We start from the raw sequence: 144,179 nt of genomic DNA on the forward strand, positions 1-144,179 counted from the left end.
GATCAGAAAGAAGTAAAGGGTTTGAAATAGTTAATCGACAAGTGTGCAAATAAATAAAATACTCCTAATGATCAGCGCACAGTGAGAAAAAATTGTAAGCATAAGAAACACACGGGGCGCGATATGAGAATGACTACACAAATAGGTGAATACAGAATGGATAAGGTAATATTGGATCTAAGGTCTGATATGAATGACCTACCTAACAAGATGTGGGAAAGGATGGGGAGGCATGCATTTTAGTAGTATCCTATTCATCTGTGCATGGAAAATCAACAGAACATTATCCCTACAGGGTGCTTATATTGTGGAGATTGATGGCGCAAGTGCAGTGGATGACTTTGAAGTCATTGATATAGTGGATGATAGTAACCCATACCCCATGCTACTAGGAATTGACTGGGATATTGATATGAAAGGGGTAATCAACTTGAAGAAGCAAAAAATGACATTTAAGAAGAAGTCGCTTAGTGTTGTAGTACCAATAGACCCTGCAGAAGGAGCGCATTATACTAAACTTGTTCATGACTTTTGTGGAAAGTTATGATGACCTGGACCATAGATAAAAGATAATAGCATGAGATGAAGATTGGATCAATCCCATAGACGATGGATGAATTGTGTGGGACATGGAGAGCTCATGTGCCTCAATTTTGGATGAAGAATGTGAACACTAGCATAATCGATTGCATGTAATATCTACGCTTTGCTACAATATGATGACCAAATCACTACTATGTGTCTCGACTGAGGTAAGAAATATTCTAAATTATGATGGTTTGACTGATGTGGAGCTGTTTATAGATGAATTTCAAAAGGAAGTACCAAAAGAAAATCACTTGCAGGCACTGGAATTGGTGCTATGCACTACACCTACCCGTTGGTGGGGTAAGCACAAGGAGAACTTTGCTAGATGGAAAGAATATAGGAGAGCTATGAAATTAATGTTTGGATATGCTAATACTCAGATGAAAAAAAAATATAGTGGGAAGAGTGATCTACGTGATAATTTGGCATAATGGACTAAAGCCTGGGGAATAGAACCATAACCAGAATGGGTGCACAATTTTTTTCATACCTTAGATATAATTCCAATGAACTAGTATCTCAAGATGGAGCTTCGCCATGGAAAACCTGAATGGGATATTTTGAGGGAGACTTTCCTATTAAATTTCAGCTTTGAGGAAGGATTTGAGAGAATTGATGAAGCACTCCAAGAGATAAAAGAAGCTATATTCAGAATGCGAAAGGAACTGGAAGAATAGGCTTAGCTGGATTAGAGTACATATTTGTGCCATGCGCTGGAGTGTTACAACGTGGTGACTGAATAAAAAGAAGAAGATCACGAAATATCACCATTCAAGAGACATAAGGATAGCGTGAAGTCGAAGGACCAAAGGTGGCAAACCATGATATATCAGAACCTTTGAAAACTCGACAAGTAAACATTGGGTCTAAAGAAAAACCTAGGTTCGCAAAGATAGGTGACTATTGGGATGAAGATATGGTTGATAATGTAGCTGAGCTGCTGTGCGAGTACCAAGATTGATTCCTGGTGGGCCCCAGTATTGCAGCACTAATGTTGCAAATCCCGGAACTCCCTTCTTTAATTTTATCAACCCGGTAGTTCGTAACAAACTTGGAAGTGACAGTGTTGTATGCACAAGTACTAGCTCTTGCCACGGCTGTCACTTGATTAGCTGGCACAACTCTGCTAGGGGCTTAAGCCAAATTATATTAGCTCTTATAAGAATCTTTTTAACTGATGGATGAAAGCTAACTCAAAGGAGGCTAATCTACTTGCAGAAAGAAACTGAAAAGGGAAAGGAAATGCAAACCCTAGCAAACCCTAGTTTTACCAATTAACCCTACTGGTGTAAGAAAAGGGATGCAAGCTATAGAAAGGAATGCCATTGACTCTTAGAAAGTTAAAATGCATGTGACTAAGATACTTCTAAAGTGAAATCTGAAAATAAACATCTTTTTGTATTTTTGAGTAAGTTGGCAGAATTATCGTGCATGCGATTTAACTGCTTTTTACTGTGCAGAGGTGGATTGGTGAGAGGAAATTCTTGGAGGAGGCCAGGAAGGTTCAAAGAGAGCCTAAGGGGTCCCTAATACCCTTCTAGAGAGTTTCACAAAGTTTTGCTATCAATAAACCTCATTCGTGAGCTTCTATAGGAAGTCTGCAAGGGTTCTACAGGATGCTCTCGAATTTCTACAAGATGTTTGTAATTTTCTACAGGATATTCAGAAATGAGATTTTTGGGGATGGATGGAGGAAGAAGGATGAAGGAGTGGGTATGGAGGTGGGATAAGGGTGTGAGGAGGTCCAGGACTTGGGGAATGGAGCTGAGAAGTGGCGAGGATGGTTGGATTTGTTCAAGGAGAGGTAAGGCAATGTTGCACAACAATATGGGAATTTAGGGTAGAGTGAGAAAATGGCATACGTAAGGCAAGGATTCTAAGTAGAGGATGAAGCAGGTGGGATTGATGGAGAATAGGCAGATAAAGAAGGATAACAGGTGCTCTGCAAGTTGTTTTTCAAATGAAACAAACAAGGATTTGGAAAATCAAAGACCTAGCTACGTTAGTCTATTATGACTTCGATAACAGCAAAGAAATGGAACAAAAGTTTATTTGCATTGAAATCAGATGAAATAACTTATGTAATGAAGTAATCAAGAATCTGAACATGTAACCAACTTCTGCAAATAATAATCGAACACTAATGATTGCATGGTGAACCAAAGAGAGTGTTTTTGTTGGCAGCAAGGTCACCTTGATCCGAGCTCCTGATCCCACTGAGGGAGAGGTGAAATCAGAGGTGCTTGATGGCATTTTTCTGAAGATATTCCCTATTATCAACCTATCAACTAAATCTGAACATGAAAAGCCTCTTTAATCATCAAGAGCAACCTAAACAACAAAACAAGATTTAAATCTAAATAGCAGATTTTATTCTAGGAATGCAACAAAAACACATAAAAGTAAACAAAGGAGGTACTGGGCACTTGGGTTGGGCCCAACCCCAAGAGCTACAACCTCCTAAGAGAGATTAGAGCTGGTGCAAAGCTGGATTCCTCTTTATTTGTCAGGAAATGTTACATTCCAAAAACTGTCCACAAGAAAAAGCTTGAAAGTGTGCTGAAATGCAAAGCTAATCTACTGCCTAAAAAATGACTAAAATCGGACTACAAGCTAGCTAACTTCTGCTTCGAAAGTGAATAACTGACATGAGGCCCTAAGCCTTCTTATTTATACAAATTGAGGACCCCAACATCCATCCTAAACTTTAGGAGCTCGGCTGCCAAAACTTATAGTTAACAACAACTTTACTAGCCCTTGCTCAATTGCCCTTGTGATAATCGATTTGGTGGCCCTTGAACTCCGAGTTGATGGTGGAGAATTCAAGGTAAGGGCCCATAAATTAAGGGGACACCTTCCTACAAATCCTCTCTCTTGTTCTTCCATGAATTTGGTTGCCAAGTGCTAATTAAAACCTTTGATTTTGTTTTAAAATTGACTAAAAATCTGCACAAAACACCCATTAGACTTGTTGGCATAATGGCTAACCCAATTCAATATATTAGCATAAATATAATAAAAAATGCAATAAACTAATGAGAATGGTGGATTAGGTCGAATTAGGAGGCTAAATGAGCCCATATAATTATCCATTTTTGGGCTCATCATCACCTCCTACAGAAAGTGTTGCTCATCCTCTGAGCAACTAATCTATCTCATCATCTTTGATGGCCCTGGTGACGTCCCTATCATGCCAAGCTTCTGAAGTGGTGTCCTCTTCTCGGTCATGAAGCCATGCTTTTCTCTCTATTTCTTCCCACTGCCTGTGCTGCTTTTCTTGTAGCAGTATTGTTAGCACCTCAACCTCAACCTGTAGCTTGTCCTCTCTTTGATGTTCCTCAGATGTTTCCTTGTCTTTCCTTCTTCCTGTGATTGTTTGGCCACATTTTCCTCCAATTTCTCGGTCCCTTTTAACTTAGCCTGAGTTTCCTGTAGAACAGTCTCAGCATCCTGTAGAGAGGTCTTTGTGTCCAACATTTTAATCCTTTCTCTCCAGGTGGACATTTTCGGGCTTCCCCGTTCATAGGTGATAGATTTCCTTGAGGGAGACCTCTCCTTTTGTGTAGCTGGGGTGTCTACAATTGTGATTAGCTCTTTTGGCAGTGGCTGGGGTCTTCCAGTTCTTATCCGCATACTCCTTCTTGCCTTAAAATACATGGAAGGCTCCCTCTTTTGCTTTCCTTTTTGCTTCGGAGATGTGCTTAGGGTAGCCAGCACAGCTGCTGCCTCCCTGGCTAAAATCTCAGGTGATTTTTCCTTCTGTTGCCCTGTTTCCAGACTTCCTGTAGAAAGTCTTGTGTTGATTGTTTTCTAGCTTCCTGTAGAAACTGTTTTATGGCTTCCTGTAGAAACTATCTTCACTGTTTTGGTCTGCTTGGCTGGGGGTGTCTTCCCTTTTAATTTTTGTGTGGTTTCCTTGGTTGTGCCCTCCTTTGTTTGGACTTTTTCAGTCCTCTCTTCTCTACCTATGTATTTGATTTAGGTTTCAGGGACATTAAGAATTCCTCCATTATCTCATCGTCACGACCTTGAATTTTGTCACAAAAGGTCATCCAATTGGCACCGGTGAATAGGTCCACCACCTCAGGAGTTTCACGTGATTTTCTGGAATCCAAGGGTTCCTTCTTGATAAACCCTCCTGGCATGATGAGAGTGCCCTGTTTCAACGCTCCGAGCATAAAGGGACTGTTGTTTTATGTTTTCCTCTTTTGATCATGAGGATAGGATTTCTGAGGTGTTTGTATTTCAACTTTGTACCAATTCCCTGGATATAATGCTTTTGCTGCCCAAACTCGACTGTCACAAGGGAATTAGGCTCCCACAAACATAGTGCATAGCTTAATTTTCATCCTCAGCATGCATACAATCACATAAAATTCACATTCTTCATGCACAGGTTAACCCTCATAGTGGTTTATCGTTTCTAGCCGAGGAATTTCTTAACAGGAACTGCGGAAGAGAATTTAACGCAGAGCCAACTAAAACATTCCATGTAAAACACATGCAAACTACTATTCTAGACTCACAGGCAGACTTACCTCTGACTTCCTTATTCAATATGGTTCAACCCATCACCTTTCAAACACACCATGCATGGAAGAGTGTTTCTTGAGCCTACCTCTTTTGGGACTCGAAATTTGTCGAAGAAAAATCCATTTACTCTACTTCGGAAGGCTATGTTGTATTTCCTATAGAGCCTCTTCCTGTAGAAAGATTTGCCAGCTTCTGTAGGATGTCACAACACTTCTGAACGAGCCCAGGATGCGGGAAGACTTTGAAACAGGTAGAAAGCCCTGTGGAGGATGACTACTTAAGAATTTGGTGCATACTTCAGTTGAGGATGTTGCAAGTGGAAATTAACAGAAGTTTGTGAGTTTCAGCCAAGCATTTTTTAATTGCTACGTGATTCATGGTGAGGTGGAAAAATGTGTGTTGACCCATGCAGACAACAGTACTGTCATGAAACATCATGTTTCCTACCCGTGATCACTCCCATCAATTACGTTGAAGGCTAAACAGTCACCATTACCTGTTTCCAGATTTCCTCCTAAGATGGCTGAGCACACGTGTCATTTTGACCCACCGAGCGCTATTTGAACTGAGGGTGGCCAGTTAGCTGGCCACCGATTTTTTTAATCACAACCATCTCATTTCTCACGCAGCTTTCAAATTACATTCATGCAATCAGAGGAACAAGTTTTAGACACGTACATGGAAGTCGAATGTGGTTGCTGTGAGGTGTTGTGGCCTTTCATTTGCTACATGCATTGGTTTCTATGGTTGCATGATGGCTTGGTTGTTGATTCATGGCTGGTTTCCTTGTGCAGGTGTCCTCTGGCTAGATCTAAGCTGTAGGAATTTGTTTCCATGTTTAAATCTGCACCCTCAAGCTGCTGATGTTGAATTTTTACAGGGCAGAAACGTGTTTTCTCCATTGATCCCGAACGACAGACCGGATCAATCTGAAACTTTCTAAGCATGTTCTTATCATTATTATGCACCTCCAATAGAAAAATTGCGATCAATGGATGCACAGATTTCGAGAAAAACCGAAAATGGCAGAAAATTACAGAGATCAATTTCTCAGAAACTATGCATCAGAATCGGCATAAACTGATTGGGTAGGCTACTATCACACATGTGCATCTCCCCATGAAACAGGTTTTGAAATGGATGCACGAATATGGAGAAAATGCAAAAATGGCTGAAGGTGATGGAGGCTGATTTCTTGGAAACCGTGCACCGGAATTGGCTGAAATTGCTAGGGAATGTTGCCATCATCCCTATACAACTCCCCCTGTAACAGTTTTGCAAATGGATGCACGGTTTTCAAGCTATGGAAAAAACAAATTCTATTCTATGTATTTTTTCTTCAAAGCATTCTGCAAGTTTTTGCATGGTAAAAGAAAATGAGCTTGGGCTGTGATGTAGGCATGGAGATGATGGAGGAGGAGTTTTAATATTGCAGGAGGACTTCTAAACCCTCGAGGAAGCTATCATGTTCGCCAAACTACCTTTTTGAAATCCATTTCTAGCTTCCTATAGAAATCTTGTAATTTCTACAGGAACTTCCTGTAGAACACACTGTCTTGAGGAGAGAAGCACAATGAGATGGAAAAAATGATGGAGAAGGGTGAGGGATGGAAACATGGATGCTTGCAGGCCTCATGGACAGATTCCCGACCTTCAGGTCCTCTTCAGAGATCAATTTTCACTTGTTTGTAGGCTTCCTGTAGAAGACACAAAACTTCCTGTAGAAGGCACAAAACTCTCTCTGTCTTTGTTTTGAGCGATCCCCCTGACCTATAATGTCCTTCTTGCAACCTGCAATTATTCAATGTTAATTGGGTTTATTTTTATTTTTCTTTTTCTCTTTTTTTTGAAAACAACTAGGGCGCCTCATGGAGGTTTTCACCCTAGTTGCCTGCCCAGGGCGCCTCCAAGGGAGGTTTTCACCTAGGGATCTTATTCTATTTCTATTTTCTCTTCTTTCCAACCCATTGACTGCCTCATGGAGGTTTTTGATCATTGAGCCAATCTGAGGCGCCTCCGAGGAAGTTTTCACCTTAGATTTTTATTTTTTTTCTTTGTTTTTTCTACCCTACCCGACTTGAAAAACAAAATCATTTTCAAGTATAAGAATACTTCAGTGGAGCCATGTGCACATCAATATTAGAGACAAAATGATGTGGAGGCTTGAATTGCATGCTTTGACAACTATCCAGATTTCAGAGACCAAATGATTTGGCTTTGAAGGGATCAAACATAGCTGAGGAAGAGAGCACCGTTGCAACTTAGTGACCGTCTGAAACCATATCTCAATATAGCTCTGATATCCTTGGTCCTTTTGCTGTTTTGGATCATGGTTCATGTCAACTTCTACCATGACCTTCTCATCTTCCTCTTTTTGTTGATCTTTCTCTTGAATATATGGAAGATTTGATGGTAACCATGAGGGAACTCTCTCAATCTCTGATTTTGATGTCTTCTCTTCATTAAGTACAACCCATGGTTCTTTGATCTCCTCTTTTGAATCTTCTTTTGTTGGATCTGGTCCTTCAATGCTTTCAAGATAATCTCTTTTTTGCAATGCTCTTCCTGAGCTATGGTGAAGATCATTGAGCTCAAGAGGAGTCATTTGGACATGTTGTGCCTCAGCTTTGCAATTGGGTTGAGCTATTCCAATGTGCGAGTTTTGAAATGGTGGTATAGGTAGTTGAGTAGGGGTGTATATTTGAGATGGATGTGGATGGGGTTGTGGTTGGGCAGGCATTTGGGGCTACCTTGATGGAGGAGGAGGCGATGGTTGCGGTTGAGCAGGTGGTGGAGGCAAAAGAGTGGGAGGAGAGTTGTACTGGGGCCTCCACCCTTGATGAGGTGCATTCCACTGAGGCTGTGGCTAAACATAAGAGTGAAATGAATGAGCATCTGGTTGGGCATAATATGGAGATGGATCTGACCAAGGAAGGGGTGTGGACCAGGAAGGATGAGCAAGGAGACCCAAGAAGGCATGGAAGTGGCTGGATAGGGGTCGTAATAGGTCTGGGATTTCCCTTGCATTCCCTTCTGGTAAGGTATAGGTCCATGTGGTCTCCTTTGGTTCAGATAATAGAGTGGTTCACTGGCTCCTTTTTCCCTCCTATATGCAGCTTTGATTCTGGGTAAGGAAGGGCACTGATCTGTAGGATGGTCTTCTTCACGGACGAAACACACTTCTAGGGAGTGCATTGGACATTCGTTCGTAGGATGCTTTCTAGTGCACTTGGGACAAAAGATGGCCAAAGCCCTCTTGGCTTCCTCTTGCTTCCTTTGGATCTGTAAGGTATCTAGTTGCATGGCAAGAAATTGCCTCATATCGCTCTTGAAATCTTCCATCTAATTTTCAAATTCATTTTTGGATAAGGTACTGCTCCCAAAATTTCTTCTTGTAGCCATTTTCACCAGAGGAATGTTTTCTTCTTCTTCTTCCCTTCAGGTTCTTCAAATATGTCTTGCTGTCCACCTAAGGGTTCTTTAATCATAGCCATCGAAGAAGAGAGAAGGTTGGCTATGTGAAGCAGTGGGGGCATTGTGCAATCATTTTTCTGAATTATCTCTACTCATACAAGGCACGAAAGGAAATATTTTTGGTTGATTTTTTCTTTTTTCTGCTTGTACCTACAAAACTAAAATAAATTGAATTGCAACTAACTATCTTGCTGAAATGAAAATGCGGAATTGAAATGAAAGCAGGAAAGGAATAATCTATTTTTCTCAAATGAAATTGAAGGATTGAAATGATAGTTTACGCTTGCAGAATTGAAATGATAATCTACGCTTGTAAAATTGAAATTGCCGAACTGAAATGCTAATATATGAAATCAGGAAATGTCTAATCTACTTTTGCGGAAATGAAATTGCAAAATGGAAATGAAATAAACTACTTAGAAAAAGGTTGTAGTAGAAAATAGAAGAAAAGCAGCAATCACCAATACTCTGACGCTTCCCCGACAATGGTGCCAAAAAGAGTGGTGGGCCCCAGTATTGCAGCAATAATGTTGCAACTCCTAGAACTCCCTTCTTTAATTTTATCCACCCGGTAGTCCGTAACAAACTTGGAAGCGATGGTGTTATATGCACAAATACTAGCTCTTACCATGGCTGTCACTCTATCAGCTAGAAAAAGTATGCTAGGGGCTTAAGCGAACTTCTATGAGCTCTTAGAAGAAGCTTTTTAACTGATGGATGAAAGATAACACAAAGGAGGCTAATCTGCTTGTGAAAAGAAACTGAAAGTCGAAAGGAAATGCAAACCCTAGCAAACCCTATTTTTACCGATTAACCCTACTGGTGTAAGGAAAAGGATGAAAGATATAGAAAGGAATGCCATTGACTCTTAGAAAGGTAAAATGCATGTGACTAAGCTACTTTTGAAGTGAAATCTGAAAAGAAACATCTTTTTGTATTTTTGAGTAAGTTGGCAGAATTATCATGCATGCGAGTTAACTGTTTTTGACTGTGCAAAGGTGGATTAGCGAGAGGAAATGCTTGGAGGAGGTCAGGAAGGTTTAGAGAGGGCCTAACGGGTCCCTAACACCCTTCCAGAGAGTTTCACAGTGTTTAGCTATCAAGAAACCTCATTCGTGAGCTTCTACAAGAAGTCTGCATGGGTTCTACAGGATGTTCTGGAATTTCTACACGATGTCTGTAATTTTCTACAAGATGTTCAGAAATGAGATTTTTGGGGATGGATGGAGGAAGAAGGATGAAGGAGTGGGTATGGAGGTGAGATAAGGGTGTGAGGAGGTCCAGGACTTAGGGAATGGAGCGGAGAAGTGGCGCGGATGGTTGGATTTGTTCAAGGAGAGGTAGAGCAATGTTGCAAACAATATGGGAATTTAGGGCAGAGTGGGAAAATGGAAAATGTAAGGCAAGGATTCTAAGTAGAGGATGAAGCAAGTGGGATTGATGGAGAATGGGTAGATAAAGAAGGATAACAAGTGCTCTGCGAGTTTTTTTTCAAATGAAAAAAACAAGGATTTGGAAAATCAAAAACCTAGTTACGTTAGTCTATTCTGACCTAGATAACAACAAAGAAATGGAACATAAGTTTATTTGCACTGAAATCAGATGAAATAACTTATGCAATGAAGCAATCAAGAATCTAAACATGTAACCAACTTCTGCAAATAAGAATCTAACACTAATGATTGCATGGTGAAGGAAAGACAGTGTTTTTGTTTACAACAAGGTCACCTTGATCCCAGTCCCTGATCCCGCTGAGGGAGAGGTGAAATGAGAGGTGCTTGATGGCCTTTTTATGAAGATCTCCCCTGTTGTTAACCTATCAACTAAATCTAAAAATGAAAAGCCTCTTTAATAATCAAAAGCAACCTAAACAACAAAACAAGATTTAAATCTAAATACCGGATTTTATTCTAAGAATGCAGCAAAAACACATAAAAATAAACAAAGGAGGTACTGGGCACTTGGGTTGGGCCCAACCCCAAGAGATACAGCCTCCTAAGAGAGATTAGAGTTGGTGCAAAGAAGGATTCATCTTTATTTCTCAAGAAATGTTACATTCCAAAAACTGTCCACAAGAAAAAGCTTGAAAGTGTGTTGAAATGCAGAGCTAATCTAATGCCTAAAAAATGACTAAAAGAATGACTAAAATCGAACTACAAACTAGCTAACTTGTGCCTAAAAAGTGACTAACTGAAAGGAGGCCCTAAGCCTTCTTATTTATACAAATTGAGGACACCAACATCTCACCTAAACTTCAGGAGCTCGGCTGCCAAAACTTGTAGTTAACAGCAACTTTACTAGCCCTTGCTCGGCTGCCCTTGTGATAATCAATTTGGAGGCCCTTGAACTCCGAGATGATGGTGGAGAATTCAAGGTAAGGGCCCATAAATGAAGGGGACACCTTCCCACAAATCCTCTCCCTTGTTATTCCATGAATTTGGCTGCCAAGTGCTCATTAAAACCTTTCATTTTGTCTTAAAATAGACTAAAAATCTGCACAAAGCAACCATTAGACTTGTTGGCATAATGAGTAACCCAATTCACTCTATTAGCATAAATATAATTAAAAACATGCAATAAACGAATGAGAATGGTGGATTAAATCGAATTAGGAGGCTAAATGAGCCCATATAATTATCCATTTTTGGGGCTCATCAATTCCTAACAAATTTTTCATATTTGAAAGGGATCATTGGAGACTTAGGTGTTATGAGGATTATGCTGAAGCTAGATGCGAATCCTGTTAAGAAGAGGCCTTATCAACTAAACCCACAATATAAAGAGAAGGTGTGCCAATAACTAGATAAAATTTTCGATTTCAACATTATTAAACCAGTAGAGGAATCAGATTAGGTAAGCCCAATGGTGATCCAAGAGAATAAACAAAAGGTGATTCCGTATATTCATAGATATGATAAAGCTGAATGATGCATGTGTGCATGATCCATTCACAACACCATTTACAGATGAAGTATTAGAGCACATTGGCAGACATGAGGCTTATTCATTCACTGATGGATTGTTGGGATATCATCACATAAAGATCGTGTCGAAAGATCGAAGAAAGAAAAACCTCACAACAGAGTGGGGTTTCTTTCAATATACACTTATTCCATTTGGATTCAAGAACGCATGTAAAATCTATTCTCAGGTGGTGATTGGAGTGTTGAAAGAGTTTATTCATAAATTCTTGAAGGTGTATTTTTTCATTTGGACTATGTGTGGATTAGTGATGTTCCATGTTAAGAGTCTGCGCCTCATGGTGGATACATTTCGAAGGTATCAGATCACTCTGAACTTGAAGAAGTGTATATTCTACGTGCCCTTTGGGATTTTTCTTGGCTATGTTGTATGTAAGCAAGGGTTGATGGTGGACCTTGCGAGGATCATTGTAATTGTAAATTTGGAAGCTCCTAGGAATGTTAAACAATTGAACGTGACATTGGCGCACATTGTGTATTCTAGGAATTTTATCAAGGAATATGCTTAGATAAAAACACCAATGGAGAAATTATTAAAGAAAGATGTGAAATTTTTCTAGGATGAATATTGTCAGCACAATTTGGATGTCTTGAAGGAAAATATGGTGAGAGTGCCTATTTTGTTTCTTTTGTACTGGAAAAAAGAGTTCGATGTGGATGTAGATGCCTCTTCCATTACGTTGGGTGTAGTATTAACAAAGGCAGGTGAAGCAGAGATTGATCATCTGTTAGCCTTTGTGAGCAAAAAAGTTATCAAAATCTTAGAAAAATTAATCCACTACATAGTGCGAAGGGTTGGCCATGGTCTACGCACTGCAAACGTTTAGGAGTTATCTATTGGGTAGACACTTCAATAGGTATAAAGATCACTCCACACTAATGTAACTGGTCAATTAGCCTGTGTTGGGGGGGGGATATGTCGATGGTTACTATTTTTTCAAGAATACGACATTGAAGTTCTTATGAAGCTTGGATGACGAAATGCAAGACCATACCATCTCCCAAGAATCGAAACGGACGAAGAACCAAATAATTTGGAGGAAGGATTATCTTATGTGAATCTCTTTGTGGTGTGTGTCATAGACGATCATTTTTCCGATATCATTCAGTTTTTAACCATAGAAACAACACCGAAAGGCTAGTCTACCCAGAGAAAGAAGGAGTTAATAGTCTGCGCTGCATATTTTTTAATGATTGTAGGTCACTTTTATAAGATGGGAACATATGAGATATCGTGAAGGTATGTTATAGAGTTTGAATGCATTATTATCCCCGCGAAAGCACATGGATGAGTGGAATGAGGCCACTACGTAGGAAAACCAACTGCACAGAATATTTTTCATGCTGGGTTATGGCGGTCGACATTACACAAGGATTCTAGGGCATACTACAAGGCGTGGGATGATTTCCAAAGGATGGGGAAGCCTTCGTGATGGGATGAATTGCCTTTAACTCCTCAAGTTTCATTACATGTATTTGGTAAATGAGCCATTGACTTGATAGGTCCAATACAACCAATAGGGAAGAAGATGGGCGCACAGTATATCATTACTGCAACTGAGTATTTAACCAGATGGGTGGAAGCACAACTAATGAAAGATTGTACAACTGCCACTACTACGAATTTTTTATTTGAATATGTATTAAGACACTTTGGATGCACTAATATATTGATGAGTGAGACGGGTACACATTTTTTTGAATGAAATAACCAGCGCGGTGCTTGAAGAATTCCAGGTGTATCATCAGAAGAGCACGCCCTATCACCCACAGGTGAATGGAATGGAGGAAGATTTTAACAAAAAATTGGAGAATGCATTGGCAAAGATCTATAATGCGCAGAGGAATCACTGGGATATGTGCCTCCTAGCCCTACTATGGGCATATACGATGACCTACAAGAAGTTGACAGGCCAAACACCATTTAGGTTGGTCTATGGAATTGAGGCAGTAATGCCTATGGAATATATTGTGCCAAGTCTACATATTGCATCTTTGATGGAGATGGCGGATCGTGATACCTTGGAGGAATGGCTCGTGCAAATCATGGAGTTGGAAGAAGACCAATTTCATGTAGGATTTCACAAGCAAGTGCAAAAGAAATGTGAGAAAGCATGGCACGATAGGCATATTAAACTGTGCACTTTTAAGAGAGATGATTAGTGATAATATATGACAGCAAGTTCACCAAATTTCCAGGGAACTTTCAAATGCATTTGTTGGGGCCATATGTTTTTAAGGATATCACAGATGGTGGTGCAGTTTTGCTCATGAAGCTGAATGGGGAACCCTTCCTTGGAAAAGTGAATGGAAGTAGGTTGAAGCTGTACACAAGGGACCTTGGCCCTCCCTAATGACTATATGGTAGTAGGAGAGTCTTACTAATCTAGATAGTTGCAAGGGATTGCGGGACTATAAACTACGCTCATCGAGGAGGTGAAAAATGTAGTAGGGAGGCTATGTGATGGATGATAGGAATGCGATATGTTATCACAAAATCACTACTAAGGGCTGCAACCAAGTAAGATTTTATGTAACTCTTTCAACCAGACTTTAGACTAGGAATTAGCCTTCCTAGTCAGAGAGGGCTCTCTCACAGACTTTTAATAGAAATCAATTACAACAAAAGATAGCTAACTCTTCACTCATTCATGAAAACAACAGCTGGTTGAACACATATCAAATTGGTCTTCATTGGGCTATGGAGTCTCACACATTTAATAAACAAAAGCACAGTCATTTCATGGAAGTCAAGGCTCTTTGCATTAGATGTTCAAACACATTTCACATAAACCACAGCTTGTCAAACATACAGGAATTCAGAGCATTAGAAATGAATTCTGAGTGATTATGTTATAACAAAGCTGCAAAAAGAACATTGAAAGAATACACCATCATCACATTTGAACCAAATAATCCATCAAGAATCTTGAGAAGAAATAACCACTGTTTTACTATTACTGTAACAAGTCTTTACATTGGCCCAAATAAACTCTGTTTTTGTATAAAATGTCCAACCTTTTTTACATCAGAGTCATTTCTATATATAGGAAAACCAAAATACTACTACTTGAGACTCCTCAACAAGCATGAAGGGAGCTCGAAATCCTATCATTAATTGCCTTATCCATATCTTAACAAACTAATTAATTACAAAGGTATTGCGCTGTGAAAACATAGAGTCCTATTCCCATTGGAACTCTAAGTCCTTCTCCTCGTGTGCATTGATACTTTCTTGAACTTTGACACCTGTATCACTTCAATAATATCCAAAACATGTTGGAGGAACATACACTGAATGAGCAACTTCGGATACCTGATATGTGGATGATTCATCAATTGATAAGGATCTGTGCCCTATTTTCACGGTCTTTGCCTCCCATAAGTCTTCTTGCATTAAAAGAGTATGCTCCGAGCCATTTAATCTTCTAATAATCACGCATGATGCAAGAAACCTTATGATCTGGACACCTTATAAACTGAACAGGTGTACCACTCAAAATCTCGGTAACCCTACCAGAACCCTAATAATTCAGATATAAAGTGATTTTAGGAAGACTTTAACAAAAGACAAAAATTTCACCTTTTCCTTAAATACTCACACCTGTCACCTTTTGAACATCTGAATAGCTTTGTATAATCTCCATGCTGGCCTCGAGTCATCCCTTTAAGATTTGCTGACCTCAGCATCAATCTCAAATTTTTCACATAAACAGTCATCTACAGCAGTTTCGTAGCGCACTACGAAACTGCTGTAGGTAATCAAAACTAAGCATATGAACCTTAAAGCAATAATGACTTAACTCCATGATTTCTTCAGCTATTTTACACAGGTGTAAGGACTTCAAAAAGTTTCAAAAAGTTTCAAAACGATGACAGCCAAAATTTACCAAAACTTGGAAGGCAAATTTCCTCTTGGATTAATCAGCTAGTTTGCCTAGCTTCCTCTTCAAACTGCTAACTTCTTCCTTTAAAACCTTGTTTTCTGCTCTTAAGCTTGTGTTCATTTGTTTCATGAGTTTTGCCTGCTTCAGAGCTGGCACTGTCCACAAATATGCATCAGATACTGAGTCAGTTTGACTCATTAAACTTGTTCTGCCTTTTATTACAGCCTTCTTATAATTTGCATATCTTACTGCCCTTTCCTTAGAAACATTTTTAATCTGAGGTATTTCTTCTTGTGTTGTTCCTGCTTGTTTCTTGATAGCAATAACATTTCCACCTTGACTGATGATAACCCTATTACCCTTGTTCTTACTTTTGGCTGCTTGAACTGTTCTGGTCAAAACCTCAAGTACATCTGTCCTAGGCACTTCTAAAGGTGCCTTCTCTTTCTGTGATTTCTCCACTTCTTTGATTTGCCTTCTTGTGACTGGTCTACGTGGCTTGAAAGCATATTCTTTACTAGGCTCTTCAAATTTCAACCTTTTTGAAGCCCTTGAACTTTTAGAACTTTCGGGTGAAGATTGAGTGAGGTCAATATGCATTGGCTGCACCGGGTGATCTTGCTCAAATTCTATTGGTTCAATCTGTATTGGCTGATCTTGCTCAAGTTCAATGGCTTCAAGTAAGTCGTTTAAGCTGCCCTTTGAAATAGGGCTCTCTTCTACAGTAATTGACTTACCCTTTTCCTTGTTTAGTTGACCTCTGGTTTTCACCCTTGAAAACTTTTCAACTTCACTTGGTTTAGCTTTATCCTTCTTTTTCTGGATCTTCTGCTTTGATGACTGAGGAGTTTCCTTTGCTGATGATTTAGGTGTCTCCTTAGATGATGGCTTAGGAGTTTCCTTTACTGATGATTTAGGTGTCTCCTTAGATGATGATTTAGGAGTTTCCTTAGATGCCACAGACCTCTCTGATTTCCTTAACTTGGTTTTAGGCTTCTTTTGGTCTGTCACCTCTTTTCTGAGCTCAGCCAGAGTGGGTTCTTCACTCTTTTCTTCCCTCTCCCTCACAGGCAATGGAGTAAGGCCTGTTTTGCTTGGAAAACCGTCCATAAACACAAATGAATCCCAATCTTTGCCAATCTTTTGTAAACCATCCAACACCAGCAACTTTACTAAACCATGATGAAACAAGGACGTTTCACAACCATCTTTCTTTAATTGTATTTTATCACACATTTTACTAATGCTCCTGAACAAATAGAAAGGTATATCTATTGAAGCCTTACCTGTGAAATGCAACAAAAGTTTGAAGTGGTAGGAGTAAACTTTATTGTACCTTCCCTCGCATGTTAGGTATTTCTGAATGCATGTGAGGAGCATAGCATAATGTTCCTTTATGTAACTCCTTGGCACCGCTTTGGTGAGGTCTTCATTTACATAAGGCTCCTTCAAAAATTCTTTACAGGGACTCATGTCGAATTTAAAGTTTTTGAACCATTCTTGACCTCCCCTCGGAATTTCAGTGACAGTGGAAATAGCTTCAGGAGACACAGGAAACTCTAACATTGACACCTTTGAATTCAGTCCAGTAAAATTCAATGCGAAAGCCTTCGTTACCTCTGCATGTCCTCCCTTCAACTTCTCGCAGAACCTCCAACAACCAGCATTTCGAAAGGCTCTTGCTACACCTTCATCCCTGAGTGTAACATCAAGCCCCTCCGGCTCTGTCCTCAAACACTTACCAGATCGATGTTCCCTCTTTTCCATCTTGCTTTGAATATTTTCACACAGGGAACTAATGGCAGCTATAGCGCGAAAACAATATCAACTCTGAAGTGCAGGCTCGCTTGCAAAGATTCCTTTAAATAAGAACTTGGGTTTCCCATACAGCCAACATGTTTACCCATTATGAAAACAGATTATGATATAACCATACCTTGTAAAATCCCTTAAGCTGACATTCATATGCATGACTCTGGACCTTATGGCGGAATGATGATTTATCATGACCTGGAGAGGACGTGAACTGACAAACATGAACGGACCTATGACTCACCTCTCTCGGATTTGACATTCAAAGGAAGAGCGCTACAAAAAACCCTGAAACCCCAATTTCGTAGCGCAGACAGTTCAAACTTAACAAGATGCGCTACTAAATGGCTGATAAACAGAACGCTGCGAAAAGACGGAAACATCATTGCGCAGCTAAATTGACCAATCAGACATGCACTGCGAAACTGCGCAAAGTACTAATGACATGACATTCTTTAACTAACAATGATGGGGGGTATCTAACAATTTTTTCCTTACACGAACTCACATCAATACCTTTTGAAATTCAAATTTCAAATTGACATACACCTATAAACCTATTCACAAAACTGAAAACCTTTATATGAAACTTATGGACAACATTACATACATGAACTATAGTTCTAAGTGATAACACGATAGGTGAAGCTGCATTGGATGAGCTATGCCATGGAGGATGGTGCCACACATATGGGTCCAAAAGTAGCCATTGAAGTTACTATCCATGATTTTATCGTTAAAATATTATTAGAAGGAGCAGGTAGGTGCACTTTATGGTGAAAATATTTGAAGATATTCCTCCAACGATGCATTTATGATTAGAAAATGGAGGGAATAGTCAAATTTGAATTCAAAATCTCCTATAGATTGAGAATTTAGGTTTGTCGAAGAATTACATTCTGAGAATTGTTTCTAATCCCTCATATTGTCGTTGTATGAATCATAATGTTTGGGAGGAATTTATTTCCAGTTCAATATTCACAATGTTGCCTAAGATTAACTAGAGGACTATTCTCACGCAAATGGCTACCACAAATTCCATTGAAGTTGTGAGTTCTAAGGCTGTTGTCTCTAACGTGGCAGCCCCTGAGATATAAAGTATGGACACTACACCCATTGAGCATATGGTGTCAAGGTTGCTTAGGCCGAAGGAACTAGCTACCAAGGGGAAGAAGAAGAAACCTATGCTACTGAGACAATCACCGAGGAATAATCGAGAGGTTCAAAAAAAGGAGAAGAAGTGTAAGAAACTGAAGAAAGTTGTGGACTTGGAAGAAGAGGAATTCCAAGAGTGGAGGAATTAGATGTTGAGGAGGTTGAACCTATCACATGGCTCCAAAAGTATATCCCTGTGGGGAAAGGGAAGGCCAAAGCTATGAAAGACCCTAATTCTGGGAAGTTTACAGTCTCAACACCCCTGTTTCTAGGACATGTTGAGTTTGAACACACAACCTTTGCATGCATTCGTATGTTGAAGATGGAGGATTGGGATCTTACAGACCATGATAGATTCCCTCACTTGGCCACTACAAAATATCTTACTAGAATATACTATGGGGAGACTAGAGTTACGCGCTTGGAACCCATGAAATGGGTAAGAGGTGTTGAGCGGGTCGGGTTGCTGCACATGCATTGTGTGCCGCATTTTTATAGATCAATAATAAACATTGTGTGTGTGGACCACCTATTAACACTGGTGCATGATGGGTTTCTATGGATTGGGGAACCCATCTCAATCATAGATATGCTAATTCATTGGATAAAAAGATGCCCTACAAGGGAGTGGACCCTGCCAAGGCGTTTGGAGGGAAAAGAGGAGAAAAGGAGGTAGTAGATAATATGAAGGTGGAGTTTGGTATTGTAAAGAAGTTGAGAATGTATTAAATCTTCTCTATTCAGGACCAGGCAGTGCAGTTCACAGCCCAAACAATTGCAAGAAAAATCATTATGAAATGTCACATGGAGGAGGTTCCAGTGCATGTAGTCTCATTGGCTACCCAGTGCGTGAAGGGAGTACAATACAACTAAGTGAATTATTTGTGAAAGGAGTTCCTCAAGAACTATTGTGAAGATTAGGAGGACAAAAAGTCATTCCATTATGTGTGGCTTATACTGTCAATAATCTCAGTAGCGTGGAAGTTGCCAAAGGACATCCAGTTTCCCTCGCAGGTAGAAGAGTTACTAGAGGAAGCGAAGTTCACTTCACTGTGTGCAAAAAAGGATCTGGTGAGGATCAAAGAATCAAATTTTTTTTTGGGATATTGATGGAGATGGACCTTAGTATAATCATCAGTCAGTGACCACGATTGTCCTCGAATTTGTATGAGAAAATAAAGGCCTTCATGGAGTTCATGGACGAGTTCCACAACATATCAATTAGGGTGTGGAAGGACCCTAAGCTTACATGGAACAAGCTACCATACTTAGTGTCAATGATGGATGTACAGGAGATCATGAGTACTTTTCTAATAGAGTGGTGCAAACCCACATACCTTGATGGGAGTACCAGAAAGGGTGCTGAGAGATATGCTGCATAGTCGACCGCTGCGTAGAAGTGTAAAGGGGTAGCATAGAAGGCAGCACGAGCTCTAGCTGAGAGAAAGAAGAAAGAGGTTGCTACCAAGGAAACTATAGAAAAAGAATGTACTATGAAGGTGAATGCTGAGGCAAAATGCACTCGTATAGAGGAAGTTGAAGAATTGGCTTCACAACATATAGATGCGTAGGAACTCAAGACAGGAGCGGTGGAGAGGAGCAGAGAACTCCCTTCACATTGAAGAAGCACGTGAAGGAGATGGTTATTGGGCCATGAAATGTAAACATAAATCAGGCAAGCAAATGCACATCAACCTACTACTCCTCACAGAAGGGGATCTCGATGAGATTAGCAATAAGGTCATTGTGGTAGCTGTTTGAACAACAATATATGCAGATTCTTGGGAGAGTCCAAAAGGATCTATGTGAGCTACAGATCCAGGCCGGTAGGATTGAAGTGAGTGTTGGGCAAGCGAGCGGGGTGAAAATGAGCTTGGTGCAAGGGAGCAGAACAGTAGCAAAACTAGAATGGATTATGGACCTTAGAGTAATACATTTATCCAAAGGATCTGTCCATGTAGAATTAGATGAGGACCTTGTTGTATTAAGTACTATTAAATACATAGGGGTAAAATTGGTCGTGTTGCCACTTTAGGCCATCCATGAGCTACATCAGGGGGTTTCAGACGAGCTAAGTATTAGAGAGAAGCACGCCCTTGCAATCATCAATGAGTTCAAATTTGACAATGAGAAAATGTTCACGGAGAAATCTATGGTGTTGAAAGAAAAGGAGGAGATGCAAAAATGAAGACATAGCCTACAGACAAAAATAGAGCAAGCATGTAAGACGATTCTAGAGTTAAACATATCAGAGGTTGCCATAGCTATAGAAAAATTCAGAAAATTGGCTTCTACAGTCCGTGCGTCTAAGGACAAGATATGTACAATAACATTCAATTTTTAGATGCAGATCTCAGAAATGCAACTAAGGTTGCTTCGAACCACTCCACCGGAGTCCAGGAGAAACATGAGTAACAATCAAAGAAAATATGGGCACATTAGATACTGCAATCACATACTACATAATGATGGTTGGTCAAGCCATGGAGTTGTGAAAGAAGTTATAGGAGGACCCAAATTTGTAGTGGTTGAACACAGATATCAGGGACATGTAGTGAAAGTACGATCAAGTTTGAGCGACTACGCACACATTGGTGCCAACCCAATGCCTCGTGCGATTGCAGAAAGACAAGCAACTGTAATCGCAAAAAAAAAGATACAATAAAAAAATTCCCTCCTCAAAGCCAGGTTACAAGAATGAATAGAGGCAGCCTGTCAACTTACTATATCAATCTAAGAAACGTTAAAGGTACTGCATTATACATAGAGAAAAATGTGCCTACAAATGGAAGGCATGAAAATAGAGAAGTTAGTAGAGTAAGTGTAGCAGGCCGCATGTAGATCACTGCTGACATAGAAACTTTACAGGTCAAATTAGGTGGCCTCTGCAGCAAAATTGAGGTGCCAACCAAGTGACTTGAGGGTGAATCACCATCTTTCTATTGGGTTCCTATTGAGATATGGTCCCCACGATCCGTTTTGGGGTTAGTTTAACCCAATTTTGTAAAAGGTGTTGTAAAGAATGTAAAGTCTTCATGAAATGTGGATGCAGAGTGTGTAGCTAGATAAGAACCAAAGGGGATTTATCCCCTTATTTGGGTAAGTAATAGGTTTGTTTTGAGACTCACCCATGGGTCATGGGGCATTGTATTTTATTGGAAATATTATATATTTGAGTCATAGCGAGTCTAGAAGAAGGTAGCTAGAAGTAGTAGAGAAGTAAGTAAGTCAAGATAAACAATGTTTGGGAAAGTGCTAAGGAAGGAAGGCTATTATTCTTGCACTTAGTGGAAAGGGGAAGTCTCCTATAACTTAGTGTGCAGGAGGCCTTGGTAAGTCCGCAACTAATTTCGTGGACCCCTACAGCTGAGTGTGTAGGGTGGAGTGTAGGTTTTAACCCTGTACAGAAATTACCTGCATACAAATTATAAAACACAGAAAATAAACAATGCAAGATCATAACACATAAAACACATATACACAGAGATTTTCCCCTGGATCCCAAAATCGGGACTACCAGCTTGATTTTTCATTATGTTCCTTTCAATGTTACAATACATATTTAGACATGTTAAAGCATCCAATACCATGGACCGAAAATCGTCACGTCCAATACCATGGATAGAAAACCATCGCATCCAATACCATGGACAAAAAAACATCACTTCCAAAAAACATGTGCGAAAAACATCCACAAAAGTATAGGTGGGTTTGCCCAACCTAACATAGGGTCCAAAAGTTACGGGTGCCCTTCAAACCCCCTGTTAACTACGTGGAAAGAATATAACACGACCCAACATTCTCCCACTTGTTGTTTTCTTTCCACATGGGGCCACAAGAGAGCTGAGTCATTTTTCTAGCCCTGAAATGCCCATTGTCTCTCTACACCAAGAGAACTTCTCAGAGCTCACAAATTTTTTCAATGCATCTGCAATATTATTCAACGTGACCATCTTTACCAAAAACACCTTTTATTCTTCTATCATATCCCTCAAAAAGTGATACTGAACATCAATGTGCTTTGTATTTGAATGATATGCAGGGTTATTTGCTAAGAAAATTGCACTTTGGCTGTCACAGTCTATCCTTATAGCTCCCTATACTAATCCCATACTTGAACACAATCTTTGCAACCAAACTGCTTCATTGCTTGCATGAGTGGCTGCCATGTATTCTGCCTCTGTAGTTGATAGTGCCACTACAAATTGTTAACACTACAATTTTTTTCTTACTCATCCAACTGACTGCACCTCCAAATAGGTTAAACACATACCCACTTGTAGATCTTCTCTGATCTATATCTCCAGCCCAGTCTGCATCAACAAAGCCATGAATATCCAACACTTTGTCCAATCCTGGTCTTCCTTGGTAGCACAAACCATAATCACTGGTGCCACGAAAATACCTGAAAACATGCTTCACTGCTATCCAATGCTCCTTTCCGGGTTTTGACGTAAACCTGCTCAATACTCCCACTGCATGTGTACTGTCTGGTCTGGTATAGACCATTGCATAGATCAGGCTACCGACTTCACTTGCATATGGAACACGGAACATGTCTTCTTCCTCTTCTTGTGTCTTGGGACACTATTCAACAAATAACCTCACACCTACAGGAATAGGAACCTTCATCGGTTTACTATCCTGCATATTAAACCTCTGTAGTATTGTCTTGACATACTTCCTCTGGTTTAACTAGAGCTTCCTATTTGCCTGATCTCTTTTAATTTCCATGCCCAAAATATAGTTTGCAGCACCAAGATCTTTCATGTCGAATTTGGAGGACAATTGGGTCTTCAAATCCTGGAGAATTTCTTTGTCATTTCCAACCAACAACATATCATCCACATACAAGACCAAATAAGTTACACGGTCACCAATTAATTTAAAATACACACAATGATCTTCTTTGCTTCTAGTGAAGCCAAGTCCCCGTATAAACGTATCAAATTTCTGATACCACATCCTTGGTGACTCTTTTAACCCATACAAAGACTTCTTTAACTTGTATACTAGTTCTTTCTTACCCTTCGCTGCAAAGCCTTCAGGTTGCTTCATGTAGATTTCCTCTTCCAGATCCCCATGAAGAAATGTTGTCTTCACATCCATTTGTTCTACCTCAAAATCAAAAGCAGCGGCAACAGATAAAAGTAATTAATAGAAGTTACCTTGGCAAAAGGAGAAAAAATATCACCAAAATCAATTCCCGACACCTGGGAATAACCTTTTGCCACCGACCAACCTTTGTATTTCTCGACTTTTCCTCTTGCATTTGTCTTGTTTTTGAACACCCATTTGCTGCCAATGGATTTCCTTCCAGCCGACAACTGCACCAGATCCCAAGCCTCATTTTTGTGCAAAGATGCCATTTCATCAACCATGGCCTCTTTCCAAATTTTTCCATCCTCTGAATCTACTGCTTCCTTCACAGTTTTGGGATCATCATCAGTAATAGATAAAGCAAAATTTGAACAGAAAGTAGATGGACTATACCTTTCAGGCTACCTTCTTTCTTGAATTGATCTTCTCAAAGCCGAAGTTTGTGGCTCTTCATCTTTTGATTCCTCTACTGTAATGTTTGATTCTTCCTCCTTTAGCTCAAATTATATCTTCTCAGGTTCCTTTTGTTCGACTCCATGTTTAATAACATCTTTCACCTCTCTGAACACCACATATTGGCTGTACAAAACCTTCCGTGTGACTGGGTTCCAAAGCTTATAACCCTTTAAACCATCCTTATACCCAATAAAGATGCACTTTTCAAATTTACTATCCAACTTGGTTCTTTTCTCCTTTGGAACATGTACATATGCATCACATCCAAATACCCTCTGATGTTAAAGAGAGGGTTTCTTACCAGTCCATACCTCTTGTGGAGTCTTATCCTCTAATGCTGATGAAGGTGACCTGTTGACCAGGTAACATGCAGTATCCAATTCCTCTACCTAGAATTCCTGTCCTAACTCGACACCATTAAGCATGCTTCTTGCCCTTTCCATTAACATCTTATTCATTCTTTCTGCAACTCCATTTTGTAGAGGTCTATATGGAGTAGTATTTTGTTGTTCTATACCACACTTCTTACAGAATTCCTCAAATTCCTTGTTGCAAAGCTCTCCACCATTATCTGTCCTCAACACCTTTATCTTCTTCTCTGTCTGATTTTCAAAGAGAGCCTTAAATTCTTTAAACCTGTCAAAGGTTTCAGATTTCTTCTTAAGAAAATATATCCATGTATTCCTTGAGAAGTCATATATAAATGATGCATAGTACATAGAATTACCCAGTGACGGAACCTTTACAGGTCCAAACACATCACTATGCACAAGTTCTAATATCTATTTCTCCATCTTACTACTAGAGGGGAAACTCACCTGATTCTGCTTCCCATATACACAGTTTCCATAGAAATGAAAATCCGGAGATCTATTACTCAAACATTCTACCATAACTTTACCATGAAGTATTCAAAGGTCCATCTCTCCAATATGTCCAAGAGTTTGATGCCACAACATGGTCTTTTCTCCAGAGACCACTAGATTTTCTACTCCACTTTCAGAAACCATGGAAATGTTACACCGATTAACAATAGTGCTACCTTGCAGCTTGTACAGAGTTCCAATCTGAACTCCCCACAACAATACCAGTTCTCCCCAAACCATTTGTAGGTATCCTTCTCAAACACTGTTTTTACACCTGCATCATCCAGGTTACTAACAGAAATCAGATTTCTTGCTAATGTAGGAATATGCAAAACACCCAGAAGTGTTCTAACCCTTCCACCTTGCAGCTTCAACTTTACTTTTCCACGACCAATGATTCTAGCCTTCCTGTCATCCCCTAAGAAGACAACACCACCATCATATTTCTCATATTCACAGAACCACTCTCTATGGTGAGTGAAGTGAAAGGATGCACCTGAGTCAATCAACCATGCCTCATAATCTACATGTGTACTTGAAGAAACCAGGTACACATCCCCATTTTCACCTAAGGTGGTTTTCGCCTCTGCAGAAGGAGCCTCATCAAATCCCTTTCCTTTTTTGAGAGCTTTAGATTTATAGTCCCTTTTGAGGTGGCCTTCCTTTCCGCATTTCCATCACTCCATCTTTATAGGTTTTCTTGGAGATTTAGATCTCCCACTCGATGACTTATTTTTGTTTCTTTTCTGGGACCGTCCTCATATAGAAAAGGCATCACAATTTTGGCTCTCCATAATTTTCCATCTCATCTCCTCCGTTAGCAAGGCTGAGGCTATTTCATCAAACTGCAAGGTAGTTACATTGCTACCTATTGCAATAACTAGACTATCCCACGAATCTGGTAGAGAACATAACAAACTGATTCACTTATCTTCATTTGAAATTTTAATATCAACAGATGATAACTGACTTACCACGGTATTAAATGCGTTCGAATGCTCTGTCATCGAGTATCCATCTTTCATCCTCAAGTTATACAGCTTTTTCCGCAGGAATAGTTTATTGACTAGAGACTTAGATTGGTATAAAGTCCCTAACTTGTCCCACAAAGCCTTTGGTGTAGCTTCTCCTGATACATTCAACAATACTGACTCTAAGACACACAATCGTATTATGATCTTTGCCTTCTGATACAAATTCTTCCATTCTTCATCGGACAATCTCGTTGGTTTAGTACCTAGTTCTACCACGATCCACTGATCTTTATCTACCAACAGATCCTCCATCTTTAGTTTCCACAACTCAAAACTCTGACCATTAAATTTCTCGATCTCTATCTTTCGACTCCTCACCATCTTCTTTCACCACCAGAATCAATCTCGCAAATCTCCCACTGAACAGGGTCTACCATATTCCCGAGTGAAACCCCTCAACAACAAAGGCATCCCTTGAAGCCAAATCTACTCTAATACCAAATGCAGGTTTTAACCTTGTATAGAAATTACCTGCATACAAATTCTAAAACACAGAAAATAAACAATGCAAGATCATAACACATAAAACACATATACATAGAGATTTTCCCCTGGATCCCAAAACCGGGACTACCAACTTGATTTTTAATTATGTTCCTTTCAATGTTACAATACATATTTATACATGCTGAAGCATCCAATACCATGGATTGAAAACCATCACATCGAATACCATGGACCAAAAACCATCGTGTCCAATAACATGGACCAAAAACTATCGCATCCAAAAAACATGTGCGAAAAACATGCACAAAACCATAGGTGGGTCTGCCTAACCTAACATAGGGTCCAAAACCAAAATTTTCCGAGGCGCTGCCCCAGACCCCATAAAGTGGGGCTACGAGTGCCCTTCAAACCCCTGTTAACTACGTGGAAAGAATATAACACAACCCAACATGGATAAGTCTGTAAGTTGAACATTGAAACTTAATAAAGACTAATTTTGGAGAAACACATTGCCTTTAATATTATTCTTAATTTTGTTCATGTTATGTTCTATCGCTCATTGATATGTTTTCTATGGAATAATGTATAAATGTTTCTCGAATCTACTGAATCTATAATAGTTATGCATGATTTAAGTAACTATGTATTTTTTCAAAGTCAAGGGTTAATTGTGTTATGATTTCTGATCAATTTGATAGCTCCTTGAAAAAGAAGATGTTGGGTGTAGGAATTGCACTTCAGCAAATTCCTCAACACTTAATTGTCAACCCGACGGTGACATAAGCTTAGAGACAAAGCACAGGCTATGCCAAAAATGGTATGAAATTTTCATATTTCTAATCCTACTTCTTGAAGGGAATGTTTTGCAGAATCAGATAGAAAAAAATTGGAAAGACAATTTAAACCAAGGCAAATCTAGTGGTGGAATGTAAAAGAAAATTTGCAAGTAAATCAAGTAAACAAATTCCACACAATAGAAACAATATTAAATGTCGAATGAAACTCTATGTTAATCTATAGATGAATGATAAGCAGTCTAAAATGTGGGCCCTTGTAGAGTTCTACCTTTCTTCTAATCTTTCTCCCACACAAACAACCTATCCTTGCACAATTGCAATCTTGCTTGCACTAGTGCAGGTACAATATTTTTGTGTAAGATTATATTCAATCTTCCTTACTAAAGACTTATATCTAAGTGAAGGTGCTCTAAGCCTCATGGCTTGGAGCACTTTGTTCCGATGTCAAGATAATTTCTCTTGCCCAGAAGCAGGGTTCCCTTTACTCAGTTTTCGGTTTACTTTCAAAAGCTGAAAAGATATGCTGAAAAGGAATTGCAATTGTAATGAAATTATGAATTAACTAGCTGTGAGAAAGAAAATGCTTCAACTCATTAAACTTCATAAGGGAAACAAAATTCATGATAAAACACTTACAAAAGAATCAATCAATAGCCTAAGTAATTTTCATGTGTTAACTAGTTTTGGTACTTCACCCACAATAATGATATTATTTGCAAGGTATAATTTGGTAGTTAATATAACTTCTTCTAGATCTTTTTAGAGATGAAATTTTATTACCAAAAGTAGTTACTTGATTTATTGATTCATTCACTTGTGAAATAATGGGAAATAAAATGTAGGTGAGTGATTTAATGTTTGCTGCAACGAATGACTAGGCGTGTTGCAAGAAACAACATGCACTGGTGAAGGAAAGATTTCCTCACATGATTTGCTTCAAAAATGAATTAAAACATAAATAAAGAATAAAGTAAATGCGTAAAAGATATCTTATAAACATAAACGAACACAAATACTCTGCAAACTATAGATCCGTTCCACATATAGGCTATAGAAGATAATTTAATTCAGAACTCAAAGATTAACGATTAAAATATTTCATCACACAGGTGCTATGAAATAAACACACCGTCTTTCCAAATCACGAAAGAGGGAGGGGTCAACAAGCTGGGTTGACCAGGCCCTGGCCAACCATCTCATTCACCATCTAAGGAACGAAAGCGATCAGCACTTCAAATAACACATCAAAGATGAAATTACACACTGTGTGTACAGACCATAATGATCCTCTTGTATTTACTTGATTTAGAAAATTACATTACGAAGCAGTCTAACCCCAGAACAAGGTGATAACCAGATTACATAAACCAAAATAATAACTGATGGTTCACTAGCTTTCCTATCTATGATTTACATCATATATATCCTTCGGCTCTAAGTCATTTACACTAATTACAGATAATTGTCGTTTAGGCCTCTCGGCTGAGAAGACTTAGAAACTAAATTAAAAGCATGGCCAATGGTTATAAAAACATGAGCTTCGTTTTACCATGATCTACTTTGGAGGAAAATCCCTGGATGCACATGACCTACTTCAGTTTATCAACAATTAAACTTAGAGTCGAAGATCGAAATTTGTCCTCGTGGAAGATAACTCTCGGAATCTCTGATAGTGGTAGTGCAGGAATCTTCCTATGCTAGTCAACTGATACATTATTAACACTACATTCCATGATTACTTCTAGGAAATGAATATGAGTTGTAAGAATATGTAAATAACATGAAATCTACATAAAAATATTAATAAATTGTTGTAGCAAATCTTAATGTAAACTATGAGCATGTGCAGGAAAATGGTAACCATCTTGTACTAGTGGAAGGAAGAAGAGTCTTGTATTAGGCTAAAACAAAGGTTGAAATTGATGGAAATGGGGTAGAAAATAGCACAATTTTGGATACCAACATCCTCCCATCCCTAATTTTTTGTGTGTCCTCACACACCATTTTACCTTTGCAATTTTTTTTTTTAAATGAGTGGCACACCTCAGTTCTACACTTCAATGTTTACTCATGACTTTACTATCTTTGGATTCCTGTCCCAGGCTTTTCATAGCTTCTTAGTTACCTTTTTCAGGTTTCTATAGTATCTGGAGGACCGGTATTTCCACACCTTTACCTACTGCTTCTCCTTCTTTACCTCAGCCTGTAATTCCACCTCACTCTGTTTCTGCCAACTCTGCTCTTTCATGACCTGGTTTAGAGCTTCCAGGTCATGGACTTGTTTCTCCAAGTCCGCTATTCTACTATTAAGGAAGAGTGTGGATGGTTCTGTACTGAGATCTTGGGGAGAAAATGCCTTTTCTACCATAGACTCAACATCAAGGTCAAGACTGTCAAGACTCTGCTTTAAGACATCATTGAGGGTTTCTATGCTAAGGGTTTTGCTGTTGCTGAGGGTTTGGACACCCTCACCAATCTCTATGCCAAGGGTTTCAGTACACTGTGTGCCTAATTCCTCTAGGTTCTTAATTTGATCTCCCATTTTCTCAGGGAATTCCACACCCTATCCTTCCAAATCAATAGGGGTTTCTATTCCCCATTCTTCTACTACCACAGGGAGTTCAGTACCTTGTCCTTCGAACACCGTAGGGTTTTGAATTCCTTGATCTTCAAAAATTGTGGGGTCTTCAGTACCCTGATCTTCACAACCCGGAGGGTCTTCAATGCCCTATCCTTCAAAAACTAGAGGGTCTTCAATGCCCTAGTCCTCAAAGTCATTAAGGGTCTCCACCTTCGGTTCACTAAAATTGTCAAGAGATTCTTCATGTTGTTCTTCTTTGTCCTCCTTTGCTTGGACTTTGCTAGTGTTTGGTGTCTACATTGTTCTCTTACTCCTTAGCCTACTGACAAATGTTGATAATAACATGTCATATTCTGCAGTCTACTCACCCTCCATAGTGAGTGCTACTGTGTCTGCAAGCACCGCAAGATTGTGAACTGTGGGGCAGACATGGGGCAAGTCATCGGTTACAATTGGGGAGCCTGACTGATTTTTTCCTTGGCCAAAAGCTTTCCTCCTCACCAAGGTCCTAATTTTCCTTGTCTTTGTTGTAGGTGGATATTTTTCAATGTCCCCTTTCTTTACTTGCACTGGTGAGCCTTTAATTCTTCGCTTGGTAGGAGACAATGTCTCTGGCTTTATCTTTTTGCTTGCACTTGTGCTACTAGGTTCTTCTGCATCCTTTGCTCGAAATTCCTTCAGAAAAGCTTCCCATGATATTCCATTTTTCTCTAACTTCTTCTTGACCAACATCGTAATGAGTCCATGGTGGCAAATTTTGGTTACAACTTGGCTTGTACTTGCACTCTTCACATTTTTAACCATCTTTTCAAGGCTCTTGAGAAAGAAGTGATGGAAATTAATCAGTTTCCCTACCTCGAAATGTGATAGAAGTCAAAGGTGGTATAGAAATTCCATGGTATGGTGTCCTTCACCTGTGTCAAACTTCTGTAATATAAATAGTAAATCTCACCATTTTTTTACCAAGGCAGTCTGTGGTAGTCCCTTTTCTCCAATTGAACTCAATCCTCTTATCGACCACAAACCACTACTAACACTTATTTGTCAAACACTCCTTAAACTAGTGCTCACTTATAAGTGGTAGGCCCATGGCTTGTGAAATAAACTCTTCAGTGATTTTAAAGTTTAAGGACCCAACCCTAACTTGGCCTTCCTTGAACGTTCTTGCAAATTCTAGCACTACGCCCATGTCAAATCTGTCATTTTTTTGGAGAAATGGTAGAAACCCAGTTTGTTGAAAAAGTGAAATAATGAACCTATATTCGGCAATTTGATAAATCTCCTATAGTGACAGTGGTTCATTCCTCACAGGTGCCATTTCAAACCTCTTCCACTTCACTGATCAAACATTCAGAAAAATTCTAGGGTAACTCCAACATTCGCCGACAATTCTATACCAAAGGTTCCTTGCCTTTCATATTTGTAGACCTTCTTGCTTGGCTATAATGGAACAATCCTTCCACTTTGGATGTAGATCCGTGTCACTGATCATCATTATAGGTGAATTGTGATGATTGGATGTAGTGGCGGTATGGGCGACAGTGATGCAATGGCTAGAATGATTTGATTATAGGTAGGTTAATGACAGTAGGATAATGCAACATAATTGCAAAGAGGGTGTCTGCAGGTTATCGGACGGAATACCCTTCTGTAGTCATCATCATAATTCAATCAAACTTATTTTCAGCATTTATTAAAAAATATTAGATTTCAGCCTTACAGACCTTGCACTTTAAAGATTCATCCCTAGATTAGGAATTAATGAAACAAATCATCAATTTAAAACATGGAGTGAGTTATCATATCAACATATGTAAAAAAATACAAGCCCATAGATCTTCGATAAACCATTTCAGGACTGTGTAAACTTCTCCCATAGCCAATTGTATTTTTGCACTAGACCTGCTTGGACCACATTGTGCTTGCACCAGAGAATTTTACAAAATAGAAACTTTGATAGGAATTACGAATTTTTCCTCATTATACAAGAAAAATTTATTATCCATCCTTTGGTACTTCTCGACATGCCTTCTGAATGATTGCATCAAATTCTGAAATCAACTTATGAGGAAATCAAGAAGTGGGAAAGGGGTGTTATAGAAATTTTTGTGCCTCGCATCAAGGAGCAGGGAATGTCGATAATTACAGGGATCCTCAGTCCCTAAACATGTTGTTCTTACCCCTAAAAGAACAAGGTCATCAATCAACAGCACTTCCAATCAGTTCTCCACCTGAAAACACTTCAGAACAGGCTTATTTTGGATCATGTCAGCTGCTTAACTGAGCTTCTGCACTGTATTGCAACTGTCCCACTCTGTACCTGCGCTGGGCGAGATTGGCCAAGTGGCACAGTCATCCTGCAAGGTGTCAATTGCCCAGGAAGCTTCCAAAATGACACTTGGTTCATGAGATTCGCCCTGTGATGAGTAAGAGGTACTTGATCACCATGTGTAAGCAAGGATCTCCAAGTGGACACAGGAACTGAAGATTAACTGAAGATGGAGAGGACACAAGGCAGCTTCATGTCAGTCTCAAGCTGACTCATCCTTTCCTCTTCCACCCTATATATAGAGCTCTTCTATGAGGTCTGGGGAGGCTGGAATTTTGTATAAGCAAGGAGGTGCTGTTGGTATACCGCCAGGATTATTGGGTGATTGTTTTACTAGAGGTGAAGAAGAGAGTTCATGCTGCCGAGGAGGTGCTGCTGGATTGGAGCCAACATCATTGGTTGTAACTTCCTCTGGAACCCTGTTACTTTCTATCAATAAAGTTTGCATGTTCTCCTATATACTTGTTTTACATAGATGCTTTGTGTTTACATGTATATTTGATGCAACCTAATCCATGCTTCAGTTATGATTGCTTGTATCTTGTAGTTTGCTCTCTTTTGTTGTGCAGGTTTTGTGTGTAGCTGGATCGGCTTGGAGAGCAAAAGAGCTGGGAGCGGGATACAAAGAGAGAAGGACAAGGATCGACTAAGCGCAAGACACCAGGTTGGTTGACCGTCTTTCTATTCTCTCTATGCTTTCATAAAGAGGAACATGAAAACTTTATCATTCAGTTGTTGCTAAAGACTGTCACCTTTAGAAAGGGTTAGTGTCATCCGCATCGGATACTTTTCCCCACAACAAACTGGCGACTCCGCTAGGGAGATCCTAGTATCTTGTTGTTGTAGGATTTTGCTATTCATTTCTTGAAGAAAGGAGTACCGAATCGAAAAGCTTTTGACTCTATCAAAAGCGAAGTAGAGGGTTTTTCTACTCTTGCTCCTTTGCTGAGAAAATTCAAGATTTAAAGAGCTAATCTACAGATGAATCTTTACTCTTAGTGATAGATCTTTATCCTCTTGATCATCCCTTAACCTGTACTTAACCCATAGCATTTTATTTCAGTCAAAACAGTACATTTTTGAGCTTTTTATGACCCGGAATTCTTAGCAGACGTAACTCTCGTAAGTCAGTGCAGGCTGTCCACAGGCAGTCTGCATTACAGCGCAGGTAGTCCCTTCGGGAACTGCGCTGAGAGTGAAACTGGTGAACTAGTGCCTGCGCTGGTCCAGTTAGCCTTAGTCTAGCTCAGCTCTCCCTTTGTGTCTTGGCCCTGTTTGCACTTGTTTTTGGCTGATTGATTGCTGGTTATTGTATTTGCTGTAGACCTCATCTCCTTGACATTATTCCGCCTCAGTTGTGTGATGAAATTGTAAACGTTCTTTCAGTATTTCTTGTTTCAGTTACAATTTCCCATAGTGAAAAGCGAACCTAGTAGCTGTGGCCTCTTAGATTGCGATCTTATGAGTTAGTGTTATTGCTGTTCATAGCTGTTTTGGATTAGTTTGCTTCTCACTTTATGGTTTGAATCTATACTTTTCCTGTATTTTAAACAAGTCTTTCATAAGGTGTCTTTTTGATTGTGGACAAGCTTGTTTATTTATACTTGAAAGTTGATTCAAAAATCATACAACAGTTTCCTTTTGTTAAGCATCAACATTAAGGATAACGAAAAGAAATACATGCATTGTGCATTTTGCATTTGACTGTATGCTTGACGATTTAGGAAAATGTGCATTTTAGTGTGTGTTCTTTGATCTGTGGAAAAAGTTGTGTCTTGCTCTTTCCTCAAGTAGATTAAGGTTTTCAAAGTTGAAAGATTGAAAAGATTTTGCTTCTCATTCTTAGATTGCATATAGGAAGTTGTATATATACATCTCGTGGCAAATCTGAAAGGCAAACTGTTAAGAAAGATCAACATTAAAATAAACTCAATTTACATAACAACGCTTTGGAATTTAACGCAAACATCTAGAGGTCTAGGTAGAGACGTGTTCCGGCGTCGTTAAACATAGTGACTGTCGATCTCTACGAAGGTGGGTGATTCCTCCTGAGAGTCGGTAGCACTAACACGGATTTGAGCTCCCGCGTACCGTCGAGTATATTGGGAGACCCCTATAGGTTTTTATCCTTTATCCTTAGGAAACCGTGTCGGCCGCCCTACTGATCGCGATGCAGTGAACACAGCATTCACGAAGATCGACCACCCGTACCGTAAAACGTATTCTGTGGTTTCGCGAAAGGTTTGGCACACCCTCTGCCTAGATCTCCAGAGCAGTTTCTTTTGGCCTTTTTCAAACTCTATAACTGAAAAAGTCCATCCGAGCATTTGTCACTTCGGGCTCGTTAATACAACGAAGGCGACTAGAGTCATCTTTAGCTTTTTCTCGACTCTTAAAACATGAAAAAGCAAGTTTGTGTCTAAAAGCGTCGTAAATAAAACTTATTTTAAAGCGGAACATAATCACCTGTTATTCCCACGTTGATCTTTCAGTTGAAAAGTATGGAGCCCACCAACCAAGGAAGTAACCTTGGCGGAAGTCCAAATCCCTTCTCCTCTTGGGGAGATCTTGGTGCGCCTCATATGGCTACATTGTCACTTCCAGGATTGACAATCGGCCTTCCTGTTTGGCTCTTTTCAACTAATGTTGTCCAAATCGCCACTAATCCTGAGCAGTCGAATCAACTGTCAGAACAATCTAGAACTACCCACCAGCCTTCCACTTCTTGTGATACTTCATCTGATCCTTCATCTTCGCAAGGTAGAGCCGGCAAAAGTCAGCCTCCCAAGGAGAAGAAGGAAAAGAAGAAGAAAGGAAAGAAGCAGAAGGAGCCTCTGGCGAAGGCGACTGGGGGCAAGCAGAAGAAAACTGACAAAAACCCACACACTGCACCGACCGGGCCTAAATCGCCATGTGTCATTTGCAAAGGGATCCATTTCCATCGTGATTGTCCTTGTATTCCCCGGATACTAAAGGACTGGTCCCCAAGGTTGCACAATCCGGTAGCATCAACCTCTGGTTGTCAAGTTGATTGCATTCCCTCAACTAGCGAGAGTGAAGGACGAAGAAGGGGACCAAGATCACCCTGTCTATTGTGTGAAGGTCATCATGCCATCCACAAATGTCCATTCTTAGATGAGGCAAAGAGAGTTTTGGAAGATCGCCCAGTGTCACCGGTGCAACTTCCGCCTGGATATCGAAAACTCGCGCCTAATCCCTCGATGGTTGAAAATCCAGTTGAACCACTCAAGTGGTCAGCTGATGTGTCGGTCATTGAGAATGAACCTACCAAATCTAGACCAGACGAAAGTCTAAAGGTCGAAACGGCAGTTGACCCGGTTCTTCCTTCAGAGGTTCTATCGTCCAATGACTCCGTCATTGAAGACCCGTCTTCAAGTGACACCGTCACCGAAGAGTCATCTTCATGTGGCACCCTCACTGATGAGAACAAGGATGACACCATCCAGGTTCTCTTTATCAGCACCGACTCCGACGAGCATCCGGGCAATGCGCCCATTCCTTTATCGCAGGAAGGAACATCATCAGAGTCGTATCCGGCCGTATATTCGGTCCCACCACCAAGCAACCTGGTTGTATCCTTTGATTGGAATCAACTAGGCAGACCCCGGTTACCAGCCAGTATACCATTCAGAATCATTGTCCAGATCTATAGAATGATTATGGCTGGTACTATCATTGATGAAGGGGCGTCTGTGAGTATCCTTTCCTCTATTGCTTGGAAAGCACTGGGTTCCCCAGCGCTTTTACCTGAGTTGAGAAATCTCTCAGGTTTTGATAAAGGAACCAGTCGACCATTAGGAATCCTCCCCGATGTACCTGTTACATTGAAAGGGAAGACCGTCAGGATGAACGTGTTGGTAGTTCAAGGACCCTTGGATTATAACCTACTCCTTGGACGCGACTATATTTATTGCATGGGAGCGATAGTCTCCTCACTCTTTAGAGTAATGTGTTTTCCACACGAAGGAAGGGTGGTCAAGCTCGTAGACCAACTTTCATTTCCGGGATCTCACATCGCAAATAGTCAAATACCAATCCTAAATGGTCTGTTCGCTCAAGATTCGCCTCCGCCCCCAGTCCTCCTTCCCGATGAATGCGAGTGATTCGGAAAGAAAGACTAGGACCCAGGGGGCATGCACCCTGGTCTGCTTCGGGCAGAAGAAACCCCGGGTATAAGGAAGAATTTCCGCAGAAGAACATGACTAGTCCGTACCCCGTCCGTAGGAAGTGGGGTTGTTCTGGAATAATGATCTTTTGTTAAAGTTATGTGTTTGACCGAAGAGTCATTCACCTTTGTCTAAAGAAGTGGGCAATGCCCAAGTAGGAATTCCCTTATTGCAACAAGTAGTCACCATCTTTAAGTTCAAGCCTCGCCCATCGAAACATATGTTTTGAAGGATAAGCAGGGGCAGTCTAAGAAGAAGGAGACCGTATTGTTGTGACAGAGGGTAACCATCTTTGGACAACCCAATGATAGACACCGCCGAAGAAAGAGATTGATTTGCGGCAGCGAATAGAACCACTCTTCGGATAATAAGAAAGAGGCAAGCCTCCCTCAATAATACCAATGTTTTGTCTTTGAGTAGTGTTCTTCTATTGTCACAATAGCTGTTTGTTAAAAGTGGGCCGACAGGAAGTCTGAGTACTGCGTAAGACCCCTTAAAATAACGAGAAGACAAGTATCGTTAGCATTAGATTAGCAAGATGACAAATAACTGTGAACACCCAAAGAAAAGCAAAAGTAGGGGAGAGGAGGGGCAGCCTCGAAATTCTATCCTATACCTGGGGGCATGCGAACTTTTGGAATGCAAGCAAGGGACGACTATTGATTTTTTTAAATTTTTAGGTCCTCCCTTTAAACCTGTAGGTCTAACCCTTTAAACTCGTAGGATTAGCCGTTTCCGAACTTGCATGAAGAAAGCCTGTGGGGCAAAAGTAAAATTTGCCAAAATAAGAGCATAGCTGTAGTAAGGCATAAGCTCTATAAAAATTGGTCCTTATAGGAGGCGTTCTTATGACTGGTATATCGAGCAGTTTTAGCATATAGTTCATGCTCTTAAAAAAATAAACGTGAAATTCGAGCAGTTTTAGGCCTGAATTTATGCTCGTTAAAAAATAGAAAAGTGTGAGCAAATGTTTCCCCCAGAGTTCAAGCTCATGGAAAAAATGAACCGGTAAATAACCTTTTGAGATCGTAAATTCATTAGCCATAAGAACCTTGATCGTGTTTTCATCCACCACCTCCACCGTTCATTTGGCCGATCATTCACTTCCATTTGTGTGTTTACCTCTTTTGAGAAACAGCTGCGAAGAGTGATTTCACCTAGCCATCCTTGTGACACTGCCGTGATTGGAAATTCCAACCTGTACCTGGAATCTGTAGCTATCCCTGTTTATCACTCGTTACTCAAAAGACGAGTCTTCTTTCAGCTCTTTTCACTGACTCGTAAAATATGAAAAGTTTGCCGAGTTTTGGCCTTCCAGCTCGTTAAATGACTGGAACGCTATCCCTCCTCTAAATTTTAATCTTTTTGGACTTGAGGGATTATTGCACAAAAGGATCGAGCGCTTGCCTGGTTCAGCTCGTTAAAAGTACCGAACAACCATCCCTTCTGTATTGTTTTATACTTTTTCGGACTTAAGGGGTATGCTGACGAAAAAGGAATTATGGAGTTGGCTTTATGTACCTTTTCAGACTCTCTAAAAATGAAAAGGACCGAGTTTTCCTTGTCGTTAGACTCGTTAAAATGATTAAATAGCGACAAACTTGTCTTTAGACGAGAACGAGTTTCCCTATCGCTAGGCTCGTTAAATCTTAGCGATGGGCTTGCCCGAAGGGCAGGTTATAGAACAAGCATATGTTATCCTCCTCAAGCTTGACAAAAATAAAGAGGTACTGGTCAGAAATGACTGGGGAAAAATTGGGAGAACATCAAATTTTAGAGGTAGCAAGTCACTCTTGAACATGACACTTTTCCTCCGTATCACATCGGGTTGGGTTGTCTCATTCACCGGTCTCATCACCATGGTCCTCGCCACACCATCCATTTGGGGTAATGCTACCGATCCATCGCATCAGTGTCGTTATATGTTCAAGAGGGGTCATTCAGAAAGTGTCAACCGTGTCCCATCCACTACCATACATTATCCTTCATCCATTTCATGATCGCCACCCTGAATCATATGTCACAGTTTGTTTCCACCTCCACTAAATCATTAGCTCCGTTCCGTGTCATTGATGTGGGATTCATCAAGGCCCTCCTTTGATGGATCGCTTCTTGTCGACTTCAGCTCATTATCCAAGAAGTTGATCTAGGAACACCCCCATCAGTACTTTGAAGCTTGCATGCCTCAATGGCAAGTTTCTCACTTCCGGCGACAGGTATACCTCAATGACCTTCGACCAGAAGATTTTGCGTGGCGTTCGACGCCAAGTCCTTTATTCACGCCACGTGAATTGTACTGCAGTACCTTGAGGGTCATTGTCATTATTGGTGATTCCTCTCGCGCTTGTTAACGGTTTTCATTATTGACCGGTAATCAAGCGATGTCTTTCCATGTTCGACTTCGACGCAATTCTCACATGGATCGACTTGTACTTAGAGTGAAGATCGAACGAGTTTGAAGACCCCGGATCTAGTTTCATCCATCTGGGCTGCGATATATATTCAGGAAATATAAAAACATTTGCCATGTACATCATTGCAGCAGATGATCATCCTATCAAAGGATGGTAATTTCAGCGGAAGATTATCAGTCTGTCATCAGACGATTGTCTGTCATATGTATCAAAATGTATTTATAAAAGCTGAGCATGGGAATGCCCGCCTCAGCTAGACCATGAAATTGAATGAAAGATAATGTATTGTATTGTATTGTATTACAGGGCACTCTCCTCAGGCACTGGAACGAACTTCGGACCCTCTAGCTAAAGCATTTCACCCGATTAACGGCCTCATACTTTAGGGGGCAACTCTTATAGACATTTTTGTGCCTCGCGTCAAGGAGCAGGGAATGTCGATAATTACAGGGATCCTCAGTCCCTAAACTTGTTGTTCTTACCCCTAAAAGAACAAGGTCATCAATCAACAGCACTTCCAATCAGTTCTCCACCTGAAAACACTTCAGAACAGGCTTATTTTGGATCATGTCAGCTGCTTAACTGAGCTTCTGCGCTGTATTGCAACTGTCCCACTCTGTACCTGCGCTGGAAGTCAAAAACAATGAAGGCTACCTGCGCTGGGCAAGATTGGCCAAGTGGCACAGTCATCCTGCAAGGTGTCAATTGCCCAGGAAGCTTCCAAAATGACACTTGGTTCATGAGATTCGCCATGTGATGAGTAAGAGGTACTTGATCACCATGTGTAAGCAAGGATCTCCAAGTGGACACAGGAACTGAAGATTAACTGAAGATGGAGAGGACACAAGGCAGCTTCATGTCAGTCTCAAGCTGACTCATCCTTTCCTCTTCCACCCTATATATAGAGCTCTTCTATGAGGTCTGGGGAGGCTGGAATTTTGTATAAGCAAGGAGGTGCTGTTGGTATACCGCCAGGATTATTGGGTGATTGTTTTACTAGAGGTGAAGAAGAGAGTTCATGCTGCCGAGGAGGTGCTGCTGGATTGGAGCCAACATCATTGGTTGTAACTTCCTCTGGAACCCTGTTACTTTCTATCAATAAAGTTTGCATGTTCTCCTATATACTTGTTTTACATAGATGCTTTGTGTTTACATGTATATTTGATGCAACCTAATCCATGCTTCAGTTATGATTGCTTGTATCTTGTAGTTTGCTCTCTTTTGTTGTGCAGGTTCTGTGTGTAGCTGGATCGGCTTGGAGAGCAAAAGAGCTGGGAGCGGGATACAAAGAGAGAAGGACAAGGATCGACTAAGCGCAAGACACCAGGTTGGTTGACCCTCTTTCTATTCTCTCTGTGCTTTCATAAAGAGGAACATGTAAACTTTATCATTCAGTTGTTGCTAAAGACTGTCACCTTTAGAAAGGGTTAGTGTCATCCGCATCGGATACTTTTCCCCACAACAAGGGGTAAGAATTTCAGAATGGGAAGGAATATTATAGCAGGGATTTCATAGCGATATCAGCAAGAGGGATAAATGAAATGGGATGTGGTAAAAATAATTCAAGGGAGAAGAGGGATTCTACGAATCGGGTAAGGGTGGTTTCTTGGAAGAAAGAAGAAGACAATTCATTTGGGAATCTAGAAAAGAAACTATTGGGACATTTCAAAATGGGAAATAGAAGAATATTTACCTTGAAGTCTGCCTGGACTAGTGCAGGAAAAATAACTGTAGTGGGAAGTAAGAATTTACTTGGAAAAAATGTCCATGCTAGTTACCCCAAACTTGGGTAAGGGCTTGGTTTCGTGAACCTTCTTCTTCTTGGTGGTAGCTAGCATATCCAAATTTCAAGTAACATTCCCTTTTTATGAAAATTTTTGATCTTCCTACTAGCATGCTCGTTTTTCACAATTACATGAAATTTTTTTCTTTTTATACTTTTTATTTTTCTTTGATTATTTTTTCTTTAAAATAAGGACAAGAAGAAATAAATTCTACAACAAGTCGGTGTTATCACCTACCAACTCCTTTTAAAATGGATGTTGGACATGCTGCACCAAATCTCCTTTAGTAGGGGGTTGAAAATATACCTTCAATCTATGCTCGTTTACTAGGAACACTGAATTCCGTCGATCGATAGTTTTGATTTCTACCGCTCCATTTTCAAACACTTTTACCACCTCATAGGGTCCCATATAGTGTGTATGGAATTTTCCTCTCAAATGTTTGAATCTTGAATCATAAAGGAGCACTCAATTGCCTGGTTTAAATTGCTTTTTCTGAATGGACTTGTCATGCCACTTCTTCGTTGTTGTTGAACCACAATGTTCTACTGAATAGCATCCCTTCGAATTTCATCTAACTCATTCAATTATAGAAGGCGTCACTGCTATGCCTCAGAGAGATGTAGCCCCAATTGGATTGGAGTACTGAAAGTCTTGATCTAGAATTCTATTGGCAAAAGGACTCGTTTCCCATTCACCAACTCATATGGTGTGTGTCCCAGGGTGTTTCTCCAAGTGGTCTAATAGGCCCACAATTCTTCTGGTAATTTGTCAACCCAATTCTTTCTATTCATATTTATCGTCTTTGTGAGGATAGAATCAATGACCTTATTTGTGGATTCTACTTGGCCATTTACTTGCGGGTGATATGGTGTGGATTTCGTGTGGTGGATTTTGTACTACTCCATTACGCCCTGTACTAGATTAGAAATAAACTGCGAACCATTATGAGAAATAATTTCTCTAGGTACACCAAATCTAGTAAAGATTTCAGTAAAAATAAAATCAACAAAAACTCTTTCAATAGCAAAAGAAATAGCTTTAGCTTCTACCCATTTTGTAACAAAATATGTACAAACCAAGATATGCTTTTTATATGATGATGAGGGATTTATTGGTCCTATGAAATCAATAGTCCATTTTTCAAAAGGCTCAATCATAACTTGAGGACATAAAGGCATCTCATTGATTTGGTTAGGCTATACAATTCGCTGTCAGTTATCATACCACTTGACGTATTGTTTGGCACCCTTAAAAAGGGAAGACCAAAAAGAGCCAACTCGTAAAGCTTGGTATGCAGTTCACTTATTAGTGAAGTGACCACCACATGGTTCAAACACCTCTTCCTCTGAAATCTACAAATAATGAGATATGATCCACTGTAAAAGAGGTCCCCTTGGATCCAGGAATATGCAACACTTTTCTGAGTGATATTCCGCTTTTCACGAGTGGATAAGTGGGGTGGTAATTTTCTAATGACTAGATAGTTAGCTATATCAATAAACCATGAAGACTTTGTTGACACACCAAAAATATATTCGTCGGGAAAATCATTATCAACAGGAATTGCTTCACTAGGATTATTTAATATTGAAAGCTAATCTTCTACTACATTCGATTTTCGTAGTCTATAAACAATAGTAATATTAAATTCCCGTAATAATAGAAACCACCTAGTCACTCTACAGTTAGTTAATGGTTTACTCATCAAATATTTATAGCAGAATGATAAGTATGTACAAAAACTTCATATCCTATAATAGACTCTCTGAATTTATTAGTAGAAAAAATTACATCTAAAAACTCTTTCTCAGTAACAGTATAATTTACTTCAACGGTGACAAGTTTTTACTAATGAAATAAGTAACATAAGATTGTCTATCTTCTTCATGTCCTAAAGTTGCACCAATAGAAGTATCTAAGGCATCAAAGAAAATATGGAATGGTAGGGACCAGTTTGGTCCTCTCAAAACTGGTGCCTGAACTATGTTTTCTTTTAATGTCTCAAAGGATTGTTGGCAAGATGTAGACCAAGAAAGCTCACTATCTTTGACCAAATGTTGGAAAAGGGGGGTAGCTATCCTTGGGAAATTCTCAATGGATCTCCCATAGTAGCCTGCATGTCCTAGAAAACCTCTCACTTCCCTTTGAGTTTTGGGTATAGGAAGACTCAAAATGACTTCTATCCTTGCACAGTCAACGTGGATACCTTTAAAGGAAATAAGATAGCCAAGAACTACTCCTACCTTACACATTAAGCTGCATTTCTTTTCACTCAAGGCAAGATGAACTTCTTGGCAGTGAAGAAGCACTTTTTCTAGATTCCTGAGGGCTTCATGAAATGAATCACCAAACACAGAGAAATCATCCATAAAGATTTCCACGCTCTTGAGGTCAGCAAAAATAGTTGAGACTGCTCTTTGAAAGGTATCTGGGGCATTACATAGACTAAAGGGAAGCACTCGGTAAGAAAATGTACCCCATGGACATGTAAAAGCGTTTTTGTCTCAATCCTCAAGTGCAATTTCTATTTGGTTATATCCTCTAAAGCCATATAGAAAAGAAAAGTACTTTTTACAAACCAAGTGTTATAGACATATTTGGGCACTACAACCCTAAACTCATATGTCCATGAACCAAGGGACCTTTACTCCCTAAAAGTTTTGTTTCATCATTTCCTAGAAGTTCCACCTGAAAAACCACTCAGAACTGGCCAAAATTGGACCATACTAACTACTCCATGGTCAAGGTGTGATGCATACTGGCTGCCACACTAGCTAGGTGTGATGCATACTAAAATGGCCTTCTGTAGGGTGTGATGAGTGAGAATAGACAAACAACAGAGAAAATTTGCTAAGTGGAAGCTCATGGAATCTTCGAGAAACTTCTCCCAGGACACTTGCCTCTCTAAATTCGCCTAGGGATGAGTAAGAGATCAATGAAATCTCCAAGTGGAACCAAGAACTATTAGTGTAATGACACTAATAGAAAACCCAGAGCTAACTCGCACCCTTGCAAGACATCTATAAATGGATCCCTCATCTGAGAGATATAGAGGCTGGAATTTTGTAATTTGTAAGTTATCTGTGAGAAGAGACATTGTATTGTTGGGTGATCTTGCTTTTCATGAGTTGAAGAGGGCTTCTATGCTAGGAGGATGATGTTGGATCAGACAGTTGGGTTGTAATCCTCTCTTCTACTATTAATAAAGTTCTTTGATTTTTCCTCCATATAATAGTGTCTTTGTGAATTTTATTGTTTATGAATGCAATTTTATGGTCAATGTGCTTCTGATTCTGCATTGTTTATGATGTTTTAGATAGATATGCTTTTATGGTTTTCTGTTACTTTGACTCTATAGGTACTCTTTAAAGCGAGACAAGTAGGAGAGGAGTGGAAAATTCTATCAAGGGAAAGAGAAATCAAGAAAGGATCGAAGCGAAAGGTCCAAGTTGGTCCTATTTTCTTCCCTCTTATATATTACACTTAAAGGAAATCTCGAATTTCTTTGATTGTTTGTTTCTAAGATAGCTACCCATCTTAGTGGGACTAGCAGTTCAAATTGACAGTAGTTTTCCCGAAAAAACAAGGGTATCGAGTACCTGATTAATGAAAGAAAGGGGGAAGAAATCTTTGAGAGTGGCTTTATTTAATTCTCTATACTCAATGCAAATGCACCATCTACCATCTTTCTTTGGGAATAACACTAATGGAAAGACCCACTAACTATCAGAAATGGGATAGGTAAAATCAACATCTAAGAGTTTTTGCAATTCTTCCTTTACAACTCTTAGATCTGGGTTCATTCGCCTCTACGATTTTCAGACAGGTCAGGCCCCATCCTGAATATAGATATGGTCTGTATAAGTTTCAGGAGGGATGCCTTTCATATCCTCATAACCCCATGCAAAGGCATCAAGATGGTCCCGCAACAAATTCACAAGCTGCTCTTGTTGAGAAGGGTCCAAGTCTAAACTGATATACAAGGATTTACCTGGACTAATCTCAACAAGAGTAGCGCCGGGCTCCAGAGTAAACAAAGGTGTTGCTAGAGCTGGTGATGATGGAGGTAGAGAGTCATATCCTTCCTGAAAATCTGGACTAAAAATCTGACTTAGTGACTAAAAATTAGGCATGGTGTCTATATTGTTTAGGAAGTCTTGAATCTCACCCACCTATGAGGACTCAAAATTCTAATGTATCAATGAAGCAAGTTGGGTCTCCTCATCATTACTATTGTCTAACCATAAAGTGTCTCGAAGTTCCTGAATAGATCTAGTAGGTGGATATAGGGTGACTTTCTTTTTAGAATATCCTGGCAAATATACATATCACCATAATAGAATCCAATATAATTATCAGCCTTTGCAAGCCATGGTCATCCCATGATCAAGGGATGCCCTCTTACAGGATTCTTTGGTTGAAGCATAATGAAATCTGTGGGATATTACCAAGAATTTAATGAAACAATTACATCATCTAATACTCATTTTATCTTGATTTTAGATCTATCTGTCAGTTCAAGCACAATGGGATAAGGATGAATATGGATCTATCCAAGTTGATCCATGGTTTGTTTGGTCATAACATTAATGGCTACCCCTAGGTCTATAAGTACATTAGAGACAAGGACATCACCCATGTGAAAATATACAATAGGGTTTTCGGGGTCTGTACATTTTTCCATGTTCATACATCTTGTCATTAAATCTGTTGCTCTACCAACAAATTGAATGGTTTGGGGTTCCAATCTTCTCCTCCTTAGCTTCTTGAGGCAGAGTTCCCTAATGATATTTGTACACATGGGGATCTATTTGATAGATTGGAGGAAAGGTACATTTATAAAAGGGTTCCTAAGCTCAGAAGCCAGGCTAGACTCGGGAATGGGGCCTTTCTTTTCCACAACTAACCTCTCTAGATAGGCGGGTTAGTTGGAAGAAGATGACAAGGGCTAAGAATGTACATGGATATGCTAAATGGTTTCATCTTTTCCAAAATGGTTAGGAGTTTCCTCCTCTCCTTTCTCATTGATAATAACCATGGGCTGCTTTTGATTTTCTAAGTTTAACACATTCCTTGATCTGAATTGGAGATCATTGACTCCAACTGGTTTAGTCTAAAATCTGGATGAAGAAAGCGGGGTCATAGAATGGATCATTTGTACCACTTTATTATTAGGATTGGGTAAAGGTTGAGCAAGCAGCTGAGAAGGTTGAAACGGTGGAGGTAAAGGTAATGGTGGCATAGGTTGACTCAACTAAGGTAATGATGGTTGAGGCATTGGGTAAGGTGCATATGTAGCAGGATATGATTGCATCAGTGAGTGATGGGAATTATGTGAATGGTTTGGCCCTTTCCATCCTTGTTGCCAATATTGGGAGGGTTTTCCATGTTGATATTCATTCCCATGTTGCCAATTCTGAGAGTGACCAGTGTTAGGATAGGAATATGAGTGTGCATTATAATAAAAAAAATGTGGTGGAGGTTCAAGAACCATACTTGCACTTACATGAGGCCAATCTGTTTGTGCTCCCATTGCATGTAATGATTCAGCTTCAGGTTGTCCCCCTTTGAATACAACTTTCAGCCCACGTAGGGAGGGAAATTTTTCTATGGCATGGTTATCTTCAAAAATTGCACATTTATTAGTCTCTTTAATATCTAGAGGATGTTCTCTTAGAGGATGCTTTCTTCTACATCTTGAACATAAAATAGACAATGTTTCTTGCTCTTCTACAAGTTTTTGCTGAAAATTCAAAGAGTCTATTTGTTTACCAACATTATTCATTAATTAAATTTTCATATTTTCCATTTTTTTTTAATCCAAGAATCATAGCATCAGTAGATTCAGTTTTCCTATTTTTATTCTAAATTCCTTTACCGGATCTATATTGGTTCCTCATGAATTTCTTGAGTAACATCCCCTTTTCCTAATAGATTTAGATTATTCCTAGAATCACAAGTAATTCCACGTAAGAACAAGGTTCTGATTGTACCTATATAAAATTTGTGCTTTGACCTTTGGAGAATATACATGAATCTCTCCAAATAGTCCTCTAGCATTTCATCATCATTTTGCACAATAGCAAAGATTTCATCTTGGATATCTCTAGTTTTACAATATTCCTAATATTTTGATAAAAACACTTTCTTCATTTTCTCCCAAGAATTTATAGTGTTTCCTCCTAGTACCGTGAACCAGCAGAGTGCTCCATCCTTCATAGTTGCAGGAAACAACTTTAAGTTATGGGCATCAAATAAGTAATCATAACTTCTACACAAAATATCAAACTCAAATAAGAAAGAGCTTGTATCTTCATGTACCTTACCATAGAAATGAGGAAGAGTTGATGACGAAATATTTTTCACTTGTGCTTATATATTAGGATTCACAATAGGGAATCTGAAAGTAGATTGTTCCTCATTTACCTAATTTTCACCACTTCCTTCTACGTTCTCTTCCATATCTACCATTTTTGTTCTTACACATAAACACCTCTTCAGAGGCTGAGAAGGCTAACTATGGATTTGAAGGGTCCCCTTCTTCGCCTTTATGGGCTGTGTCACACCTGAACTACTGCTACTAGAGCCTAGGTGGATTGTTCCTGTGTGACGACTCTGAGTTTTTTTGGACTTTATTCTTACAAAAGAAGGCCTAATATGAGTTTTGGTTTCAGATTTGTTAGTGTTTCATTGGTGCCTCTTGGGCTTCGAACCCATACCTCTTTTAGGCATTCATTTAAGAAAAATTACAAACAAAATTCAAAAAGTAAAAGTTGCACGTTTTAGAAATAAATAAACACCTAATGAACTTTTTCAAACAATAGAAGCCCACTGTGGAAAATGTGATAGCAGATTTATCCCTATTGTAAAAGAGATTGAACATTCCTACCAATTCAACTCGACTGCCCACCAATGATGCCAAAATGTTGCATGTAGGAATTGCGCTTGAGTAAACTCCTCTACACTTAATTGTCAACCTGGTGGTTTCGTAAACTTATAGATGAAGCAAAGGAAATGCCAGAATTGGTATGAAATTTTCCTATTTCTAATCCTACTTCTTGAAGGGAATGTTTTGTAGAATTAGATAGAAAACAATTAGAAAGGCAATTTACACCAAGGCAAATCTAGTCCTGGAATGTAAAAGACAATTTTCAAGTAAATCAAGTAAAGAAATTTCACACAATAGAAACAATATTAAATGTCGAATGAAACTCTATGTTAATTTCCAAATGGATGATAAGAAATATAAAAATTGGGCCTTTGCATAGTTATACCTTTCTTCTGATCTTTCTCCCACACAAACAACCTATCCTTGCACAGTTGCAATGTTGCTTGCATTAGTGCAGGTACAATATTTCTGTGCAAGAGTATATTCAATCTTACTTACTTAAGAGATATGTCTAAGTTAAGGTGCTCTATGACTCAGGGCTTGGAGCACTCTGTTTCGGTGTCAAGAGAATTTCTCTTTCCCTGAAGCAGGGTTCACTTTACTCAGCTTTCGGTTTACTTTCGAAAGTTGAAAAGCTATGCTGAAAAGGAATTGCAACTGTAATGAAATTCTGAATTAACTAGCTGTGAGAAAGAAAATGCTTTAACTCATTAAACTTCATAAGGGAAATAAAATTCATGAGATAAAACACTTACAAAAGAATCAATCAATAGCCTAATTACTTTGCATGTGTCAGCCAGTTTTGGTACTTCACCCATAATAATGATATTCTTCGCAAGTATAATCTGGTGGTTAATATAACTACTTCTAGATCTTTTTAGAGATGAACTTTTAATACCAAAAACAGTTACTTGATTTATTGATTCATTCACTTGCGAAATAATGGGAAATAAAATATAGGTGAGGAATTTAATGTTTGATGCAGTGAATGACTGGCACGATGCAAGCAACAACACGCACTAGTGAAGGAAAGAGTTCCCCACATGATCTACTTCGAAAATGAATTAAAATAGAAATAAAGAATAAAGTAAATGCGTAAAAGATATCTTATAAAGAGAAATGAACACAAATACTGTGAAAACTCTAGATCCATCCCACACATAGGCTACAAAATATAATTTAATTGAGAACTCAAAGATTAACTATTAAACTATTTCATCACATAGCTGGTATGAAATAAACACATCGTCTTCACAAATCACAAAAGCAAGAGGGGTCAACGAGCTGGGTTGGCTGGGCTCTAGCCAACCAGCTCGTTCCCCTTTTAAGGAACGAAAGTGATCAACACTTCAAATAACACATCAAATACAAAATTACATGCCGTGTGTGCAAATGATAATGATCCTCTTGTATTTACTTGATTCGAGAAATTACATTACAAAGCAGTCTACCCCAGAATGAGGCGATAAACAGATTACATAAACCAAAATAATAACTGATGGTTTGCTAACTTTCCTATCTATGTTTTACATCATATATATCCTTTGGCTCTAAGTCATTTACACTAATTACAGATAATTGTCGGTCAGGCCTCTCAGCCGAACAAAATTAGAAATGGAATTAAAAACTTGGCCAATGGTTATTACAACATGAGATTTATTGGGCCATGATCTATCTTCGGAGAAAAATCCCTGGATGCATGCCACCTAGATCAGTTTATCGGTAGTTAAATTTGGAGTCGATGATCAAGATCCTTCCTTGTGGAAGACAACTCTTGGAATATCAGACAGTGGCAGTGCAAGAATCTTCCCGCACTAGTCAACTCATACATTATTAACACTACGTTCCATGATTACTTCTAGGAAATCAATATGAGTTGCAAGAATATGTAAATAACATGAAATCTAAATAAAAAGATTAATAATGTGTTGTAGCAAATCTTAATGTTAAAAATGAGCATGTGCAGGAAAAGGGTAACCATCTTGTACTAGTGCAGGGAAGAAGGGTCTCGTATTAAGGTAAAACAAAGGTTGATATTGATGGAAATGGGGCAGAAAATAGGGCAATTTAGGATACCAACAGTAGATCTAGGGTTATTAATTAATGTGCAAAAGTGGATAAAAATCTTCTTTTAGGTCCCTAAAGTCCTATTGTAGACCTTCGCGAAGGCCTAGAAGCCTTTTCCTTAGATTTAAAGTGGCGGGTCATAGAAGGATACAAATCTATGTGAAGGAAGATTTGAGTGACAAAGGCTTAAGACCAGTTATCATACTGTGTCTTGATTCAGAAAACTAGTTCCAACATCCCCCAATACTACTTCAAGTGGGACTATAGCCTACGGTATATGGGTTGTTGGCGAAAGGGATAGCAATTATGGTTTTGTTGGTTTGCGTGAACAACTCTAAACCTCGGTGAGCCCCCCTTAAGCCAGCACATACTACAAACTCCTTGTCTCAATCCACAATCCTTAGCGCTAGCGCATGTTTCAACAACTTCTCAAACTATAAAAAACTAACCTCACATTCTCCTGTCCATTCGAACTTACCTTTCCACTACAGTGATGTGATAGGATATGCAATGCGTGACAATTACCTAAAGAACCTCATCTAGTAACCTACCAATCCTATAAACAATCTCGCCTTATCCACATTCTTAGGAGCTGCCCACTCTATGATGGTCCTTATCTTTTCTTGATCCACTATTATGCCATCCTTGGAGCGAACATGCCCCAAGTAATGCACCTTCATATGAAAGAAGTTGCACTTGATAAGTCTAGCATACAACTGATTCTCTCTTAGCAATATCAACACTACTGCTAAATGTTTGGCATGTTCTTCCTCATTCTTATAATATACTAGTATGTCACCAATGAATACAATAACAAAATTGTCCAGATAAGGATGCAACACACTATCCATCAAACACATAAATGTAGCTGGAGCATTAGTCAAACTAAACAGAACAACAACAAACTCATAATGCCAATACCTGGTCCTAAACGTAGTCTTGGAGATATCCTCTTCCTTGATGGATACCTGATGGTATCCTGATCTCAAGTTGATCTTAGAGAACATTTTTTGTCCCTTCAATTGATCGAACAAATCATTGATCCTTGGCAAAGGGTACCTATTTTTGATCATTACCTTGTTCAACTGCATGTAATCAATGCACAATCTAAGAGTACCATATTTCTTCTTCACTAACAACACTAGCGCACCCCAAGGCAATACACTCGGCCTAATGTACTCCTTATCCATCATTTCGTTTAGATACAACTTTAACTCAACTAAATTAGGTGCGCTCATCCTATACGGTGCTTTTTATGCTCGTGGTGCCCATGGCACAAATTCAATAGAAAAGTCTACGTCCCTGTGAGGTGGGAACTCCTTAATGTTATCAGGAAATATGCCTTGAAAATCCTGCAAAATTGGGTACCAGTTCAACACATTAGTATCCTCAACCTGCTTACCCTTGGCACTAGAAATGTGTAGTGCAAACATCAAAAAACCCTTTCTGCAGCTACGCTTAGCCTGCATAGTAGTAACCATCCTCACTGATGTAGATTCTTCTTCCCCTCCAAAGTCCTTTTTTCCCCACTATCATCGACACACTCAATGGCCTTATCCAAGAAATCCATGTTGGTTCTGTGAAGGTATAGCCAATCCATACCCAAAAGTATAATATACAATTCTAATGGCAATACATTCAAATGTGCTATTGTAGGCATGCGATTTAACTCAAATGCACAAAAATGCACAAGCTCTTACCAAATGGTGAACTTGCTTATTTTTACCTGTAACCAAGGGTACCAACCAAGATTCGACATGCACTACTTTTTTCAAACCACACTTATCCACCAAGTCAAGATTAATATAACTATAGTTAGATCCAAGATCAATCAAAATAGAAACAACTTGATCAGAAAGCTTACTGTCCATCTCAATGATCGATGCCTGATGGTCTGACTTCCTGTTGTCCATAGCTACATATATCTAAGGAATTATATGACCAAGATCACCGACTATATGTGCCTCCCGAGCACTATAGACATGGGGTTTACCACCACTATGATACTATAGACAATCCCTCTTACAATGATCCTTACCACATATCATGAGGTCTTCCTCTCTTTGGTGGCCATTTAACTTTAGATTTCTCATTTATTTTCAAGTCATGTTTAGGCTCAACTTTGCGCTTCAAATGTTCTTAATAATGCTTCAACTTTCAAATCGACACCTCCAACAATTTAGGCTCATTGAACTCAATTTGGTCTCTGTATGCAACTGGTAGTCCACTGATGAATCTTTGAACCTTGGCCTTCTACTCCTTCAGGTAAGGGATGAACATACCTCAAAAACTCCAAAAATATGCTAGTATACTCATCATCTGTCATAGAACCCATCCGCAACCCATAAAATGCCTTAGCCCTGTCATCATAGTATCTCTCAGATAAGTATTTCTTCTTGAATATCCGTTCAAATGCATTCCAATTCAAATCCTCCTCATGTAAATCTTTGACATTCTTCACGTCTTCCCATCAAATATCTCCTTTACCTTTGAGACTGAAAGTACCTACCTTTTCTTTCATGTTTTTTGAATAATCACGTAATCAGAAAAATTTCTTCGTACGTAACAACCATGCCTCTACATCTTGTGATTTATTCATCTCTCCATAAAACGTAGGTGGATTTGCCCTCATAAACTCATCCAGAAAGTATTCCCTATCACTCCTCCTATAAGGATGATAATGGTGACGATCATGATGCTTATCATAACTAGAACTAGAATAGTAGCTCTGTTGATCACCTATCTTATCTGGAGTGTCCAACAACCTGCCATCTCTGATCATGTCAGATCTATATGAACTACTTCTACTAGGATACCCACTTCCATATTATCCATTAGTTTTATCCTCATGTCCATGTTTGATCCGAAGTGGTCCCTATCGCCGCAAATAGGTAAAAGTCTGAAGTAATATCGCATTCACCTCTACTTGTTTCTCTTATTCCTGCATGATTTTACAATTTTTTGCTTTGTAACTCCTTATTTCTTCCTTTAGGATTCTCAGCATGTCTTCCAAGTCGGAAGAGTGCCCCACACCACATTGCCCATCTGAGGAATAGGAATATTCTATGTAGTCTACCACCTTGCTAGCCATCTGATCTCTTTCCCGCGAGGACAACTATGTCAGCTAAACCAAATCACAATAAACCAATATACATTAGCATAATTTGGGGAGGATACCGTGTTTGAAAGATCATCAAATAAACATGATACATGTAAAACATAATCATAACAACATAAATACATATATTAAGTAAGTGTATCAAAGCATAAACATCACTCTAGTTAGGATCTAGTCATCAATGCAAGTCCATATCAACAATTCATCCTATTACCTCATCGACGAAACAACCATTACTCCATTGCAAAAATTTTCCAAGTGCAACTATCAAAATGCATAAGCAATGCCTAATCAACTACACATATGTATGAATGCATGTAGTCGAGCATAAGTGATCAATTTTTGTAACCAACCTACAAGACTGATACATGTAATCAAAACATTAAAGAATCCACCTGACATACAAGGATGTAGTAAAATGACATATAATCAACATGTAAGTGACATATAAGCATATGTAAGTAGTCATATACTTCCGACAATGAATCCCACAAAATAACATCAAGTTCCTCATGACAACCTTACTACAATCATGATCAACATGATGCAATGCAACAAGCACATGGAATGCAAGTGTAAGAGACACACATGCAACTGACATGCATGCATGATGAATCACCTTCACCTAAGGAGATGGAAACCATGATATGATACCAATCTCTCACACCCCCTCCTAGAAGGTCCACCAAATAAATGTACCAGTCGGGGTAAACATGAAAGGATAGAGGCTACGATAAGTCATTCAAATTCCTTGGTGACCTTAAGAAAACAAAACTGACAGAACATATCAAACAAACTCATCCACATTAGTAGAAACACCCTCAGGAGACATGTTAGGCACTTAGGCATCCTATCCCTAAGTCCCATTGATGATTTAAGCCTTTTAACCTGTGGTATCTCTCATTTTATAGGAATGAAAACTTCAAGCAACCCAAAGTCGCTCACTTAGTCCTATGTGCTAGTGACCTCGAGAGTTGAGCCACTTTTATAGCCCAAAATCGAAGGCCACTGCCCAAAACTTGCTACAACCTTCAGAACCCATCAAAGACATGATAACAATGTTGATAATTCAAAAATCAACCTCGGGACTATACTTGAGTATTCCCAACTGGGACTAATAATCTGTCAAACACTTGGCATCAATGAAACCTAAAGGTTTAGGATACAAGACAAAGAATAAATGACTGAAAGAACTTATGGAACATAACTTAAACGATCACCTACCTCTCCACTAAAATATTATATCATCAGTTATGTCTTGCATCCATCCCTTTAGCAATTACAAGTAAATACGTGAAATAACCGTGACATGAACCAATCATTTAACCATTCTTATAACTAGCACAAAACCATATAAATATCAAAGTTATGAAAACCATTAAATCCACATATAAATGAGTGAAAAAGTAAGATAACTTAGCTTTTATTAATCATAGGAAAATCTGACTAGGTTCGGGACTTCCACGTAACACCCAAGCATAGACATGGTTGAACCAAATCTCCCTTTCAGCTAGCCAGCCACATGCCATATTCCAAACATGAATCAAGAATCTCATAGAACAACCAATCTAAGAATGACCAAGGTAATATAGAAGTTAAACCATCACACCAAAACAAGTGCTTCGATGAAAACCGAACCAAACTTGGAATTGCATATGGAATCCATCTCTATCTTTGAGTAATTTTTCATTTCCTTAACTCTTAGGATTTACCGCAATCGAATCCGAGATCACTAGGCCCTAAACTGAGACTTCTCCATCAATATTTAGTTTGTATCCCACCAAAACTAGTCAAGGTATTCCTAGGCCTTTGGGAATGAAACTTGAGACCACCTCCTCCCCAGATTCCGAAATCCATCCAGCAAACCAAAGCTCAAAAACCAAAATAAACATCCCATCACCATGGCATATAGAAAAATGCAAGGTTAGGCTGAAAACCATTTTCATAACCCAAAAAAACTATGCTACTGACAACAAGAGAACAATACACCAACATGCAAATCCATGCATGTCAAAACTAGCTAGGAAATCACACATGCAATATATTGCCTACAAGTATTTCTGTTGAATTTGTTTGATTCAATTTTTCCTTCCTTTCCCTTTGCTCGCTTTTCATTCCTTGATCCAAAACTATAATACCAAAACTGAGAGAGGGAGAGAATAATGAGAATGCTCCAAGCTTGAACCGACAAAAGGCTACCAACTGATCTTCATAATCCTTTTTATTAATGAGGCCTCTATTTTCTTCATTTTCCATTATTTTCCTTCAATTTCCTCCTCACATGAAACCTATGACCTTGCACCTCACTTTTCCCCTATTTTCCTTTATTTTCATAAATAAATGTGCCACAAATGCCTTTTTTCCTTTTAATGTCTTTGACTTAGCCTTTTCTAATTTTCCTTAGGCAAAAAACACATCTAGTGATGCCCACTAGGATATATTTGGCCAACATTTATCTTAGAATAAATGTCCCTTAACCATAGCCTTATTTTGCCTCAATTAACTCTTATTATATGACATTCTCATCAGGTTTATTACACAATCTAGATTAACGCTATTAATATTAAGATTAAGTGGTTGCAAAATTGTCTGATCCGAGTGATATTGTATTAAATAGAAGTGATGTCATATTAAATATAGATACTTTTAATTACAAGTTATTTCATGCATCAGATTATTATATATTACATTTCATATAATAAGGATTCTGAGGCGGAGGAATTGACCAAATAGTCAAAAGTGGCAAGAATCTGGGGAAAGTTATTTCAAAAAATCTTGTAGTCGCAGTGTTTGAATTATTATTTTGATGGTGGAAATGTATTAAGCACCACAAAAAATGATTGGGGCACCCAAAATCTCGAAAATTTAACAGTTGCAACCAAGATTTACAAAAATCCCTGACGGAGTTTATCAAAATCTTGTCAAAATTTCCATGATTTTTAGGGAAAACAAACATTTTGTTTAGACTACGAACTTTATTTTTAATTGAAGTTTTAGGTTTTAAATGGTATTTTGTGTAGGTTTTAACTTCGTATAGAAATTACTTGCATACGAAATCTGAAACACAGAAAATAAACAATGTGAGAGAACAACACATATACACAGAGATTTCCCCTAGATCCCAAAACTGGGACTACTAGCTTGATTTTTCATTATATTCCTTTCAATGTTATAATACATATTTATACATGCCAAAGCATCAAATACCATGGATCAAAAACTATCGCGCCCAATACCATGGACACGAAACCATCGCGTCCAAAAACATGTGTGAAAATCATGCACAAAATGATAGGTGGGTCCGCCCAACCTAACATAGGGTCCAAAACCAAAATTTTTTGGGGCACTACCCTGGACCCCATAAAGTGGGGTTACGGGTACACCTCAAAGCCCCTGTGACCCCCGCCCCCTCCCCCTGCTACATAATCGGCGCAACAAAAGGGGGCACTGCGCCCCCCCGCCCCTCTAACCCCCCAGTTAACTACGTGGGCTAGTCGTGGAAAGAATATAACACAACCCAACATTCTCCCACTTGTTGTTTTCCTTGCATAGGGGTCCAAAAGAGAGCTTAGTCATTTTTACAACCCTGAAATGCCCATAGTCTCTCTACACCAAGAGAAATTCTCAGAGCTCATAGATTTTGTCAATGCATCTGCAATATTCTTCAAAGTGTCCACCTTTACCAGCAACACCTTTTTGTCTTCTATCATATCCCTCACAAAGTGATGCTAGAAATCAATGTACTTTGTCTTTGAATGATATGTGGGGTTCTTTGCCAAGAAAATTGCATTTTGGCTGCCATAGTCTACCCTTATAGCTCCCTGTACTAACCCCATACTTGAACACAATCTCTGCAACCAAACTACTTCCTTGCTTGCATGAGTGGCTGCCATGTATTCTTCATCTGTAGTTGATAGTGCCACTACAGATTGGTTCTTACTCATCCAATTGGTTGCACTACCAAATAGGTTAAACACATACCCACTTGTAGGTCTTCTCTGATCCAAATCTCCAGCCCAGTCTGCATCAACAAAGCGACGAATATCCAACATTCTGTCCAATCCTGATCTTCCTTGGTAGCACAAACTAATCACTAGTGCCATGCAAATACCTGAAAACCTGCTTCACTACAATCTAGTGCTCCTTCCCCGGTTTTGACATAAACCTGCTTAATACTCCCACAACATGTCCAATGTCTGGTCTAGTATAGACCATTGCATACATCAAGCTACCGATTGCACTTGCATATGGAAAACAAGACATGTCCTATTCCTCTTCTTGCATCTTGGGACATTGTTCAGTAGATAACCTCACACATACAGGAATAGGAACCGTCATCGGTTTACTATTCTTCATATTAAACCTCTGCAATATTGTCTCAACATAGTTCCTCTATTTAACCAGAGCTTCCTCTTCGCCTTTTAATTTCCATGCCCAAAATATAGTTTACAGCACCAAGATCTTTCATGTCGAATTTGGAGGACAATTGGGTCTTCAAATCCTAGATAATTTCTTTGTCATTTCCAACCAGCAACATATCATCCACATACAAGACTAGATAAATAACACAGTCACCAATTAATTTAAAATACGCACAATGATCTGCTTTGCTTTTGGTGAAGCCAAGTCCCCATATAAATGTATCAAATTTTTTATACCACATCCTTGGTGACTATTTTAATACATACAGAGACTTCTTTAACTTGCATACCAGTTCTTTCTTACCCTTCACCGCAAAGCCTTCAGGTTGCTTCATGTATATTTTCTCTTCCAGATTCCTAGGAAGAAATGTTGTCTTCACATCCATTCGTTCTACCTCAAAATCAAAAGCAACAACAACAGATAAAAGTAATATGATAGAAGTTACCTTGGCAACAGGAGAAAAAATATCACCAAAATCAATTCCCGACACGTGGGAATAACCTTTTGCTACCAACCGAACTTTGTATTTCTCCACCTTTCCTTTTTCATTTCTCTTCTTCTTTAACACCCATTTACTGCCAATGGGTTTCCTTCTAGCCGAAAACTCCACCAAATCCCAAGCCTCATTTTTGATAAAAGATGCCATTTCATCAACCATGGCCTCTTTCCAAAGCTTTCCATCCTTTGAATCTACTGCTTCCTTCACAGTTCTGGGATCACCCTCAGTAATAGATAAAGCACCTCTTTCCAAAGCTTTCCATCCTCTGAATCTACTTCCTCCTTCACAGTTCTGGGATCACCGTCAGTAATATATAAAGCAAAATTTCAACAGAAAGTATATGGAATATTCCTTTCTAATTGCCTTATTTCTCGAGCTGATCTTCTCACACCCGAAGTTTGTGGCTCTTCATCTTCTGTTTCCTCCTCTACTATAGAGTCTGATTCTTCCTCGTTAAGCTCAAACTCTATCTTCTCAAGTTCCTTTGGTTGGACTTCATGTTTAATAACATCTTTTACCTCTCTGGACACCACATCTTGGTTGTACACAACCTTCCATGTGACTGGGTTCCAAAGCTTATAACCCTTTAAACCATCCTTATACCCCATAAAGATGCTCTTTTCAGATTTACTATCCAACTTGGTTAATTTATCCTTTGGAACATGTACATATGCATCACATCTAAATACCCTCAGATGTGAAAGAGAGGGTTTCTTACCAGTCCATACCTCTTATGGAGTCTTATCCTCCAACGTTGATGAAGGCGACCTGTTGACCAGGTAATATGTAGTATCCATTGCCTCTACCTAGAATTCTTGTTCTAACCCGGCACCACTGAGCATGCTTCTTTCCCTTTCCATCAACATCTTATTCATTCTTTTTGCAAATCCATTTTGCTAAGGTGTATATAGAGTAGTCTTTTGTCGTGCTATACCACACTTACAGAATTCTTCAAATTCCTTGCTGCAAAACTCTCCACCATTATCTGTCCTCAGCACCTTTATCTTCTTCTCTATCTGATTTTCCACGAGAGCCTTAAATTTTTTAAACCTGTCAAAGGCTTCAGATTTCTTCTTAAGGAAATATATCGATGTATTCCTTGGCAATTCATCTATAAATGATACATAGTACACAAACTTACGCAGTGATGGAACCTTCGTAGGTCCAAACACATCACTGTGCACAAGTTCTAATATCTATTTTTCCCTCTTACTACTAGAGGGGAAACACACTTGATTCTGCTTCTCATATACATAATTTTCATAGAATCAAAACCCAAAGATCTATTACTCATACCTTCTACCATACCTTTACAATGAAGTATTCAAAGGCCCTTTTGTCCAATATGTCGAAGCCTTTGATGCCAAAACATGGTCCTCTCTCTAGAGACAACTAGATTTTTTGCTCCACTTTCATGAACCACAAAACTGTTGCACCCATCAATAACAATGCTACCTTGCAGCCTTTACAAAGTTCCAATTTGAAATACTCGCATCAATATTAGTGCTCCCTGAACCATTTTGTAGGTATCCTTCTCGAACACTATTTTTACACCTACATCATCTAGGTTTCATATAGAAATCAGATTTCTGGCCAATGCAGGAATATGCAGAACACCCGGAAGTGTTCTAACCCTTCCACCTTGCAACTTCAACTTTACTTCTCCACAACCAATGATTCTAGTCTTCCTATCATCCCCTAAGAAGACATCACCACCATCGTATTTTTCATACTTGTAGAACCACTCTCTATGGGGAGTGAAGTGAAAGGCTGCACCTGAGTCAATCAACCATGCCTCATGATCTACATGTGTACTTGAAGAATCCAAGTACACATCGCCGCCTTCATCTGAGGTGGTTTTCACCTCTACAGAAGGAGCGTCATCAGATCCCTTTCTTTTATCAAGAGCTTTAGATTTATAGTCCCTTTTGTAGTGCCCTTCCTTTCCACATTCCTAGCACACCACCTTTACATGTTTTCCTGGAGATTTAGATCTCCCTCTAAATTTAGATCTCCCACTCAATGACTTATTTTTGTTTCTATTCTAGGACTATCCTTGTACAGACAAGGCATCACCATTCTCGCTCTCTATATTTTTCCATCTCATCTACTTTGTCAGCAAGGATGAGACTATTTCATCAAACTACAAGGCAGTTGCATTGCTACCTATTGTAATAACGAGACTATCCCACGAATCTTGTAGAGAACACAACAAACTGATGCACTTATCTTCATATGAAATTTTAATATAAATAGATGTTAACTAACTTACCACAGTATTAAATGCGTTCAGATGCTCTATCACTAAATCTCCATCTTTTGTCCTCAGGTTATATATCTTTTTTCGCAGGAACAATTTATTCACTAGATACTTAGATTGGTACAAAGTCCCTAATTTGTCCCACAAAGCCTTCGTCGTAGCTTCCCCTGATACATTTAGCAATACTAAATCTGAGACACACAATCATATTGTGCTCTTTACCTTCTGATCCAACTTCTTCCATTCTTCATTGGACACTCCCATTGGTTTAGTACCTGGATCTACTGTGATCCACTGATCTTTATCCACCAACAGATCCTCCATCTTGAGTTTCCACAACTCAAAACTATGACTATTAAATTTCTTGATCTCTATCTTTCCACTGCTCGCCATCTTCTTTCACCACTAGAATTGATCTCGCAGATCTCCCACTAAACAGGGTCGACCATAGGCCCGAGAAAAACCCCTCAACAACAAAGGAGTTCCCTTGAAGCTAAAACTACTTCGATACCAAATGTAGTTTTTAACCCCGTATAGAAATTACCTGCATACAAATTCTGAAACACAGAAAATAAACAATGTGAGAGCATAACACATAAAACACATATACATAGAGATTTCCCCTAGATCCCAAAATCAGACTACCAACTTGATTTTTCATTATATTCCCTTCAATGTTATAATACATATTTATACATGCCGAAGCATTGAATACCATGGACTGAAAACCATGGCGTCCAAAAACAAGTGTAAAATCATGCACAAAACCATAGTTGGGTCTGCCAAACCTAACATAGGGTCCAAAAACAAATTTTCCTCAGTGCTGCTCCGGACCCCATAAAGTGGGGTTACATGTATGCCTCAAACCCCCTGTGACCCCCCTGCTACACAATCAGCGGAATAAAAGGGGGCACCGCCCCCCCTTTAACCCCCCGGTTAACTATGTGGGCTAGTCGTGGAAAAAATATAACACAACCCAACATTTTGTAAAGAAAGAAATATATTCTTCAAACATAAGAAAAAATAAATTTATTGTCCTAAAAGGTCACTTTTTAATTTAGTTAGTTTACATTAAAATTTAATATCTTTTTTTTTTTGGTAGGTAAGCATCCACAGGGATTTGAACCAGTGACCTATCGCAAGGAGTGCCTTAACAGTGCACCCATTCACTATCAATCCAAAGCCTCGTGGGCTAACATCAAAATTTAATATCAATTGAATTGTCTTAAATATAAAATTTAAGGCAAAAATATTTTGAGACCAGAAACATCTAATACAACTTCTACTTAAAACAAAAACAGTTTAAGAAAAAAATATTTTAAGACAAAAATTTATACAACTTTATATTTAAAATAAAATCAGTTTAAGACAAAAATTTATATTTAAGGCAATGGCCAATTAAAATAATCTCAATTAAGACAGAATCCATTTAATGAAGTTAGCAATTAGGACAAATCCATATCAATTTAAGATAATATTATCTAAGACCTGTTCTGACATGTGTCCTAAGTCTACCAAGGCTAATAATCTCTCGAGCCTATATCTAGGCTGCTATTTCACTTACTGTTCATGTTATCTTATATAAATACAATGATTTATTGGGCTCTTCATTTTGTGGGAGTAGGTGAGTCTAAAGAATGTGGTAACTTTTCCTAGAATGATTTCCCAGAGATTAATTCTTCTTATGCCCCTTCAATTTCTATTGATACGATTAGAGATAACTTGTCTGTAGTTGCATTTGGGAAGTTTGCACAAAAGTGGATAGGGGATAACTATATTTTTAACTTTTTCGAAAATAGATATTCAAACCTCATAAAATTTAATGATATCAATTTCTTTCTTTTATATTATATTTTTCTTTTTCGTTAGTCCTTTTTAATTAAATATAAAATTAACATATGATAATTATATTAATTTTTTATTTAATTTTAAAGTGAAAATATAACATTTTGAAAAGTTAGAACATTTTTACCTAATTTTTTGTATTTAATTTAATGTAGATTTAATTGAAAATTATATTAAAAATTACATAAAAGTAATAATAATTTGATTTCAAAACAATTACAACATGCACACAACATTTAAAAGACATAATGAATAAATAGATAAAAATTATTCTTTTTTGGTTAATCTAACTTTGGGATTTGAATTTTGAATCTCTTTCTTTTACATAATACCTCATCACAAGGTGATTGTCAATTGAGTTACACTCCATGATTATTTTATTTTTTTTAATATGTGGAAATTTTTAAATTATTCCAACTAAAACTTTGATATAAATTTGCAAGAACTTAGATACAATATACCTATTAAAAGAAAATAAATATTCTCTCTCAATATATATATATGTATGGAAAAAAATTAAAATACAAATTCATCAATATATGCATATTAAACCTTCATTTTTCTTTTCTTTAGAAATTTGATTTGGCTTATATCTTATACTCACAGCTCAATTTTATTTTAACTATGAACAAATATATCAAAGAGATAATTAACAATAATTTAATTATTTCCTAGATAATATTTTAATATTTAAATTTTTTCTTATTGTAAAAAAAACTTTCTATTAAAATTGTTAAAAAAATATACAAAATGCAATTTAGTATTTTTTGATAGTTGATCTTAGTTTGAGCTCACAGTTGATTATAAGTGTGCCGGAATTTTTCTATTGAGAACAAGCTTTATATTTTCTTCTTAGATCTTTTGATTAATGCAATATAGATATTCAGGGTTTTGAGTAGTTGCTTTCTAGAGAGAAATATTGTGTTATGTGCCATTGATTATCTTCCTCTTATTGATTACTATTTATTTTCATTGATCTTTATGTGCTTCTGTTGTAAAGATTAAAGAATATTATTTTCTCACATTGAAGGAAATTATATGAGTTGCTGAATCTAAAAGAAAATCTACAGTTCAATGTTTGATTGGTGTTTTATTTGCGCAATTTTTTCAAATGTAGAATGTGCTACTACAAACAGTTGTTATGTGATAAATTGATGTTTATTAATAATTGGAACCATGTTAAGGTTTGACTGCTTATGTCTTTCTAGAGTGTGAAATAAGGGATTTTGCGGCGAGTGCTATTCACACTTAACTAGGTGAACATCCATATTATTTTGATATAATCTGTTAATTTTAGCTTCAGATGGTTAACTCATTGAAGTTTTTGGTTTTGTGAGCAGGTATCACCTATAATAATGTGTGGCCAATCATATTTTGTTATGGAAAATAAACATTTCCTATGTATTCCCTATGTAAACAAAGGGTCATCAATATTAACGCTGGTAATATTAAGATTAAGTGGTCGCAAAATTGTATGATCCGACTGATGTTGTATTAAATAGGAGTGATGTCATATTATATAGAGAGACATTTAAATACAATATATTTTGTAACTCGGATTATTATATATTACATTTCATATAATATCATGAAGTTACTTGATTTCGAAGGATACAGAGGCAGAGGAATTGTCTACACGGTCAAAAGTGGTCAGAATTTGAACAAACAAATTTCAAAAAATCTTGCAGTAGTAGTGTTTGAATTATGTTTTTGATGGTGGGAATGGGTTCAACACCATAAAAAACCTTTTGGGCACCCAAAATCTTGAATTTTGACACTTGTAACCTTGATTTACAAATATCCCTGTTGTATTTGATCAAAATCTCTTCAGAATTTCCATGATTTTAGTGGCAAAAAATAAATCTATTTAGACTACGACCTTGATTTTTAATGGAATTTTTTTTGTTTTCAGCGATATTTTCTAAAGAAAGGAATATATTCTTTGAAAGTAAGGAAAAAGAAGTTTATTGTCTCAAAAAGTCACTTTTACATTAAAATAAATATAAAATTTAAGACAAAAACAGTTTGAGACAAAAATATTTTCATACAAAACTTTATATTTAAAACAAAAACAATTTGAGACAAAAATATTCTAAGACAAATTTATATTTAAAACAAAAACAGTTTAAGACAAAACTTTATATTGAATACAATGACCACTTAAAATAATGTCAATTAAGATGAAATCCATCTATGACAGTTAACAATTAAGACAAAGCCATATCCGTTTAAGATAATATTATCTAACACTTGCTCTAATAGTGTGCCCTAAGTCCGCCAAGGCTACTAATTATTGAGCCTATATCTAGGCTACTATTTCACTTACCATTCATGTTATCTTATATAAGACAATGATTTGTTGGGCTCTTCATTTTTTGGGAGTAGGTGACTCTAAAGAATGAAGTAACTTTTCCTACCAAGATTTCCTAGACATCAATTCTTTTTATGTACCTTCAATTTTTGCTAATACGATTAAAGATAACTTTCTGTAGTTTCCTTTGGTAAGTTTTCCTAAACATGAATAGGGGATAATTATATTTTTTATTTTTGAAAATAGATATTCAAACCAAATAAAATTTAGTCATATCAATTTCTTTCTTTTATATTATAGTTTTATTTTTTTATTAATCCTTTTTAATTAAATATAAAATTACAATCTCATAATTATATTAACTTTTTAAATTAATTATAAAATTAAAATATAACATTTTGAAAAGCTAGAACATTTTTAACTAATTTTTGAGCATTTAGTCTAATGTATATTTATTTGAAAATTGTATTAAAAATTACATAAAAGTAATAAATTAAATATAATTTGAATTCAAAACAATTAGAATATACACACAACATTTTAAAAATATAATAAATAAGTAGATAAAAAATATTATTTTTTGGTTGTCCTAACTCTTGAGGATTTGAACTTTGAATGTGGTACTTTTACATAATAGTTCATAACAACGTGATTGACAATTGAGTTATGCTCCATGAGCTATTTTATTTATTTTTTTAAATATGTGAAACTAAAGCTTTGATATAAATTTGCAAGAACTCAGATCCAATATACCGATTAAAAAAATACTCAACTGTTTTTTACTTCTATATATATATATATATGAAAACTATACATAAATAAATTCAAAAAAAAAAAATACAAATTCATCAATATATCCATTTTAAATCTTCATTTATTTTTAGAGACTTGTTTATGGCATATGTCTTATACTTACAGCTCAATTTTATTTCTAGTGTGAACAAATATATCAAAGTGATAATTAACAATAATTTAATTATTTCCTAGATATTATTTCAGTATTTAAAAAACTTTCTATTAAAATTGTTAAAATGAATATATAAAATGTAATTTAGTATTTCTTTGTAATAATTTATTTTTAGGTATTAATATTATGGTAAATATTTCCATCTAGTAATCATAAAACCATGAATGCATTATTAAGAAACCAACTAATATTAGTAATTAATATCATTTCAAACTAGGGAAAAACGACTAAGTGATTTATCTTCCTCACTCAATAGAGATATATATAAATAATTTATGAAGGAGTTTGAAAGAGTACCTCTAGCATAAACTTTAATTTAATAGAAAATTCCATTGTCATGCCCCAGTAGTCACCCACATCGGAGGTTGACTTAGCACATGCAGATGGCCCATCACTATATGTTTGTTGTGCATCGTGACTCATTTCATATCATCAATTTTCTCAATCTAAAACTACATGATTCCATACTACACCTTAGTTTTTATATTTCATGATTATTAAAAATCACAATTTGAACACTTATTGAAGTATGTAGATTTCCATACACTTATGCCTTAACATAACCAATATGCAAATGATATCAGTCAAATTAATCTTATAGAATCAACAACCTAACTTGCCTGATAGTCGTCAAATATTCAAATGTGTTACAACCAATTGAACTCTAGTCTCATATAGCAATTTAAAAATTATAAGACCACACAATTCATGATGATGATGATGATGGTTAACGTCTGCTGAGACCAAATAATGGTCTATCGGACCTAAATAAACAAATTATCTATTTTGATTTAAGATTTTATTCCTATGCTCAAAAAGCTTGGAGAGAAGCCTCCCGAGCTCACTATAATTTTGACATTGTAAAAGGCTAGGAAGGTCAGTATTGTAAGAAAGATTGTGAAAATGAGAGCTAATGTGGTTATACACGGGGCACTCTAAGAGGAAGTGGTTTTCATCCTCGATGTTCCTATTCTCACATATATGGCAGATCCTTTCCGTCCATGGCATTTTAGGAACTGCCCAACGACATGTTTCACTATGGAGCTCATGAGAATTAGTTCTAATCTTTGCTATATTAATTTTCTTCTTTGAGCTACTTAAAATAGAGAGATACTTTTGATCTTCTAGGGTGGGGTTGATGACCTTCTTATAAGAACTTAATTTTCTTTTAGCCGCTAAGTCTTTCTCACACCACATTTTTTCTTTGAACTTAGAAGTAACAATATCTTTAATGTTATTTATTTTTTGCAATGCATCATTTTTGTTGATCTCCCAATAGTTTAACGAGGTCCTTGTGTCTTTATGCCACCCTCGATTGAGCCTTAGGTGGTTTTGGCTAGAATTTAAAGCTAGCTTAGGAAGTCTATGATCGTCTATGTTACTGATTTTGTGCTTGTACAACAGAAACCTAAGCATAGCTAGGCTCTCAATAGGGGAAAGACCCGCTTCTATAAGGAGAATAGGATAGGGTGTATTACTTTTAATTTTCAGGTTATAAGTTATAAAACGCTTCTGGATTTGTTCAATCTTTCTCCATGATTCTCTAGAGATGCTGCAACCCCAACCTCACAGCCATATAAGATAACAGGAGTGACTAAAGTTTCAAAGAGGAACTTCTTTTTATCCCACATTACAAGGTTTGCTATTTTGCAATTATTTTCAAGACCAAAATAAGCTTTCCACCCCCAATTAATCCTTTTCTCAATGCTATGGTTCCAGTTGAGCTTGTGATGAATATCAATTCCTAGGTACTTGTAAGAATACACTTCCTCCAAGTTATTATTGTCATACATAAAATTAGCGTAAGTGTCCTTCTTGGATTTGATAATCATAACTTTTGTTTTGTCAGTGTTAACAGTCATACCCATGGTAGAGCAGAAATCCTTAAGAATCCTGAGTTGCTTATTAAGATCAGATGGGCACCTTGCCAAAAGAACAATATCGTCAGCATAAAGAAGAAGGATGACGACTATCCCAGCTAAGATCGTGCCATCACATCCTGCTTCCTCTAAATAGCCTTCGAGCTTATCGATGTAAATGCCAAATAGGGTAGGGGAGAGGGGCAACCTTGTTTAACTCCGATGTTACACTTAATATCTTTCGACCACCCTTCATTGCTCTTTAGCTTGGCAGTTACATTCTCGTATAACCTTATAGCGAAAGCTCTCAACTCGAGAGGAACCTTTAGCTCTCCTAATCTATTCCAAAGGTTGTATCTAGGAACCGTATCGAAAGCCTTTCTAAAGTCCACAAAGCAACAAAATAAATTGGATTTATCATTACGACATTCCTCCGCAATGATCCTAAGCGTAACAAGGTGGTTTATTGTTGAGTGATGCCTTCTGAAACCTGCTTGGCCTTTAGCCCGCTTACCTTCACTTTCAAGCCATATGCTTAACTTCTTTTCCAAAATACTACCATATAACTTGGCTAAGAGAGGGCTGATCATAATTGTTCGATAATTAGAGGGGTTATTTGTATCCCCACTTTTAAAAATAGGGATAATGAGGCTCTCAGTCCAAGGTTTAGGGAACCCTTGCTTGACTGCTTGATTGAAAAGCTTGTGGATGTGGGGGATGAGGACAGGACCTCCAATTTTTAAGATTTCCACTTGGTAACCTTCAATGTCCTTAGCTTTCCCATTAGCAAGGCGATTAACCCCAAACTTAATGTCTTCTAAAGAGAAAACTTCTTTCGTTGTGAGAAGGGTTTCTAAATTATCCATGAAATTTGGAGATTCATAAAGCTTTTTAAGATAGAAATTCCAATCGTGAAGAGCAATTTTATTATTATCCTTAGTCTTCCTAGTTAGAATCTGCCTCCAAAATTTCTTAGGAGCTACCTTAGAGAGGTGTAAGAGATTCTCCTGTCTTTGACGAATGTACTGCCTCTTTTTCCTTTTAGTTAGGGCTTTGTATATTTTTATCTTGTCCATTTTAAGAGATTCATCAACAGCTTCCTTAATTGCTCTCCTTGCACTTTTACAATCTTTGTCATACCATGGATTGGTTTTGCTATTTCTTTTATTATTTGAAACTTCAATTGAGAACTTGTTAATAGAATATGAGAGGGTTGTAGTAAAATTATGATAGAGGTCTTCTATGTTGTCTATATTAGATAAAGGGAGCAAATTAGTTTTTAATTCATTTAGAAAGAGATCATTTTTGTTTCTATCAAATATTAAGTTCTTTTGGCTATAAGTATTATTTTCTATGGGAACTCTATGCATGACAAAATTGAGAGTTATAAGTAAAGGCCTATGATCAGAGTCAGGTTCGTGGTCGTTTAAGATGTCAAAATTTATTATTTCGTTGTAGAATGGGAGATCGGAAATAACATAGTCTACCACACTGCTACCAAGTCCATGGATTCAGGTCATCTTGCTAGAATTGGGCCACATACAAACCTTTCCCCAAATTTCCTATTTGATTTACTGTCATCGATCGTAACTTTGTCATATATCAAAAATGTTTCAATTGATAGAAATAGTAAGTACTCTGATATGCATGCAATGTATGAAGAGTTAAGTTAAGTGAAGGAAAAAAGGTTAAGAATAATATTAGAAGTCAAGTGAGTCAAAATAAAAAATTTAATTTTTTGTCAAGAGAAGCTAAGTTAAGGAAAATAAAATTGTCAATTTATGTCGAAGTGAAGTTAGAAAGGTTTAGTTAAAGCATCAAGTCATAGTTTTCATGATGAAAAGAAAGTTAGAGTTTGCATGATTCTGTATTTAGAAATTATAGTGCTTATATACTCATGATTGGGTTATTTTAATGTGAACTAAGAAGCAATAATAACAACTCAATGGATGTATATGAGACAATAATTAATGAATATAACTTTTTTATTCAAGAAAAATCCTGTGTGCTTATTTGTTTGTGTTTGCATGTTTAGCTCTCATGCAGGATACCTCGATTACTAGGTAATTACCCCTTCATATGCATATATCGGAAACCGGGACCTATGGTTATGTTCCTACATCTCTGTCAGAAGCGTAGTTCTTGCTTTTCCTTTAAAAATCCCACTTATACAAATTTATCGAATAAAAGGAAATCACAGGAAAAAACACGCTCCGAACTCATAACCTGGACTTCAAATGGAATTCCAATCCACTGTATAAATCCCATCAGGTCCGGATTGGAAATTAACTTCTGCGCTTATTCACACCTGAAATCCATCCTATTTTCCATTTGACGGACGGTCCAATCAAGCCTGGATTTCAATTTAATTAAAGTGTGGTTCATTACCTCATCAGGTTCAGTTTGTGAAAACCACTTATGACTTTTGAGGCCACCCGATAACTACTTACCACCTTTCGAATCCCGCCTTTTGGTTAATGTGTGTGCCTCATCTCTGTCCTTGATCATGCATATGATCCAACAGTCCACATTTCATCGTCATGTCGCTATCAGAGTTTACAAAGAGATAGTGCCTGGTACTTCCACAATGACTTTAGCAGATGTGATAGATTGTCGATCACTCATCGCAAAGGCTTAAGGTCTACGTCTGCCTCATACACATGAGTTTCACCGATTCAATAAAGTGTCCTGCTCAGCCCAATTAAATCTGTCTCTCCTTTTCTTGAATTCATTTTTTTTAATAGATTCTTTGTTATAAACACATTCTCCGCCAAACTCTATTTTACACTCCCATTACTCCATACGACAGATAACTATGATATTGTTTAGAAGCGACGAATGGGTTTTACACAGCTTAAACACTATTACCAATAATAAAGCTCCAATTACCATTGATTGCTTCAACGTATGACTTATGCATACAAAAAATAGAGCATAATGCCTCACTTATTCTGCAGGCAAACAATACAGAGACAAGTGAAGGATTTCAATAGAAATGGCCCATTTACACACACATGGAATCATTTATTCAATATAATGAATTTACAAAGTCTGAGACCTCCGGCTTGTTTACATCAATAAAAGGCTTGTTCAATCTTGAAACCCTCACTATCTCCTCTCTGGTTTCTTTCGAACCTCTAACTAACCTATCTAACCTCTCTGGCCTCTCTCTCGCTAACTTATCCAACCTTTGAATTATACAGAAAGATCACAATTTATACAAAAGTGGATTCATGAACCAAAATTGGTTTTGATTTAGAAATCTCTTACTCTCTACTAAAGAATCCCTTCAACTCCATTCTTTTCTAAACCAAACACTAAATTAAGCTTTCAAATCCCTCATATCCTATTCAACCGAAATAAATCTAACTGTTTGGCCTGATCTCCACATAGGGAGGATCAATTAGCCACTATACCCTTTTTAATCATTTTCGACAATAAATAAACACTCTCGCACATTTAAATAAATAAAATTAACTAAACTCTTGTCTTCCAACACCTTGATATTCACAACATGTGACCATGCTACCACATTGTTGACTAGGCCTGAATGCTCATGCATCAGACTCCCAAAGTTGAAATTTTCCATGACCTCCTAGTCATGTGTTCCTTCTGCTATCCATCTAGTATCCCAAACTTTACTTTGTAACTGGTCATCACTTTCATCATGCTCTTGATTCAATTCTTTTGCCATTATCACTTCCGTTCTTCTAGATTTCCAAGTCTTATTTTGTTGTTGTCCTCTTTCCTTTCTAACACAAATTCTTGTTGTTAGCTTCTCTTCCTTGTTGTCCCTCTTCTCATATGACTTCATCTTCCGAAATTTCTCAACTTCATCTTTACAATTTGTTCTTAATTGAACGCCACTAAAATATGCTTGCTGTACATTTCTTTCCAGCATAGTAATTATGAAATTGCTGCCCAATCCTTCTTCACCTCTACCATCTACAAAATGTTGTATTTACTCTATAGCTTCTCTTTCATTATAAGCATAGATAATCCTTTCCTCTATGTTATCACGTTCATCTAATAACTTTTCCAATAAAATACAAATTCCTTCATATTCAATGAGCATGTCATTTGCATATGACTCCTCCTTCTTGTGTAAAATAGAATTTCCATCACAATTGTTAGATTCAAAACAACTATGGTTTTCAGTATTCATAGGTTATTCTACCATCAACTCTTTATATTGTACTTCTACAAAGTTATGCAATTGTCATCAACTCTCATTCCAATACTTTCCTTTGCACTATACACTATTCCTTGTTCTAACACAAGACTATCATTAAACAATTCAATAGCTAGGATTTCTTGGAGCATATCATTGTGAAGTATCCTTTCATGTTCTATACTTATACTATTGCAACAAAATGATGTTGTTTCATCTTTTCCTACATGAGAAACAAATTCTTGTTTTCTAAAGCTTCTTAATGGTTTACAGATTTATAAAAATAATCCTCTTTAAAATCTTAAAATTCTTGAACTTCTATATCTGTCAACATCATCTTATATTCCTTCACAATTTCTACAATACTTTCATTTTGATTCTTTACCAAAGATATTTCATTCAGGTTATCATCACAAAATTTCATTTTCTTATCTTCGGCTTCTTTAATCATGACAATTTCCTTGTCAATACCATCATTCTCAAAATTATTAAATACATTCTCAAAATATCTTTCTGCTTTAGCCATTTCTTCCAATAATCTCACTTCTTCATCAACATGCATAAGCCATTGTCCAATTTCTATTCATCACCCATCAAACTTGAAAACATACACAACATGTTAGTTTCAAAAATACAAGGATCTTCGTTTGAAGCCTTAGTGATCAACTCCTCATGCTTCTTTGAACTATTCTAATAGCTCACTAAGTTATTAAGAAACTCTTCCAAAACATCTATGATTTCTTCCTCATCAAGGAAAACTTTTGGGACTGCAACTTCCTAACTATGCTTGGAGACTTCATCATAAGTTTGTAGAATACCTTCCCATTCTACACAATTTATTCCAACACTTAGTTTGTCCAAATAAGACAACAATACCTCCTCCCTTTCTATGATAAGACTTTGATCTTCCAAAAATTTCCTTGACTTAACTTCTTCAACTAAGTTCTCTATGTCAGCTTTCCTTCTCCTCACTTCACAAAGCTGCAATGCATTTGTTTCCTTTCCTGTTTCCATTTCCCATTGGTCTTCTATACATTCTAAAATTCCTTCAAATATGATCCAATAAGTTTTCACTAAGAGAAGACACAACCATTTAGCCATACCTTTTAATTTCCTCCTCCAATTGAAGTCTTGAAAATCCTTATGCATCTCCTTTTGTATTTTTTTTGTCTCTACCTCTTTCACCTTTTCATACATAGTTTCAAATTCATTAGGTTGCATACCTACAATTTTACATTCAAAGAAATGATTAATCCCAAAAAAATGAGATCCTCTTGTCTATGAGGATGTTATCAATACATTCCTTTCATTCTGGTCTGTATAGATTAGTTCTTCATCTCTGTCATCACTGTCTTCACTATCTCCCTCCCCAAGGATAGATCCTTTCTCTGGTTCACAAATGTATTCTACTCCTTCATTCTCACCTGCTCAAAGTATTAATTTATCAACAAACAATTATCTGACAGCCAATTTAACCCTTTTTCCCACATAAAATCCTTGTTTCCATTTTTTCTCTAATTCCTTTCAATACTAGCTTCTCCAAATGACTGAGTTATGCCTTCATCTCAACCAACTCTATGTCCATTTCTTCTTTAATCATTCCTTTGAGTCCAACTACTTCAGCACTCTTTTCCCTCTGTCTGTGACCTTCCTCTATACCCCTATCATGACTATCAATAGTAAATTCCATTTCTTTGTCTGGTGAACTTCCATGGTTCACTAATGAGATGCAACTAACCTTTTGCATTTTACCTGTAACAAGTCTCCTTCATGCCTCACCAAACTTTCCTGAGTTCAACCTTTTGGCACCTATTGGTTCCTTCCTCCAACCTTCCACTCACTAACAATTATATCCAGCACTCCTCTTGCTGGAATTGTTATCTCCTATCCACAATCACAATTTTGGAGCTACCTCAACAACTTCTACCAACCACAATTGGAAGTTGTTCTCATCTTATCTTGAACACTCCTTGCTTTAGGCTCTGCATCTAAGAGTTCTTCTTGCTCTATCTTCTTCAACATAGCCCATATGAAATGATGCTAGTACAATTCATTATATCTTTCAAAAATTCCACTGCTTCCACTGACCCACACAATATTATCTCAAGATACATCAAAGTACCTTTCAAACCTACAATAAATTCCCTCAAATATGTCTTAAAAGTAATTCCCATTCCATCAATTAAACTTTTGCCAAAGGGTTCATCTGTTCACTATTCCATTTAGACTTTCCACTCAAAAGACTCCATACAGTCACTAACTATTTTTCCTCTTACTTTTCACAATGGATTCTTTAGCTTTCAAGGTCAATTAGGATTAGATATGAATTTCAATTATTTTACCAATTCATGTCAGACACTACGAATTCCTTCTGATAACCTGTTTGTAAGAAAGTCCTGTTTTTCTTCTACAAATTCCAAAACTCATTCCTTGTAATGACTCTTTTTTCAGATCTATTGAATCCAACATTATATGTAATCGTTCCTTTATCTATCAATATGATTGCCTTCAACAATACTTTAAACAATCCTAAATCATTGTCAATTTTCAAAAAATTCTTCAAATCATTTAAATGACTTCAATGCCACAACAAACCACTCTTCTATTCAGCTTTCACTTCTAAACGTTTCATTTCAATCAAATCAATCATGCAATCAAATTACATGAAAATTCCATTTTCCTGAAAGGAAAACATCTTCTCCTTTGAAATTTCAATCCCTTGTTATTCTTTAGACATTTAAAACACAGTTCTGCAAAATCATAAACATAAAAATTCTTACGAGACCTTCCTCAGAGATTCACTGCTTCTCCATTCTAATCTTAGTGTCCTTTGTAGTCCAATTCCCATCGGTAACAATCCACTTCCATGTAATTTATACCTGTGCTGAGATTTAAAATTCAATTTCCAAACCAATCCTTACAGAGCATTGATCTAACTCTGATACCAAAAATATGATGCAGGATACCCTGATTACCAGGCAATTCCCCCTCCCTATGCATATATCAGAAACTAGGACCTATGGTTATGTTCCCACATCTCTGTCGGAAGTGTGGTTCTTGATTTTAATCTAAAACTCCTACATATACAGCTTTATTGAATCCAAATCAGAAGCGTGGTTCTTGATTTTAATCTAAAACTCCTACATATACAACTTTATTGAATCCAAAGGAATCACAGTAAAAAAACCCCTCCAAAATCATAACCCAAACTTCAAATGGAATTCCATCGACTATATAAATCCCATCGAGTCTGGATTGGAGATTAACTTCCATGCTTATTCATGCCCAAAATCGATCCGATCATCCATTTGATGGATGGTTCGATCACGCCCAGATTTCAATTTAATTAAATTGTGGTTCATTACCTCATCGGGTCCAGTTTGGGAAAACTGCTTACGACTTTTGAGGCCACCAGATAACCACTTACCACCTTTTGAATCCAATGTTCTAGTTAATGTGTGTGCCTTATCTCCGCCGTTTACCAAGCATATGATCCAATGGTGCACATTTCATCGTCATGTCTCTATTGCAGTTACAAAGAGTTAGGGCCTAGTCCTTGCACAATGACTTCCGCAGATGAAATAGATCATTAATTGCTCATCACAAAGACTTAATGTCTATGTCTACTGCATACACATGAGTTTCACCGATGCGATAAAGTTTCCTGCTCAGCCCGATTAGATCTGGTTTGTTGATCTTATAGATCCAACGACCACCATTCCTTCTCTAATCTATTTCTCCTCTTCTTGAATTTGGTTGTTTTTAATAGATTCTGCGGTATAGACACATTCTCCGTCAAACTCTATTTTACATTTTTGTTACTCCATACGACATATAACTATGATATTTTTTAGAAACGACGAATGGGTTTAAGAGGCTCAAACATTGTTACCAACAATGAAGCTCCAATTACCATTGATCGCTACAACGCATGACTTATGCATAAAACAAACAAAGCATAATGCCTCAATTATTCCGTAGGTAAACAATACAGAGACAAACAAAGGATTTCAATAGAAATGGCCCATTTACACACATATGGAATCATTTATTCAATATAATGAATTTACAGAGTCTTGGCCCTCTGGCTCGATTACATCAATAGAAGGCCTGTTCAATCTTGAAACCCTCACTCTCTCCTCTCTGGTTTCTTTCAAACCTCTAACTAACATATCTAACCTCTCTGGCCTCTCTCTCGCTAACTTATCCAACCTCCGAATTATATAAAAAGATCACAATTTATACAAAAGTGGATTCATGAACCAAAATTGGTTCAGATCTAGAAATCTCTCACTCTCTCCTAAATAATCTCTTCAACAACATTCTTTTCTAAACCAAGTTCTAAATTAAGCTTTCAAATCCCTCATATCCTATTCAACCCAAATAAATCCAACTGTTTGGCCTGATCTCCACACATGGAGGATCAATCAGCCACTATACCCTTTTTAATCATTTTTTACAATAAATAAACACTCTCACACATTTAAATAAATAAAATTAACTCAACTCTTGTCATCTAACCCCTTGCTAGTCACAACATGTGATCATGCTACCACATTACTGACTAGGCCTGAATGCTCCTGCATCAAGTTATACCTATAAATAATACGTGGTATTATAGAAAGGCTTAGCAAGATTTCGAAGAATGAAAGGAGTTAAGAAGGTCGTGAGCTACTTCCACTAAGATCCTTGACTATTATGAGTAGCCTACAAATCAAATTTTGCATCCATTGGTCCATAAGTAGAAACTAGAGCTCGTTGAGAGTTTGTAAACCCAACTACTAAGAGAATAGGGTGAGTATCCTATAGGGCCACTACCACTAACCAAAGGAGTCTCCATCGTAAGTTGTAGCCATGAGCCTGCATAAGAATATGTGTAGAAGAGCTTAGCAAAGTTTTTAGTAATTTTTGGGAGCCACCATTAAAGTGAAGGTTAAAATGTTCAGTTTTTAAGATAATCAAGTATATGCGATTTTAAATTCTATATTGCTAACATAATAGTGTAAGAATATAGAATAGAAAAGAAAGACGTTAGTCACGGGTCACAAAATAAGATTGAAGAAAATCGAGAAAACAAATCGAAAGGAAGATCCAAAGTATTCTAAAGAGCCCATAGAGGTTCTCACCACATTCGGGGCATATGAAAGACAATTATATGAAATAAAACAATTCGAGGATGAATGGATTAGGATAGATCTGGTAACACTTCTGAAATTTACTTTTATTTTATTTCTGGGATCTTTCAAAATGAAAAATTCTCTTCGATGTAAAGAGTTGATTGAGTATTGATCTAATAATCCAAATAATGAAGCATGTGATTTCTTAGTATTGGATCTTATAAAACATGCAATATATGAGAATTTCTTATGCAAGGTAGAAAAAGCTACATCTTCCTAGGAAGCATGGAAGGCCCTAGAAGCAGAATTTGGTATAAAGGAAGGTAAAATAAAGCAACAAATTCTGTTACAGTCTGTTGAAGAAACAATAAACATTCAACTGCAGGTCTAAGAGTAAATGTGCAAGACTCTAGGAGGAAAACAAAGCTTGGGGAATCCCACTCAAATGTGGATGACGTTTATAATGACTATAAAAGTGAAATCCATCATGTAGATATGCATATTTATGAAGAAGGCATAGAAAATATTGTAGAGTGAGAAGTTGAATCCTCTGCATGTGACGTAGAGCAACAACATATAGATTCTTGAGAACCCCACTCTAACATGGATGGTGAAGATGATGGTGAATCCCGCTATGACAAGGCACATGTGAAAGGTGACTCCAAAGTGATTTTTGAATTGGTGAATCCAACAATAGACCTTGTTGATGATGTTAAAGCTTCCAATAAAGAAGTGAATAGCATGGGTGATCTAATTGATATGATTGTAGTTGATGATGTCCTCTTTGCATAAGAGTTATAGGAATTTAAGTTTGAGAATAACAAACACAATTTTTTATATGAAGTAATGGGTTTTACAACTAAAAGTATATCTCTCATGAATGTAGCAACAAATGATGAATTTGGTGAAATTAAAATTGTTAATGAGAAAATGCATGCTCAGATATCTCACCACGGAGTGGATGAAAATTATGTTGATGAAATTTGTGGTATCTTTTATGAAACAAGGACTGTTTGTGGAAATATGTAAAGTCTGATGTTTTATGAGGAATTGAAGGTTGAAGTTACCACTTTAGTAGCAAGTTGTGAAGCAATAGTTAGAATTGTTCATGAAGCAGTGCACAATCTAGCAGAAATTGATGATTAAGAAGAGGATAAAATGATTCACGAGTTTTTGATGAGAATATCCAATAACAACATAATGGAAAAATATAACCTTAATGTAGTTGAAGAGGAATAGAATAAAGAATAAGCAAAGAAATTTGTCACTGCAAAGCATAATGAAGATGTTTTTAACATTGATTTTAAGTGTGCAAGTAGATACGACAACAGTCCAGTTACAATTATAGCTGAAATAGAAGATGAAGAAAAATATGTAGGAAAGGGCATGGAAGTTTCTAATGACAAAGAAGAAAGAATTGAAACAACCTTTCAAGAATGGAGGAAAGAAGAGATGAAATTCTAGTACTATCAAGAAATATGGTAGAAAAGATGAGGAATATGAAGTAGAAGAAACATGGAAAAGTTCATAGTTTGAAGATGAAGATTTGTGGTAGTAGTTCATGAGTGAATGAATCTTTCAAGAGGAAGCTATAGAAGATATGTACTTAAGCCTAAATTATTTTTTAGAACAAATATAAAATAATTCAAAGAAAAATTGCAGTAGAAGCAAGTGAAGAAATAGGGAGCATACATAATGAAAGTGCAATTGAAAATGAAGTAGTTTCAAGGGTATAGAATATGGAAGAAATGAAAATGAAAAGCAACATTGTAAGAAAAAAATTGACTAATTTTTTTATTGCAAGCGTAGCATGCATAGTTGAGTCATGATTAAGTTAATGTTGAGTCATATGGTCATAATTAAGTGGGATTTTTAGAAATGGTAATTAATCCCATATGCATGCCATTAATGAAGAGTAGAGTTAAGTTAAGGAAAAAAATTCGACTCTAACATTAGAAGTCAAGCAAGCCAGAGCTAGAAGGTTAATGCTTTGTCTACAAAGGATGAGTCAAGAAAAAGAAAAATGTTGAGTTAAGTTAAAGGAAAGTTAGAGTTTTCATGATTTAATATTTAAAACGTTTTTTGTTTATATACCTATGGTTGGGCCATTGTAATGTGAGGTAATAAGAGAGAATAGTCATAGCTTAGTGGATGTATAGGAGATAATAATTAATGAACAAAAACCATTTATTCAAGTAGAATATTGTGTACTTATGTGTCTTGTATTTTCATGCTTATCCTTGACTCTAACTAACAAGAACTTATCTCCCTACACTTTGTCATGTAAGAAAATTGTGTCATGAATTATGCAATGAACTACCCAATAATTCTAGACATTGGGTGATTTCACACTATCTGAACCCATATAAACTTATGCATTGCCCCTCCAACTCCTTCACCAATTCTTCGTCTCATGTTAGCACTTATAATCCAAATGGTACTTGGTCAAATGGTTTTTGCCTTAGCCAACTCCCTTTTCGCATTTACAAGCAACTGTTACAAATTAAAGAAGGTTGCATCCTTCTATTTTGAATGGATCAATGTTCCATATGACACAATTTTTCCAAATGATAGTTTGGTCCAACCCATCCCAATAGTAATCTATGGTCCTTTGTGCTCAAGTAAATCATATTTTATCTTGCCATGTCCACTCTAGCTAATTTAATTCATTCTAATGGGCACCTCTCTACATTCATTGATGCTACCCTCACCCGTTCATCCCATGTACTAAAAATTACCCTTCTCTTAAAAATAGATTTGTTCAATCATCTTTTGTGAGCCCCTTGATGCTTCACATGCCATAAAAAGGAAAATAAATGTCTAAGGATTGTTCTTGTTATCATTCCATCATATTTTTATTGCTCTCATTTATCTAATATGATTATTCTAAGTGTATTTCTTGTCTGGTGGCGTTTGTAAATAAAAATCGAATTATGTTTTGCATCAAGAGAGAATATGATTATATACAAGGAGAGGGTGGCTATTACATTCATTTCCCAATGTCTCTTTGTCTTCTAACATCCTTTACTTTTTTCTATTTACAATATTTACATAAGTTTTCCTAATCCAAAAGACTATGTGTCAATATTATCCCCCTTAATCTGAGGGGATATTGTTGAGTCCAAGCATCATTCTAAATCTTTCAAACTTTTCCCTTCCAAGCACTTTGGTGAAGGTGTATGCAATCTTCTCGTTTGTGGAACAATATCATAGTTCGATTTTTTTGGCCTCAAAATGATGTCAAATTAGATGTTATTTTGTATTAATGTCCTTCGTTTGATCATAAAAATTCAGGTTCATGGCGAAATTTATTGTAGAAGTGTTGTCAATCAAATGAGGAGTTGAATGTACTTGTCTATCCTACAAATCTTCCATAATTTTCCCAAACCACACAATTTCCTTATTTGCTTTAGTTGTTGCCACATGTTTTGTCTCAGTTATGGAATCTCATGGAACTAATTATTTGCGTGACCTCTAGGAGATATATCATGATCCAAGACTCATAAAATTAGCTTAAGTAGATACTTGAGTTTTTATCTCCATCAAAGTCTGTATAAGAGTATCCAATCAAGACGAAGTCACCCACCTATGTATAATTGAGTCAAAATTATTGAGTTCCCTTCAATTACTTTAGAACTCTTTTTTTAGCAGAACAATGACCCTTACAAGGATTTTTCATAAACCTGGAGAGGATTCTAACTAAAAATGAAATGTTTATTCAGGTAGTAGTTAGGTAGTTGATATTTCCTATGAGTTGTCTATACTTTGTTGCATCCTAAAATTATTTTCCTTCAATGGATGTGAGATTTATATTTTGTTACATTGAAGTAGTTAAAGGGTTGCACTCAACCATTCCAAACATGTTCAACAGATCTCAAATGCAATTCTTCTGAGAGAGGAATATAAACTTCATATGTTGGCTCACTGTAATAGGCCATGTTAGGTTCCTATACCAATATGAGTCATAATTTTGAATGGCTAAGGTGAAGCCTTGTAATATGTACATACGTTTGCTTTCTGAAAATGTTTTCCATATTTAAAAATCAAAATAGGGTATGTCCTAAAAGAAAAATCAAAGGACAAAAAAGAATAAGAAAAGGTCCAAAAAAGTGAAAAATATGAACCCCAAAAACAATAGACCATGAAAGTGTGCAAGTCAAAATGCCACTGCTATTTACTTTTATGCATAATAATGATTGTGTGTAGCTTGTTATTCATGCCACAATTCATGGTAATCAAACTATTTAATCTTGATTGTGGCATGCGTTAAATTTGATGTTGATAGTTAGAGAATAAAATTTGACCAAACTGTTTAATCTTGGGAGGTCATTAGATAGGTAGAGTAAATAAAAGGAGCTCAGCAATTTAATCTGAGCCCTTGGATGATATAAGGTTAGAATTAGATAGTTTCATGTTTTAAAAGAAAATGGATAAGGGTTTGCTAGCCTAAATGCACCCAAATAAAATGAAGATAAAAATGGTAGGATGAGTAGATGGGTAAATAGAAGAAAGGTTCCAGAAGTATGTTGATTGATTATAAAAAAGCACATTTATCATATTTCAACATATATTTCAAATGTGAATGGGCAATTAAGCATGCAGAAGGTTTACAAAGACAATTAATTAACTTCCCCCATTCATTTCAGCCCTTTACTTTACTAATTTCCCGTAAACAAATTCAAAGTGCTCAAAAACCTTTAAGTCAAAGAGGCGCAGAGCATTTATCTAACTTTTGGAGGGACCAGACCCTTGGCTTAATGACTTAAGGACAACAAGTACTAGATTCCCCCTCATCAAAAATTCAACTCCCTTCATTCCCCATCATTTCCCTAATAAAACCCCTTTTCCTAAGGTTAAAACACTATTTTCCTAGGGACAGTAATCACCCCCATTTAAAACCCCTTTTCCCGAAAACCCAAAAAAAACACTTTAGCCTAATTTATAATGCATATATGTGAAAAGAAATCAAATCACAAAAAATACATTATGCCTGGCACAATTCATTTTCTATGTTTTCATTAAATTTTAACTTTTATATATTAATTCCCATTAATACCCTTTCCCATATGTATATATTAAATTCCTTACATTAATATCCCTAGACCTAGTTTTAACTATAAAAATACAAATTTCATCCAAACCCTCACAAAGATCATTAACTAATCGATTCGTGATTACGTTAAGTAAAACTCTACAAATCACCCCTACCACCTAATTTCGTCATTAGCCCATGTTTAATCACCATACCGCCGCAATTAACCCATCAACCCCCCCCCTTTACCCTTCGTGCTCGTTCGCACCACAATCACTGTCTGATTTTAAGGCCCACATCCAATGTTCATAAGCCATTTAGGGTGGGATCATCCACCGAATGATACCCACCCGAAAAAGTGGTTTTTCACCCAGCCCTCGATGCTACATGTCATCCAATGAATGGAATCGGATGACCCCTCCCGAATACCACCAAGCCCACAAAATTAGTGCGAAATAAACTGCTTACCGCCCTCTTTCTAAATGAAAAACCATTTATTATTTACCTTGCGCCAAAAATTCAAAAAAATCAAACCTTTACCCGTTTAAACACGAAAACCCAAGTTTTGCTCATTTTTGCTTGTTTGTGTAGTAAAACCCTATATAACCCTTCTGCACAACCTGAAGCCTCTTCTAACCAATTCAAGCATGGTTTACCTCCCGAAATCACTTTGGACTCACTCCATAGACCTATAAAGCTTGATAAATCCATTAATGACTCTCCCTGTCACCCTAATGTTTTCCTAACAGTTTGTTTTATTTTACAGGCGATCAAAAGACCGCAACCTTTGATAAACAGTCTTAATACTAGTCATAAGATCTGTTTACTCTGGTATTGTTATCGAATCTATTCAAACATAGATGTAAAATAAACATACAGTTAAAAGACAAGCAAATGAAACATGGAAATAAATGATTTACTGTTGAAATAGACAATAAAAACCTAAAATATATAGTGAAGGTAAAAGGAATAGTAAATAATATTCAAAGTGCATCAGGGTTAAAGAGTATCAGACTGAAGACCAAGTCTAGTAAAGAAGCTAGCATGAAGACAAACAACAGGGAAAACAGTTACAAAGCATACAAATTCATGTCAAAGTGAAGATAGATGAAAAAACAGAGCGGTAAAAGTAAACATGGAGGCAATAAGGTTTAAATAGAGATGAAAACACTTTCACCAACAACAATGAAGTTTATCCAAAGAAAAATTGAAAAACAGTTAAAATAAATTTAACGTTAAAAGATGAAATCAGAGTAGAAATGGTACATTCTTCAGAAATTTCCTATTTAAGTCATAGTTTTTTAGAAACTAGTTTAGCCAATCCAAGATGAATTTTCAGAAACGGGAGGAGGTGTGTGTTCCTAAAATGTTAATATACAAAACCTATCTCACCTTTTACAGATGTATTACCAAAAGTAAGGTAAGTGCATGTCTTCATAGCCTATTTTTTGGACTGTGCAAAGTCATGTTTTTGACATTGTTTTGCAGAGAATATTGTGAACGGCTAGAGCTGAATTTTGGGAAACTGAGAGAGTTTTATCTCAAAAGCATACTTATCCACAATAACTTCTTTCACATTTTACATATCTATATTGGATTGAGATATAAAAAGGTATCAATGGGCCTTAGCAGAATTTCTGGGGCAGAATGCACAAAGAAAGTATGTAGTTAGTGACTGGGATGCCTCATCATCAATTAAGAGTTTATATCAAATTTGAATTTCTCTTCTTTTATCACCATAAATTCATAAAAATAGTTCCAAAGAGATTCATTAATTTTAAATGTCCTTTATTTAAGTTTTATTAATGTAAAACATTTTGAGATATTTGTAGAACCAGTCTTGATATTTTTTCAAGATATTTCAGTTTAGAATTTGTATAAATACTTCTTCAATTGAGGTATTTTAGGGTGGATTCGAAGACATTTCTCTAGAATTTTTCTCTAAAATCAGATTTTTATTGTATCGATGAGTATATTGGATTGCTAGATCAAGGAATAAACATTAGATATTTTATAGGATTCTTATTTAAAGGGAAATACAAATAAGTATCCTCCCATGTCCAACGTTGTTTTCCCTTATGTTTTTTCCATAATATTTTGTGTAAATTTCTAAAATCTAAATGTATAACAAGGAATGATATTTCAGGAATTGCTTAAATGCACTCTTTCTTGACTATTTTACATTCTGAGTGTTTCTCCTAAACTATCTTAGCTAGGGAATTCTTAACTGCTCCTTAGCTTCCATAGATTCTCCTCTGATGTATAGAAAAGGTTTCTTAACTTCCCTTTGTTCATAATCACCCTCTATTATTCATTCTAATCCTAGTCCAAGGATTCTTAAGTTCCCTTTCACCCTAGTTAGAATCACTTCACCCATTAGGCCTAAATATTTGCACTCTTCTTTGCTAGCCTGCCCTGTGAACATTGCCTTTAATGATCTGGTCTAGTTATGCTATCCATTTCTTGACTACATAGCCCAATGGCTTGAATACCTAGCTCTATCCCTCTGCTCCAAGCATTCCACCACTTAATCTTCAATACAAGTCAAAACCTCCCTAAACTTTCATAACTAGCCTAATATCCCATCAAACAAAGCTAAATCATATAGAGAGAGCCCTCTATAGACTAAGGTTGGCTAGAGCCTAAGCCTAAATATTAGTTTGTGGTTACCTCGGTGATCTCTTTCCTTAACTTTGGGAAATTACTGGGTGATATCAGGTCCAAGAGAGTAGTGAACATAGCCCAAATATATAATTTCAAAACCTTTCCTTAGTTCTTTCTTTATGGATGCAGTGTAGTTCTCATTATTCCCTGTCATCAAAAGATCATCTGCATAACCCACAAGATACACAACTATTTTGAAAACTTTCTTCAAAAAAAAAGTTGCATCATCAAGATCATAATGTTTGAAATTGAGTTTAAGAAGATGCCCAGTCAACTTCTCATAATACGATCGTGTTGCATTCTTGAGGCCAAACAAGGATTTTACAAGCTTGAATACTTTGTGTTCCTTACCCCTCACAACAAATCCTTATGGTTGCGACATAAAAACTTTCTCTTTCATATATCCATTAAAGAAAGTAGTTTTTACATCCATTTAATCGACTTTCCAACCATTTTGAGCTACCAAGGCAAAGAGTGTCATGATGGTAGCCTATTTTTATATGGGGGGAAAGTTATCCTCCCAATTGACCCCTTCTTTATATACAAAACATTTTCCACACGTTTGGCTTTATGATTTTCAAATGAGTCATCTGCTTTATATGTGTTCATGAAGATGCACTTGTAGTCTATTAGTTTGGTTCCCAATGAAGGATTAACTAGCTTCTAGATGTCATTATTTACCAAAGCAGCATATTATTTCTACATTTCTTCTTTTTATTCATCATGAGAAACAACTTCTTTGAAGGAATTTGATTCAAAATATGTAGACAAATTTAGTTCACAATCATAAGGAACATCCATATCAACAAGTGAATTAGGATCACCTACATCACCTACATTCTGTCTAGTTTAGCTTCTTATTCTTATCTTTCTAACCTCATTAGCACCAACACTTTCAATTGTCTTTGTTGGCCATTTTGGAGGACTTGTCTGAGACAACCTAGACTTCTCAGTTTATTGAGATGGGGATGAATCAACATTTATCCTCCTAATTTTTTCAATCACATCACTCAAAGTGTCATATTGATCAGTGGTTGGAGCTTCATGTGGGGGAGAGAGTGTTGCAGAAGGATATTCCAAGGACCGATACAGTATAGGGATCCCCCCTTCAAGATATGGAATATCATTATCAAACTCTTGAAAATAATTCACATGACTAAAACTATCCAAGCAATCAAGATGTCACTTAACAACATTGTCAGTCTTGGAAGATTCAAGAAAGATCAAATAACTAGATATTATAAACTTCTTATTCACTTCATCATAGAGATCTATGCTTTGGAGGTATTTAAGTACCACAAGAAGATACATTTGTGACTCCTTACAACGAGTTTGTTTCTTTGTTCCTTAGGTATGAAGCCATAACATGTGGAATTAAAAAACCTAAGACGCCTCATCGAAGGAATGTGGCCATATCACATTTCATAAGGAGTCTTGTTTCTGATAGCATGCGATGAACACTTATTATTTATATATACAAAACATAGAGAAGCATCAACCCGAAATATCAACTTAACATTCGTGAAAAATATCATTGAATTTACCATATTTAAGATTTCCTATTCATTATTTTAGCTACTTGATTATATTGTGTATTATAAGGCATGGTTTTTTGATGTTTAATCCCATGTTGGCAAAGAAAGCTTTCAAATTAGTTTGAATTATATTCTTTTCCATTGTCAGTGTGAATAGATCCAATATGAGATTGTGTTTCATTTTCAATCCATGCGTAAACACTCTTAAATGTTTCAAATGCTTTACATTTTTTCTTCAATAAATAAACTCAAACATTCTAGTGTAGTCATCAATAAATGTCATCGTATATTTGTATCCATTTGCAGAAGGAATGGCCATAGGGCCACGTAAATAATAATTAATGAGTACAAGCTTTCTATCTGCTTTGAAATTAGAATCATGAAATGATTTTTGGTCATGCTTTCCTAAGATACAAGCATCACATTACTCAAAACAATGTAAACTTTGAAACGGGAACTATAAACTCAAAACAGGAACTCTCCCCAAAAAACCCTTATAAAACATCAAAAAAGTGCTAAAAACAAAAAGTGTGTATACTGGAATGATGGTTTTTTTTAGGATCAATTTTGAACATGTTTTAAAAATGGCAGTGAAAAAGAAATTTTCGTGCAAAAAACATCTTGAAAATGAAAAAGTGTTGATACTAGAACGATGATTTTTTTTTAGGGTCAATTTTCAACATTCTTAAAAATGCTAGTAAAACCGAATTTTTATGTGACAAAAAAAGTTGTTTATGAGGAAGAAACACACTAATGTTTTTGGTAGAATAACATTTTTCTTTCCTAAGTAGAAATTCAACATTTTTTCAAACATAACATGCTAGATACAAAAGAAATTGGAATTTTTTCAACCATAAAATTAAAAAACCATGACATTATGAAAAAATTACACGACTAAATGAATTCAAATGTCATTCTTTGTATATTCAATGAAACATACATTATATCTCTAATTTAATGTTGCATTGTTGATATTCTAAACAATAAAAGTTATCATAGTTAAGGCATATAATCCAACAACATAAAAATGATTCATAACTTCTCATTTAACAGCATATGGAAATCAAAAATTTTATTTCAGGATACGATGCAAACATCGGCTATATAAACTATCTTAAACAATTATTCAAAATCACTCATATTTTGTTGCACACCATCAGAATTCACATCTTTAGATGAGTGACTGGATGATGATGAAGATGTTCCGTTTTCTTCTCTTTCATCAACTAGTGCCCCATCTGAGTCCACATGCATGCTGACCATTTCAGGTTTCAAAATTCTTCTAGATCTACAACTAGTTTCAGCAGACTCCCATCTCAAAACTGTTCCTTCTGGTAAAAACCTTTTTAGAATCTCTATCGTCTTGAAGTGAAGAGTTCCACTCTTTGTTAAATTGAAGTCATAAACAAGTATGTCAACATCCTCCAGTTTTAATATCTCTATGCGGAAGCGATTTATATTTCTACCCTTTCTTTTTCTCTTTCCACCATTTCTTTTGTCAAATACCATCTCTGGTTTATACACACCATTGAATGGGTGTGTATGTGTAGCATACCAATTTACTTCAACACCTCTAACATCCTCATTTTCTGTAAAGACCTTTATAACTTTAGCAACACATAATGGATAGCCACTAGGATCTCCATCTGCTAGCACTGTGATCATGCAACCCTCCTTAATATCCTGTACTAAACCCCTGTAAAGGTATTCCATGGCTCCACATTGTGCACGAGACCTTCTGGAATGGATATACATCTCTCTTTCCTCTACCTGTGAAGATTTAATAATTCCTTGAGATTTTTGTTGTCCAACAATGTTTATTTCCTGATGTTGATTCGACACATTTTTTGGCCAAATAAATGGATTTTTCAAAGGTATATATTCATTTGTTGTTGTTGAAATAATATCACTTTGATTATTGAAAAATGACTCCCACCAAACAAATCCACAATGTCAAAGTACTCATATGTATATCTCTCACATTTTTTAATTTATTCTAGGCAATCAGAATAATTTATATCTATATTTTGTCTGTGTGCATTATGAACTTCACTAACTGATTGTAATAACAATATTTTTGATGAAAATATTGTATGATCTGGAATGAACTTCAAAAATTCCAAACTTGATGATGGTGCCCATTCTACAGTAGTTGAATACTTCTTGACCCATATTAGTGTTTTCCCATCAATTTTTTTGATACGAAATTGATGTTTGAAGCTAATGTCATTAAGTTTTTCAATGCATTTCCCCTCACCATGCGATCCCAGAATAAACCTTCACATGTCAACAATTTATTCCAACACATCAAAAGTAGGCTTTGGCATGTTGATTTCTTAATACATTCAATTAATGATGGCAAGCTCCCAACTTCCTTCCTCCTCAATGTGACTGAAAAATGACTAAAAATCTAATCAATATGGTCATGAGTGTGCCCAACAAGAAGGAAACTAACCTTTACCTTCTGAAAATTTCTCAATTCAACAAGCATGTTAAGATATCCAAAAAGAACTTGATTTTTGTTTTCACAACAAGTGTTGTCCAATTGTACATACAAAAAATTAGGAAGATTACCATGCCAATGAGAAAGCACATCATGAATTTTATGGTTATGGTCATATTTGAATCATTATGAATATTCGGAGTTGTGAAGTACACAATTGGCAACATTTTCCCATTGAAGACCATACAACCGACCAAGTGATACTGAAAAAAAGTTTCCTCCTGTAAATTTTTGGGTGTGCGAACAAAATGTGGTAAAAGTGTTTTCTTCTGGTCCATACCATTAATTATCAAACCCAAATATTTATTCTGATTATCATACCAATTCTTTCGATTCTTGTACAACTTTTTCCTTTCCCTTGTTTATTGTTCGCGATGCTCCTAAAGTTCTTTGACAATTGAATCTAGACAACATAAAAGAAAGCCATTAAGAAATATGTTTTCATAGTTGATGACTATAAAATTTTAAAAGTTAAAGTTATGAATGCTTACCTCCTTCTGACCCTTCACATTTGTCCCTTTTTTATTTAAGAGAAGCACATGTACTGCAAATCCCCATCCTTGTCTTCCTAGGAATACAAACATTGTTGAATTCTTTCTTCAATTCCTTCATAAAATATTGATATGTAATAAACCAGACATGTCCCTCAGCACCTTCTGCATATTATTTTTATAAGTTGTAGATTTATTGTCTTGAAAAATTATATGGAATATGTATTGTCTCTCTATTTGGCATACACTCTCCATGCTTTGAAAAGAAATCTTTTATCCATGACATTCTAGTATTTGATAATGGCCGAAAGTGTCTTTTATGATGTACTTCTGAATAAAATGTGGGATTCTTTTCCAAATTTTCTTGAATTCTCGAGAGATGAAAATTCCAAATCGAATGAAACATTTTGAAAGCATTTCTATAGATAAATAAAGACCCAATATGATAATCATAACCTGACAATGTAGGTTGCATGCACCCAACTAAATATGAATTTTTCATGCTTTTATTCATTGACAAATATCTCTTCCTACTTTCTAATGAAAATTTGAAATCCAAATGTTTCAAGAAATATTTTTGACAACATTCACTTGAAATAAGAATGTCGATAGAACTTCTTCTTGTTAAATTATCTACTCTACCCCTTGTATAACTAGAACATCTGGCATTGATACGAAAAGGTCTGCTCCTACTCCTCGATACAATATTTCTTGGCAACATATCCATCATTGGATCATCATTTGTATAAGGATTTTCATCATCATTAAGAGGAATTTTATCCACACTATGATCAGTTGTGCTTTTCGAATACTGACTTGGAGGATATTCTTCATCTTTCCCTTCTTTAGTGCTACTGTCATAGTCCTCAGAATTCTAACTGAATGGAAAATTTGACTCGATGTTTATTGGATATTCTTCCTCATGTTCATTGTCCGTGTTGCTATCATAGTCCATAGAATTATGACTACGTCGAAAATGTGACTATTTACTTACTAAAAATGCTACATCCTATCCTTTGTCACTGCTACCTTTATAGTCATTAATATTAGCACTAAGTGCATCATCTTGTACTTCATCACTATTGATATCATAGTCCTTAGAATTAGGACTAAGAGGACACCATGACACTCCATTCTTTTGAAATTCATCATCACGCTCTTCATCATTGCTGCTCTCATAGTCCTTATAATTAGGACTAAGTGAACACCGTGAAACTCCATTCTTTTGAAATTTGTCATCATGCTCTTCAGCACTGCTGGTCTCATGTCCATTGGATTAGGACTAAGAGGACACTATGACACTCCATTATTTTGAAATTTTTCTTCATGCTCTTCATCACTACTACTCTCATAGTCCTTAGAATTAGGACTAAGAGGACACTATGATACTCCATTCTTTTGAAATTCCTCATCACTCTCTTCATCACTATTGCTCTCATACTCCTTAGAATTAGGACTAAGTGGACACTGTGACACTCCGTTCTTTTGAAATTCGTCATCACGCTCTTCATCACTGTTGCTCCTTAGAATTAGAACTAAGTGGACATTATGACACTCCATTCTTTTTAAATTTTTCATCATGCTCTTTAGCACTGATGGTCTCATAGTCCATTGTTAGGACTAAGAGGACAATATGACTCTCCATTATTTTGAAATTTTTCATCACGCCCTTCATCACTGCTGCTCTCATAGTCTTTAGAATTAGGACTAAGAGGACACTGTGACACTCCATTCTTTTGAAATTCATCATCACTCTCTTCATCACTACTGCTCTCATAGTCCTTAGAATTGGGACTAAGTGGACACCATGACACTCCATTCTTTTGAAATTTGTCATCACGCTCTTCATCACGGATGGTCTCATACTCCTTATAATTAGGACTCAATGGACACCATGACACTCCATTGCTTTGAACTTCCTCATCATTCTCTTCATCACTGTCACACTCATTGTCCTTAGAATTAGGACTAAGTGGACACCGTACACTCCATTCTTCTGAAATTCGTCATCGCACTCTTCATTTTTTCTACTCTCATAGTCCTTAGAATTAGGACTAAGTGGACACCGTGACACTCCATTCTTCTGAAATTTATCATCACGCTCTTCATCATTGTTGCTCTCATAGTCCTTAGAATTAGGACTAAGTGGACACCGTGACACCCCATTCTTTTGAACTTCATCATCATGCTCTTCATCACTACTACTCTAATAGTTCTTTGAATTAAGACTAAGTGGGCACTGTGACACTCCATTCTTTTGAAATGCATCGTCATGATCTTCATCACTACTACTCCCATAGTCCATAGGATTAGGACTATGTGGGCACCCTGACACTCCATTCTTTTGAAATTCATCATCATGATCTTCATCGCTGCTACTCTCATAGTCCTTAGAATTATGAATAAGTGGAACCTGTGACTCTTTATTTTTTTGAAATTATCCATCCCCTCTTTCATTAATGCTACTCTCATAGTCCTTAGGATTTGGACTAAGTGGAAGAATTAACTTTCTATTCATAGTGGAATAATTTTCAGTATGTTCATCAATATGAATAGAGTTGTTACATGATGAAAATGTTGATGTTGAACAAAGTGAAACTTCACTATCAGGAGAATCCATCCCTTTCAAATAAAAACGGTTGAATGATACAAATGTTGAGTCTCCTAAAGATATTATATAGCTTAGTGTTATAGACATATTTGGGCACTTCAACCCCAATCTTATATGTCAATAAACTAGGGCTCTTTAACCCCTAAAAGAGTTGTTTCATACCCTAAAAGAACATGGTCATCTGATTGCATCATTCCCCAAAAGTTCCACCTGAAAAACCATCTAGAAATGGCCTAAACTAAACCATACTAACTGCTACACTGGCCAGGTGTGATGCATATTGAGTAATACAATGCTCAGGTGCAATGCATACTATTTGGGACTTCTATAGGGTGCGATGAGTGAGGATGGAAAAATTTCTGGGACAATTTGCTAAGTGGATGCTCATAGAATCTTCTAGAAACTTCCCTTCTGACACTTGCCTCTCTAAATTTTCCCAAGGATGAGTAAGAGATCTAAACTTCAGTTATCTCCCCTATTGTGGAACCAAATGTAACAAGTGGAATGACACTAATCTGACCCCAAAGATGACTCACACCCTTGCACACATCTATAAATGGATCCCTAATCTAAGAGATCCAAAGTCTGGTATATTGTGAATTGTAAGTAAGTGTTGATAGTTTGAGGAAAGAGCATTGTATTGTTTGTGTGATCTTGCTATTTCATGAGGTGAAGAGGGATTGATGCTGGGTGGATGATTTTGGATCAGACAACTGGGTTGTAATTTTCCCTTCTATTTAATAAAGTTCTTCGAGTTTTCTACCATATAACTCTACATTTGTGAATGTTATTATTTTTGAATGTTATTATTTGTGAATTCCATTCTATATTCATTATATTTCTGATTCCATAATGATTATGATATAATAGATCAAGATGCTTTGAGTGTTCTTTGTTACTGTGTTTCTACAGGTACTGTCCAAGTGGGATAAGTATGGAGAGGAGTTGCAAGTTTTGTCAAGGGGGAGAGAGATCAAGAAAGGAGATAAGAAGAAGATCAAGGTTGGTTCCTTTGTCTTTCTCTTATCTATTATACATAGAAGAAACCATGAATTGCTTTAAACTGTTGTTTCTAGGATAGCTACCAAACCTAAAGGGTTAGTTGCTTGAAAAGACAATATTTTTCGTAGAAACAAATTGGCAACTCCACTGGGGATCAAATAGATGTTTTTTTATTGTTATTTTTTGTTTTATAAACTATAGACGGAGCCTGAAGTCAGCCATATAGCCTTCGAACTGCTCTTGCTTTGCAATTGCATAGTAGATGAATGCTGCTTTAGTTAATCTCCGGTTTAGTTTATGAATTAAACATTTGAATTACAAGCATTCTAGATGCCGTTTTTGTAGCTCAGTAACCTTTGAAGATCATTCCTCTATACTTTTCTCTTTACTGTCCATCATAGCTCAGCTTAACTCACTAAAATCAGCTACAAATTTGAGCCAAAACCCATTTCAGTTGCGCTCCCTGTTGCATCGCACTATCTCTCACTATGAACCAGAATGAATCACACCTCTTGAGTCTGTAAGGTGTGATGCATCCATGTTTCTTTGAATCCCAGGTGCGATGACTGACTGAACCTATTTCAATTCTTGAAATTTGGGGGTTTTGTCCTTGTTTTCAGTTCTGTTTAGTTGATTTGCCGCTTATGAAAAATTACTCCTTACTGAAGCCTCCTTGCATCACATAGATCAGCCTCCATTGATTAGGATTAGTAAATGTCATTATGTATTTGTCCATCATTTACAATCCTTTTTCGAAAATTTTCTCAAATCGATCTATCATTTTGGTACAAAAAGTGTCGTAACTGTTGTTTTGTGTCAAAAAGAGAAGTATCGTTGAGTCTTCCTTCCCTGGATAGTCGATTGAAATTTTTTCCATGTAATTGATTTGATTTGTTTATATTTGAAGTGTTGAAAGCATTTTCTATTCAAAATTGAAAAGTGTGGTTTAGTCTTCCTTTCTATTTTGAAAAAGAAATTATCCAAAATGTTGCTTTGAGTGAAATATTTCAGGTCTTGGATATACTTAGCTTTCCTTTTTGGCATTTTTTTACATTAAGGGGAATGAAAAAAAAATACATGCATTTGCATTTGCATTTAGTTCGTGTGTGAAATAGGATTTAGGAAAATGCACTAGTGTGTGCTCTTTTCTTTTTCTTTGAAAGAAATTGTAATCTTCTTTCCCTAGTAGCTAGGATTTTCATTACTCAAAATAAATAATGATTGTTTATCATTGTAGATTGCATTTTTAGGAATTTCAAGTCAACATCACGTGGTGAACCATTAAAAGGAAAACTTTAAACAAGATCAACTCTAAAATAAATTTCAATGAACTTAACAATTCTTTGGAACTTAACGCAACACATCTAGAGGTCTAGGATAGAGATGTGTTCCATCATCATAAAAACTAGTAACTATCATTTTCATTGATGGTTGGGTGATTCCTCCTCTTTGATATGACAAGTGCTAGCACGGAATTGTGCTCCCCGTACCGTTGAGTATATATTGGGAGACCACAATAGACTTATATCCTTTATCCATAGGAAGCTAACTCTACCGCACTATCGATAGCAATGCACTGAACACAACATTCGGGAAGTTTGACTGCCATACATAAGTCCTTGGTAATTTCTCTTTAATTTATCACCAAGGTGTATTTTACAGTTTTGCGATTGGTTTGGTAATCCCTCTATCTAGATTTCTAGAGTAGTCACTTTCATTCCTTTTTGACTCTTTAAAAGAAAAGGTCCATTTGAGCACTTGTCACATCAGGCTCATTAAAAATCTAAGGGGACTAGAGTCATATTTAGCTTTTTCTCGACTCTTAAAAATTGAAAAAGCAAAGTTGTGTCAAAGTGTCATTAAAATTTATTAAATTTGGAATAACATCCCTATTTCGTTGATCTTAGGTTGAGATAATGGAGTCCACCAATCAAGGAATCCCTTTTGAGGGGAATCCTAGTCCTTTTACTTCTTGGGGAAATATTGGTGCTCCTCATATGGCCATATTGTACCTTCCAGAACTTACCATTGGCCTGCCAGTATGGTTGTTTTCAACCTCTATGCTTGAAAATACAGTGATTCCTCTGCAATCGAATCAACATCCAGTTCATACTGAAGTTGACCCTTCACTTTCTTCTTCATTTCTTTCTCCCTCCCCTTCTTCCTCTTAGCTTGGTGAAAATAGTGATGTTAGTAACTAGGTGGCTGAGAAGAAGAAGAAAGGGAAGGAGAATAAGAAGAAGAATCCAATTCTGCAAGGGGGCAACCATGAACCATCTAGTGAAAATCAGCACCTTAAATCTCCTAAACCCAAATTCCCTTACATAATTTGCAAAGGAGACCATTTTCATCGAGACTGTCCTTGCCTTCGTCGGATCTTGAGAGAATGGTATTCCCATTTGCACCATCAGGTGTCTACAACCTCTGGTGATCATGTTGACAGTACACCATCATCTAGTAATAGTGAAATTCATGGACAGAAAGGAAAGGTCAAAGTTTCATGTAGGTTATGTGAAGGAGACCATACCCTTCACCATTGTCCTTTTTTGGATGAAGCCAAAAGATTCTTGGATAACTGTCCTGCTTCACCATAGCAACTCCCATCTGGATACAAGAAACTCTCCCCAAGTCCCTTACTAGTTGAAAAACTGACTGAATTAACTCAACCGTAGGTTAAAACACCTATCACTGAAAGTGAATCTTCTAAGTCCATACCCAACGAAAGTCAACAGGTCAAGGTGATAGTTGACCCAATTTTACCTTCAGAAGGTCATACCCTTGCCGAAGAGAGTAAGAATGATACTATTCAAATTATTTTTGTTACTTTAGAGTTAGATGAACTTGGGGGCAATCCTTCACAATAGGAGGAAAATCCCCTAGTTCCCGCTATTCAAGGGGTTAATTCAACTGTTTATTCGGTACCCCCTCCAAGTAGTCTAGTCACTTTCCTTGATTAGAATTGAGTAGCAAGATCATGCCTTCCATCTTACGTGCCTTTTCGGATCATAGTACAAGTTTACAAAATGATCGTGTTTGGCACTATCATAGATGAAGGGGCATTAGTGAGTATCCTTTCCTCAACTGTTTGGTAAGCACTTGGTTCACCATCACTTATGACTATTCCATAGAATTTTTCAGGCTTTAACAAAGTAACCAACCGACCGTTAGGGATCCTTCCTAAGTTACTGATAACTTTGGGAAGAAAAACCATTCACCCGAAGGTGATGGCATTCCTAGGACTGTTAGATTACAATATGCTCCTTGGACGTGACTATGTTTATAATGTGGAGGCTATTGTTTCAACACTCTTCCGAGTGATGTGTTTCCTGCATGAAGGAAAAATTGTCACTATTGACCATCTTTCATTTCCCGGTTCAAGCATAACTCCAAGTCAGTCATCATCCCTAAACAGTCCTTGTACATCAGCAGTGTCTCTCGAACCTTCATTCCATCCACCTAATTACTGCGAGTAGTCGAGTGAATGTAATGAAGCTTAGGGGGCATGCACCCTTGTCTATTTGGCAAACGAACCCAGCTGGAAAGATAAGTTTCCCTGTAGGTTATGTTATTGGTCTGACACACCATTCACATTTGTCTATTTTGCAGATGAAGAGAAGGAAGTTTTTTGTCTATTCTGCGGATGAAACCATCCTACATAACCAAAGTAAGTTTCCATATAGCTACTGGAGACTCTCCTCTTCACCATGCTAGGGGCATGAAAATTTTTCATTTCTTTCTTCAAATTTCATTTTCTAGCATTTTAGCTTTGTCATTTTCTAGCATTTTTTAGGTTCGTTGTTTCTAGCTTTTTAGTTTTAAGCGTGCGTAGAAATAGAAACTTACCAAGAATATGTTTTTTCGTTTCAAGCTTGTAAAAAAAATGAAACCCACACATAGCATAGTTCCGCCACAGTTCAAGCTCGTTAAAAAATGAACCCGCCTTCAGTAAATACCCTTTGTGATTGTCGTTCCATCGACCTTCTGAGCCTTGGTTGTGTACCCCCCATCACCTCCATTCTTTTGGTTGATCATATGCTTCCACTTCATTGTTTACCCTTTTGAGGAACAATCGTAATGAGTGGTCTTGTTAGCCAACCTCTTCACATCACCATGTTTTCAGAATTTCCAAGCTTACCCAGAACCAGTTGCTACCCTGGACACCACTCGTTCCTCAAGAACGAGTCCCTGTTAAACCTTTTTTAGACTTGTTAAATATGAAAAGATTGTCAAGTCCCCATTACACCCTTTTCAAACTCATTAAATATGAAAAGTTTGAGTCCCCGTTAAACCCTTTTCAGACTCGTTAAATATGAAAAGTTCAAGCCTTCTTTAAACCCTTTTTAGACTCGTTAAATATGAAAAGATTTCCGAGTCCCCGTTAAACTCTTTCTAGACTCATTAAATATGAAAATATTTTCGAGCAATTGGCCTCCCTAGCTCGTTAAAGTGATTGGAAGTTCCATCCCTCCTGTATATTTTAATCTTTTTCAAACCTGAGGGATTATCTCACGAAAAAGTTCGAGAGCTTGTCTTTTCGGCTCGTTAAAATTGATCAAAAAGTCATCCCTTTTGTATTATTTTAATCTTTTTCAGACCTAAGGGATTATTCTACGAAAAAGAACTATTGGAGATTCCTTTTTGTCCCTTTTCAAAATCTTTAAACATGAAAAGGACCAAGTTATCCTTGTCATTAAACTCGTTAAAACAATAGAGACAAACTCATCCAAACGAGACATAGTTTCCTTTTCGTCCCTTTTCAAACTCTCTAAACGTGAAAAGGACCAAGTTGTATTTGTCATTAAACTCGATAAAACAACAGCGAAAAACTTGTCCACCCAGAAAGGAACTAGTTTCACTGTAGCTAGACTCGTTAAAACTTAGCGACAAGTTTTCCCGAAGGGAAAATTATAGAACAAGCATATGTTATCCTTCTCAAGCTTGACAACAATAAAGAGGTACTGGTTAGCAATGACTGGGGAAAAAGGGAAGAAAACTTGAAAACTTTATGGTAGCAAGTCACTCTTGAACATGACACTTTCACTCTATCACCATGATTGAGTCGAGTTGGGTTATTCCGTTCACCAATCACTTCACCATTGGTCTTTCACACCATCCATTTTTTGGGTTAATGCTACCAATCCATCTCAGTGTCGCTGATATGTTCAAGAGAAGTCATTCAGTTGAGAATTCACCATCCAGTTAATGCCTCATCCACTGCAATACCTTCAACCTCCATTTTTCATGACCACCATTCCTAAACCTTGCGTCGTCAGATCATTTTCACCTCTAGAGAATCATTTGCCTTGTTTCGTGTCATAGATGTGGGATACATTAAGGCCCTCCATTCTAGTGATCGCATCAATATATACTGAGATACATTGTCATGTATTTTGCGTGTGTAGGCTCAAGCATGAATTATAAACATGTTATGTTGTTGTTCATTTTGTTTTTACGATTTGGTATAAAAGCGCGGGCTATTGTTGGGTTTGTGAAAGAGGTGTGACTAAGTAGTTATGCTCGTGGAAGAGACTATGTGTGGTTCATGGACCTGCAGTGTAGAGGGAACCTCTAGAGGACTGACATAAGAGATCTAAGGAGAGGAATGACTAGCAAAGTCAATTGTAGAGAAAGCGCAAAATTGGGCCTTTGTTGGCTAATTGTGAAATTGGAATTATATCACAAAGTTGATAAGAAGATCTTACAGTTGTGGTTATATCATATGGTAGATCTCTCCAATGTAAGATCATTGTTCATGGAAGATTGTGGAAATTCACATAGCGATGGAGCCTGGAATTACTGGATGGGTACAAATTACATTTCAGGGCACATTTCTTAGGGAAAAAAGGTACAAATCAATGTTGATTGCACCTGCAATTCTATCTTGGAATTGAAAAATAATTTCCAAGAGGATATATTGCATAAGAAACCTAGGATCGTGAGATTTTTTGTAAGGCAAGGGAGGTGTGAAGTTGGTTGTCTATTTTCATGAGTTCGAGATGGTTCAAGGGAAATCGACCAGTGTTGGGACCGAAGCGCATTAACATTGGTACCCTCTTTTGATGTCTTATGGTTTATAGTTGTAGGGATCCACGTTGAGCAATGAAAACCATGAATCATGCTAGATGCACCAGTGGATGAGTTGTAATGTTTTCTTGGCTTGAGAATATGCATCATTGCATTTGGAGCTGATATGTGGAATTGTAGATCATGAACCATAGGTAAGAATTCATGAGAGTATTTTCGACTGCTAGATGTGTTTCAGTGCTTTTAGCATCCCATTGGGATGCCATCTGTCATGGACCCACAATGTGGTCGCCTTTAAGACCACTATGGGCATTGTGCAACATCACCGATATTTCATCACAATTATACAACTACTTTAACCTTGACTATGCCTAACTTTTCTACACTTCGAAACTTAGTCAATTTTCCAATTTCAATATTGTTCAATTATAATAGTAATCAATAAAAAGCAGTGGAAATTAAATTTTAGTTCATTCAACAATTTGCGATATCGTAAATTCAACAATGTTTGATGAACATGATAACATATACAGTGGGAGGGGCAAATCCCAAAACTTATCCAAAATTTCTTTTATTAACTTCAAATTTGTTACAAAAATTTAGAAATGCAGATGCATGGAAAAAATATGCCACTAGTAAAAAATATCTAACTAGTTACTAAAACAATGACTAAAATTTGGATATAAATGACCATTTGTCAGTCAGTGATCAATAGTAGCTAATTTACAATATCTTATAACGTGACAAATTTTTAGTGGTTTTTAGTTTAGTCATTAATTGGTTGTCTCAATTTTATCATTTAGTAGTATATTTAGTCATTAATTATCACAATTAATGACCAAATATACAACAAAATATATTACTATCTGAACACCTAAGAAAATCAATTAGTGACCAAAGAAATATGATGAAAACGTTGGTCATGTTATAAAATATTGTAATTAGCTACTAATAGTCATAGACATACATAATTTAGTTGTCATTTGTAATCATAAATTTATCATTTGTAGTATTCATTTCTATTTTTTGGTAGTTTCATATTCATTATATAAATGACTCAGTTAGTAGTTTATATTCATTTCATTACTTTCATTAATAATCATTGTAAACGAATAATTTAATAATGTATTCATTTTATTTGTGTTCATCATTAATTAATATAAACTACTAATCTAGTTGTTTGAGATTGATTTTATGTATTCATTATTAATCAACATAAATTAATTAGTAGGGCTTTGTCACTAAATTAAAAATAATGTCATACAATGTGCATATTCATCTAATATGAAAACACAAAGGTATATATGTTAATTACAATACTAAATAAGATCAAGTGAAACTATAAATAATTCAAACTACAAATTATATTATATAAAATATGAAGTATTACAATATGAGTTTCCAACTTAATATTGGTTGAACTACAATTTACACATGAAATATTGTTTCATCACTTCAAAACATTGTCACTTTCTTCCCAACGCATTGCATGTGAATTCACCAACTCTAAAGACTTTACCACTAGTCTCTATGGATGCGTCTTATGTGGGATATTGGCTCTAAGGTGATCACTATACAAATTTTTGTCTCTCCCTTTTTGCATTTATCGCTCCAATGCTAATGTTTTCTTCTTCAATTCCTGCTTCTTACCATGAATACTGAATTCCTCTCTTGAAAACGAAAGAAGATATAATGCAGAGTATAATAAATGAAAGACAATGGATACTGGAAAATTATAAACTAGAATAGGCTATAAAATATTTATGTTAGGGTCCCACCCTAACCCCCTTATTTATGTCATGGGATCACATCATAGTCAAGAGTCAATAAAGACCATATTAATATTTGTAAGTGGTTAACCTGCAATTAATGATGGGACCACAGTTAGTTGCAAATGGGCGGTAATATTAGATAGATGGTAAATGGGCAGTAGTATTAGATAGATGGTATTAATAAAACCCACGGTATTGGCCTGTGGTATTGCATGTATGAGTCATATATAAAGGATAGAGACTCCCTGCGAGGAGTATCGTGTCTTGTTTTGTAATCAAGCTCTGCTCTATTGGAGGTTGCCCCCTCGAAGAGGCCTGTGAACATTTCTCTCTGAGTAATAAAAACATTGTTATTCTGTGTTCTGGGTATATTTTCTTCGCATATTCTATGTTCGATATTACTTTGCAGGTCAAGAGCATAACAAGTGGTATCAGAGCACTTTCCAGGGCTCGGTGGGATCTCCAAATTTTAGCAAAATGTTTTTGGCTAGAGACGTGTTCCGGCGTCTTTAAACCACGGGATCTGTCATTAAGCGCATAAACCTGCGGATTTGGGGAGGCATGCACGCAGGAAATACAAGAGGTGGTCACGTCTGTTGGACTCCCTTGTAACCCCTGTAGGTACCCCTTCGAGTAGTAGCACATTAGATAGAACTGCGCACGGACTGTCTTCCACGTACCCTCTGGGTATATAGGAAGCCCCCTAGCTCCCTTGAAGCCTCGCCATAGATAAACCTTCGGCCGTCTTGTGGCTACAGTACATTGAGAACACCACTCGGAGAGATTACTCGCCTGTACGATAGGGTAGTCGGGTTGTACAGCTAAGGGTACGGTCGATCCTCCTTAGTTAGAGCCCTGAAACATTGGGCCGAGTAATACTGTCATACCCTTATGTATATTGCGATCTGTAGCACCTGACACTCCTCAAGACCATAGTTCCCTTTCTATCAGGGGATCACACATCACCTATTCCAGATCAGCAAGTGCAGCATCAGCCGACATCAGTCCCGCAGCTCCATCAGATCAGCAGTAGCAGTTGTTCCACCATTCAGATCTCTGAGATCCACCAGATCGGAGTAGTTGTGAAGGGTTCCTGTCCCTGGATATAATTTTTGCAGGACTTTTGGCTGCATTGACATTCTGAGGATTTGGCATCTACAGTATTGATCAGGAAGGAGTAAAACTCCATTAGGAGTTTTCCAAAAAAAAAAAAAAACTCGCGCTCATTGGTGACCTAGCCCATCAGAATCAGGACGACGAGCCGAGCAAGGTGGTACCATTCAATTTCTTAGTAAAAATTTTTTAGGCGGTCAAAATTTTTCATCATGTTTGTGTATGGTAGAAACTCACGCTCAAGCGATGGCCAACGAAAGGATAAACAAAATTGAAGACCATGTGAACTCCCTCGAAACTGCGGTGAAGAATATCGAACTTGAGCTTAAAGGAATAAGTCTCCAGATACATGATGCACTCCCAAAGGGCAAGGAGCCAGCCCACGAGGAGGCGTATAATGGCCATGAATACCATGAGGGTGAGTCTAGCCACTCTCATCACATCAGGCACACCCATCCACCACCGAGTCAGCGACCTCCCAAGTTGGATATGCATAAATTTGACGGTTCTCACACGTCCGCATGGCTAGCACAAATGGAGCAGTATTTCCAATTGAATCATATCATAGATGAGGGGACTAAGCTTATGGTGGGAACCATGTACTTGGACAATTAACGATGGCAATGGAAGGAATGGCATCAACATTGCAATGGACATTTTCAGAATTGGGCCCAATTTGCCAAAGCTCTTCGAAGTCACTTTGAACAGGAAGACTCTTTTTTGGGGCGTCTCACTAAGCTCCGACAGACGGGTACAGTGGAGGAATATATTACTGCTTTTGAAGCCTTAGCCTTCCGCACTAGGGGTCTCACAGATGAGTTCTACATGGAATGCTTTATCAGCGGTATTAAAGAAGCCATCAAAGCTCAGGTTCTACTCCACCACCCTCCCAGATGGACAGAGGCTTTCCAGGTAGCTCGTAAGGTGGAACGTGCATTAACAGCCCAATCCAGTCGCCCCAACTTCCCTGCTAAAGGTCGTCCCTCATAGGATCCCAATACGACTCAGACACTTAAGATTCAAAAGGTGTCACCTGCGGAAATGGCCGAAAGAAGGAAGTAAGGACTATGTTACTACTGTGATGAAAAATATTCCCCGGGTCATAAATGCAAAGAGCCCAAGTTTTTTCAAATAGATGCCACTGACTACAGCTCCACCGAGGAAGATCCAGCACTTGAGGAACTGAAGGCGATCGAAGAAGATAACCAAAGGGAGATTGTATCTGATGAACCAATTATTTCGCTAAATGCATTGGCAGGAGTTTCTTCCCCTCAAACTCTCAAAATAAGGGGTTTTCTTAAACATCGCCCAGTAGTAGTCTTGATTGATAGTGGAAGTACCCATAATTTCATCCACCAAAAGATCGCTGAAGAAGCACATTGTTTCGTCAGGGAAGTTTCTAACTTCCAAGTCCAAACTGCAGATGGGGGCACAATGAAATGTGAAGGTCGCTGTGAAAATGTCAAACTTCAAATGGGGGATTATCAATTGAAAATCCACATGTTTGCAATACAAATGGGGGGGTGCGACATTGTCCTAGGCGCGGAATGGCTCCGCACACTTGGGCCAATCACGATGGATTTCGAGGAGTTATATATGAGTTTTAAGCAGAACAACTCCACACATACCCTCCGTGGACTACAGGTGGGAGCCCCCTCTATCATCAGCTCGCATATAATGGAAAAATTGTTAAAAAAGGGCCATCATGGAGTGGTAGCTCAATTTAATGCCATCCAGGTAGTCGACACCATGTCTCTGCCAATTCATCCTGAGATGAAAAAGATTTTAAATAAACATCGGACGGTCTTTCACAAGCCTCATGAGCTTCCAACCTTGCGAGGGGAACATGATCATAGCATCGCATTGGTTCCAGGGGCCCCACCCCCAAATGTGCAGCCATACAGATATCCGTTCACCCAAAAGAATGAAATAGAAAAAATCATCAAGGAATTGTTGGAAGCAGGTGTCATTCGTCCCAGCATTAGTCCTTATTCATCCCCAGTGGTCATTTTCCTCAAGAAAGATGGGGAGTGGTGGATGTGTCCCGACTTCAGGGCCCTCAATAACTTAACAGTCAAAGATAAATTTCCCATCCCGGTGGTTGACGATTTGCTGGACGAACTCAATGGGGCTCAATTCTTCACTAAGTTGGATCTTCGCTCAGGCTACCACCAAATTCACATGAAGGAAGTCGACATTCCCAAGACAGCTTTCAAAACTCATGAAGGCCATTATGAGTTCCTGGTCATGCCATTTGGTCTCTGTAATGCCCCCTCTACTTTTCAGAGCCTTATGAATCACCTCCTCAAACCATATCTCAGAAAATTTGTCCTTGTCTTCTTCGATGACATCCTCATCTATAGTAGCACTTGGGCGGCACATCTTCAGCATGTAGATCTACTCTTGCAACTGCTCCACATGCATAAATTATTTGTCAAGATGTCTAAGTGTTCGTTTGGCATGGAAGAAGTTGAGTATTTGGGCCACATTGTGGGGCGTGAAGGTGTCAAGGTGGACCCCAAAAAGATCCAGGCAATGCAAGAATGGCCTCAACCTAAGACCTTGAAAAGCTTGAGAGGATTTTCGGGTCTCACAGGCTATTATCGTAAATTTATCCGCAACTATGGCTGCATAGCGAAGCCCCTACCGCAAATCCTAAAGAAAAATTCCTTCTTCTGGAACGAGGAAGCACAACAGGCATTTACCGCTCTCAAAACCGCAATGTGTTCCACTCCCGTCTTATCACTACCGGACTTCACCAAATCATTTGTCCTTGAATGTGATGCTTCGGGAACGGTATTGGAGCGGTCTTAATGCAGGAAGGGTGACCATTGGCCTTCACCAGCCAACAACTAAGTGGGAGGAATCTGGGCCAATCTACCTACGAGAAGGAAATGATGGCCATCTTACATGCAGTCGAGACCTCGCGACCTTACTTGTTGGGGCGACGTTTCCAAATCTGCACAGATCATCAGAGTCTTAAATATTTTTTGGAGCAACGCCTATCTTCCCCACAACAAAATAAATGGTTAGCCAAAATTCTGGGATATGATTATGAGATCATTTACAAGAAAGGGAAAGACAACAGTGTAGCAGATACATTGTCGCGCCAATTTTAGGAGGAAAGTACTCTGCTCGCAATTTCCCTCCCCATTCCAGACTGGATTGAAGAGGCTCGCAAGGAATGGTTTTCACATCCAGGGCTCTCCCAACTCATTTCTCAATTGTAGGTAGATCCTAATTCCAGCAAGGGCTACTCGTGGCAGAATGATATTCTTCTCTACAAGGACAGAGTCGCAATATCACCAACATCCACCCTCAAAAGTCACATTTTGGCAGAATTTCACTCATCTCCCATTGCAAGACATTCGGGCTTTCAGAAGACGTATGCTCGCACCAGAAGATAATTTTTTTGGACCGGCATGAAACAGGACATCCTTACTTTTGTAGCAGAATGTGACGTTTGTCAATGCCACAAAGGGGAAACCGTCAACACACTAGCCACATTACAACCATTGCCCATTCTGGCGTCAATTTGGACGGAGGTCTCCATGGATATCATTACAGGTCTTCCAAAGTCTGGGAACAAGTCAGTCATCATGGTGGTTGTGGACCGACTGTCGAAGTATGCTCATTTCTGCGCCCTACCCCAACCATTTACACCAACTTTGGTTGCTCAAACTTTCATGGATCAGATCTTCAAATTGAATGGCATGCTCACTTCTATTGTGTCCGACTGCGACCCAATATTCACCAGTAATTTTTGGCAGGAGCTCTTCAGAATACAAGGCACTCAACTCAAACTTAGTACTTCATATCATCCAAAAACAGATGGTCAAACCGAAGCCGTCAACAAATGTCTAGAAACCTACCTTAGGTGTTTCACTTCAGAAAAGCAACACCTCTGGGTACAGTGGTTACCTCTGGCGGAATGGTGGTATAACAATAACTATCATGCCACCACCAAAATGACTCCCTATGAAGCAGTCTATGGTCAACTTCCGCCTTCCCCTACTTCTTATCTCACGGGGTGCTCCAAAGTACAAGCCGTGGATCAACTCCTACAACACCGTGTAACCATGCTCGCCCATCTGCGCGAGAATCTTCATCAAGCTCAGAACCGTATGAAGCAACAGGCTGGCCAACATCGCTCAGAGTGCCAATTTCAAGAAGGGGATCAGGTCTTTTTGAGGCTGCAACCATATAAGCAAACATAACTCAAAGACAAGGGTTGTCAAAAGCTCTCTCCAAAATTCTGCAGACCATACCAAGTACTTCAGCGCATTGGAGAAGTGGCTTACAAGTTGGCTTTGCCACCTACAGCAAAAATCCACCCAGTTTTCCATGTATCGTGCCTCAAGAAAGTGATTGGGAAAAATTGCCGAGTTCAAACCAGTCTACCTGAATTGGACGAAGAAGGGTCATTCTGGCTTCAACCTGAACAGGTTCTAGACACACGAGACAAGTACCTGCGCGGCCGCATGATTAAGGAGGTCCTCGTCAAATGGAAAGATACCTCTCCGGAAGATGCAACGTGGGAACTAGCCACTATTCTTCAGCAGTTTCCGCAGCTTTAGCCTTGAGGACAAGGCTAATCTTAAGGGGGAGGGCATGTTAGGGTCCCACCCTAACCACCTTATTTATGTCATGGGATCACATCATAGTCAAGATTCAATAAAGCCCATATTAATATTTGTAAGTGGTTAACCCGCAATTAATGACGGGACCATAGTTAGTTGCAAATGGGCGGTAATATTAGATAGATGGTAAATGGGCGGTAGTATTAGATAGATGGTATTAATAAAACCCACGGTATTGGCCCGTGGTATTGCATGTATGAGTCATATATAAAGGATAGAGACTCCCTGCGAGGAGTATCGTGTCTTGTTTTGTAATCGAGCTCTACTCTATTGGAGGTTGCCCCCTTAAAGAGGCCTGTGAACATTTCTCTCTGAGTAATAAAATCATTTCTAATCTGTGTTCTGGATATATTTTCTCCGCATATTTTGTGTTCTGGGTATCTTTTCTTCACATATTCTATGTTCGATATTACTTTGCAGGTTAAGAGCATAACAATTTATATGACATATACCTCTATAACATCAACAAGGTCAATGTCATTTTTCCCCATAAAATTAAGAAACTTTAACACGTTTTCTTCAGTTGGGCATAGTGGTCACTTTGTGGCCATATGACCTATATAAACAAAGAAATTAAAATGTCACTACAGAAAAGAACACCTTAGTAACTTAGTATTCAACCTTAAGAGAAATCTTAAGGACAATCATGTCAACTAAGTTACATGCTAAAAAGCTCAGGTTGTAGATAACTTGTGAAGAAAAATTATTTAAGGTGTGATGTCTAATCCTTGTCATTCTATTCACAACCACATTTCATTCTCTAACGAATAAAGTTGGTCAAGTATATAGACAACCCGTGTTCAAATAAAAACATGAAAGTAAACTTTTATAATATTCATGAAAATATTTTAACACGAGAAATTAATATCATGTAAGACTAATCTCATCCTCAAGCTTTAGATATTGTTTAAATGGACATGATACAAAGTATTTTCAATTTCATAGTTAAATACAAAACAAAATCAAAATAAACATTCAAAATATAATCAAATAATAAAGAAATGGTATCATGGAATGAACATTGAAATTAAAAAAAAAAATGTTCATCTATCCACCGGTGTTTTGTCTAGCTTCCCTAAAACATTTTCTTGTCCAAAATAACCATGAGCTGAAAGAATCACAACATTAAAATCCACAGGAATCCCTACTATAAACATTTCCAAAGTCGATGGCTCAAGTTCCTCAACTACACTTGTATTGGCAAACCATATGATGTAAAAAGTGAACTTGCATAAGCTATTTTGTCTAGCAAAGCATTCATAGTTTAATTTCGAGTTAGTTCTTGTACAATCATCTATTTAGCAATAATAAGCAATCCTTTATTCATGAAATTGATATGATGGTAGAAATTTCAAACAACATACATAAAAAATTGTGTAAAATATTAGCAAATGAATTTCAAAACAAGCAGATTGTAAATAAACTACATCATAATATGGTGTTTCTAAAAATACCTTAGTTACTTTATCATCTTTCAACATAATTAAAAGGAGACTACCATTTATACCACATTCTGGGCTGTAGAATTGATCTGTTTGTGGACAACAATATTTATGGGAAAGGGAAGGGCAAGATGGTCTCATATTTAGATTCGAGGGTTTTAACTGTAGTTGATTGTCCATAACCTCATTGTTCCAAGTTAGCACCCATCTTTCCCACTCAAACATATAAAAAATAAAGTAAGAGTGCATTTCATGACCCTCTGTGTACATCCAATGTGAAACGACTCCAAAGTCAACTTGTTGATGAATTTATTTAGTATGTATTTGATTTCAAGTGGAAGATCATCATCCCAAAAAACAACAATATGCAAAGGTTAATACCTAAAGTTCTTGAACCACAACAAGTGTTAGTAGAGTAACCCAAAAGAGACCATTTGTTTGTCTCTAACCTAATATTTAAATGATGTAAATTTAATAGAGTAGAATATTATATATCCCAAATCAAGGAAAGCATAAAATATATATCCTTTGCATATGCTAATGTAGTACTAAATTAAAATTCCTATATTTGGGAAGTGGTAGCAATGAAAAATAGTTTCAAAGGGGATGTCGATGAATGATCTAAGTAGAATCATTTGTTATCCAACATCTCCAATGGAATATAATTTTTTGTTAACAATATCTTATAAAGAAATAGTGCAAATTACGACACCACTACCATGAAAAACTTGTCAATTGATGGGTCCAGCCCACCCTTGTCACACTTACCAACGTTAATAATGTGATTAGGAATGAATTTAATGATGAGCAATTGGATTACATATGATATTGTTTTGTTTGGCGGTTTATTAAAATGATATTATAATTGATTTGGGGTCCGCACTTATGATTTGTACCCACACTAACAAAAATTGGACAAGTGTCCACTCCTTGGAGTTAGCACTCCAACTTCAGTATGAGGGTCTAAAACCCTATCTCCCTGTCATTTTTCTTGTGAACTGTTGAGGTTTGAGGGTTTTGCAATATGGTTATGCTGTGTGGTTTTCTCTGTGTAATATTATGTTGCCTCTAGTACTTTGGCTCGGCTCTTGACCTGGTAACTTGTCAACTTCTCTGTTTGGTAATGAGTTCTTGTTTGAACCTACTTATTCCCTTATTTGTCTCTCTGTCTACACTTAATATTTCTGTCAAATTATGGATTATAGTCTGCTTGTTGGAAACTGGGATTTCTCTGTGTACAAGTCAATGTTGGTTATTTATCTAGATTGTGTGACTCCATTTGGTCTTGAACCCTTCTATGCAACTGTTCATTGAGTGCTCTAGTTGTATTCCTCTATTTCGTGGATAGGTTGTAATCGCAGGGTCTCGGCTTCAGTTTCCTTTGCAATGTCAAGGTAATATTTTTGTTCTCTGCTACTAGTATTTTCTTCTTTTCACACTGTTAAACTGACGCACTTTCTCCTTCGTGAGCAAAGTGACCCTAGGTATCTGCAATGTCAGCGTCCTGTCTCTGTAAGGTAAATTCGAACTCTAGTTTCATTGTTTTCTTCCAGTCTTTACTTTCTATTAGGATATTCTGACACATAGGAAATAGTTAAGTACAACTTGGTCTAGTATAAAGTTAGGTATAGAGTTAGGTAAAGTGTGTTTCTTTACTATGTACATTTTGTAACATCCAATCTGACGGTCACGATATGTAGTGATCTGACGGTTCATTCTCTCCTCAGTATTACTGACACTTGATCTGTGGCTTAACACCCGATTGGTCCATGATCTCTATTTAAAGAGAATGGACAGTAATTTGTAAGGTAATTCATCTATGAGAGAAGCATATGTAAATTTTCATTCTTTTATTAATAAATTGCCTGAAGTGGCCGCGTTGGCTCAGGCCATGGACTGTTTCCCTCTTTGAGGGTTTTAACCACATCAAAATACTAGTGTATTGATCTATGATCTGTTTATGAGCCGTGTCCTTTGGTGTTCTATTTGAGGAACTTACCCTGTAAATTCCTACATGGTATCAAAGCTATTTGAGGGCCGCGTCCGTTGGTGATCCAAATCTAAAGCCGGTAGAACTGCATTCAACTACCGTTTCCTAGATCTACTGTTTCTGACTGCTTTCGGGCCGAGAGGATTGCTCTGTTGTGTTGGGATCATCTGTTCCAGTTAGGAACCCCTTTCATTTCACGCGAAAAGGTTTCGGGTAGCCCTAGCTGCATCATTTTTAAGATCTGGAGGTATACAATGTTTATTTGCAGTTTACATTTATTTTCTCTTTGTTTATTTCGTTTTTCGGTTTATTTAGCTTCTTTTTTATTACCGGATCTATACCTCTCATTTCTGCATATGCTCTTTTCCCTGTGACTCTGTGCGATCTGGACAAATCAGAAACAGAAAGGAAAGATTTTTCTCATGCGTATGCTCTTTTCCGTTGCGCCTTAGTGTGATCTCGGAAAATCAAAAACATTAAGGAAAATATTTAGTTTCCAGCTAAAGATAACTTTGAGCCGCAAGGTTCGTTTTTGAAAATATCTAGTTTCCGGCTAAAGCGCCATTTTCAGAACCATTTATTTTGAAATAGCCTAATTTTTCGAGATCTTTCCATTGCAACACTTAGTTTCAGCATCTATAGCTTCAATTTTTTTTTTAAATGGAAAGTCCATGCCAAGTTATTCTTGACAACACCAACTACGTCCAATGGTGGTCCTACATTGTGGGTTTACTTAGAAGTAAAGGTCTTTACAGAATAGCCACATGCCAAGAGACAAAACTGAAAGATGAAGACAAGGCAGCTAAATGGGAAAATAGACAAGACCAAGCATGTGGGTTGATATGGATGTCTGTTTCTCCAGATCTTAGATTCCATATTGTAGAACTTGATACTCCTGATGAAGCAATGAAACATATTACTAAAGTCTTTGGAATTAAAAATAAACTTAAAGCCCATCAACTTGAAAATGAATTGCTTACATTGGACCCCAATAGTTTTTCTTGCATTGAAGATTTTTTGTCCAAGTTCAAGACCCTTAGACTTCTCTTGGAAGGTGTTAAGGTTAAGAAAGAAGATAGTAGCCTTATCTACTCCATTCTTACTAAGTTGGGACCAACCTATTCTGTGTTTGTTTCCACCTTCCATTCTACAAGAGAAGCCTTCATTTCTCAAGGACAAACCTACAAGTCCCCTTCCTTTGATTCCTTTTGTGATTCTTTAATAAGAGAACAAGAAAAACTCTTACAACTTGGTCTTCTTCATCTTGGAAACTCTTCTACGAAAGTGTTATCCGCCCAGCAGCAACCAAATCTAAAGAATCCTAAGAAGTTCTATCCTAAAAAGAATGGTCCTAAACCAAACAAGGGTCCTAAGCAATCTCAACATCAAAATGAAAAATCATTTCAACAAAATGATAAGACAAATAAAAACAAAGGGAAGAAGACTGATAGACATTGCAACTTTTGTAATCGAGATGGCCACTTAGAATCCAAATGCTTTAAGAAGATGGAAGCCTTGGAAGCAGCAATGAAGAAGCATAACATCCATTTGGAGCACTCTTCAACTTCAACTTCATCTTCAGGAATGGCACTTTCTACATGTGGTTGTCAAGCATCTCGGTCTGGCTATGCACTAAATGTATCTTCTTCTTCTCATTCTCATGAGTGGCTCATTGATTCTGGAGATTCTTATCACATGGCCAAAAACAAAGCCGTGTTTTCTTCTTTAAATGATTGTAAGACCAAAAATATATATGTTGGTGATGATAGATGTCTTAGTGTTGTAGGGACTGGAACTGTTCATCTAGACAATGGTCAATTTAATGATGCATTATGTGTTCCAACCTTATACTGCAACCTTCTATCTATATATCAGATAACCCATTCAGGTGAAGGTAAAATCGTTGAATTTTCACATCACGATGTTGTAATTAAGGACCTAAGAGATCCTAGACAGATTTTAGCTATTGGCATTGCTGATTATTCTACAAGGTTGTATAAGTTTCACAACTTTGGGTCATCAAATCTTCCCTCAGTATTTGTTGCTCATAATGATGAAGTGAGCAAACTTTGGCATGAGCGATTTGGTCACTTAAACTATCGCTCTCTTTAGAATCTATGTAAAGAAAATATGGTGACAGGTCTTCCAATGGTATCTTACAGAGATGGTGTTTGTTCCAGATGTGTACTCGGAAAACATCATCGGGACAGTTTTGAAAAACGTGCCCCTTGGCACGCCTCAGCCCCTTTACAGCTCGTGCATAGTGATTTATGTGGTCCACTTCCAGTTGCTTCATTCTCTGGCTACAAGTATTTCTTAACTTTCATTGATGATTTCTCTAGACGCACTTGGGTATACTTCTTAAAACTCAAGAGTGAAGTATTTAACATGTTCTTGGCCTTTAAGGCCTTTGTTGAAAAACAATCTGGACATCAAATTCTTAAGCTAAGATCTGATAATGGCGAAGAATATGTTAAAAGCATATTCATCAACTTTGCACCGAGAATGGAATTCAAATGCAACATATTGTTCCATATACTCCACAACAAAATGGTGTAGCTGAAAGGAAGAATCACACCTTAAAGGAAATGGCTAATTGTATGCTTCAATCTAAAGGAATTAGTCTTAATTATTGGGCAGAAGCAATTAACTGTGCAAATTACATAATAAATCACACTCCTACTAAGGTATTAAATAATATCACTCCAAAAGAAGCATGGAGCTCAATCAAACCAGATGTAAGTCACTTTCGTGTTTTTGGAAGTGAAGCATGGGCCCATATTCCAGATGAGAAACATAAAGCTTTAGAACCTAAGAGTGAAAAATGTATTTTTTTGGATATTCTGAAGATGTCAAAGGATATAGAATTATTCCACTTAAGTCCAAAAATGTTATCATTAAAGAGATGTAAAGTTTGTTGAAAATATATCAGCCTGCGAGCCTAGTTCGGCGGATGTGCCACCTCTCCCTATCTCTTCTACTTTTGAAAATATTTCTTCTTCAGATGATGATCTCGAGGATAAAAATCCTCCCCCACCTTATCAGGATCCTCCTTCAACTCCTCATCTTCCAAAATGGGTCCGTGCTACTCGGGATGTAGCAAGTGATCTTGCTGGTGATCCTACAGATCAGCGACGTACACGTTCTCAGTTTGAGAGAGCCTCTTCTTTACTAGCTCAAGCTTCAGTGAATTATGATCATAACACCTTTGCAGAAGCTTCAGGCCATCCAGATTGGGAAGCAGCTATGAATGAAGAATATAATTCATTATTGGAAAATGATACATGGGATCTTGTTCCTCTGCCAAAGGGATGAAAACTTGTCAAATGCAAATGGGTTTACAGAACCAAGTATGGACCAGATGGGAAATTTGATAAACAGAAAGCTCTTCTTGTTGCTAAGGATTTTTCACAAGTTGAAGGCATTGACTATACTGAAACCTTCTCCCTTGTTGCCAAAATGAACTCTATCCGCCTTGTTCTTTCCCTTGCTGCTTCTTTCAAATGGGAAGTCTATCAGATGGATGTTAAATCCGCCTTCTTGCATGGGGACTTGCATGAAGAAATCTATATGGAACAACCTATTAGCTTTATACAAACAGACTCCAGCCTTGTATGTCGGCTTAAGAAATCCCTTTATGGTCTCAAGCAAGCTCCTTGAGCTTGGTATGCCAAAATGGATAACTTTCTTTTAGAATATGGCTTCTCTACGTGTCATTCTGACAATACTATCTACACCAAGAAAGTGGGCAAGTCTATTATCATTCTTGTTCTTTATGTTGATGATCTTATCTTGACTGGTAGTGATCCCAACCTTATAAACCATGTGAAGTATAGCCTTAAAAGGAAGTTTGAAATGACAGACTTAGGACACTTACATTATTTTCTCGGTCTTCAAGTCTTGTAATGTTGGCATTATGAGATAAGTGTTGTCCTTGATGGCAAACCTCACTGATGACAAATCATAGTACAGAAGGTCAGCAGCAAGGAATTGATGATCAGAAGAAGAGAAAGCTCATACACGCAGGTTCGTTAAGCCCAAGTCGCGTGTACACGCAGGTTGGCTTCAGCAAAAGCGCGTGTATGTTGAAAAGCACCTTTGGTCCATGGCGGTTAGTCCTTGGAAGTTGTGCCTATGGTTTCGGACCATTATGTCTCGACGGGCGTGTCGATCCCTAGTTTTGAAGTTGATGGTATTATGTTACTATGGTTTTGGCTCTTGGTATTGAACAAGGCCTAAGGCTATATAAGGAGAAGGAAATCATTAGGCAAGTGCATCTGAAATGTCTTGAATATCTGATGAAGCATTAGATCCATTATGCAGGGTTATGGGTTGATGATGCATTGCTTGATCTGAGCTAAGGAGAGATCTCATCGGTTGATGGAGAACAAGATCTAAGGAGAGATCGGGAACAAATGGTTTGAAATGAACTATCTTTATGATGCTTATTCTAGATCTACATACTAACGCATGTATTGTTCTATAAGTGTTATGAGTATGATTGATGTCTGGTACAGCTGCAAGTTATGAGAAATTATTTTTAGATCTGTACGCGGGTTGGCTTTGATAAAAGCGCGTATACACGCGAGTTTGATTCATCGAAGTAGCGTATACATTGTGAATCTTAATATTTGAAGTTGCAGATGGATCTGATGGTTATTACAGAGTTCTGTGTCTGCTCTGTATTCTGGTGACTGTTGTTAACAGGGTTTCAGTGATTCAGAGTTTGATGATTGTTTTGAGCTTCAATGATAGTTATGGGTCCAGTATGAAAATTGGATGAAAAGTGGCCTTACAGATTATGTGGTGTGCTTCAGTGTATCCAGTCTGAAAATTGATGAAACGTGGTACCTGGAGGTGAGAAGATTGTAGGCAAGCACCTACGTATTAGTATCTAAGCTAGTACAAAAGCTAAAGGAGGTCTTTGGAGCATTGTAGCAGGTAGCAGCCTGCGTACTAGTAAATGGATCGGCTAGTACAAGAGAAAAGGGGGTTGTAGCTCCCGTACTGGTATAAGACTGCACCAGTACAAATATTGTAAAAGGATTTTCTTATTAAGAAGAAGATTGAGATGACTTGCAGCAGGTGGTTTTCACCCACATTGGGTTTCCACCTTATATCTTTGTGTTCATGTGTGTGGCTCTTGTGTGATGTTCTGTTCTGTTATTCTGCACCTGTTTACTATTAATATGCTTAATAATGATCTGATGCATTTACTGAAGATTAAGCTAACTGAATTATAAGATCTCTGGATATACGCGAGTTTCATTAGACACAGTAGCGTGTACACGCGGGTTCACTTAATTGAAGTAGCGTATATGTTTCTGAGTATGAAATTGAAAAGTTTGATTGATCTGATAATACTGATTCACCCCCCCCTCTCAGTATTATTTCCAACAATTGGTATCAGAGCAGGTCCTTTGATAGAAGCTTTATCGCTTGAAGGAGATCCGTGGATCAATGGGAAAGAAGCTTAAGAAGAAAGCTCATAAGAAGAAGAAGACATCTCAGAAGGACTATGACAGTGGGAGAGTCGATTGGGGATTAGGTATAAGAAGCTCTTCAGATTCAGAATCAGATTCAGAATCATTATCAGGTATGAATGTGTTATCCTCTGATGTTCCTGCTATATTTCCTTGTGAAAGTGATGGAAGTGATAGTGAAACTACTGAACATGCTTTTATGGGTGAGCAAGAAAAGTGTCAAATAGAGGCAATGTTTAGAAGGCTTGCAGACAAAGTTAAAGATCAACAAGATCTATTGAACAAAAGGGAATGTGCTTTCAAAGAAGAAGTTACCAAACTAAAGGCCCAACTAGAAGAAGGAAACAAGGTGAGAAAGCTTCTCAAGGACAAGGAAGACCAATGTCAAAAATTGCAGCATGAAGTGACATCATTAAGAAAAGAAGTCAATGAAAGAAGCACAACCATCAAGAAACTCAAAGATAGATCCAGCTACTATGAAAATCTTGAAGCTACAATCCTCTCACTAAAAGGAGATCTTGAAGAATCAAAGAAGCAGAATACAGATCTACTCCAAGCTATTGCAAAACAAGAAAACGAAGCCACCAGCTTAAAATCTCAACTAGAATGTGCCTTCCGAGTTCGTCAAATGCAGCAGGATCTGAATGAAGAACAAGAAAAGGAGATTCTCAGACTAAGGCATCAGTTGGAAGAAGGAAGGAAATATGGAGAAGACATGAAGAAGCAATGTCTAGAAAAGGAGGAACAACTTCAAGTTGAGGTAAATATCTTGAAAGGTAAAATAGAAGAAAAGGATAAGCTTTTACGATTTCAAGATAGTTCTAAAGTCTTGGATGATATTCTTAGTAGTCAAAGGTCTCCTGCTATCAAGACTGGTCTTGGTTTTCATGAATCTGTTGAAGGTGAATCTAGTTCACAAGGTGAGGCAAGGAACTCTAAAGAGAAATCTAAGATGATCAACAAGGAGATGAAAGGTCAACCCCATCAACAATCAAGGAAAGAGACTCCTCAAAGAAAATCTTTTACTCCTCCTATGAATAATGTTGAATGTTATGTATGTCATAATCTTGGACATGTTGCAGCTAGATGTAGAAGAAGAAGGGTTCAAGACCATCATGCAGAAAGATCATCACACTCAAGGTACTTTAATGGATATTGCTTTGCTTGCAATATGTTTGGTCACAAAGCTGCTGATTGCTATAGGAGGAATATGAAACATGTAAGATGTTATGCATGTAACAAGCTTGGACATATAGCAAAGGAATGCAGGAACAAAGGATGGACATCACACCAAAAGGAGAAAACCTCATCACACTTGAAGATATGGAGGAAGAAGGAAGTACAGTCAGCACAATGTACTGAGACACAGCACAGCACAGACATATCAGACTCAGGGGGAGCTGAAAGTGTAAAACTTCAGTGTCCTGAATCTCATACGCAAGTTCCTTAAAGGGAAGTCGCGTATATACGCGAGTTAGACACTGCAAAATCGCGTATATGTCAGTCTGAGGAAAAGCAGTGGGGACAGGATCAGAAAAAGGATATGATATGATTCAGTCTGTTATTTGCTCTATTGGTTACAGTCTGCTGAGGATGTGTGGAAATGTTTTGTTACTTGTATGATGTCTAGAAGTGTTTTTGATCCTAACTTGAGGATGATGATGTTTTGATGCTTATGCATGATCAGATCTAACAGATGGCACTAGTTGAGGGGGAGCATATGCCTTTAGTAATTCATTGTTGGCATTATGGTTAATAATCCTTGGTGATGATTCTTATATGGCTAAATGATATATCTTGCTATGATGTGGTTGTGAGTTGTCTATGATAAAATCTCATATGATTCTTGGGGTTACATAGTTGATGTTCAGATCAGATTTATGGATGATTCTCTGATGATGCATATATGGTGCTTACATGGTGATCTTCATAAGGACAAGAAGAAGTACAAAGCTTGAATACACATCTTCCTCACTTGATGATGAGTCACTTATATACTGCTGTTGTCATATGCATAAATATCATACAGTTATGATGCAGGCACTCATGCGGATAAGGATTGTTACTGATGATGATATCAAGAATCTTTGTCAAAAGAATTTGAGCTCAAGATACATAGTGCTGATACATGGATGACTACTCAAAGTTGCTTTATTGAAGACATGGTGATGAGTTCTTATCTATATGATGATAGGTTGATCCTTACATATGTTAATTGATGCAGATGTTCCCAAGTAATGATACTTGGATCATGTAGAGCTTGATGAAATGGCTATAGTGGTTTCACACATGATACAATGTGAATGACTCTGAATTCTATTCAAAGGGATGAATTGATGCAGACATACCTTGTTATAGGTTGATGACCTATTCTCTACAGGACATTTACAGGTTGATGATATGGAAATTTGTGTACGCGTGTTGTTTAAAGGATATCTGCGTGCATACGCCGTTTTACAAGGGGATAGTCGCGTATATGGTGTATGCGTGTTGCGTAAGGGATATCTGCGTATATACGCTTGTTTATGTGTATACAAACGCGTATATGGAGATTTGAAGGAAATCAGCAGGGACAGATGTTGGTTGCAGAAAGTCTGATATAGGTCTGACAGAGATCATCTGGCACAGGTTCAGGGGGAGCAGATAATCTTCCAATGATGCATTGTTGGCATTATCTTAAAGCTTTTGGTTCTAGTTCACATTTGGTGTTGATTTCAAGAGGAACAAAGGCGAAAGGAGAATAGAAGGATCTCTTGGTTGCTAATCTGAATGGTGATTATCAGATGCTGCTAGTGACTTTCATAAGTCTTGGTCTAGTTATTTCGTCTCTATGTCATATATCTCTTTTGTGGTATCTCTTTCATGGTGTCAAGGTCATGTAACGGCCTATTTTGGTTTCCCCACTATGCCTGGGATGATTGATGCAATATGATTGGTTGTCATATGTAAAATTTTGATGTATCCCCACTTGGTTGGGTGGATGAGTCAATTTTTGTATATCCTCACTTAGTTGAGAGATGGATGTATGTATGAGTCTTTGGTGATAGGAAGGTCTTTTATGATGTATAGAGTCATGTTCTTCTTGAAGAACATCTTATGCAGATCTTGCCTACAGTCAGGAAGAGCATGAACAACACACTTCAGCAGTACAGAGACTTGGCATGTACTCAGGGGGAGCATTGACAGATTGTTACACCTTGGCATATGCAAAGGGGGAGATTATTCAGAGATTTCAGCAGGTACTCAGGGGGAGTATGGACAGTGGAATGTTTCAGCAAAGGAAGAGAATATCTTGGTCCACCCTTTGCCCTTGATGTCAAAGGGGGAGAGTGATTTGGTGTTGTTGCCATCAAGTCCAAAGGGGGAGATTGTTGGCATTATGATGCATGTGTTGTACTTGATGGCAACCCTCTCATAGAAGAATATCTCACTTATGTATAACTGGGTGAATCTTCAGAAGAGATATCAGATGTGACTGATGGAGGACAGCTCAAAGGAATCAGATGATGAATCTTCAGAAGAAATATCAGATGTGACTGATGGAGGACAGCTCAAAGGAATCAGATGATAGTTCTAAGTCAAAGGAATCAGATGATGAATCTTCAGAAGAAATATCAGATGTGACTGATGGAGGACAGCTCAAAGGAATCAGATGATAGTTCTAAGTGTGACAAGTTAGCTTTGCCATCAAGTCCAAAGGGGGAGATTGTTGGCATTATGAGATAAGTGTTGTCCTTGATGGCAAACCTCACTGATGACAAATCATAGTACAGAAGGTCAGCAGCAAGGAATTGATGATCAGAAGAAGAGAAAGCTCATACACGCAGGTTCGTTAAGCCCAAGTCGCGTGTACACGCAGGTTGGCTTCAGCAAAAGCGCGTGTATGTTGAAAAGTACCTTTGGTCCATGGCGGTTAGTCCTTGGAAGTTGTGCCTATGGTTTCAGACCATTATGTCTCGACGGGCGTGTCGATCCCTAGTTTTGAAGTTGATGGTATTGTGTTACTATGGTTTTGGCTCTTGGTATTGAACAAGGCCTAAGGCTATATAAGGAGAAGGAAATCATTAGGCAAGTGCATCTGAAATGTCTTGAATATCTGATGAAGCATTAGATCCAGTATGCAGGGTTATGGGTTGATGATGCATTGCTTGATCTGAGCTAAGGAGAGATCTCATCGGTTGATGGAGAACAAGATCTAAGGAGAGATCGGGAACAAATGGTTTGAAATGAACTATCTTTATGATGCTTATTCTAGATCTACATACTGACGCATGTATTGTTCTATAAGTGTTATGAGTATGATTGATGTCTGGTACAGCTGCAAGTTATGAGAAATTATTTTTAGATCTGTACGTGGGTTGGCTTTGATAAAAGCGCGTATACACGCGGGTTTGATTCATCGAAGTAGCGTATACATTGTGAATCTTAATATTTGAAGTTGCAGATGGATCTGATGGTTATTACAGAGTTCTGTGTCTGCTCTGTATTCTGGTGACTGTTGTTAACAGGGTTTCAGTGATTCAGAGTTTGATGATTGTTTTGAGCTTCAATGATAGTTATGGGTCCAGTATGAAAATTGGATGAAAAGTGGCCTTCCAAATTATGTGGTGTGCTTCAGTGTATCCAGTCTGAAAATTGATGAAACGTGGTACCTGGAGGTGAGAAGATTGTAGGCAAGCACCTACGTATTAGTATCTAAGCTAGTACAAAAGCTAAAGGAGGTCTTTGGAGCATTGTAGCAGGTAGCAGCCTGCGTACTAGTAAATGGATCGGCTAGTACAAGAGAAAAGGGGGTTGTAGCTCCCGTACTGGTATAAGACTGCACCAGTACAAATATTGTAAAAGGATTTTCTTATTAAGAAGAAGATTGAGATGACTTGCAGCAGGTGGTTTTCACCCACATTGGGTTTCCACCTTATATCTTTGTGTTCATGTGTGTGGCTCTTGTGTGATGTTCTGTTCTGTTATTCTGCACCTGTTTACTGTTAATATGCTTAATAATGATCTGATGCATTTACTGAAGATTAAGCTAACTGAATTATAAGATCTCTGGATATACGCGAGTTTCATTAGACACAGTAGCGTGTACACGCGGGTTCACTTAATTGAAGTAGCGTATATGTTTCTGAGTATGAAATTGAAAAGTTTGATTGATCTGATAATACTGATTCACCCCCCCCTCTCAGTATTATTTCCAACATGTAATCCAAGGAAGGTATTTCCCTTTCTCAGTCCAAGTATGCCTGTGATATTCTACGCCATTTTCACATGGAAGACTGTAAGCCAACCCCTTCTCCCTTTCAGTCTGGAGTCAAACTTTCAGTCACTTGTACTTCTCCTAAAGTTGATGCTACCTTATACCGTCAACTTGTGGGAAAACTTTTGTATCTAACCCATACTCGTCCTGACCTTTCCTTTGCTGTTGGCCTTGTTGCTCGGTTTATGCAAAACCCACATGAAAGTCATTGGAAAGCAGCTAAAAGAATACTTCGTTATGTTCGAGGTACAGTTCAGTTTGGGATTCATTACAGTGCTAAAGCATCTCCTCTTTTGGTTGGTTTCACTGATTCCGATTGGGTTGTTGACCCTGATGATCAGAAGTCTACTGCAGGTTATGTGTTCACTCTTGGTTCAAGAACTATTACATGGGATTGCAAGAAACAAGGTGCCATTTCTCTTTCTTCAGCAAAAGCAGAGTATCGTGGTGTCGTAGAAGCTAGTAAGGAAGCCTTGTGACTTCATCAGATCCTGTCTGAGTTTGGCTTTTAGCAGTAGCATTCAACTACACTTTGGTGTGATAATCAAAGTGCCATTCAACTATGCAAAGATGCAGTCCAACATCAGCGCAGCAAACACATTGAACTGCACATGCACTTCATCAGAAAGCTCATTCATTACCATGTTCTTGAAGTGCAATATTGTTCAAGAGATGATTAAGTTGCAGACATCTTTACAAAGGCTCTCACAGAGGCGAAGTTCACTAAACTTCGATTTATGGTTGGAGTTCAGGAAATTTTCACGAAGGGGGGATAGGCTCTAGTGCCTCCTTCCTTCTCCTATTATGTCATATTTGTAAATCCTTCAATCCTATCCCAAGTTGTTCTTAAGGGGGGATGTTATGATATTCTGACACATAGGAAATCGTTAAGTACAACTTGGTCTAGTATAAAGTTAGGTATAGAGTTAGGTAAAGTTTGCTTCTTTACTATGTACATTTTGTAACTTACAATCTGATGGTCACGATATGTAGTGATCCGACAGTTCATTCTCTCCTCGGTATTACCGACACTTGATCCGTGGCTTAACACCCGATTGGTCCATGATCTATATTTAAAGAGCATGGAGGGTCATTTTTAGGGTAATCCGTCTATGAGAGAAGCATATGTAAATTTTCATTCTTTTATTAATAAATTGCCTGAATTGGCTGCATTCTCAGGCCGTGGACTGTTTCCCTCTATGAGGGTTTTAACCACGTCAAAATACTAGTGTATTGATCTGTGATTTGTTTGTGAATGGTGTCCTTTGGTGTTCTGTCTGAGGAACTTACCTTGTAAATTCCTACACTTTCTCTGCCACATATCACTCACAAACCTTGGTTAATGTTTATTTTTGAAGGTATGTTCGTACAGAAGAGTTTTGGACTTCAGTTCCTCGATGCTCTGGCTAGATTCAGGTAGGGTTGTTCCTTATTATTCATGTTACTTGTATTCTGTTCTTTGTAGGCTATGATTAAAGCAGTTGGTTGTAATGATTTGAGACTGCCGTGAGTATGTATCCGTAGGCTGTTAGACTTGCTATGTTCATCTTATAGGTAGTTGCTCTAGGGTTTGATTTAAGGTTAGGGTTTCTAAAACCATATGCTATGATACCTATTCGAACCTTGTACAACATTATTGCATGGACTATGTGTATATTTGAATGAGGTTTTGTGACTGTATATATTCGAACAGAGAGTCTTGTGCTTATTTTATAAATGAAACAAGAGGGTTTATTCTTCAGAAGTACCTGTATGATTTAACTGTCCTTATGTTCGAAGATGCTTGCGTCTTTCCTCTAACTTTGATATTCGAATTATGTGTAACATCTAGGATTCCTCTGCGCTCTTTTGATTGTTAAATTCAGGGACTATATGCCCTCATTTCTGCAACGTATTCTTTAATTATGTCTGCAAGCCTGTTTTGATTAATTGGCTTCCTTGAATCAATACAAATAGAAACATATATGCGTACATGATTGTGTAATAAAAACAAAGAATGTGCTCTCACTATTTCATGAAATTTAACAGAATTCTAGAGAGACAGTTACGGGATATTGGAAAATAGTTTGTGTTCTCAGAGATATTTTATTAGATTTCACTCTCTCTCCAAAATGTTGAACATCTTACAATTGCATTCTGTTCCTTTTCAATAATTTTCTGGAACCGTTTTCTCCTAACTACTGTTGGTTACATTCTTTTGGTTACACATATTTTTAGTTCCAAAAATTGTTTATTGTCCTACGTTACAATCTTGTAAAAGTTGACATGAAAATAAAATTAATTACTTGCAACAGTTTACCTAATTAATCCTCTACCTTCCTACATACTAATCTTTACTAAATTAAAACAACAAAAACAAAAACAACTACAGTGTTCACTTAGCAATTTCTTTTTCAGTCCTCTCAGAGACAAAACAACCTTTCATCATGATGACTCTTCAGATGGATGCTCCTATATTAGGCTCCCGGGGTAAGAAAAAGTCATGGCTGCGTTCTATGAGCTCCTCCATAGAATAACGAGCCTTCTATATCTACGCCGTGTCTAGCCATGAACTGTCCTTGATTAGAAAATTCTACCACTTGACAAGGTATCATAGATACTCCTTCCTATGAGTCCTCTTGGCCACCTGCGTGTCGAGAATATTCTCGATCTCATGGGGTTGAGCCGAAGGCATGTGCCTCTTCCAAGAACTGTCTCCAACTTGGGCGTCCCATTCTGGCCGTACCACACTATCATCCTCTGGGTTGGAAGTATATGGGAATAGGTTTGCCATGTTGAAAATAGATGATATGCCTATATCTAGTGGCAGTTGTATCTCATAAGCATTGGCTGAGAATTTACCCAAAAACTTGCAGGGACCAATATTCTTGAATTTCAGCTTGTTATACACACCCTTAGCAAACCGTTCTTTGTGTAAGTGTGCAAGGACTTCATCACCCATATTGAATTGGACTTCTTGTCGTTTTAGATCTACCTGTTGTTTGTATTTCTGAATGTTGTCCTGTAACTTTGATTTGACTTGTTCGTGTAGTTCATTCATCGCTTCAGCAAAATCTTCCCCATCAACACTTCTCTTCTCAAAATTTCCCAGATCCCACAACTCATGTATTCAACAAGGATGAATGTCACACAGGATCTGAAATGGGCTGTGTCCAATGTTGCAGTTCGATGAATCGTTATAAGAAAATTCAGCCTGAGCGAGTGCACGATCCCATAATCGTTAATTTTCCCTAGTCAAGCTCCGTAAGAACTTTCCCAAACTCCTATTCACCACTTCCATTTGCCCATCAGTCCACAGATGATATGCAGAGCTGAAGTTCAACTATGTTTCCAACTTATTCCGTAGGGTGCGCCAAAAGTGTCCTATGAATTTTACATCCTTGTCAGAAATAATAGATCTAGGTAGGCTGTGTAATGTAACAATCTCCATGAAAAACAGGTCAGCTATGTGAGTGGCATCACTAGTTTTTCCAGAAGGGATGAAAGGCGCCATTATCGAAAACTTGTCTACCACCACCATCACCGAGTCATAACCTCGTTGTGTTCTAGGTAGTCCTAAGACAAAGTTAATGCTGACTAAGTCACATGCTCTACTTGGAACAGGCAGTGGTATGTAAAGTCTGGTGTTTTGTCTATGTCCCTTGACGAGTTGGTAGACTTTACACCTACTCACATATCGTTGTACATCCCTTTGCATTCTTGGCTAGTAATGGAAGTGTCTGAGCTGCTCCAAAGTCTTTTCTATGCTGAAATGTCCGACTAGACCTCCGCTATGCTTCTCCCATATAATATTTTCTCTCATCGAATAATCATGAATACATAATTGTCCCCCTCTAAACAGTAGTTCCTCCTGCAAGTTGTAGTCCAACCATGGTGGTGGGGTCCAGTATTGTAGCAATAATGCTACAACTCCTGGGGCTTCCTATCTCTAATTTTATCAACGCGGTAGTTCGTACAAACTTGGAAGCGACGGTGCTGTATGCACAAGTACTAGCTCTTGTCGCAGCTGTCACTTGGTCAGCTGTCACAAGTCCGCTAGGGCTCAAGCCAACTTCTATATGCTCTCAGAAGAAGCTTTCTAAATGATGGACGAAGGCTATCTCAAAGGAAATTAATCTATTTTGCAAAAATGAGCTGAAATCCAACCAAAACATGGAAACCCTAGTAAACCCTAATCTGACTAGTTTACCCTCTATGATGCAATAGTGAGAGTGCAAATGTCTAAAAATGATGCCATTACTTCTAGTGATGTGAAATGCATGAACTCAAACTACTTCCATTGAAAAGAACATTGTTTTTGTATTTTTTCTTAAGTGGATGGAGTGATTATGATCTTGTTTCTTATTAGGGTTTGGCTGTGCAGAGGTGGTGCGAAGGGAGAGAAATCTTGGGAAAGGTCAGGAGGGCTAGGAGAGGTCCCAAAGGATCCCTAGAATCAGTCCGCAGAAGTCTACAACGTTCAGGTGCTCAGCAACCGAGTTTGCATGCTTCTACAGGATGTCTGCAGGGGATCCTACAGGAAACTCAGGAATTCTACAGGAAGTCTGCCAACTTCTACAGGATGTTCTACCGTCGGAGTTTTGGATGATGGTGAAGTGATGGAGTGGTATGGGTGGATAGGTAAGATGGAGATGGAGCTTGTGATGACTCAGGGGCAGAGAAATAAGATGGAGAAAGAGTGCACGAAGTTGGTTGGTGGATAGAAGGATGGCAGCAACGAAAGGTCAAGAAAATGGAGCTACGTGGGAAATGGAAGAGTTGGAAGGTAACCGAGCTGAGCAGAGGTCAAGTAGGTGGCTTTAGGTGTGGTTAAGAAGAAAAAGAACACGATAAAGTGATGCTATGCAGTGTAAAAGAAACAAATCCTCTATATCTTGCACAAAACCGAGAATCCATTAACCTGTGCTACCTGTGCTATTAAACCAATGAACAACAATGTAAATCGTGAAGAGAAGTCGTGCATGGAGTTGGAACGAAGCAGTAGTGCTCAAGAGCAGAATGCATGGACGGATCTATAATTGAAATGACTGTGTGGGAGCTAGCATGAAAGCATAAGACTACGTTTTTTTGTGGTTGGTGCAGCCCACACCCCCAATCTCTAAACAGAGATGGCAGCGAGTGCACTATCAACCTTTTTTGGAGCTCTAATGGATTACAATCCTCCTACTCTAATCTAAGCAACTAAAAGCACTTGAACTGTAAACTAATCCTACTCAATCACATAGAAGAAATCGAATCAGCAGACTGTAAATTCTAAATGCCTTTCAAAACAAAGGAATAAAGTTCTGAAAGGAAAGTTAAATAACAATACAAGGAAGAGGAGGTGTATTGCTCTCAGGTTGGGCCCTAACCTGAGAGCTATAACTCCCTTAAAAGCTCAGAACTAGATCCAAATCTGCTTGCCTTTATTCATAATCAAGAGTCTAATGTCATGCCAAAATTGGCTTACAAAAACAAACATCGAGCTGTAGCTCGTGCTCAGAAATTACAATATCAAGTCAAAAGTTCAAAAAGCTCCTATCAAAGGCTACGACCTTCATATTTATACACAATGAAGATCAAGTTGGCTTCCTCCATTCGTGGATCTTGGCTGTCCAACTGAAAGTCAAACTGCTATGGCTTGGGCCTGTTGGTCCATAAATCTCAAGAAAGCTGTGGGATCAGTAGACAACTGTTGGTGTGCTAAGATGAGTGCAACCGGATCCTCTGGTTCTGCTCGAATGAACAGTGGCTCGCTCAATTCTCAGTTCATTACCGATTTTGCTTTAGCTGCTCTTTGATCCTCATGGTTCAACCATGAAGTGAACGCCATCAATTGCATATCACCCAAGGAAATATTGGGATCCCAGGAGACTTCATTAGGCAAAGCCAAATTGTGGAGGTAGAACTCTGCTAATTTGGCTTTGTCTTCTGACGAACTAGTACTGCACAATTCAGAAAATTGCTGTGGGTTTTGGATCTGAGAAATACCTCTTTGTGCCAAGGTATTTATTTGGAACTACAGCCATTGATATTTTAAGTACAAACCATAGGATTTCGCAGGTTGTCTGCACTGTATTGCCTCCATGGCCCAGCTGGCCATGCAGGCCAATTGTGCTTCCTTTTGCTGCAGCTGTTCTTTTGGAGCTTGCACTTCAATTTGTGCTTGCTGTTTTGTTTCCTGTAGAAGTGTCATTGGCTCCTCAAGACTGGTGGTCAGCTCCTTTTTGCCTTGTTTTTCTTCTATGGTGTCTTTGGAGGATGTACCTGCCCCTGCCCTTAGCTCCTGTAGCTGCAATATCAGCTTCTGGTTTTCTTCCTGTAGAAGCACACGTTGGCAATTAGCCACATGTTTAGCCATGGTGAATTCACTCCTGACCTCCTTGAGTTGCTCTTGTAAGGGGCCTATGTCCGCCACAACCTTTGACTTGGCGATCTGCATCCATGTGTGGGTACAGACTCTTTCTTCCTCCAATGCAAAAAATAGGGGTACAGTAAATTTCTGCGGTATGATTTTTCCCGCCTCTAAAAAGGTGTACTATGAACTCAGAATAGGCTAAGGGCTGGGCTCTGGTATATGTACTTCTTCTGCCTCTTTAGGTGGCTCTACCTCACCCTCCCTTGGTGGTGATGAGGGTCCTTCTCCTTCCCTCTTCTCTGTTTCCTGTAGCCGGGCCAGAGTGTCCTGTAGAACATTTTCATCCTCCTGTAGCCGAGCTTTTTCAGTTAACAGGTCTAACTTTTCTTGCCACATATTTTTCTTTGGACTCCCCTTCTCATAGGTGACTGTTATCTTTGAGGGGGACTTTTCCTTGGGAGAAGCAGGGGTATCTTTGATGACAATCGGGCTGCTTGACAGAGGCTTTGGCTTGCCCGTCTTTATCCTAACACTTCTTCGAGCTTTAAAGTATAGAGGGGTCTCCCTCTTCCTCTTTTATTTTGGCTTAGGTGGCGTACTGAGGCCAGCTAGTACATCTGCTACCTCCCATGCTATAATGTCCGCCTTCTTCTCCTTGGGTTTCACCTTTTTAGGGCTTCCTGTAGAAGACCCTGTTTTAGCCAATTTCGGGCTTCCTGTAGAAGCCCCTATTTTGGTAATTTTCGGGCTTCCTGTAGAAGCCCCTTTTTCAATGATTTTCGGGCTTCCTGTAGAAGACCCTTTTACTGTTTTCCGTCTTCCTGTAGAAGCCTATTTCTGCTTTCCTGTAGACACAGGTGTCACCACCTTAGCTTGCTTTGCTGCATGGGTTTTGCTTTTTGGTTGGGTTGCGGGTGCTGATGAGGTACTTGGGCTGATGTGGACCACCTCAGCTTTGTCCGCTCTACTTTGCAACCTCTTTTCTCTTGCTGACAAGATGGGTGTGTCACCTTTTTCTTTGTCATCCTTTTTCTTATGCTTCTTCTTTTGTTCTTTCTTTTGCACTGTGGTCGGGGTCTTCTGGCCTATTTCCTTATTTCCCTCGGCCACTGATTCTTTTTCCTCACTGCTGGAGGAACCACTTTCTTCAGCTAGCATCCTTATGTCTCCATCTCTTGTCAAATTTCTGAATGATTCCCATGAGAGGGGAACCTTATATGAATGAAGCGCATCCTCCACAAGAAGTTTGATCAACCCATGGTGGGCTACCTGATCTGGTATGCCTTCTTTTAACTTTGTGGCACACTCAATCAGAGACTGTAGCAGGAGATAATGAATGATCAGTTTCTCTTCTACAGGAAGATCAATCCGGTGCCTCAATTCAGTGAGCAACCGAAAGTGATACGCGTACACGATGCTAAAACGGCCTTCACAGGTTATATACTTCATGATTTGCAGGCTAACTTCATTCCATGGTGGCATCAAGCTGGTTCTTCGCACCCCATTTTTGTCCTCCGTGAATTCCTCCTCAGGTGGAAAGAATTCTTTCTTGGCCTGCTGGCTCAACTTCCTTTCTTCCTTATCCCATGGCAAACCCATTGGAAGTTCAGTAATTCGACTGATGTATTGCGGGGTGAGCTTTAGGCTTAGGCCCCTAAAGTTCAATGTGGCCAGTGTCTTGGATTTCAGCCTGAGAGCCTGCAAAAATTCTTCTGCCACTTCATCGTCGTAACCCTGCAATTTGTCACAAAAATATATCCATTGAACCCATGTGAAGAGCTCCACCACCTCCTGGTTTTCCCTTAACATGGTTGAATCAGTGGGTTCTCATCTAATAAACCCACCCGGCATGATAAAACAGTTTCCTCAACCAGAGGTGGTGATTGTGGAAGAAATTTAGTCTACTGAGACAGAGCGTAGAATGTCATGCACATAATCCAAAAAACTTATCCCTGAGGAACTTAACACAGTTTAGTTACCCTGACATCCTGTAGAATGACAGTATAGGCACAGCAGACAACAATTTCACCATTTTTCTATGACCAGACTGTGGACGACAATTCTGCCACCTTTTAAAAACCAGTTGCATGAAGAGTTCAGGGTTACCTTTTTAATTTGCCACCTTTTTACGTGAGGCACCCGCCTTCCTGTAGAAACTGCGTTCCTGTAGAATGAAAACGTTCCTGTAGAAGCAACGCACGATTTTCGGGAAAGACTGCAGTTGGTCTGCGCCTTGGGTGTGCTTCACAATCGTTCTGATAGCCAAAGGCTTGGAGTATCGAATTGCAGAAAGACCAGGATAGCCACTCGAGTTCAAAACGGTGGTTGATAAATGCATGAGTGCAATCTAGCCGATTAGATTTTGAATCAGCGGAATCCATGGCGTGGGGGTGAGCTGTCCCCACCGGACCATTGGGCGACGTCATCCCATCATTCAACTGCGTGTTCACTTGCTGCCGCATCAATTCCCGCAGATCTGTCGCCACCTCTTCTGTTAAACTCGTTTTTTTTTTCGATGAGATTGCTCTCACGTGCATGCTGCCCATTCTTTTTGCCATGGCCGCCACCCAAACATCCAACTAGACCATTACCTGGCTGATGTGGCCGGCCAAATGGCCATACAGCCGCTCAACCCATTCACCTTTACACTGTGCAATCAATTCAAAGTAAAATTCATGCAATCTGATGGAAGGAAGGGTCAAGACACTTACCTGCACGACTGCACACGATGTTTCGGGTTTTTTGGACGCTGATGAGTGGATTTACTTGCTGCTGGCGAACTTACACAGGCCAGGAGGTCCATGTTTACAGGCTGTCGACGATGGATTGGATGCTTTGGTTGCATGTGCCCGCGTTTCATTTCATATGGCCGGCGCTGTGAATGGTATCCACTCTAGCGGGCTTAACTGTTACAGGAATCCCGCGGGATGTCTTGTAACAGTTCTTCCTCCTTGGGTGCATTCTGCACGACGAAGGATCTGGCCTCACGATCGCGCTCCCGGAGCTTCTGGATGACTGGGATGAATATGGTGTGAGATCTCCAACGTTTTTTCATTTAAAATTTGCTTTTTCTTGAGAACTCATCGATCTGCTTTGCTAGTGCAGGTAACTTTGTTGCATGTCGACAAGGATGGTGGAACAAGATAACAGCAATGTGCAAGGGTGACAACAGTGGCTTGCATGCGTCCAAACCAATCCTTAGCCGTTAGATCTTCTCATAACATGGATTCTAGACTGTCCTGGGATTCTACAGGAAGTTTCCTGTAGAAATACAGAGCTTCCTGTAGAAAGGTTGCATTTCCTGTAGAGAGTTTGCACCTTCCTGTAGAAAAATTGCATCTTCCTGTAGAAAATCTGCGTCTTCCTGTAGAAGATCTCAAGCTATAATAAAATTGCACATACCTTGGAGAAAATGAGTATTCTTGGAGGAGGTGCTCGTGAGGTCTCCTGACAGCATGATAACGATCCTGAGCTCTCAGTTTAGAGGCTTCCTCTCCTCCATAGAACACCTGCATGCAATTTTACATAATGAATCTGCTGACCTTGTTTTTTTATTTTTTATTTTTATATTTTTTGTTTTTTCTCTTTTTTCTCTCTTTTTTTTTTAAAGATAACAGGGGCACCTCATTGAGGTTTTCACCCTTGCCATCTGCCTTAAGCGCCTCAAAGAAGTTTTCACTCAAGGATCTTTTTCCAATCTCTTTTTTTTTTTTTTTTTTTTTGAAAGACAATAGGGGCGCCTCAATGAGGTTTTCACCCCTACCACCTGCCTTGGGCGCCTCAATGAGGTTTTCACCCCTACCACCTGCCTTGGGCGCCTCAGAAAGGTTTTCACCCAAGGATATTTATTATTTCTTTATTTCTTTATTTATTTTTTATTTTTATTTTTTTAGATTCTTCAAGGTATGCCCAAAGCAGAGGCATAACCCTTCTCTATGACCAACACTGCCTTCTCCATAGTTTTGATGAACTCTTGTCTTGAGAGGGGCTTCCTGTAGATCTTCAATCGATGCCCATTGACAAGCATGGGGATGGCTTCCTCATCAATGGTCCGAATAAGAACAGATCCATTGTCGTGACATTTTTCCACTGAATATGGCCATAACCATCTGGTTCTCAGCTTCCCCTTGAAATCTTTGTATCTGGAGTCATAAAACAAAGCCCAATCTCCTGGCTGAAATTTCTTGTCATGGAGATGTTGGTCATGCCACACCTTTCTTTAAAGTTGAACCACTTCTGAGTGAAGGAGGGCCTGCATTCGGTGCTCATCCAGTCCATTCAGCTGCAATAACCTTTCTTGTTGTGCATGGCTGAGATCTAGGTCAAGCTAAGCTGCCATCCTCAACGTGTTGTATTCAAATTCTATGGACAGCAAAGCTTTCTTCCCATAGACCAGCTCATAAGGTGTGAAGCCGGTGGTGGTCTTCCAAGTGGTGTTGTAAGCCCATGTGGCTTCAAACAGGCGATCTGCCCAGTCCTTTCTGCTACTGCTCACCACCTTAGTCAAGACCCCTTCTAATGCTCTATTGGTGACTTCCACCTGCCCATTTGCTTGAGGGTGATAGGGGGTGGAAGTCCTATGCTTGATCTTGTGATGAGCTAGTAGATCTTCAACCAGGTTGGAGGTGAACTGGCTCCCTTGATCAGTGACCAGCTCTCTTGGATAGCCAAACTTATAGAAGATGTTTTCTCTTAGGAACTCGGCCACCTTTTCTTCTGTTGCTGCTTTGATTGCTTTCGTCTCTACCCACTTTGTCAGGTAGTCAGTGCACATAATGATGTAAGACCTCTGCCTCGAAGGAGGGTTGATTGGGCCCACAAAGTCCATGCCCCACTTCTCAAATGGCTCAAGAGTCACCTGAGGTTGGAGAGGCATCTCATCCCTTTGGGTTGGTTTCCCCATTCTTTGGCATTGGTCGCACTTTCTGACATATCTTCTCACATCTTGATGAAGTGTGGGCCAATAGTAGCCTGCCTGCAGGATTTTGAAGGCAGTTCTCTTTGCTGCAAAATGTCCTCCACAAGGCCCATCATGACAGGTGAGGAGGATATCAAAGACTCCCTCCTCCCTTACACAACGCCTTAAGATCTGATCAGGGCCAAGCTTGAACAGATTGCCCCCGATCCAAGTAAATGAGGCACTTTTTCTGATGATTCTGCTCTTCTCTATTGAAGATAGCTGCGGAGGGAACTGTGCTGAAACAAGGTAGTTTGCTATATCAACAAACCATGGAGAGAGTACTGAAATAGTAAACAGATGTTCATCGGGCATCTGGTCATCCACTGTTCCATCCTCATCTGCAGACAAATCCAATCTAGATAAAAAGTCAGCAACAACATTTTCTCTACCTGGTTTGTCAACAATGGTCAAATCAAACTACTGCAATAAAAGTAACCATCTAATAATACGAGCATTCACATCTGGTTTATTCATTAAATATCTAATTGCAGCATGGTATGTATGTACAAAGGTTTGATAGCCAGTAATATAATGTCGGAACTTGTTCAGTGCATGGACCACCGCCAAGAATTCTTTCTCGGTTACAGTGTAATTCAGCTCAGCTTTGGACAAGTTTTTGCTAACAAAGTAAATGGCATATGGAAGTTTTTGCTCAACTTGTCCTAAAGCTGCACCTATGGCTTTGTTCAAGGCATCAGTGTGGATGTGGAAAGGTAGGGCCTAGTTTGGACCTCTCAGGATTGGGGCTGACACCAACTTGTCCTTCAATTCATTCAAAGCCCTCTCACAATCGTCAGTACATTTAAACTCCACATCTTTTGCCAACAGGCCAAACAATGGCGAGGCTAGCTTGCTGAAGTCTTTAATGAATCTCCGGTAATATCCTGCTAATCCCAAGAAACTCCGAACATCCTTTACCTTTTGAGGAGGTGGAACCTTCTTGATGAGAGCAATTTTGTTAGGATCCACCTGTAACCCTTGGCAAGAAATGGTATGGCCTAGCACGGTCCCTTCAGTCTTTAGGAATTCACATTTTTCAGGACTAAGGGACAAGTTCATCTCAATTCATTTGGTTAGGACTTTTCCCAGATTGGACAATGCTTCTTGGAAGTTGGCCCCATAAGGAGTAAAGTCATCCATATAGATTTCCACTACATCATGGACCAGCTCCGAGAAGATGCTTAAGACAGCTCTCTGGAAGGTAGCAGGAGCATTGCATAGCCTAAAGGGAAGGACTTGGTAAGCAAAGGTGCCCCAAGGACAAGTGGAGGTGGTCTTATCTTGGTCTTCCTGGCTGATTTGGATTTGGTTGTACCCGCTAAACCCATCCAGGAAAGAGAAGAACTTCTTTCCTGCCAGTCCATCCAACACTTGATCTATGAAAGGTAGAGGGAAATGGTCTTTCTTGGTAGCTTTGCTCAGTTCTCGGTAGTCCACACAGATTCTCCATTTCCCATTTTTCTTGGGAACCAACACCAGAGGGGACACCCATTCACTATCTGAGATGGGGTAGATGAATCCGGCATCCAACAGTTTTTGCAATTCTTCCTTGACAATGTCCTTAAGGGCTGGATTCATTCTCCTCTGGGGTTGCCTAACCGGCTTACAATCCTCTTTGATGTATATGTGAAGGGTACAGACCGAAGGATGGACTCCTTTCATCTCCTTATAGCTCCAAGCAAAAGCATCTAGGTGACTGGCCAACAGGCTGCACAGCTCCTTTTCCTGGGAAGGAGATAGGGAGGAGCTGATCTTTAACGTTCTCTCAGGGCCGAACTCCACAGTCTTGACTCTGGGAGTGACAGGGTTCGTTGTACAAAGATCCACTAAGGTGCTAGCTTGGGCATCCTCCACCAATTTCTCTAAGGATAGTGCACTGGAAGGTGGATTCTGGATCAAGGTCTCGATCAAGTCACCCTCGGTTGGGGGGTCTCTTCTAGTCGTATCTAGGGTGCACAAAGGTGTTGAGTACACCTCGTCTTCCTCTCCTTCCTCTAACCAGAGTGGTAAGTCATGCTCTAAGGAGGGTTGGGCAGGAGGGTATAAGACTAGCTGCTTGGACATAGGACCATTTTTGATGGTCATATTTCCTGCACGGCAACTTATGTAAGCATCTGCAATGGCTAACCAAGGCCTTCCCAAAATGAGAGGATATCCAGTAAGCTTTGCCTTGGGTTGCAGAACCAAGAAATCTGCAGGGTATTCCCAAGAGTCGATAGAGACCAAGACATCCTCCACAATCCCTTCGGGAGTCACAGTGGAGCGATCTGCTAATTGCAGTACTGTCGAGGTCTTCCTCAAGGAACCCTGAAGATTGAGTTTGAGCATGGTATCCCTGGTCATCACATTAATGGCAGCCCCCAGATCAATCAAGGTGTGTGGTATGATGGTGCCATTGATGTGGACATCTACTACAGGACTTCCAGGATCTAGGTACTTTGGGCAGATGACTTGTCCTAACATAAGGTCAGACAGTTGTCCTATGACATTGATGGTTGAAGCATCTTTCTTCCGCCTGCCTGGGTGTTTGAATCAATTTTCCTTAACCAGTTTTTTGTATATTGGCACATCCTTGATGGCTTGGAGAAGTGGTATTTTTACACACAACTGCTTGAGCTCACCCAGAAGCTCATCCTCCTCTGGGTTGGGTTGTGTGGTGGCTGTTAGTCTCTCAGGAAAGGGTGGAATAGCCTTTGGTTCACTTTCCTGTTTATCTTCCTCATCCTCTGGGGGAGGAGGTTGGCGATCTGGTAGAGTCTTTCCAGATTGAAGATTGATCTCCTGGATCTCCACAACATAGGTAGGGCATGAGGTTTCCCCAGTGTATACCTGCTGGGCCTGTCTATTGTTGGGGTTTGGGTTCGGTTGAGCAGGCATTTGAGGTTGCCTTGGAGGTGTAGGAGGTAATGGTTGAGGTTGAACTGGTGGTGGAGGCAAAATGGCGGGAGGAGTATTGTACTGGGGCCTCCACCCCGACTGAGGTGCATTCCACTGAGGCTGTGGCTGGGCATGTGAATGATATGAATGAGAAGTAGGTTGAGTAGGGTACTGAGGTGGATAAGACCATGGAGGAGGCATGGACCAGGAAGGATGAGCAGGGGGACCCCAGGAAGGCATAGGAGTCGATTGGTTGGGGTTGTAATAAGCTTGAGGTTCCCCTTGCATTCCCTGCTGATAAGGTCTAGATCCTTATGGCCTCCTTTGGTTGAGGTAATAGAGAGGGTCAGTGGGAGCTTCTGTCCCTTGGTACATGGCTTTAAACCCAGGTAAGGTTGGACACTGATTTGTGGGATGGTCCTCCTCTCAAACGAAACCTACTTCAACCGAATGCAATGGGCATTCGTTCTTAGGGTGTCTCTTTATGCACCTAGGGCAGAAGGCAGCCAAGGCTCTCTCAGCTTCTTCTTTCTTCTACTGGATCCTGAATGTGTCCAGCTGCATGGCAATGGTCTGTCTCACCTCACTCTTAAGATCTTCTAATTGATTTGCAAGCTCATGTTTGGAGAAAGGGACACTAGTTGAGAGGAGGTTTCCTCTACCTCGTTTCCGTGCTGCCCTGGAGTGGTTTCTAAACACAGTCTTGATGTCCTCATAAGGCAGTTGGTAAATGTCCCCCCAGCTAGCATGTGAAGGGTATCTAAGAGGTCTTCAGGGACTCCTTGGAGCAGGACCAACTTTTGGGATTCAGGGTCAAGTGTGCACCTGGCCCGCTTATAGCTAAGTTGGAACCTCTCCTCATAATCCTCTAAGGACTCATCATTTCCCATGGTCATCAAAAAAAATTCTCCCTTGGTTTCCTTAGACCTACAATAATCCCTGTACTTGGTATTGAAAGCTTCCTGCATCTGAGCCCAAGTGGTGATACTATTCCCAGGTAAGCTCATGAACCAGCGTAATGTTGCATCCTTAAGAGTTGAAGGGAAGAGTTTCAACTTTTTCTCATCTTCAGTATAGTCATAGGTTCTACAAAGGACAACAAACTAAAACAGGAAGGTATCAGGATCTTCAGTAGTCAGTCCATGGAAGTGAGGTAAGGGGGAGGGGCTAATGTTCTTCATTTTCATCTCTCCATTGGTCTCTCGGATGGGGAAGGCACCTTCTATTCTCTCATCTTCTCTTCTATTGTCAGCCATAGCTTCAGATGGAGTGGTCTCTAATTCTTCTTCTACTATAGGATATTCATATATCTCAGGATGTTCACCTATAGGTTCTTCTGGATCACTGTCACCAAATAAGAGAGAAGGGTGACTCAGTGATGTGGTGGGGGTGTTGGGTAGGAATTTGCCTGATTTATCTCGGTTTCCACGAGGCATGAAATGGAAAAGACTTTCTTTTTTTTTTGATTGCTTTTGTTTTTTTCTCTGTGGTACCTGCAAAACTGAAACAGATTGATCTACAACTAACTATAAAGATGCAGAATTAAACTGAAAGCAGGAAAGAACTGATCTACTTTGCTCAAATGAAATTGCAGGAATGGAAATGCTAGTCTACACTTGCAGAATTGAAACACTAATCTACGCTTGCAGAAATGAAATGCTAGTCTATGAAAGCAGGAAATGCTAATCTATGAAAGCAGGAAATGCTAATCTACGAAAGCAGGAAATGTCTATGCTACTTTTGCATAATGGAAATGAAATAAACTACTTAGCAGAAGGCAAGAGTAAGAAAATAGAAGAAAAGCAACAATTACTAATACTCTGACGCTTCCCCGACAACGGCTCCAAAAAGATGGTGGGCTCCAGTATTGTAGCAATGATGCTACAACTCCTGGGGCTTCCTATCTCTAATTTTATCAACCCGGTAGTTCGTACAAACTTGGAAGCGACAGTGTTGTATGCACAAGTACTAGCTCTTGTCGCAGCTGTCACTTGGTCAGCTGGCACAAGTCTGCTAGGGCTCAAGCCAACTTCTATATGCTCTCAGAAGAAGCTTTCTAAATGATGGATGAAGGCTATCTCAAAGTAAATTAATCTATTTTGCAAAAATGAGCTGAAAGCCAACCAAAACATGGAAACCTTAGTAAACCCTAATCTGACTAGTTTACCCTCTATGATGCAATAGTGAGAGTGCAAATGTCTAAAAATGATGTCATTACTTCTAGTGATGTGAAATGCATGAACTCAAACTACTTCCATTGAAAAGAACATTGTTTTTGTAATTTTGCTTAAGTGGATGGAGTGATTATGATCTTGTTTCTTATTAGGGTTTGGCTGTGCAGAGGTGGTGCGAAGGGAGAGAAAGCTTGGGAAAGGTTAGGAGGGCTAGGAGAGGTCCCAGAGGATCCCTAGCATCAGTCCACAGAAGTCTACAACGTTCAGGTGCTTAGCAACCGAGTTTGCAGGCTTCTACAGGATGTCTGCAGGGGATCCTACAGGAAACTCAGGAATTCTACAGGAAGTCTGCCAACTTCTACAGGATGTTCTACCGTGGGAGTTTTGGGTGATGGTGAATTGATAGAGCGGTATGGGTGGATAGATAAGATGGAGATGGAGCTTGTGATGACTCAGGGGCAGAGAAATAAGATGGAGAAAGAGTGCACGAAGTTGGTTGGTGGATAGAAGGATGGCAACAACGAAAGGTCAAGAAAATGGAGCTACGTGGGCAATGGAAGAGTTGGAAGGTAACCGAGCTGAGCAGAGGTAGAGTAGGTGGCTTTAGGCGTGGTTAAGAAGAAAAATAACACGATAAAGTGATGCTATGCAGTGTAAAAGAAACAAATCCTCTATATCTTGCACAAAACCGAGAATCCATTAACCTGTGCTACCTGTGCTATTAAACCAATGAACAACAATGTAAATCGTGAAGAGAAGTCGTGCATGGAGTTGGAACGAAGCAGTAGTGCTCAAGAGCAGAATGCATGGACATATCTACAATTGAGATGACTATGTGGCAGCTGGCATGAAAGCATAAGACTGCGTTTTTTTGTGGTTGGTATAGCCCACACCCCCAATCTCTAAACAGAGATGGCAGCGAGTGCACTATCAACGTTTTTTGGAGATCTAATGGATTACAATCCTCCTACTCTAATCTAAGCAACTAAAAGCACTTGAACTGTAAACTAATCCTACTCAATCACATAAAAGAAATCGAATCAGCAGACTGTAAATTCTAAATGCATTTCAAAACAGAGGAATAAAGTGTTGAAAGAAAAGTTAAATAACAATACAAGGAAGAGGAGGTCTATTGCTCTCAGGTTGGGCCCTAACGTGAGAGCTATAGCTCCCTTAAAAGCTCAGAACTAGATCCAAATCTTCTTGCCTTTATTCATAATCAAGAGTCTAATGTCATGCCAAAATTGGCTTACAAAAACAAACACCGAGCTGTAGCTCATGCTCAGAAATTACAATATCAAGTCAAAAGTTCAAAAAGCTCCTATCAAAGGCTACGGCCTTCATATTTATACACAATGAAGATCAAGTTGGCTTCCTCCATTCGTGGAGCGTGGTTTTCCAACTGAAAGTCAAATTGCTGATCCTGTAGAATCTATTGGTTGCCTTTAAGCTCGGTGGGGAGAGCTGTTGGAGCTCGGAGTTAAGGTGAAAATCACGAGGAAGGTCATCAAGACTATGGACAACCTCCCTATGAACCTGCAATGTCACCTTTGTTGTCTCCTTGTCTCCATTTGCTGTCGTCTTTTGCTCTCTTTAATGCCAAAAACCTGAAATCATCATGTATTAGCCACATAGATATAATGCCTGCCCTTCTTCCTACAAATAACACGAATATACTAAGAAATGAATGCATAAGTGATAAAAGATGAATGGTTGAGCAAGGTAAGTAGGCCAAATGAGCCCAATTTGTTACCAAAAATTGGGGCTCATCACACGGACTTTTCTTCCTCAGCACAGGATTTTGATAGGCTTCATAGGCCTCTTTGAAATCTATGTCGGTGTGGTACAAATCTTTCAAAAACTCGAAACCTAACACTTGTATTGTAATTTCCTGTAAGAGCAAGGCTCTTTTGCTCAATGCATCTACCACCTTGTTGGCCTGCCCGCTAATGTGTTTCAACACAAAGGTGAAACTCTACAAATACTCCACCCATTTGGCATGCTTGTGGTTCAATTTATGTTGTTACATTACATATTACAGTGCTAAATTATTAGAAAATAACACAAATTCACTCCCAAATAGGTAATTTCTCCAATGCCTCAAAGCTTGGACGACAACATCAAATTCCTTGTCATATGAGGAATACCTATGCCTGCATCTATTTAACTTCTTGCTGAAAAATGCAACAAGTTTGTCTTCTTGGCTGAGTACAACGCCAATAGCTGTACCATTTGCATCACATTGAACCTGAAAAAACTTATTAAAATCTGGTAACCTTAAAATTGGACTCTCTGTAATTTTCCTCTTTAGGAGGTGAAAGTTGTCCTCTGCTGCCTTGGTCCAACAAAAAGGTTGACTAGCCTTATTGATAGTGTCCAGTATAGGTGCGCAGATTTAGCTAAAATTTCTTATAAATTTGTGATAAAAACTCGCCAGCCCATGAAAACTACGTACCTCAAATAAGCTTTTCAGATATGGCCAGTTAATGATTGTTGCAATATTTTCGAGGTCCATCTTTAACTCATTTTCTGCAATTGCAAAGCCCAAATAGATCAATTCTCTTTGTAGGAAAGTACATTTTTTCAAATTTATTAGCCGTTTATTCTGCTGCAATTTCTCCATCACTATTCGAACATGTTGAAGGTGCTCCTCTTTAATCCTACTGAAAATTAATATGTCATGAAGGTAGACTATCACAAACTTGCCAATGAACTCTTTCAACATTTCATTCATCAATCTCATAAAAGTACTAGGGGCGTTACTCAAGCCCAACGGCATGACCAGCCACTCATACAAACCTTCATTAGTTTTGAAGGTTGTCTTCCACTCATCTCCTTCCCTATTCTGGATCTGATGATAGCCACTCTTTAGATCAATCTTCGTGAAGTATGCTACCCCACATAGGTATTCCATCATATCTTCCATCCATGGTAGGGGAAACCTATACCTAATGGTGATTTTTTTGATGGCCCGTGAATCCGTGCACATCCATTGTTCTCCTCCTTACTTGGGAGAGAGAACTGTTGGTATTACACAAGGGCTCAAGATTTCCCTTATCAACCCTTTATCTAGCAACTCTTGCACCTATTTCCTGATCTCCTCATTATCTTTGGGGCTCATCTGATATGTTTCCTTATTTGGTAACCTTGCTCTAAGTAGAAAGTCAATATGATGACTGATGCTTCTTTTAGGAGGTAACTTGTCACGCAAATCATCAACTACAATGTCTCTAAATTCCTGCAACATCTCTTGAATTTCTTCAGGAAAATTAGACATTTCTATGTATAACAACATTGTCTTTTCCCTCCTCACAACAGCATAATTCACTTCACTTATCTCGATCTATTTCACAAACTATTTTCCACCTATTAACAATGATTTCGTCCCGCTTGCTTCTGTTGTCTCCTCTTCCTTGATGGGTACAAGCGTATGCTTGATTCCATATTTAACAAACTTGTAGTAGTTTTTTTTTCCATCGTGTACTACCTTTCAATCATACTTCAATGGTCTTCCTAGTAGTATGTGACACACGTCCATTGGCATAATATCACAGAAAACTTTGTCTTTGTACCTACCAATGTGAAATTGAAACTCACACTGTTCATCAACCAATAGCTGGTGGCCTTTCTGTAGCCACGACACCTTGTAAGGGGTGGGGTGCTTAAGTTGCTTCAAACCCAACTTCTGCACCATCTCGGTGGCAACCAAATTATCTGTACTCCCACTATCAATGATCAATTTGCAGCCTTCCCATGTGATTTGAAAATTGTCCGGAATAGTCCTTTCCGTTGGGTTTGTTTAGCTATTTCTTTGGCTGGTTTCACCAATACTTTGTTTGGAACTAAGGCCTCCCCTATTTCTGCTACATTTTCTGCTTCTTGGGGCGGCTCCTCAACTTCCTCAGGTTGTGCAACAAACTTTCCTCTCTAGCTAGCTTGTTCTACTTCAGGGAATTCAAAAGATCTGTGCCCCCACTTGTGGCACCTGTAGCACTGATAGTTGGCTCCTCTACCTTGGCCATTCCCCCTTCCTCACTGATATGACCTGCCACCTCTACTGTTGTCTCCTTTCTCTATTGTTCCTGAAGCCTTGGAGTAGCGCCCTCTTCGCTATTACTAGCAGTCCATCCTCTTCCATAGGACTGTCCTCATCCTCTACCGATTCCCCGTCCTCTTCTAGCATCTTTTTCTAGTAATCTTTTCCTCAGCCTTCACAACACTCTTATAGGCTTCTTCTATATTTCTCGGGGAAATAATGTTGATTTCATCCAGTATTTCCAGTTTCAAACTTTTTATGTATCTTGTTTCCTTCTCCGAAGTGTCATCAGTATAACCAGCTCTCAAGTTCACTCGGTAGAATTCTTCTGTATACTCCCTTACTATCATCCCTTTTTGTCTAAAATTTTTCACTTGTCAATAAAGTGAAACCTAGTAATCCTTAAGTAGAAATCTACCTTTCAATTTGGCCACCATCCTTGACCACTTCTCTATCGGTAACTTGTTCATCCTCCTTCTCTTTGCTTGGACAATGTCCCACCACAAGGCTGCGTGTCCCTTTAATTTGGCTGCATCGAACTTGAATCTTTAGTCCTCACTGATCTCCTCACTTTCAAAATACTTGTCCAACTTGCTCACCTAGTCCAACAGAAATTTCGTCGACAGGCTGCCATCATAGTTAGGAATCTCCAGTTTGGGCTTGCTGTTGGCTAACAGAATCGGCCTCAACAACCTCATCTACATCCCTTCCTCATCTGATCCATCTATTGCAACTATGGCTTCTTCCTCATTGTCATCTCCTATTTCTGGATCCCTTCTCCTTCCTACCTCCACTGCCTCTAAACGCGCAGTAAGGATCCTGATTTCTTCCCTCAGTCCTTCATCTCTTGCTCTGCACAGACCTCCCCCATGTCCTCATATTCCAACTTCCATATCCTAACTCTTTCAACTTCCAGCACTGATACCACTTGATGGGTCCAACCCACCCTTGTCAAACTTACCAACGTTAATAATGTGATTAGGAATGAATTTAATGATTAGCAATTGGATTACATATGATATTTTTTTGTTTGGTGATTGATTGCAATGATATTATAAATGATTTGGGGTCTGCACTTATGATTTGTACCCACACTAACGAATATTGGACAAGTGTCCACTCCTCAGAATTGGCAATCCTGCTTCGCAATGAGGGTCTCAAACCCTATCTCCTGGTCATTTTGCTTGTGAACTGTTGAGGTTTGAGGGTTCTGCAATATGGTTATGTTGCGCAGTTTTCTCTGTGTAATATTATGCTGCCTTTGGTACTCTGGCTTGGCTCTTGACCTGGTAACTTGTCGGCTTCTCCATCTGGTAATGAGCTCTTGTTTGAACCTAGTTATTTCGGTATTTGTTTCTCTATATGCACTTAAAATTTTTGTCGAATTATGGATTATTGTTTGCTTGTTGGAAACTGGGATTTCTCTATGTACAAGTCAATGTTGGTTATTTAGCTAGATTGTGCGACTCCTTTTGGTCTTGAACCCTTCTACGCCACTATTTGTTGAGTGATCTAGCTGTATTCCTCTGTTTCGTGGATAGGTTGTGGTTGTAGGGTCTTGGCTTCAGTTTCCTTCACAATGTCAAGGTAAGATTTTTGTTATGCTCTCAGTCCTTTCTTCTTTTCACACTGTTAAACTGATGCACTTGCTCCATCATGAGTAGAGTGACCCTAGGTGACCGCAATGTCAGCATCCTGTCTCTGCAACGTAAATTTGAACCCTAGGTTTGTTGTTTTCTTTCGGTCTTTACCTTCTATGCCACATATCACTCACAAAATTTGGTTAATGTCTGTTGTCGCAGGTATGTTCATCCTAGAGAGTTTTGGACTTCGGCTGCTCGATGCTCTAGCTAGACCCGGGTAGGGTCGTTCCTTATTATTCATGTTACTTGTATTCCGTTATTTATAGGCTAGGGTTAGAGCAGTTGGTTGCAATGACTTGAGACTGATGTGAGTATGTATGCATAGGTTGTTAGACTTGCTCCATTCCTGTTGTAGGTAGTTGCTCTAGGGTTTGATTTACGATTAGGGTTTCTAAACCCATATGCTATGATACATCTTCGAACCTTGTACAACATTATTGCATGGGCTGTGTGTATATTTGAATGAGGTTTTGTGACTGTGTATGTTCGAATAGAGATTCTTGTGCTTATTTTATAAATGAAACAGGAGGGTTTATTCTTCAGAAGTACCTGTATGATTTGTCTATCCTTACTATTCGGATATGCTTGCATCTTGTCTCTACCTTTGATGCTCAAATTATGTATAAACGTCTAGGATTCCTCTGCACTCTTTTGATTGTTAAATTCAGGGACTATATGCTGTCGTTTTTGCAAGGTATTCTTTAATTATGTCTACAAGCTTGTTTTGATTTATTGGCCTGCTTGAATCAATACAGATAGAAACACATATGCATACATGATTGTGGAATAAAAACAGAGAATGTGCTTTCACTATTCCATGAAGTTTAACAGAATGCTAGATAGATAGTTACAGGATATTGGAAAATAGTTTGTGTGCTCATAGATATTTTATTAGATTTCACTCTCTCTCCAAAAGTCGAGCCTTTTACAATTTCATTTTGTTCCTTTTCAAGAATTGTCTGGAACTATTTTCTCCTAACTGTTGTTGCTTACATTCTGTTGGTTACATATTTTTTCAGTTCCAAAAACTGTTTATTGTCCTACGTTACAATGTTGTAAAATTTTACACGAAAATAAAATTAATTACTTGCAATAGTTTACCTAATTAATCCTCTACCTTCCTACATATTGTTCTTTACTAAATTAGAACAACATAAACAAAAACAACTACAGTGTTCACTTAGCAATTTCCTTTTCAATTGTCTCAGAGACCAAATAGCCTTTCGTCATGATGACCCGTTAGCTAGATGCTCCTGCCTCATCAATATACCACCATAAAAAACTCGTTGATATGATTGGTGATATTCCATTTAAGTTGTACATTCGCCTATAATGCCTTAAAAATGCCATCCATGGATTTGCAATAATTGATTCAATTGACCTCTCTCTCGAAATATTTCAGAATCTGAATTTCTACTTCACGTCCTATGATGATCATCAAGAATGGTTTTCTTAAAAGAAGATTCCTCACCTATACTGCCACTATATAATCCCCCTTTTCATAATTTATCGACCTCCTCAAATCTTGGGCCTTTCATCTTAGGAACAAAATCAAGGAAAAAAAGGAATGCAACCCCAATAATACCAGTGAATACTATAAATGTTTCAGATGTTACGAACACATCAGTCAAATATAGGAGAATAGGTTATCCAAATGGCATTCAATGAGCTAAGATTAATTACAATATTGTAGACAAGTAAAATATCAGAAAACTAAGACTTGTGAGCTTGGGCGTCCAGTGGTGGTGATATATGATACAAAAAAATGTGTGCCCTTGTCGACCTGGAAGGTGACAACTCCAACGTTATTGGACTTCATATGAAGAAAGTCGAATTTTAGATCCCAAATCTGATAAAATTAACAATTTTTACGATTTCATGATTGGAAAATTGTAATTTTTCCATTGGATTTCGTCATGTGGAAGAGTACAAAATTATTGTTTCATAAAGATCACTAACCCCTGTATGTGCATTAATGTTAGTGGCATTGATTGTTAAACTCCTCTATGATGACCCTTGTAAAAATGTACCCTTCACTCAAACAAAATCTTGATTTGACATGTTAAGTTTTTTCTACCTTATTTTAATGCTTAGTGGGTGAAATTGATGATGAGGATCTCATTATAGGCAATGTTTTTTTATTATATGTAAGTATTTGTTGTAGCCTGATTTTCTTTTTTTGACAATAGAGACTATCTAGATCTTCTTTGTTGATGTAGTTTTGGTTCGAAGATGTATTGCACTAAGTGTTGTTTCCGTTACATGCATTCTTACATGCCATATAAATGAGAACTTTTCCCTACTTGTGTATAAGTGGTTTGGATTCATATGGATTTCGATGAATATATATATATATATGGTCAAGCAAATTATTTTCTTCTTCCTAGCTCAAGAGGGTCAACCGGTTCAATGACTAGTTTAATTCTGATAACATTGTTTTATACAGGTCATGGGTATGACATCATTTATATTATAAACTCAATTGTTGGCATTTATATCAAGAATTCAATTAATTTCAATCATATAATCAATGTGTGGGAAACCATTTATTACATTTTTCACATCAACAATAGAAGCATAGCCAACATAAGAGGACAATACACATAGGATAGGAATATAAGCATCAACATTGTTTTTCAC

The sequence above is a fragment of the Pinus tabuliformis genome, chromosome 9, assembly GCF_031772625.1.
Source record: "Pinus tabuliformis cultivar Carrire ecotype Pingquan chromosome 9, CPIR1, whole genome shotgun sequence".
Classification (NCBI taxonomy): domain Eukaryota; kingdom Viridiplantae; phylum Streptophyta; class Pinopsida; order Pinales; family Pinaceae; genus Pinus; species Pinus tabuliformis.